General features: G+C 41.6%; 6 protein-coding genes across 8 annotated transcripts; 4 read left to right on the top strand and 2 right to left on the bottom strand.

The window, feature by feature from the left end:
- Positions 1-1,282: 1,282 nt before the first annotated feature.
- Positions 1,283-8,284, top strand: echdc2 (enoyl CoA hydratase domain containing 2). 2 transcript variants are annotated; one of them, XM_053321981.1, is made up of 12 exons: positions 1,283-1,452; positions 2,925-3,245; positions 3,756-3,823; positions 3,949-4,036; positions 4,139-4,225; positions 4,362-4,454; positions 6,154-6,210; positions 6,327-6,389; positions 6,477-6,601; positions 7,443-7,493; positions 7,581-7,628; positions 7,972-8,284. In XM_053321981.1, exons 2-12 carry the CDS (start codon positions 3,005-3,007, stop codon positions 8,047-8,049), a joined length of 999 nt encoding a protein of 332 aa, XP_053177956.1. In that variant the 5' UTR covers positions 1,283-1,452; positions 2,925-3,004; the 3' UTR covers positions 8,050-8,284. The 2 variants fall into 2 exon arrangements, with proteins under 2 accessions (XP_053177956.1, XP_053177955.1); XM_053321980.1 differs by lacking the exon at positions 1,283-1,452 and adding an exon at positions 2,767-2,781 and having other exon boundaries at positions 2,892-3,245.
- A 593-nt stretch (positions 8,285-8,877) lies between these two features.
- zyg11 (zyg-11 family member, cell cycle regulator) lies at positions 8,878-17,295 on the bottom strand. Its single transcript, XM_053321979.1, has 18 exons — positions 16,865-17,295; positions 16,146-16,311; positions 15,734-15,945; positions 15,305-15,622; positions 15,032-15,145; positions 14,831-14,947; positions 14,593-14,733; positions 14,142-14,318; positions 12,953-13,017; positions 12,755-12,854; positions 12,602-12,652; positions 12,345-12,506; positions 12,093-12,140; positions 11,794-11,991; positions 11,657-11,709; positions 10,786-10,883; positions 10,456-10,656; positions 8,878-10,365 (listed from the first exon to the last, which is right to left on the bottom strand). The coding sequence occupies exons 1-17, from the start codon at positions 16,886-16,888 to the stop codon at positions 10,466-10,468; spliced, it is 2,235 nt and encodes a 744-aa protein (XP_053177954.1). The 5' UTR covers positions 16,889-17,295; the 3' UTR covers positions 8,878-10,365; positions 10,456-10,465.
- A 137-nt stretch (positions 17,296-17,432) lies between these two features.
- Positions 17,433-19,090, top strand: LOC128361767 (cytochrome c oxidase assembly factor 7). The gene is made up of 3 exons (XM_053322321.1): positions 17,433-17,802; positions 17,919-18,059; positions 18,617-19,090. The coding sequence occupies exons 1-3, from the start codon at positions 17,697-17,699 to the stop codon at positions 19,060-19,062; spliced, it is 693 nt and encodes a 230-aa protein (XP_053178296.1). The 5' UTR covers positions 17,433-17,696; the 3' UTR covers positions 19,063-19,090.
- A 1,332-nt stretch (positions 19,091-20,422) lies between these two features.
- On the top strand, positions 20,423-92,315 carry ralgps2 (Ral GEF with PH domain and SH3 binding motif 2). Its single transcript, XM_053323179.1, has 21 exons — positions 20,423-20,510; positions 41,564-41,612; positions 43,580-43,710; positions 43,950-44,057; positions 44,792-44,842; positions 52,542-52,625; positions 58,769-58,858; positions 58,958-59,050; positions 60,489-60,615; positions 85,442-85,579; positions 86,156-86,246; positions 86,488-86,555; positions 86,694-86,832; positions 87,016-87,167; positions 87,250-87,304; positions 87,901-87,978; positions 88,941-89,046; positions 89,927-90,019; positions 90,968-91,073; positions 91,763-91,854; positions 91,957-92,315. The coding sequence occupies exons 3-21, from the start codon at positions 43,651-43,653 to the stop codon at positions 91,984-91,986; spliced, it is 1,761 nt and encodes a 586-aa protein (XP_053179154.1). The 5' UTR covers positions 20,423-20,510; positions 41,564-41,612; positions 43,580-43,650; the 3' UTR covers positions 91,987-92,315.
- Positions 64,414-83,330, bottom strand: angptl1a (angiopoietin-like 1a). 2 transcript variants are annotated; one of them, XM_053323180.1, is made up of 6 exons: positions 83,048-83,330; positions 70,208-70,465; positions 69,459-70,079; positions 66,648-66,841; positions 65,355-65,625; positions 64,414-65,247 (listed from the first exon to the last, which is right to left on the bottom strand). In XM_053323180.1, the coding sequence occupies exons 2-6, from the start codon at positions 70,395-70,397 to the stop codon at positions 65,060-65,062; spliced, it is 1,464 nt and encodes a 487-aa protein (XP_053179155.1). In that variant the 5' UTR covers positions 70,398-70,465; positions 83,048-83,330; the 3' UTR covers positions 64,414-65,059. The 2 variants fall into 2 exon arrangements, with proteins under 2 accessions (XP_053179155.1, XP_053179156.1); XM_053323181.1 differs by lacking the exon at positions 83,048-83,330 and adding an exon at positions 80,840-80,913 and having other exon boundaries at positions 70,208-70,461.
- A 6,793-nt stretch (positions 92,316-99,108) lies between the features above and the next one.
- On the top strand, positions 99,109-114,423 carry fam20b (FAM20B glycosaminoglycan xylosylkinase). The gene is made up of 9 exons (XM_053323182.1): positions 99,109-99,273; positions 100,466-100,828; positions 100,975-101,222; positions 101,340-101,426; positions 101,542-101,651; positions 108,950-109,121; positions 110,824-111,015; positions 112,862-112,921; positions 113,006-114,423. The coding sequence occupies exons 2-9, from the start codon at positions 100,700-100,702 to the stop codon at positions 113,235-113,237; spliced, it is 1,230 nt and encodes a 409-aa protein (XP_053179157.1). The 5' UTR covers positions 99,109-99,273; positions 100,466-100,699; the 3' UTR covers positions 113,238-114,423.
- Positions 114,424-121,896: the final 7,473 nt, after the last annotated feature.

Here is a 121,896-nt window from a genome sequence, read left to right as displayed (position 1 = left end):
CTCTGGCCCTACGCATCTTCTTTGTGAGGCTGTAACTCTTCGTTCCCTTTTTCTCTCTGTGGCTCAGTCTGGTTGTAACTCATCTCCCATCTTGGTCCACTATCTTACAGGCTGTAAGTCTCAGACTCTTTTTTCAGTACATCACCAACTCCATCATTCCAATGTAATTGAAATAGGGTAAGATCATCCATTAGTCACCCTGACTAGAGTCATACTGAGTGTATTTGTGCTCTGTGCTCTGGGGTTGCATGCTTTCTTACACATATAAAGACATAACATTTTATTCATCGCCTATAATGTTTCTGTATTGCTGGAGGACCGATGTGAACTTAATCAAACAAAGACTATCATTTCTTATTGAAGTGATGTGCATGTCACTCAAGCCAAATCTTACTACCTACTAAAAATGTAAATCTCTAAAAATGGGTCCCAAAATTGGAACTTTCATTTAGATGAAGATCAGCAAGTCTCATGTCTTCATCCTAACAATATCATGTTCTGCTGGACTGCTGGTTTTGGAGTGTCAGCAGACCGTGTTTACTCCACATAATGGCACAAGCCCCCTTAGCCCCCCACCCTCACACACAAACCTACATCTCCTCAAACTAACTATATATATTCTTTTATCTCCCTCACTACAAACAAGGATGAAAAAGTGTACCATGTGTGTTACTATCTCACAGTATGTCTGCATGATAAGACGTCAGACACAAAGGTCAGACACACTGTACATGCCCAGGCGTCTCGTTTCTGACAGACAGACAGACGCAGTAAGAGGATGCTACTAACTCCCTTAGACTCATGTCCGGCCTTGTACCCTGTCACCGGGCCTACTTGCCCAAATTCAGCCGCGGCCTATGATGAGGCTGATGCTGGAGGAATGTCTACACATGGCTTGGCGCCCTGTTCACATCACTTCGCTCTTCTGATGAGAGGAGAGGGAGACAGAGTAGAGGAGGTGGAGCAGGAGCCATGTTTTAAAGAGGGATGGTGAGAGCAGGAGGGTTTGCATTTCTTTGGACAGCAGGCCTCTTAGTAGTGACTGCACTGGAGAGCAAAGGGCGCAAGGGAGCAACAGGATAGATCATAGTGCTCCTCCAATCATCCTGCTGATACAATACTGACCCCTGCAGGATGGGAGGGGAAATGTAAAGTGTGGAAAATAAGGGATTTGTACCATGCCCAGGATATTTATTGACTGAAGGGATAGTGAATCTATCAAGTTGAAGCCTGGAAATGATGCTACAAAGAGGGCTTGCAGAAACAAAACATTCATCTTTTCCTCTTGTGTAATGGCTTCAGGTTGCTCTTAGAGGGGTGGACTGTGCTTGGATGTTCTTGCTTGGATGTGTGTCCGACCTGTATGTCTTGTCCAGGGACATACTGTATACTGGCAGTTTCAGTTACCGTCCATCAGGCTCAGGTTCTGTCACACACCGTCACATTCAAAAGGTGAGAGTCATCTACCATCACTTTTCCATCTCAAGGCACGTACACATGAGAAAAAAGCAATGCACACCAGCCAGATGGCAAATCTAAACCACTTTTTCCCCTCCAGACCAGAACCTAAATCAATCAGGTGACATCTCATTTCACTGCAACAGAACCTACGTAAAAATGCAAATCTAAGTATTGTATGTCTCACTTCTCCTCTTCTTTTCTTCTTTCACTCTATTTAATTCACTCTGACTATTTGATACATATAGACAGGTCACAAATCAAAGGTACGGGTCTGAATGTTTGACCCCTACAGTGAGGTGATCTGGTGGCTCTGTTATGCTGTGGGGGGCATGTTGCTAGCATGGTTTGGGTCCACTTGCCCCCTTAGAGGGAAAGGACACTACAAATCAATACAAAGTTGTTGTGAATGATCACATTTATCCTATAATGAAACATTTCTGTCCTGATAGGAGTGGTACCCTCTAGGCTGACAATGCCCCCAACCATAGGACACAAGGGGTCACAGCCTTAACAGTCATCAATGAGGGAACATCTTTTGGATGAATGGTGTTCTCCAGTAGAATTCACAGACTTAAAGAATCAATGGTCGACACACATTGAAGAGGTTCTGGCAGCACATGGTGGCCTAACACCTTACAAAGACACTTTATGAGGGTTTTTCCTTTTATATGTCACCCATCTCAGGTATAAATTAACATGATTCACTACCCAGAGTCAATGGCATCCATATTAATTAAGAAGACTAAACAAAGCCAGCCAGCAATAAAATGGACAATGAAATATGCCCGCAGTGGCAGAGGGGAAATAATCTGATCGATATAAATCTAATCTGATGTACCTGAATGTCAAAATAGGTTGTAGAGTAATATTTCATAAGTGGTCAATATCTGTCTCTGTTTGGATGGTTGAACACACACACAAACACGAACACTCACACACACACACACACACACACACACACACACACACACACACACACACACACACACACACACAGCTCAGACTGTTGCATCCTCAGACCCACTGTCTGGACTCTGTTATTGCATAACCTGTAAAGACCTGCTCAATAATGCATGGTCAGACTAGACACGGGCAGCCTGACGGAAAACCTTATCTCAACACTCCGCTTTGTCTGGCCAAAGACTGGACACACCAGAGACAGGACACCAGGCTGGAGGACAGTGTGTGTGTGTGTGTGTGTGTGTGTGTGTGTGCGTTTGAGCAGAAGGAAGGATGAGTGGGCAGACAAACTAAAATAAACTTTCACAATTACAGCCTTTATCTGTAAGTCTTGCTGAGTGAAACAGAGAGTAGAATCAGGTAGTGCAAAATTCCCCAAACTTACTTCAATATTTCAATGAATCATTAACTTCAAGCTCTGTGGTTCACTGCCTTGCATGAACTTGCTTTGTCACTGCTGTTTTTAACAGTAAGGTGCAGCCAAGTCCCTCCTTCTCTCACAGGAAGAAACCTGCACCAAACTTCCTGAAACTTTCCCGCAGCTTCCTGCATTTTCAGACTCAACAGTGAAAGATAAACAAGCATGACAACTCTCATTCGCCGGCTTGCCAGGCCGGGGTCTTCACCGTGGAGGTGGCTGGGGGTAAATCTGCAGGACACGCACCGACAAACACTGCATTTGACCCCCCGGGACGAAGCGCGACTGTTGGCCGGTGGCGGTCGCTCTCTGGCGGGATGCAGCTACTCACAGAGCCGAAAACAGCACACAGAGGCTGCTGCTGCTGTAGAGGTGGATCTGAAACGGTTAGATGGGGAAGATGATGGTAGGGATTCACTCTCATGTCATCAGCAATGTCTAAATTCACTTTCACAGACTCAGCATTTCTGGACTATTGTAGCTACTGTTGTTTTTGTATTGAGGAAACTCTACAGTCCGGCTTCAAATTGTTTGTGACTTTTAATAAAATGTCCATGAATGTTTACGTCTAAACAGCAGCAGAAATGAATGTTCATTTTAGTTGATCGACTCATAGTTTAATTGATTAATTGCTTTAATTATTACAGCACTATGAATTTATACTAGTCATGAAATATGCTATATGTTCATCTATGTATTTATTTCCCCAACAAGAAGCGACTTCTACACTGACTTCACTACATAAAGTCAGGATATGACATATCACTATCAAATCCAAAGTGCTGGAATGAATAGTTGATTAACCGTTTTTACAAATGAACAGTACAATGAAACAAAGTTGATCAAAAGTATCAGAATGAAATGTTAGTTCTACAGTTTGTTAGTTCTTTCTACAGTTGGTGTGTTTCTTCCTCAGGTATAGCGGAGGTGCTGATGTGCAGACACACAGCAAGAAACGCTCTGGGTCATGTATTTGTGTCACAGGTGAGCAGACGTCTCCATTGCCAATGTTCTCACACACACACACACACACACACACACACACACACACACACACACACACACACACACACACACACCAATTGACACACAGTGTCCTGTGTGTGCAGATGAACGACCTGGTGTCTGCTCTGTCCAATGACTCAGCAGTGCGTGTGGTTATCTTCAGGAGTTTAGTGCCAGGGGTTTTCTGTGCAGGTGAGTGTTCTCTGGAACTTGTAAAACCTGCTCACCGTCTACATTTATGATCAAAAACTGTCCAAATGATGTGTGACAGTGTGTGCTTTGATGTACGTACAGGTGCTGACCTGAAAGAGAGAGCTCTGATGAACAACTCTGAGTCTGATTTGTTTGTTCACAGCCTGCGATCCCTCATGACTCAGATAGGTGAGATAAAGATCAGAAAGTGTAAAGAGGGAGCAGTTATTCCCCCCAGACCAAAGCAAAGATGGACAGATACATAGATCGATGAATAAAGTCACCTTTTATTACCCTGTATGTGTTTGTTGTACTGTCCCATCAGCATCGTTGCCAATGCCGACCATCGCTGCGGTGGACGGTGCAGCTCTGGGAGGAGGGCTGGAGCTGGCCTTGGCCTGTGACCTTCGCTCTGCTGGTGATTGAACTCTAAACCTTCACCTGTCAGCTCTGTGAGAGTTTGCCTCAAGCTTGAATACATTCAACATTCTCATTTCATTTTCCTTTAGGTGAAGTTAATAGGGTTGGAAAGGGAATGTCATGCTCCCTTCACAGCTGTCAGTAATCCAGTCATATTAAATCAGCGGTTGACTCCAAACAGGAGACAGGAGGATAGTAACATCCACTTGGGGCCATTTCTTGAGACTGACAACTCCCCTATCCCATCAGTGTACATTAAAGGATAATGGATATGTGTAAACAGGAGAGGAGCCCATTTGACTTGTTGTAGAAGTTTAAAAGTTGTAGAAGTCATTCATTTGTTCCTTTGGTTTTTCACAGTTTATTTACAGTATCTGATGACCTTATCTGATGGACATTTTTTATGTTTTTGTGTCGTGCGTTACACTAAAAGCCCATGATTTAATTTTTAAAGGACAAGTTCACAATTTTTCTGTTCTAAAACATATTTGTAGTCATGCCTCTTGTTCATACTGACCGTTAAGAGATCCCTTCATTATGCATTTTCAATGTAAGTGACTGGGGACAAAATCCACAGCCCTCCTGTGCAAACATTTATTTTAAAGTTTATCTGAAGCTAATATAAAGCTTCAGCCACCCAAATGATTCAAATCAAGTTGATATCTGTCAGAGTTACTGTGCTTTTAGTGCCAAATTCCCTCCGTATGTTACGTTCCTTCCACAACAGCTAAAAAATGAAAACGGTTCATCAAGACACAAAAAGGGGATTTTTTACTAAAAGACTGTAAAATCATTAAGATATTCAATTTATTTGACTAACTAAGATAGATGAAGCCTCATATTGTCATCAAATAAACCTTTAAGTAAAGTTTTTCTCAAAATGAGGACCGGTAATTTTGTCCCTCAGTTATAAAAGTGCATTATGAAGGGAGCTTCTAATGGTCAGAATGAACAGGAGGAATGATTACAGCAAGAAAAAAGTGCATCAGTGTTAATCTAGGCATCTGTTGTGTTAAGACGGACTTGTGGAGGTATTCTTTTAAGTAATATTATACATAAAATGTAAAGATATAGTAAAATACAGTATAATATACATATAAAGTTGAATCTTGCAATGACAATGCATTGAATTGTGAAATCTGTATAAAGTTTCAAGTTTCATTTACTAGGAGTTTTGTGAATTGCTACATCCTCCTTATAAAAAAAAAGAAAAAAGTCCTTCCTTTTTTTTTTTTTACATCTGTCAATGAGTTGTTTGTGGGAATTGACACATGGCCAGACTCCCAGAGAATATCTGTGTTTCACTATGGACCTCACAGTGCTGTGTGAAACGATTTCAACATCACAGAAATAGAGACAGCCGGCCAAGCTAAAAACAAGGATGCTTTTTGGAGATTTAGAGGCTCGGGCTTTTCACCCCGCAGTAACGATCAGTTGATGAGCTCAGGGACTGATGATGGCTGCTGAGGCCAGACACATCTGCCCAGCTGCTCGTGTAGCTGAATCTACATGCGATTGGTTAAATCAGTCCCGGCAGCTCTGTGATTGGTTGAGCGTTGATGAGCTAGGTGAGCAGGTGTTTGCGTCTGCTGCTCTGACAGGGGCATTAGTCAGACTTTACGCCCTTGCCGGCTTAATGGCACTCAGCAGCACAGACCTTCAACTGTCCTTTGTGTGTGTGTGTTTGTGTATTTCAGCGTATTCTGCACAGATGGGTCTGATTGAGACAACACGGGGGCTGCTCCCAGGGGCGGGTAAGACGACCAGAGGTCACACTCGCACTCCCAAATGACCTTTCATAGTTCTGAGTGTCTAAGTAAAGAGACAAAGCATCTGCAAGAGCTTGACCTCGAAGTGATTTGTCCTGCAGGGGGAAGTCAGCGGCTGCCAAGGATGGTCGGCATGACTCTGGCCAAAGAGCTCATCTTCACAGGTGGTTGGAAAGAAACACTGACACGCAGGATACTTGTCGTTCAGCGAGGGCTTTTGTGTGACTCTCTCTTTCTCTCTTTGTTATCAGGTCGGCGTGTGGGAGGGCAGGCAGCTCTGGAGATGGGGCTCGTAAATAGAGGTGTGGAACAGAACCAGACAGGCGACGCTGCCTACAGAGAGGCACTCAGCCTGGCCAGAGAGATACTGCCTCAGGTTAGAACACACACACTTCTTCACTCTGCTACAGCACAGATACTGATGCATCCCTGCACCTCCGGGCAAGGGACCTGTTCTCTTACCTCTTCCTTGCTGCCCCCCCCCCCCCCCCCCCCGCCTCTTCTCAACAACCCGTCTCTTCTTCCTATCCTGCTGCTATCTTCAGCCACCTTCCCCTCTCTATCTTTCTCCCTCTCTCCAGGCCTCTGTCGCTCCGTATTTCTTTCACTCCGGTTCAGATGCCCACAGTCAGCAGCAGGGCCAGAGTGGCAGTCAAGTGGGGAAATGGACCACAAATAGCACAACACATTCGGGTGTTGGTGTGGATTGAGTGATTGATAGGAGGATGGAGGAGAAAATAAGCACTTGGATGTTTTTTGGAGTATTTAAATGACTCCTTGGAAAAACAACTAAGATTATAAGAGTCACTGGACATTCTCCTGGAATCTGGAATTGACTGGTTAAACTTTTAGAGCTTGATGTATAGATATTTTCCAATTTGTCTCAGTTATGTGCCGCACTGTAAGTAAGTAAATGTTAAGTAATATGTTTTGACTTCCATTTTTAAAGCTATACCATACATATGTATATTACCACCAGAATGCATCTCCAAAATGTCTACTTTTCATGTACTAAGAAAATCCACCCTGTCTTCATCTCTGTGATCACATTCTCTGATAATCCAGTGGGCTTTCTAACCTTCCATAAAGGAAAACTTCCCTTCCTTTAAATTTATGTGCAAAACATTGATCTGATGAATAAACAAATGTGAAGTGGTTTTCATTAGATTGAGAGCAGTATCATTAACATCCAATTGTGTCTCACTTCTGTTGCCTAGGCTCCTATCGCTGTGCGGATGGCAAAAGAAGCAATGAATAAAGGCGTTGAGGTACATCATGAGTCACAGATGACATTTCTTTGTATATATTTTTTATATACATCAATGATTGTGATGACTGATGTCTGTCTCTTCCAGGTCGACATCAGTTCAGCAATGGCAATAGAGAGGATGTGTTATGCTCGGGTAAGAGTTCCAGTACTTTACACTTGTTCATTACAACTCACAACATGCTGTGGGCTGTGGTGCAAAGTCAGACCTTTTCTTTTAAAGGCTCCCAGTCAGCTTTTTACTATGAGCAGTCCTACATAAACACTATTTTCTGCTGAGTTTGAACATTTTTTTATTTAAAAAGTTAAAAAAATACATGTCTTCAGGAGTTTTAATACATGCTTTATTATCCATAAAGCTTTTAGTATAAGTAGCATATATAATTTAAGTTATATTCAGCACTGATGCTCACTCTGAGATCTATGACCATCAGTGGCCTCACTTTTGTCCTGCTGTAATATTTGCTCTTTGTTTTCAGGTCATCCCCACACGCGACAGACAAGAGGGTATGGCTGCCTTTATAGAGAAGAGACCTCCGCGATACACTGGAGAATAAATACCTCTGAGTCATTGAATGTCTATGTCACGCAGAGGCACAGCACTCTGTCTAACCTCACGCCTGACAATTAACTCCCATTGATTGTCTGTGTGTATCCCAGCCAGTGTCAATACATTAGTTAAGGTCAGCGTGAGCACCCAGCAGTGATTGTTTGTATTTGTGATGTTCAGAATTAGACAGACAGGAGCTGATTTTCATTTGACCCAACACAACAATATAATATGATAATTAAATTTTAAAGTTTTTCCTCATGGCGGTTTCTTTAAATCACACTTTTCACCCTTCAGGGATGATATGAAGCTCATCTTTGGAAGCGATTGACTAAAAAAAAAGACTACACAGTTGTCTCATGTTTATGGGAATGTACATTCTTTATTTCCAAACTTGAAAACATGACTCTCAGCAGCAACATGGCACAGACATACAGTATCCACACTTGTGCATCTTCTATCTTAATTACATCTTTGTCAAAAAATTACACTGGCCTTCGTCACGATGTTCAGTGGCTCAACTAAACAATCCGAGATAAACAGGAGCAATGGGAAAGAACAAGAAAAACTGGCTCTGTTTCATCTGCTCAGGACCTATGCATAACAAGCAAGCTTATAAAACGGCATCCGGTTTAAGGAACACAATAAGGCCATAACTCACTGAGCAGATGAGGTGATGTGTGTGTATGTGTGTGCCTGTTTTAGTGTACCGTTGCTCTTTGTAGCCCCATATTTTATTTTCATTCCCATTAATAAACATGTCATCTGTACAAGCTTTACCACTGGTATACCTGCTGAAACAAAGACCCCCCTTTTCCTCAAAATTTGTCATCACTGTATCAGGGCTTTGACAGCAACACCGACTTGGATTGCATAGACAGTGATGACAGGGGGGGGGGGGGGGGGGGGGCTTTTATGAGAATCAAGACCTCGGATGAAAAAGGGAGAATAAGGGCATCAAGGTCGTCTGGCTTCTCTGGACAGCAGACGTATATCTGGTAAAATGGCATCCTGGTGGATACTAAAGTCACACGGCCACTTCAGAATACAGAGAAACACCCTTGAATACTCCTGATAACACCACCTACTCGCTCTCTCTTGTGTAAATAGTGCCCCTCCTCTGTTTACCCCTCCTTTAAAAAAATCTAATTAACTGGAAGTCAAACAAACAATGGAACATACAATATAATATTTTCCATGCAACCAGTCCTAAACAAACCATTACCATTTCTTTCCCATCTTCTATTATGTACAAATTACATACACTCTTTAAGATGCAGCTACTTGTACAGACGTACATACACACATGCTCAATAGAAGTGCTGCCCCTGTCTTTAAGACACTCGGATGCATTAGGAAGCACAGTGAACATACCGATATATACACAATTTTCTCAAAAGAGAAAAACAGCTGTGACTCAATACACACGTACATCCATCACGACTATACTGACCACATCATTATTGCCATTTGTGCTCAGAAAGGACTTTTGTACTCACCAGACATTATTGAATGGCCGCATTATTAATTAGGTGTGATTTTGCAAACTGATTTAGAAAAGAAAAAGCCACTGGAGCTTCTCAAAGATATATTACTTCTCTATAATTCAGGTTTTCCTCTGTATTGTTTCAACATGTGAACCCACTGAATACACCCCAGGCAAGTGTGCTGTCACATCAAATCAAAGGCATTAGCTGATAAAAGACTAAATGAAGAGAAGAGCAACAGTACTATTGCAGATCCAGAGGCGTGGGTTTCAGTGTACAAAACACTGTTATAAACAAAACAAGCAGGCATTCCTAAAATGAACAGTACAAGCATTCAAACAAACTCCAGCATGCTTGAACTCACACAGCAGCGTCATGCGTATACTTAATGAGCTAATCAACCAATTTAGACAACCAGGGCCCTCAGTAACATACAGGGGCCAGAGGGTGTCCACCCTCAGCTGAGCTTCTGTGGGAAGGGGGGGTCAATCTTAAACTGAGATTCGTGTGCTGATGTGTTTTTTTTTTTTTTTTGGTAAGAAAATCATCATGATTCCAATGTCAGACTAACAAGAGATGTTGAGATATGAGCTTAAATGACCAACAGTTTTTTTTTTAATCACAAGATTAGCACACAAATATTTTTGTTTTGAAACAAACACAAAGAAAATAAATAAGGTTAGTGTGTGTGCAAAGAATTGCAAAGTCTCTGTCCTTTTATGTATATTTTCTGGGGATTCTTGATAAAGTGTGTTTGTGTGTGCAATGTGCATACACACAAATACTAAATCCCCTCTGTGGTGGGACTCAGCTTATGTCCTCCTGTGGATCATCTTCTGAAAGAGAAAATGTAAAAGAATGAAAAACCTTCAGCATGACTCTGAGATAGTAAATGACTACTAGTGTGTATATGTGTGTGTCTCTACCTCTGTGAGGTTATTGTGGTGGCGGGCGGCGACTTGTGTGTGTGAGTGCAGGCTGGCCAGTGCGGGCTCTGTGACGCTGTAGGCTCTCCAGGATGCTCTCGGCCAACAGTTTGACATCTCTGTGCGTCTGTGGATGTGTGTGAACGAGCTCGAGCTGCTGGAGTCCGCCTTCCTCCAACAACATGCTGCAGTATCGAGCAGCTGCGGACACAATTCACACAATATCAAAATGTAGTAACCTTCTCTGTGAGAAAGTAACAACGTAAACTAAGTGTGAAACAAATATATTACCAGAATAACATTTGGGTTTTGTATGTATTTGTGTCTCACCATTCTTGCTGCAGACATGTTGCATTGCCCAGGCAGCCCACAGCTGGACACCAGGGGTGTGAAAGCACTCCAGCAGGGGAAAGAAGGGGTTAAATGACCTACAGAATGAAACACAATAAGAACATATTTACTACATATGTCACAAGGCTATGCTAAGGTTTTGACAATTTGACTGTCTATAGCCTTATTAGAAATGTATGTTCTGACTCCAACTCACACAAACATAAATAAATAAGACATTTTACAGACTTGTTTTTCAAGATGCCCTCCTAAAACAGATCATTTGAATCCATCTGTCAGAAAGACCTCAAGCCATCATTTTATCAATCAAGCAAGTGTTACTTTCTGTTGTTTTTGTTTATTCTCCTTTTGTGAGTAATGCCAGAAAAGGTTTTGGTTATAATGTTGAAAAGGTTTAGATGCACCTTTAGCATCTTATTGCCAACCTTTGCCAGAGCGCATTCAAGAAACACGTGAAAACTTTTGTGAAAACCTCAACACTTGTGTCCCTTTGACCTTTAAGCAATTCAATTTCTTATTTCGTATGCCCGTCTACTTCCACGTGTTTCTTTAATAATTATTTTAAAAAACCAAACAAGATATTTGTCTAGTAGCACTTTTCACATACAGCAGGTCTGGACTCTACTGTTTTATTTAATTTAAATAGACCCAACACTCCCCCATGATCAAGCACTTGGTACTTGGATAAAAGCGTTATGTAAAATGTAAAATGATCAGAGACAAATTCTATTTATTTTTATACTGAATGAATCACATTCTAGTTATAAAATTCAGAGCAAGCTATGGGCCAACTTCCTATTATGTAATTGATTCCCTTCTTTATAAAAACTATGAAGAAACTGCATCTCACCTGTAGGCCACCATCTCACACTCTGGTGCAGGCCACTTCATAATGACAGCATGCTGGAGACACACACAAATGCATGAGACTCAAAGAAATTGAAACAAATGAACCTGCATATTTATGTGCATGATGCTTATTCCTACCAGTTGTTCCAGCAGTGAGGATCGAAGTTCGGGGGTGAGTGTCCAGGCCTCCTCTCCTCGGGACGTCAGATGTGCAAGGATGCCAGCGGCAAAGTAACTGACCTCCACCTCTGAGCTGTGCAGCAGAGTGCTGATGTGGTCCAGGAAGCCCTGCACCATCAGCTCTCCATGCAGCTCCCCAACCTCCGCTATGTTGTTCTACACAACAACGGGTGGAAAGAGAATAGTGATGTCTTTATATTGTTAATTTATTCAATATTCTGTATTCCTAAAGGGTTTAAAAAGAGCAGTAAACTCACCAACAGGCCCAGAACCTTCTGCTGAATGGAGGACTCATTGGGGAAGGACTGCAGAGAAAGAGGGGGTGGGTTAGGAGGGGGTGGTATGGATACAAAACAACAGTGAGTCAGTCTGCCCTACAGGCATACGTGCTTTAACTGAGCAACATGGATTAAGTGTGATGATTAGCTAGCATGATAATCAGCTCTAAGATGTTAGGATGTATGTTTATCGTTTATTTATATCAACATGCCGATATGCCGTCCGTATACCTCTAGAACTGTAATGAACAGGTCCAAACCCTGGTTCTCGATAAAATGGCGGCAGGTTGTCGGTGATTCATCAGTGAGATTCCAGAGTGCACTGAGTGTAAATTTGAGGGTGGCGTCCACCATGCCCTGAGTAGCCTTCTGACGCACAATGTGGAGCAGTTGCTGCAGGCGGGAAAGAGCGTATTTGCAATGAAAATGTGCCTTTTATGGTAAATTAGTGAAAAGCAGAAAGAATACAGCAGAGATGAGAATCTCACCCTGACGATGAACAGCTCTGCACCCAGCTGAGCCGTCTGCTCTGTGGACAACTGGGAGAGACAAACATTGATGAGTTTAAGAACAGTCCTACACATGTTATGAATGCATGAACAACTACCTGTGTGATATAAATACAACCATACAATATATACCTTAGCAGCCAGTATGGAAATGATAGCCACAGCCATCCTCTGCATGTTCTGGTCTTCGTGGTTGCAGAGCCACTGCATCACTAGTTTGGCAGCCTCAAACCTTGACAACAGGAAGTGGAAGCAAAACGTTTCTAATGTAATAATACAATTGTTTTGACAGATTTGTTTTATGTTATTACTAAATGTGTATTTCCTCACCTGTTAAAAGGGACCTCCTGCAAAATGCGATCACTGCACAGAGACAGCAGACAGTTCTTCTGCAGCTGAAGACAGAGAAAACAAAACATGCATCAGTGCAAAACCTCAGTGTCTGACTCTACAGGTTTAATAAAAGGCATATACACGGAAAAACATTTTTTGGATGTATGTTATTCTGTGGTTAAAGATACATTAAAGTTGATATTATATATGCTGTTCTTCTTGCTCCCATTGTATTTAGTTCCAATGGTATTGCACTCTCTTTTTTAATACAACATCCAGTATCATAATTAAGCATATGCCATTTGACTTTATATGTTACTTTCTGCAATAATTAATCCTTAATGCACCTGCCCTGGTTCCAGTGAGAGCTACAATGGTTGACATTTGTTTTACAGGTTAACGAAGCATCGAATAAACCTAAGCAATAAAATGTAAGCTGCATTTCTTTCCTTCTTTTTTTTTGGTTGTGGGTTATTCCCCAACACAACAGGATTTTCAGGTTGTCACGATGCACTTGACGGCATGCAGATATTTCGCAACTGTCAAGAGATAAAAAGTGCTCCTGGTGTTTCAGTGTGGGCACCTGTCAGGGACCCTCTTGCCCCCAATAACCAGAGCTCACTCTGCAGCTTGAATTATTACTTCTGTCCTGCTTGTGACCAACTGCAGCTGGGAATTTTCATGGCTCATTTACAGTATGTTATTTCTTTACTGTGTATTTATGCAAACAAGCGGGTTCTGAGTGCAAATGAACACACACACACACACACACACACACACACACACACACACACACACACACACACACACACACCTCATCATTATTACCATTTTATTCATTATGTATTTTCCTTTTGTTCATTGTGTATTTCACTTTTACTTAAATCTTACTTTGTGTATTGTAGAGTACATCGGTTTAATATTGACATTTTAAACTTAACTGTTAAAATACATAAAAATGTAAAAACGTATTAACTAATTAACTAGACAATAAATCAACTGTGTTTCTGACTTATGTCACAGCTCATCATATTGATGAGTTACCTATAAATATCTGTGTAAGTGTGTGTTTCAAACTGACTTGTGCTTGTCGTTGTTGTTTTAACAAACTGTTCTTGTCTGATTTGTTTACTGTGATTGATAGCGTGTTTGACACACCAAGACAGTAGTGTGGCCATGAAGGTACCTGCTGGTGGTTGGGGAAAGTCCGCATGGCCTCCAGAAGAAGCTGAGTGACAGTACTTAACAATCGGACTGGCATTCCTGCAGCGAGGTCCTGCTTCGTCAGGTTGAACACACAGGCACTGGCTGCCAGCTGGACATTCAGAGTGGCTGGGTGATTCTTCATACCTAAAACCACCAACTGGAAAAATCCCAAGAGAAGAGGGAAGTTAAATTACGTTACACTAGACAGATAAGGGACTTGTGTTGGAGTTGTTTTGACATAACACTGTAAAACAGCTCAATTAGGGGAAGAAATGTGTCTGACACATCAAATAAATAATAAATAAATAATATGTGCGTATGCATGATAACACAATATAATAAATCTACATTGTTTCCTTGGAGAAAAGGCAACAACATTCTGTATTTATGGAAGGAAAAAAATGACAGTAGAGATAATTGTGAGAGTGCACCTTGAGGATGTCAGGCCGTGGTTTCTCCATGACATGGGTGAGGCTGAACAGATGAAACAGAGCTTCTCTTACGAAGCCTTCTCTCTCGCTATAGCGACGCAGTGCCTCACAGATCTGGGTCTCGTTGGCTTCTCCTGTTACCTGTTCAAACAAAAAACAAACAAAAAAAACCCCCAACAGTTTAGCACACCTGCATTTATATACAGTTATCACTGTTCAATTATGCATCTATTCCTACTTTTAAGTTTCCTTCTCCAGAGAGGAAGTCAGAAAAGCCAGCATCTGTGGCCAGGAGTCCCACAAAGGTCATCCCTGGTCTCTCGTCAACAAATGCCTTAACAGCAGCGTCTGTCACCTGCAACATTTACACATTAAAACATTTACCTCACAACCTGTATGCTTTATTTACAAGTTAACGGAAATACTCAAAGACACACACCTGTTTCCTCCCCGACACATCCAGGGAAACAAGAGCAGGCAGAATCCCCGGCTGTCCGAGCAGTTGACGAGCCACATCAGAGGTAAACTGTTTATCGTCACTGATATCCAGGTGCTGCACAGGCAGGGTTTCACACACACACACACACACACACACACACACACAAAACATTACTTGTGAAATCTCAAAGATAGTGTTTTTCTCAACAAACAAATACAAACAGGTTTAACAGTAGACACAAAGCACCACACTCAGCTCCACCCTTACACTAACCTGCAATACATCCAACTGGCCTATGACGCTCAGCAGCTGAGCGGTGCTCATCTCCAGCCTTTTCAACTGGTGCAGCGTTAGTGAGCGCAGCCTCTCCTTTAGGCCCAGCAGTGGATTCAGGTTGGTGATTGAAGTGTTGGAGAGATCGAGGCTCTCCAGCCGAGGCAGGGAACACACATCTACTAGCCCAGAGTCATAGAAGTCTACGTTAGCTAAGGAGAGGGAGCGCAGGCCATGGAGGGAGCTGAAGCGGTGTTGGATAGGTTCCTCCAGAGAGGCCATGGTGAGACCTGTTAAGACAAGTCGCTGGAGGGACTCCTGCAGGATGTGTGAAATAAAAACAACAAACACATGAGTGCAACCACATAATTTTCAGTTCATTTAGGTTTATGGTTTTTATCTTCCTCACATTACTTGACATGCTCTTACCTGACAATATTTATTGGTGGCCAGTCCCTGCAGAATATCAGGAATAGTGAGGTCTGCATTGACCCTGGCAGCATCTAGCTCCAGCAGTCTGTGAGGACAGAGGGCTCTCTGGAAGGCCTCTGCAGATATACGTGCAGTACGAATGCACGCTCGTCTCAGCCGCAGGTATTCACAGTTCCGAAACACACCCACTGTACTGTCGTTCAACAGACCTGTGGACAAAACTCATGTTAAGGTGCAACTTTGGGATTTGCTGAAGTCCACCTCTGCAGATTCTGTGGCTCAAAGATTTTACACGTTTTTCTTATTTTAGAAGACTATGCAAGAGGATGTTGAAAGCCAATCAGACAGTAAGTTGTGTAGAGTCAGAAATCACTAGCATTTGTCACTCAAGAGTGTCTTATGAGGTTACCTTCAGTGGCCATCTTGGCCAGTAGCTGATCTGCTAACTCCTGTGGGAAGAGTACAGCCTCTCTGAAGCACAGGGAGCCATCAGGACGTTTCACACAGAAACACTCTAGGTTCTGGCTCACATAGGTCAGGCACAGGTCTGTCAGAGACGCTGGAGACGCCTCATCCTGGAGAAGACAAAAGCAGGATGTCTTTTGATGTGGCAGCTTTTTCTTTTTTGGACGTAATCACACAGAGCAAACCTCAGACAAACTTTTCTTCGCCCTATATTAAACTAGAGTACAATATTTGCATGTTAAACTTAGCTGTTAGAAAAGTGTTTCCTTTATGTTTATCTGTTGCACTCAGAACATAAACATTAATAACATGTAGTAATAATAAAATATTATTATTATTGTACCAGTCAAAAGTTTGGACACACTTTCCCATTCACATCAATGAGAAAGTGTGTCCAAACTTTTGACTGGTACTGTATATATATTATATATTATATTCTTCTATGTCATTCTTCTATGGAGAACTCAAGTGTATTTTTTTTTATCAAAGCTTTACTCACCTCACAAATACCTCCAACCTGATATGAGACTAATGCTGGAGAGTTTTGCTCAGGTTAATGTTTGACTGACAGGTGTGTGTTTTCAACTTCTCTGTGCTGTTTGTGGAGCCTGCTAAATGGTAAATATCTCACACAAATAACCTGGAGGCGAAAATGAAACTCACCGTGTTTAGGACATTCGAGGCCATTGTTTAAAAAAGTCTAGTTGTAGCTTATGCAACCGAGACTGGTGTCTTCTTCTTCTTTACCACGAAAAAAGCAGATATCGTTGCTTGTTAGCCGTCAGTTAGCAATGCTTCACCCGTGTGGTGGCAGTCCGCAGTGTTTCACCTGTGTGGTTACAGTCCGCAGTGGTTCACCTGTGTGGTTTCAGTCTGTTGTTTTGCTAATCAACTGGGCAGCAAACAGGGGCACGGGACGACGAGCAGCTAGCCAGCTAGCTCACTTGTTGTTGCCTCCGTTGCGGAAAATTGCTCTCCGAGAAAAAATGTTGACGGCTGTCTGCGGTGCTAAAATTCATATTTAAAATGTACGACAAACCACTGCAGCCACCGAAAATAGGACCCTGTGGAGAATGTAGTTTTCACAGCGGGCAGCTATTTCTATTTTTGTCTCACACAGTCAGTAAAGGTCACAACACTGGAAGTACATTACAGAAGAGGCTGGACTACGGAGGCCCGTGAGGAGGGATTGGTATGAACCCCGGAAGAGTTCATCTGCTGGAGACACGCATGATCAAGTCAGGATAAAGTCCCTCTTCATTTTTTATCAAAGAAAAACAATTACAGTCGTAATTATAGTGCGCTTCAATAACCACTGGAAGTTAAAGGCAGACGTTTCTTGTGATTTTTTTTTAAAATTCAGGAAACGCTTTTGTAACAGCGCTCATTCATCCGACAGCAAGGTCACAAGCAACAGCGGATGAGGTGGTCGCTAAGCCTTCTTCTCATGCCTATTTGCTGTACATTTAAAAAGGCACAAGTGCAAAGTTGAAGCATGGCTGGACTCATAAACTTTGAAGATGAAAATGAGGTGAAACAGTTCCTGGACAATTTGGGGGTGGAGTACAGTTTCCAGTGCTACAAAGAGAAGGATCCTGAAGGTAAACCCCCTGCTTAGTAGTACTAAAAGCTCTCAAGTGGAGATGAGGATGTGTGAATACTGTTATATATGTTTGCCTTCTCCTTCTATTATTTCCTTTTTTTCTGTCTTTCTTAGGGTGCCAAAGGCTAGCTGATTACCTGGAAGGGGTGAAGAAAAACTATGAATCCACTGCACAAGTGCTCAAACATAACTGTGATACAAATGGTCATGGAGAGAGCTGCTATAAACTGGGAGCTTACCATATCACAGGAAAAGGTACATTGCATTTTAAGAGATATGTAGTTTAAAAGTTTAACATTTAATGGCTCAATTCACAAAGTCAGAACAGGTTCAAACAACTGAAATGTGGATGTGATGCTTGACACAGATATGGATAGTACTGCTTGTTCTTTGTATGTATGGGACTAACACTGACATGTAGTAATCAAGCAAAAGTACTTGATGCTAATTTAGTCCATGACATTTATGTATGTACTGTAGTTACTGGATACAATGCTATATAAGGTTTTAAAAGCAAAAGAATATTATAACATTACAAAGGTTGGAGCTTTGTTGGGGTTTAAATTGCCTAACAGAATATGATGTAGGTACTAACAAAGACATGTATGTTGAAATGGATAATTAATGAAAAAAATGACAAAAATGAAATAGTTGGTTAATTAATTTTGAAGAAATGAATCACATTTAAATTGTGATCAGATCAAAATACTTAAAAAACATTTGCTGTTTGATGCTGTTGAAGGGAGAGATTTGAGTAATTGGTTTACTTCTCTAGAGTGCACCAATGTCAATCTCCTAAATCTTTCCACCAGGTGGAGTGACTGAGTGTCTGAAATTAGCCTACTCCTGCTTCATCCGCTCCTGTAATGCTGGAGGAAAGAAGTCCAGAGATGCCTGTCATAACGTCGGCCTGTTAGCTCATGATGGGCGAGCTATGGGAGGAGAACGTGATCTTACGGCAGCTCGAGAGTACTATGATAAGGCCTGCGACGGCGGCTTTGCTCCTTCATGCTTTAACCTCAGCGCTTTGTTTATTGAGGGTAATGCCAAAGGACTGCCACCAGATATGAATCAAGCTTTGAAGTACGCCAACAAGGCTTGTGAGCTGGGACATGTGTGGGGCTGCGCCAATGCAAGTCGCATGTACAAACTGGGGGACGGAACAGAGAAGGATGACAAGAAAGCAGAAGAGCTGAAGAATCGAGCAAAGGAATTGCACGGTTTAGAGAAGGAAAGACAGCTCAAATTTGGAGAGTGACACATTTGAATAAATTAACTCCATGTTGGTTTATCTCAAAGTGTTGTTATGTCAGGTTGTTGTGAATGAGCCTATATGTGTGTGCTCCGACCTGTTCATGTGGATCAAATGATAGAGATGATCTGTCATTACTTTAAAAAGGAATGGTTAAATGGGTCTTTTTGCCTCATATACATGGATACACTAAAATTCTGGGAGCACGTTTAACTTATTCCTGTTGTATTTTGGTCAAATGTATACAAGAAAATGTCAAAGCAATAAAAAAAAATAAAAAAAAGATTTAAATTTCTTGTACAGAAGTTGGTTGTCAAATATGCTTTTGAAAACACTGGATTTGTTAGGTCTCAACCTACATACAATATTGTGCATAGAGATCTATTGTGTATCGCATTATAGTATATGGCATCATTTGCAGAATATATATGTTTTTAAAAAGATTTGATTTTAAATGTATTTTCATCAAAACCTTGTGGAAACTGATCAAACATAGAAGATGAGAAATTTGAGAGCTCAAATTGTGGGGGTCTAATATACTTTGTTTTCATTTATGGGCCTTTTTAACTCAAGTAATTGAAATGTATTTGTTCTGCAATCAATAACAAATAATAAGTCATATGTATAAGTACACATACTTACATAGGCATATAAAAAGGAGGCAGATACTCAAATACCACAGTGTAACAGAACATAATAACACTCTTCAAAGATTCTGTTACAGTAAGAAAGGCACAACTGGTAATAACAAAATGAATAAAGGCAAATGTTTAAGCTGCTTAGCCACTACTAATAATATTAGTAGTACCTGTGCTTTTCCTGGTGCTTAAAAATTTATTTATTTATTTTTTAATTAATAATTTTGTAAAGTTAAATTAGTTAAAGAGTTTAGTAAAGGTGGTTCAAATAGTATATGTTATTGTGTTACTTATGGATGAAATTACAGCGAAAATAAATTATTCCCCTTTTTTGTTGGGAACCACCTAGAACCCCCCCGACTGTCACCTGTATGGATATCCGGACCACACTTCGAGAGCAGTAGGGCACAGTGGTGGTTGAACCACAAGAGGGAGTCATAATAAAGGACATGAAGTTTGCGCTCTTTTTTTAAATCACACAGTGCTCTTTATCCAGTCCAGTTTGGTACCACAATAGCAGCCTCATCTTTCAAGATTTCAACCGACATTTTATATAACCGTCATATAACGTGGACACTGTCAAACGTTGTGCGTGTATAACCAAACTAAGTCTATGTCTAACTAAAGTGGATGATGGGCGGACGCTGGTAGCTCCGCCCGTCCGCCGCGCATCTCCTGTCCTCATTCAAAACAGAGCACAGCTGTTGCAAGGCGCGTCGTTGTGTCCTGAGCTTTTAGCTGGAAACGGTGGTCCACTGTCCTCTGATGAGCCCGCTGGAATATCACAAGAAGAAAGAGGAAAAACGGCGCACTTCGGTGAGTAACATAGTACGACGAGGCAAAGTTTGTTATCGTTTGCAGCATCATTTTGTAAATCACCCCTCAACCGTCGAGTTAGGGTTAGCTAGCTAACGTCACGTTAAAAGCCCCACCGATGGTTTTGGGTGTGTTTGTTTTTATGTGCAGGATGCTCCCATATCAAAGTAAATCGGCATCCATCAAGAAGAGGGGATGTGAGCGAAACGTTATGCAGGATTGGTCCAGTTTTTCCCTCTAATGCAGTGCATCTATAGCTGGGTTCAGTGGGTTTATTTCAGCCATTATTGTATTATCCTCCGCCACCCACGTGAATATGCGGTCGGCCCACCGCACACACCATGAAGCGCCACCGGGGAAGTTTGATATAATGCTAGTAATAAATCATGCGCTCCCATACCAAGCTAACGAAGCGGGCTAACGAGACTTGCAACATGCTAATAAAAAAAATGGAAACCCGTGAGAAAAGAGTGGGGTAGAGTCAGTGAGTTGGCAATTTGTGATTCCTCCCGTGCGGGCTCACTTTGTTTACTTTCGCCGTTGCACAGTTCACTGTTGTTTTAGAGATACAGGGGGCTTAATGTCGACCCGTTGGTGTTGTTAGCCCGGCACCGCTTATTTAGCTGGAGCCTCCCCGCTGCAGGCTCTCTGCTCCGGATAACTCGTTGGCGGTGAACCCCCCGCACAGCTGCTCTCCGGGGAGTGCTTTGGGTGTGGCGTGGGTTCACCCACGAACAATACTGTGCACAGCTACAGCCTGTCTTGTCTCAGCCATAGCATGTTTTGGTGGGAGGCACAGGAGGATAGTCGTGAAGGTATTTTTTTGAGTTTAATAACGGTGGTTCTCGATCTTGAATCCCTGGGATGATTTAAATGAAGGTAACTTTGAAAGCATGAGCAAGTTCAGCTGGTAGGCGTTTATCAAATTAGGCTCTCACTAAGCTATTCATGTGCTTTACGTCTGTCTTCCTCCATAAAGATAAATCTCATTGTGGATCGATAACATTAGTATGAAGAGTGATGGCATTCAATTACATCGTTTATTTCTTGTACCTCTATGCCAGACACTTAGATTTACAAAAAGATGTATCTTCTCTCTGTTCTTCTATCTCACAGCAGAGATTAAGACATGTTGACCTTTTTTTTTCGGACAAATGAAACAGTGAAAATGGGGATCTGGTAACATGCTGTCAAAAAGCTGTATTATTTAAACCTGAAGAGCTGGCTAACTCAATTGAATTCCTCCCAATGACACACACAGTTTGTATATCTTGCTGTGTGGTTGATTGCATCTTGTTTCCTTAATTTGTGCGTTCAGGAATATCCACACCCACACACTTGACTGGTCTAGCTCTATTAGCTGTCATGCGGAGTTAGTATTAGGCCTTGTTCACTATTAGTTCTCCTTCTTCTTAAACAAAACCTCCCTCTGCTCAAACCTCCTATCTAACATACTCTTTGTCAGTGTCCTATGTGACGTTGCCCGCCTCTCTCACCCCATTTTAAAACACTCTAAGGAATGTCCCATATCGATATTTAGTGTGGCTGTGTGGCGCTGCTGTTCTCAACACTTAACATATGACCCAGAGGTCAGTGGTTCAGACTCATGACTGGCATGCTTTTACAGTACTGTGGTGTCGTGTTTTGCAGATAAGACTGAAACAATCTCAGCTGGCTTTTTCTAAATAGTGAAATGGCAGAATGGGTTCATATATTGGATAGTGTTAATGAAGGCGGCCATACCATTGTGAAAGCATTGTATGATTGAGTGGTTAGATAATACTTCAGTTAAAGTCCAAAAGGGGAGATGAAACCCAATTCTTTCCACATGCCAGAGGTCCTCAATCTTCTATATGTCTCCGATGAAATCTGTTTTCAATTCCTCTTGGTTGTTACTTCATCGGATTCAGGCTAAACTAAAGAGAAAGCTGGGAATTGTGATAGATGATTATGTGTAAAAGTTTAGCCTTCAGGACGGTGGTCAGTGAGTTTACACGGTACATCTAAAAGGTTTACAAAGTAGCCCTAGTACTAGAGAGCTTAGAGCTTAATCCAATAAAATATAGTCGATTCAGTATTTTGTTCGACGTGGAGATTTGTGCTATCTGTCTGTCACAACACAAGACACATCCATACACATATTTACAAATACCGTGTCGAGTTATTGTTGTATATTTTTGGGTTTATCCTGTTCTTTGTCTCTCTTCCTGACTGTTAACAAAAAAAAGAAAAAAAAGTCACGTTGCATATCTGTTGCTTGCCAACAGAAACAGTACGAGTGCCTGGAGGATATGCTGAAGCTCACATAGTCAGAGCGCTGCTTTTGTTTTTATTTAAATCACTTTGTGTATCACACACGATTATCTGTAGCTACATGATTTGTCTTTGCAACAGCTCTTCATTGAAACAGTCGACCAGACAGAGAAAATCATCGACAGGTTAAATCCCCCAGACGTACACTCTCCATACACCTTGCCTGCTTCAATAAGATTTCCCTCAACTTCATTTGAGTCCCAGGTACATCTAAAACAACGTCGCCCGGTAACTCAACATACCACCTCCACCTTCTGGGCTCGGGCTAATCGCAGAGATGCCTAGTGTTCGTCGGGTCCATCTGTTCAGCACTGTGGTGCAACTGCTCTGTCCAAGGCCTGCAAATGTGATTAGTTAGAGATTACATCTGTGTGTGTGAAGTGAAACTCCCTTCTCCGAATCATATCCATGTGTATACAAGAGAAAGGGATAAAGCACTGTAGGTTTTTACGTCATCAAGTGTGAACCCTGGTCTTTCTCCTTTTTTAAAAAAAAATCTGGTCTACATTACATCACGATCACTACACAGTTTATGTAAAATGTTCCTAGATGCAGCCTGTGTGTGTGTGTAACAGTATATTGAGCCACCATGCAGCTCACTAGTTGACTCTCCTTTTTTTTTTTTCCTCCTGAGTGCATAAGCAGTCATCTTGTAGCCTCCTCCTTCATGCTATACATATTCCGGGAGCGTTTTGGTCTGCATCACGCTTTTTTTTTTTTTCCTTCTCTGTGTGACCTCCAACCAATGCTGTTGCTCAGTTGCCAGGGTAACTTTATGCGTTTGTCTGGCACATCCATTCAGCACAGATGGAACTGCGAAGTCACATGTCGTCACACTCTTCCTCTGATGCCTCCCCAGCCTCGGCTCTGCCACGACAAGTACCAAAATACAAAGCTTTTTATTGTCAACCCTGTAAATCCCTCAATCTCTCTTCTCTTCCTGTTTGGTGTAATGTAAAAAGGTCTCTGCACTTGACAACTTGTTTTGGAACACTGATAATAATTTTGTGCCAATGGTGTATTCGAAGACCTTCATATGAGGCGATTGTGAAGCTGCTGGCAATTGGATGAAGTGGGTGTTGTAGATGGTTGGCTTGGCTAGCACCCGACTAGCTGACGGTGTGTGCATGACTGTTTGCGTATGTGTGAGAAGGAGATAAAAAGGCGAGGATAACGCTGTGCTCGGCTTTCACTACAGGCACCACACATTTCACTGCGTAGATTGAGCAGCGTCCCTTTTTTTTTTTTTCTTTTTTTTTGTACATCAAACGGTATTTGAGGAAGTAGAGTGAAACTGCCTCTTCTTATTGTTGTCAGTGTGTTTGCCATGTGCTTCCTGCTGTGTTGTAATCACAGCTCTCATTTAGGAGAAGTAGATGCCATCAGGTGCAGTCCAACACAGACAATGTTGAAGTGTAGACTGTACACAGAGGAGCACATCGTGACTGATGTCTGAATCTCTGTTGCACACACACACACATACACATACACACACATCCTACTTAACACACGCCAGAATAAGCCGAGCGGTGGCAAGAGGCCTGGAGCGTTAACATTATTTTCACCTGAATTTAAACTCTGATGATTGGACAGCTGTACAAATTTGACTTTCTTATCACTCTTTTCTCTTTTCTCCTGATTTGTGTTACTTTTCCTGTTTTTTCAATGTGGCTTTCAGTTTTATTAGTGTAATCTTGTGCTAATTTAGTCCTGTGTTGTCTTCATTCCGTCTAATTATTAGGGAAAATCTCTTATGATGCACTGACACGTACTACATTCACAGACCCACGAGCTTCCACTTCCTGCCTCCTCCCTGTACGCGTCCTCTTGGGTCTTTTGTAAACATGTCTGGCTTCTGGCTGCAAATGCTGATTCGTTTTAGTATCTATGACTCAGATCATTATAATAATTTCCCAAAGCTTAAATTAATATCCTCAAGTGTCTTCATTTTTCTGACAAACGGTACAAAACCTAAAGATAATGAAGACTTTTACAACCAAATATTCACATTTGAGGAGCTGGAACCAGAGAACTTTGGGGCATTTTTGACTTGACCCCGATTTAACATTTTGGGCAAACTTTAGGTACATGACAGTCTTGGTGACTTGGTGCTAACAGACAGAAGTTTGATCCTTAGGCCCTAACTGTAAACTATTCATGGTTGCTGTGCTGATCTATAACTGAGCTATAAATCAAGTGACAGATTTCCTTTCGTTTTAACCTTATCAGTTGTAATTGCTCCTTTACTGCAACCACCACCCACACTGCAAATTAATGTTAGCTGCTGTAAAAAAAAGTTAGTCCGTGGCCTCGTCAGCCAATTGATGTTAATGTCATTGGTCCTCATTAACCTGATAACGCGTCATGGATATTCTAGTGTCACACAGTTCCTAGATGGGAGGCCGAAGTCTAACCAGGCTATTAATCTTACAATCCAATGAACATGATGTTAATTTGTTTCCTGACATGTTTTAGGGTAGAGTTCATGTCAGGTTTGAATTCAGCAATATTAGCTCCTCTACACAGGAGGTGTAATCCTAACCAAAAGAGCGTTTACATGCTTCAAGTCTATTGTCTTGCTGCTCTGCTAACATACTACTTTTATGGGATGTACATGTGTTTGGCTGACTAATCAAACATTTGAGGAAACCCCGGGGCTTCCCTGCGTGGTTTTTGGTCAAGCTCATGTGACCGTGAATGTTTGTGTATGTTGTTGTGTAGTAGCAGCTAGTGTTGTAATATTGCTCTGAAGCTGGTGTTGACGAGGCTCTCTTAATCAACAACACAATTGTTACTAAGAAAGTCAGAGCGAGAGAAGGAAGAGCGATTACAAAAGCAGAGAAGCTGTTACCTTAAGTAGAAATACTATCTGCCAAAATGACAGAAAACCTGTTGAATAAGTCGAGGTCACCCACCACATCAGCTTTGTCCTTTTTGACTTTAAACACATCCTATTAAAGTGTAGCAGGTTACTGTAATCTGTAGGAGATACAATTTACTGTCACTCTAATAGGCATATATGGGCACCCCGTCAGTGGTAATTGACAGCATCCTACCATTCAGTATAATCTTTATATTCTCCTGGTGGTGTCATACAACTGCAGTGTTGTGTCTTGAGATTACAGTGCATCAGAAAAGGTTGTAATAGCTCCCCTGCCTCTCCTGTGTGATGAGATAGCTGGTGTGTCCTCAGATTTGTTGTCGTCGTAGAATAAGGCAGCTGGTGATTTTGCCATCTACAGTTTTGCCCCTAGAATATTTCCACACATTGCTCCCTAGATTCTTTGGTGTCGTAATTGTGCACTCGACTCAGTGTGTCAGGTCGTAGTTTTTAGGGGTTACAAGGTCAGGTGTCAAAGGTGAGTTCAGGGACAGGGTTGTAGGGCCTAGCCTTTAAGGCATGCAGAATGTCAGCTATGAGGGTCCCGTTCCACCTGACACCTTGAGGCTGGTCCTTTTGCCCGCAGAGTCATGTGGCACTTTGCTCTGCCTATCTGAAATATTCTCACAAGAGGATGTTTCACTCGAGGTCCAAAATGAACAGACTCCAGAGTGAGACAGCGATGTGTCAAGATAACGTGAGACAAGCGTTTTGTTGTGAAAACACAGAATGAGGACCAGGCGAGTGAAAACTGTGCTAGCATACAAACCCATACTCCCGATCCTATCTGAATTGTACATAAACAGACATATGCCGCACCCTTCCACTTCCGCCACACATTGTTCTGATCCACCGGTCTGTATCAGGTGCCGGAGACGAGGCTTTATGGTTTCAACACTCGGCCTCATCTATCTGTCTGATTCCTGAGTGCCTTGGCTGGAGAACTGAACTGAGAGCGGAGCCTTGGCTATGTCATGGAAACTTGCGAACTTGGTCCTGAACCCTGCCAAAGACAATAGATCACATGCAGACAACATGATTCCACCTCTGTTTCTTGTGTTTGCCCTCTTGTTCTCCCACAAATGTTCCTTTTCAGTCTCTCCTCCACATCAGAGCGGCACTCTCAATGGGACTTTTTGGCCCCATGTACACAGGGTATGAATATTAGTCCTTATCCTCCCCACCTGTTATGCTCTCGTCTCTCCTATTACTTCCCTTTTTGAATGAATGGCGATGATTCACTTCTTAAGTAAATCTTTTTCTCTCTTGTGTCATCCATTTAGATTTGTGCGACTGAGACAACCTGTTTCCTGTCGCCTTTGTTCTGTTCTCTTAGGTCAGGTCTCGACTTGTTGACAGACTTCTACGCTCTCACAACCTTCAGTTACACACTATACATCACCAACTGTCAAATTGGATGTTCATTAATAGCATTTTAATTTTCACTATTTCAATGCAACTTCACTGTCACATGCTTTTCATGTAAGGGTGAAAACAAGTTGAATGGATGCTTACTTATAGAGGTTGTGAGTCTTCCTTTTCCTCACTCTTTGAAAAATTACTATTCACGATTTGATTCTGTGATGCGTCTCAATCAATCACATCCTTGGTTTTTCTCTATATTACTGCACAGGGGTGGAAGTCTCTCAATACCTCACGATTCAGCTCCATTCTGAAGTTAGTTTCACACACATTTAGTTTAACTTGTGTACAGTCTCATTTGTTAACTTACCACTAGAGTTAGCCCCGCTCTGCTAACGTTAGCCTCTGAGTGATGGCGTGGAAAGTTCAGGATATATAGTCCAACGTTCATCTCGTGAAGGTAATTATTAAGTCGTTAAGTTAAAAAAAATGCAACCACTGTGTTTTGTGATGATGAAAGCAACTGTGCTGCACTGCCTCCAGGAGATTGTGACCTCATTTTGACAAAGTGCAGTGATAGTGCTTTTTAGTTGTTTTTTTTTTTTTTTTTTTCATTCATTCACTACTTCCTTTATAATATACGCTAAATAGTTCACTTAATGTTTAGCAGCACACTGTCTAATCATTAGGGGTGTCACACTCTCCGTTGTAAATGGAATATCGATCAAAATTACATCACAATCTCAACCTTTGAAATCAAAGGAGGATTGTAGGGCTGGGCAATAGATTGAAATGATATCGATATCGTGATATGAGATATCGTCTTAGATTTTGGATACGGTAATATTGCGATATGTTATCAGAGTTGTCTTTTCCTGGTTTAAATGCTGCATTACAGTAAAATATGTAATTTTCTGAACTTGCCAGACTGTTTTAGCTGTTCTGTTATTTACTTTTTACCCACTTTTTCATTATATCCACATTACTGATGATTATTTATCAAAGATTTCATAGTGTAAATATTTTGCCAAAGCATCGACAGTCGTCTCTGCAATATTGTTGTAAATCGATATCGAGGTATTTGGTCTAAAATATCGTGATATTTGATTTTGTCCATATCGCCCAGCCCTACCCCAAAGTCACGTCCTGCAGGTGTGTCAAGAGGGGGAAAAAACACACGTGTTGAAATGCGGTGAGTCAACATTACCTCCTCTAACCTGAACCTGCAGCTGGTAAAAAGACACCATGGCTGATTGGTCTAATAAGCAGTTTACAGTAAGTTTCCAGTTGACTGCTGAAACAAGTTATTGTTACATTATATTGCTAATAAATTATTTAAATTGGACAGTAAGGCCATAGTGTGGTACATTGCAAACAACTGATGGAGATGATATCACTCATGACTAGCCTAAAAATGGCATAGGCATCTGTGCTGAAAGGACCCAAGAAAAGGGATTGGAATCGAAAAATCTAAAATAAAATAAAATCTAGGATTTGGAGAATCGTGACACCCCTAATCATCATCATCATCATTTTGTGTCGTCACCATCAGCTGTAGAGTTGCCTGATGGTAGTTTTCACATATTTTAAAAAAGTGGAGCATTGCATTGTGAGATGTGTGAAAGTAGTGTGTAATAGTTAATATTTAGGATATATTTAAAGTAAAATAAAAGGTGAAAGTGTAAATGCAGTGCACTATACAGTACACAGGGAGCCTAAGACTCTTCTTGTTGACTATCAGGGCCAGCCCGAGTGTACATTCTACACATTTTCCAGCAATTAAAGTCTACAAACTGACAATATACCCAGAAATAGTTGAAGGACAGGCCTAAATTAGATTCTGCTTTCTTTTTGAAAGGATAATCTGAAGATAGTTTCCTTTGTCTCGTAGGAAGGGTCTGGCATAGCAAGGAGGCCTTGAAGGATTTGGGAGGAGGGAGGGCAATGTCTTTCCTATTTTTAGTCAATAGATGAATGTTTGGTAGCACACGCATCCTGTCCGTACTTGTCTTCTGAGACTAGAACAGAGCGCTCGTACCGATGGTGTCTGTGTAAGACGTGCACGTAACTGCAATATGTGTGTCCGTGCGTGCACAGACAGCGTAGCCCCTGGCCATGCTGCTCTGTGGGAGAGGAGGATCAGAAAGGGGTGTGAGGGGCTCATTCAGGGAGAGGGAGAGAGAGAGAGAGAGGGGGGGGGAGGAGGGGGGAGGGGAGCAGTGCAGGCGTTGAAGAGATACAGCTGTTTCCCCAAGTCTCAGCTGTTCTCTCTCTCTCTCTCACTCTCTCACTCTCTCACTCTCTCACTCTCTCTCCCTCTCCCTCAAACACACACACACACACACACACACACACACAGTCTAACATTGTTCTGTCTTGTGAGAGAAGGATGAAAGAGTGAATCTTTCATAGCTGCTATCAGATGGTAACAGTAACTTGTGCCACCATATTAGTAAGAGAGGCTGCTATGTCCAGATTAGGCAAACTCTCTGGTCTCTTTCCATCATCTTTTTGCAGTTGTTTTCTCTTCGCTTTGAATTCGTTACATGGGTCCAGTTTCACAATTTCAGTTTTTTCCACTCCCTGCCCTGCCTCTTGTTTTTCCCTCTTGACCTCAGGGGTGTGGGTGTCATGTTTTATTCTCCATTGTGACCTCTGACCTAGTGAACTCTCTCTCATCGTGTGTGTGTGTGTGTGTATGTGTAGTTCACGTCCCTCCCTTGACCACACTCTTTAGGTGGCAGTATGGATGTAGCTTTGGCTCCTGAGCTGAACAACACAAGTATTGCGAGCAAATGCACTTTAATCACACACTTGTTCTTCCGCTTGTCCCTTTTTTCTACTCCATTGTCCCTCTGCTCCTTCCTCTCAGTCGCACTCCCTTTGTGTTTTAAGTTGTAATTGGCCGTTTTATCAGGCCCCAGAGGCAGAGCGGTGCCATGTTAGGGGAAGTCATGCGTGCAGCGCTGTGTGTGCAAGTGTGTGTTAAGCTGTATGGGAGGCCTGTTATCTCAGTCTTGCTCAGTTAAGCAGGTTCAAAGTGACCTGAGTTCTGGATCAAAACTTAACTAAACTAAAGGCTTGAAGGTTAAATTCAACCATGTCGGCAAAACAAAGTTAGATTCACGGCTGAGTCTGTATTTGTCTTAATAAAAACTCTGCTATTCAAACTTCATATTCACACACACAGGATATTAGACTAACAGCGCGGTTGCTTTTTAAAGACATTGTGGAGTATTTCAGTATTGGCTGGTGCTCTGCTCTTTTGGGTCAAGTATTTCAGCTGAGTAGGCCAACCTAAAAGAGGACAGAATCACTTGTTGGAGGCAGATGAACTCATTGTTACAGAGACAGGAGATGCCCTGTAGGTTTCACTATGGAAGACAGAGAACAACACAGAGATATAGAATATAGTGGGCTGAGATACAGTTGTTCTGTTTCTTTCCATAGAGGCGCTCCCCCGACTTTCTCTAATCTCATTCTACCTCGTAAAACTACCTCCTTAATACATTGTGTTTCAGTCCATGTTTGGCTGCAGGGTTGACCTTGGCAGGACCAACAAGCGAGCGAGTCTGCCGCAAACTGGCTACAACACGAGCAACTGGGATCAAAAGAAGTCTGTTTGCTGGAGAAAAGGTTAAGACTCTGTTGTGTCTTGTGCTCTGGTTGATAGGAGCGGCTTTTACAGTAAAGGGGTTTGTTGACTAGTCTCTGCCATGAGCGAGTTTCTTGTGGCGGTACTTGGAAAGTATTTTGTACATTTCTAGAAAGAAGGTACTGTTGCGCCAGAAGTGTGTGTGTGTGTGTGTTTTGCTTGCACATAATTGTACAGTTAGGTTGCAGCATGTCATTTCTCTTAAGTCTTTGTCTCCGTCAGAAGCCCTCAGGGCCCAGCCGGATCTAACCCTGTGACATGTTTGTGTCCCTCTTTGTGCAACCATCAATGTGAAGGTGAGTGGCAGACAGAGATGATGATGATGAGGCTGTTTTGCTCAAACACCATCTGTTTGCTGATGTTCCATTGATATGATATGCATCAGCTTTCATTCAAAGACAGTGGAGGTGTGTTGATGATGTTGATGATCTCAGAGAGACAAAGGACACACACATTGGGTCTTGTAAACAATGAGAAACTTATCTGCAGAATGTTAAGATTTTTCTTTTTAAAATGTGACTCACAAAACCTGAGCACTGGTCATCAGCATGATTTCACAAAAGCTTTAATACTTTATGAAATAATGTAATGTCACATGACAAATACAAGAGGTGGGAATCTTTGGGAATGTTGTGATGTAATGTAAATTTGTGGGTACCGAAATAAGAGCCAGGCACAATCCCATTCAATGAAAGGCTTTTATTGTAAAAAGCAACCACAGGAATTACTTTTCTCAGTGGTTTCAACACTTCCTTGATGCTTTTGCAGTTTGGGTTGTTGTTTCTAACTTTCTTGGCTTTTGTAAAAACAACAGCACATATCAGTTTAGACGTGCGGTCTCGATTAAGATAGTTAGGAAAAAACCTGCACTTATCTGCCGTGACGAAAACTGTAGAAAATATATTTACAGTGCTGACTCAAAGCTGTGTGCACAGCAAACTGACTCTGACAAATGCAAGAGTTGCACAGTTAATGATATTTATCAGTGCTGTTCTTCTAAAGTGCAGGCTGGAGATAGTCAGAAGGTTTCTATAAAAGTGCAATAAATTCTACATCACATCATTCAGACTGATGCTGTACGATGGTAGTGATAGTTGTGTTACACATTCACCATGACTACTTCACTTGCCTTCTGCTTTGTAGAAATGTAGATGAATTATGTTTGTTCAAACTGTAATCTAATGTCAGACACTGAAATTAGTGAACAAGCACAGTGGCAATAATGCCCAATTTCTTCTTACAATGTATTTCCATCCAACCTTCAGGTTAGTTTAATCACACATGACATGTTACAAACCAAGTCCATAGACCCTTTTGGTGTACAATTTCAATGCTGTAAAACATTTTGATTTATATTATGGGTGTACAGATATTTCCAACTTACAAAATAGAAACTTATTTTTGAAGCTTAATTGTCCTGCCTGTGGATAATTGTTCCTTGTGAGAGAGTCAGCAGTGTCTCTAAGAAAAGCACTAACACTCTGTGATTTGATTATAGACAAACTAAAACTAGCACCACAGTCCCAAATTCATTCATTACATATTTAAATAGTGAAGTAGTACAATATATTACAGTATAACACAAATGACCTTGAAATTGAAATTCACTTGAATAAAATAGATAATGTGTGTTTATGCATAATAACTATTTAAATACCCCAATATGTTAAGGTGGTCCATCACTTTGCAGTGGTGTTATAGATCCAGAGATATTGAATGGATAGCTGCCTTTGGGGATTCTACAGGTACTCAAGCCTGTTATCCAACTCTACAGTAACAGTCATGCAGAGCTAAAAAGTTGGGTGTTACTTCTCATTAGTTTCAGCATTATAAGCAACACTTTACACATTATACTTGATTTGATGTTGGTTGCTGCCAAGTAAACAGAATCCAAAGGTGTTTGGGCTTTATTCAAATCAGTCTCTCGCTCACACACCCGCACGCAAAATCACAGAAAGCGTATTGTGATGATTTCTTCTACATATATGGCGTGCAGTGTCACTTGTAGTAGATAATAGTGTTTGCTCAGTCTCCAGGACGGGGTCTGAGTGCCACGGGCTTGACTTTTGCCAGTCCTCCGAGGCTCATAGAGGAAGACATAGAGATCGTATCAGTTTCCTCTAAACATTACTGCTCTGACTGACTGCTCCGTTGCCCTGCATTGTTAGCCAGCCCTTTCCTTGTTAATAGTCCGTGCAGGCAATGACCACAGACATCAGTGCTGCTGCCAGCTCCACACTTCCTCTGCCCCCCCCCCCCACCCCTTCCCCTCTTTCTCCCGCTCATCTGTCACCACGCTCAGGTTGTGTAGTCTTCAGCAGCAGAGTTGAACTTAGGCTGGGCTGCCTGCCCGCTCCCATTTGGGCTACAAATCAGGCTGAAGCCAACACACACACACACACAAACTGTAGGGTAGTGCTTTACCCACACGTGACAGGCTGCTGCTCTGGGACTCTGCCACATGCCACTACTCACAAGCTTGGCAACGCAGCTTGTCTTGGATTTATTTGATGGCTAACGAGATACTGTTATCAAGAGTGGTAGGGCCGTTATATTGACTTCTTTTTTTCTTTGTATTTATTTATTTTGAATGTTTCTGCTGCTTCTAGCTGTAGGTCTGGACAGGGGCTGCAGGAAAGTGTTGACTGTGGTCTTATCTAGGTCTGTGAGAGTTGTATACCAAGTGTTTCTGTGTCACTGGAGGATGTGCCAGGAGAAAAGACAGAGGCAGGGAACGGGCCCGAGCAGCCTGTCTGCAAAGCCTGAGCTCTAATTATCAACGGAGAGAGCTGTAGGGATCGAGGGAGAAGGGGGAGAAAGAGAGAGGCAAGTACATCTAAAAAAAGCATAATCACACCCCACGGTGCGAGCTGCTGCTACAACGCTGATTTTAAAAGTAGTGGAATTTCACAAACAGATTTTTCTAAACTTGGTTCAGGTGTGTGTATTTTTGCATTTAATTAGATGTTTCTACTTTAACATCCATCAGGTCTTTTGTGCTGTTTGTTGTTGTGAGCTGAGCAGAATAAGAATCAGCTGATCTGCACTTAACAACAAACCACAGCTGACAGACCTGCTGATGGTGTTTAATTGTCTGTGTAAATTTTAATTGTTGGTCTTGACAGCTGAAAATAAAGCTTTCTTTGTGTATCAACACTAAATACTTGAGTGTGACGAGCTTTTTAAAGAACACATTATTGACTACTTGAACACATTTCAAGCGTCAGCACAAATATAAAGTAGCAGCTGTCTTTGCTACTCAGGAAATCAGTGTAGAATATTAACATGGATGTTGATGAAAAGATAAATGAATGACAGACATTGAATTTCATGTTGTTACATCCTGTCAGACCTTGCAGCTTACTGAGTTGAGAGCCACAGTAAACCATGAATGACTGTAAATCTGACTGTTATACAATATATCTCTCTCATCTGTAAGACGTCACCGACAGCTTTTTGTGCACAACATACGCCCATATGATCAAACAAAACAGCGATTAAAGAAAGTTATGTGATCACATAAACTGTGTTTCAATGCAGCCAAATACACGATGTAATGTTCTCATTTACATATTTATGTTTCTGTTGTCAGGTGTTGGAAATAGTGATGATGGCTCATAAATATCTCCTTAATCAGCAGTCATTAGAATTGCTCTGCACTTAAAATCATTATTTTGTGATAACTGCACCGTTTGACAAAATGAACAAAATATACACGTCGATGACAATGGCAGTGCAATGAGATGGGCTCGAGTGACATCTAAACTGAGCCATCACAGAGGAAGTTAGATGTCGTCCCCCATCTGCTGCCACATGTGATCAGATTGTTTATCAGCAATCTCTGGTAATGACAATAGGACAATATGAAATACAGGTGATTTCCCAGCTATAATCTCCTGGTGAATCCCTGTAAACATACCCAACGCTAAATCATTTAAAATCTTCATTGAATTTAGCTGCTGCTGCAACTTCCCTTGTTTCCAACTTCAGTGTTGAACGGTTGTGCAAAATGATGTGGTAGTGTTGGTGGTAACACTGAGCCCAGTTCCCCTCATGGTCACAAACTACATTTTAAAGTGATATTTAATTTGCCTTAACCCTGCCCAAAGGGATCAATCAAGTTTTGTCTCGAATAATTACTTGCACATATGTGTTTTCATACAGAAATAGATCCCACATGGGATGCACTGTAGTCATAAAGGAATATACCATCTATGGTAAAAGCCACATGCTGTGCAGCTGTAGGGGTGCTGGCATGTTTTTTTAAAATTCGAATTCAAGCACTGGTGATGAGCAAAGGATGGCTCAGGAAAATGTAATTGTAGTTAATCTAAACAGTTGTCATCTTAGATATCAAGAACATCAACTTAAGTGCTGTTGGACCGTTTTCTGCTTTGTCTGCACCTTTGCCTCCTTTCTTCAGTCAGACAGGCCTAAATATTCATGAACTGGTGGCCTAGTACATTAGAGGGTGAAGCACAGCTGGTTCAGTGTCAGGGTGGAATAAGTCTGCGGTGTCAATGGTTTCATTACCTATTGATTTTCTAAAAACATGCTTTTACTGTGACGTGATACTGCAGCATAAAACGGTTGTCTTCTTTGGCATCACGTTGCCCTCAGCTATGACGCAGAGGTATCTTCTCACTTCCTGTTGTGTGTTTTCTGTGTAAATAGAGCCATATTCTCTTAGCAACAGAGACCATATGGTGTGAGCTGTCTCGGCAAACAGTGTGATTCCTCAATATTGTTAACCTGTTGGGTGTGTGTGAGAATTAAAATGAAGAAACACCCTGTTCCAGGGAAGACAGTCGGAGAGCCTCGGGCAAAAACAGTTACAGACATTGAACAAACGGGGCATGTGGATTTTATAAACTTTGTCTTTTGTTTTTCTCTCTGTTCTTTCTACCGTTACAGTTATCTTCTATTGTTCCAAACTACAATGGAGCTGCCTCCGTCCGCCTATACACCATTCAGACCCGCTCAGTGTCAAAGGTTAAACCCGTGTCAGGCATTGATCTGTATCAGTCAGCACGTGTTGACCGACCGTCCTCCCGACCAGAGTTAAACACTGCCCACTAGGGCGGCAACTAAAGACTGTTTTGCTCTTAAAATGTCAAAATTGTGAAATATCTGGATTACTGTTTTGCAAAACCCGACCAATAGTCCACTACCCGAAAATATTCACTTTGCAGTTGTACGATATGGCGACGTGTGTTGTGTGACGAGGGAAAAAAGTCCATCGTTTCATATTTTCCTATATTGTTTATTTTGTTGTGATGCAAATCATACTCTTTACAGTAGTAGTTTTTATCATTTGGAGTCCATCCATCTTTTATGTGGATTACACTGATACATAAGTCTCCTTTGACTTTTTACTCGCCAAGTTTTTGTTGAATTTACAGTAAAAACGTAATGAGTTCAGTTGTCGTCAAATCTCGGCTGCTGTCTTTCTCTCTGCTGCTGCATACACGGAGGACTCAGCCCCCCCCGCACTGACAAAGAGGAGCGAAGCAACGAGGCAGTGAATATAAATGACAGCAAAACGCAGCGGAGACCGTCTTTATTTATGTTATTTACCAAATTTATGTGCACTCGTTTCATTTCAGAGAGTCTCTGCTGCGATTTGCTGTCATTTGTGGTTGCACTAGTCTCCTCTGCTCTCTATCTCCACCGTGGGCGGGGCTGAGTCCTCTGTGCTGCACACACACACTGGAGAAACAGTGAACCAGGTGAAGTACTCAAGCTGATGACAACTACACTCGTCATGTTACTGTAAGTGCAATAAAAACCTAAGAAGGGTCATTTAATTTAATCCGAGAATTTTGACTTTAACAGTTACCAAAATAGTTGCTGATTGATTCAGTAGTTGGCAGCTAACTAATCGTTTCAGATTAGTTTTGTAGGACTGGTGTCGCTACCAAGAACAGAAATTAATTCAATGATACCGACATTTAAATCCTTTTTAACCAACTCAAGAGTGACAGGTCAAGAGACTTAGTGTGTGTGTGGATGAAGAGTGAGGGGTGAAACTGAAATTTGACCTTCATCTGTATTATTTGATGTGATTCTCAGGTTTATCACTATATAAAACTGCTGACACTGAGAAGCAGGGTTTCATCTGGCTGTATGAATGCAAACGCGTGCTGAGTAGGCCCATGCATACACGCGTGTGCTGCCTGAAAAGGGATATTATTGACCTCCAGAACAGTCTGAACATCAGCGGCATGTTAAGTGATGGTGGGCCGTTGGTCATGTTCCCTCAGCTCCAACAGCCCCACACACACACACACACACACACACACACACACACCAACCATTGTCTCTATGCAGTCAATGCCACCAACCTCTGCTTGTGCGGCCAACCTGCTGAGCGAAAGCAGTGTATATCGAACTGCTGTGACATGCAGCCACATGCTGTGTTACTGTGTGTGCAGGTTATTAGAGAGTGTGTGTGTGAGTGTGTGATCGGCCCAGCCCCTCTTAGTTCCAGATCGATAGCGTTCTCCCCCTGGAGGCTTGGCGATAACCAGTGAGAACCTCGATCCAGTCTTCAATGGCATAGCATAACTGCTGACTAGTTAGAAGTTAGATTATATAAAAGTAGAAGTAAGATTATTGTTTATGTTCTAATGAATGGGGAATGAGGGTAGTTGTATTTGGCCCACATTTCATATTTTAAAACCTAATCCTGCAAGACGCTTACAGGTTTAGATCTGGACCATATCTGCCCTTCATATGACAGTGAGGCCTGTAACAGTATTTTTATATATTTTAACATAGCTTTGACTTTGACTTTGTGGGCCCACGGCTAACAGTGGGGATACTCTCGGTTCGTGTGTACAGTGTAATTAGGTTGCAGACAGTTTGTTTGTGTGTGTGTGTGTGTGTGTGTGTGTGTGTGTGTGTGTGTGTGTGTGTGTGTGTGTGTGTGTGTGCTAAAGAGAAAAAGAAGAGGGCACAGCTTAATGGACTGTCACATCCCTCACTGCTCAGCTCAACACACTGACCCACTTTGGCTCCCTGACTTTGGTGCATCCGCGACATGCTTTTCAAATATATCAGGTCCTGCCACCGCCAGGCAAAAAACAGCACGCACACGCTCGTACAGTGCATGCATTATACAGTGACACAGAGGAAGGAAGGGAGACATGCCTTTTATATCCTCCCTTTTTAAAAAAAAAAGAAAAAAAAGATTGCACAGTGAAAAGGCCGAAGCTTTTCATTTTGTACTGTTTTTTCATAATTATGAGGTCTGAGTCTTGCTGTGAGCATGAGGCAGACCAACATTTCTGGTGCTCTCACAAACAGTGGGAGCAGATTGAGAAGCGAGGCTCACAGGGCTGTTAGGTGTCAAAGATAGGCTCGCAGTGCTGCAGGCAGAGACTGGCAGGGCTGTCACAACCGTCTCTGTCGCAGCAACACTCTGTAATGCTGACGGTTACACAAATCTCACATGTCTGATCCTTTATTCAGGCTCACTGCATGTGACTTTTGTTTGGTTACACTTTAGGTTCATTTCTGTAAAGGAGCATATAAAGTTTGTTCCCACACACACACACACACACACACACACACACACACACACACACACACACACACACACACACACACACACTAATCCTTTATGTATGTGTGTGTGGTAGCTTGTCACCGGTGTTGGGACAGAGATGTGGTCGTGAGTAAACATGTATACAAAAGTAAATGAGATTAAGGCTGGAACAGTCTGGTGTGTGCTGTCTTTCAATGCCAGGTTCTTACAGTGTTACCCTACATAGGACCATCTGTGATGCACCGCCACAGTTTTGTCCAGTCTGTATGATGAAAATGCAATTATTCAACTTGTTTCAAAAAGCTGCACCATGTTTTTACAACTGCTGTCTATAATTGTTCAAGAGGAAGCTGTTGGTAAAGTTTCAAAAGCACTTTTGTGTATTTTGTGTATTATCAACCCATCAGAATCAGATTATAACATTCATTCATTTAGATGGGATTAATAATCCAGGAGGATATGATTTATTAAATACTTGCTGTGCCTCATGGAATTAATTAACTAATTAAGTCAGATTATGTATGTATTTAGCTGCATTTGTCTGTGTGTTTGTGATTATCATCTATGTGCAGGCAGGGGGGCAGTTTTTACTCAAATTAATTACTAGCTATTGTAAAAAAAAAATCAATCACGTTCAGTCTTTTTTTTTTTTTTTAAGAAAAAAAAAGATTGTGTTCCGGCTTCTTTAAATTTTGTAACCATACTTTGATCTGTTGTCACTGGCATGTTGATGCTGTTGCTAGGTTTTTATTTATTTGGTTGCTACGTTTTTATTATTATTTATTTGGTCAAACTAATTCACCCTTCTGGGATAAATTGTCTGAAATATTTTCTGGTTTCTTCTTCGTCTTCTTCATCTTTGATAATTAACTGAATATCCGGTCTGTGACTGTTGGTCAGGACAAAAGAAGACATTTGAGTTTGCTAATTGTTAGTTACAGCTGGTTGTTGCAGTTTTTTTATAAACTTTTTGTCATCTGGAAAATATCATTATTGTTCACTAATCAGAACAGACATTTCTGAGCTAAAACAAGGTTGAGGTGAAAAGGACAGCGACAAGATGGGGGACACAGGGAGGACAGAGGACGTGCAGACTGGAGGTGGTTCAGACCTGTTTTCAGAGCCACTGGGGACAGGAATGTGAAGGGTCAGTGCAAGATGTGGAATGTGTTGTCACATGCACAAATAGGCCTGCATGTGCATGACGACACACAAACACTTGCTAATTCGTATTGTGCCCCTCAGTAACGAGGCCCGTTAGGCAGCCAGCGGCTCCGTGTTGGAGCTGCGCCGCGTGAATGTCAAACAGCAGTCTGGGAGCAGGAGGAGAGGGAGGGAGAAACGGCCAAATCAGAGAGGGCCTAATTCAACAGCACCTGCTACGCTGTGAAATGAGTCACATTTAGCTTAACAGCGACACGTCCTCTCCTACAAGCTCCAACATGAGTCAATCCATTTTCTGTCAGTCTTCCTTTCTTATACCTTGCGTCTTCATCTGATCTCTGTTAAATTATCCTGAAGTCTTGTCCTTGTCATGCTAAAATATTTTCATCCTGACATTCCCTTCATTTCCCATGACATCCCTTCAACTGGACATTTAAATGTTCCCCAGACCTCTAGACCTCAGCGAGTGAAGCATGAGGAATCAACCACGCACAGTTATGTCACCAAACACGACACGTTTCATCTCCACTCACTGTCACAGGTGCACAGATGTTGCCACAAGCAGAGAGGAGGGGAGCGGGTTACTAAGGATTGGATAGAGAGGGCAATGACTCAGAAGGAGGGGGTGTTGTCTCTCTCTCTCTCCAGTGTTTTTGGAAGTTTTATAGCTGGAGGTGTGGGCGTCATAAAAAAAGCTGTAACGTTTGAATGTATGCCGGTTCAGGACGGTGGGAAACATGGCTGACAGGCTGCTCAGACAGAGCAAAATGACTAAGATCAGACAAGCAGAAACAGGCTTTTGCCAGGGGATGTTTATACTACTCGGGCTATAGGCAGATCAACACCCTGCCGTGTGACAATGACACTACAGTGAGCGCGGCCCGTGGAAAAGTTACCTTATTTCTCCATTCCAAGTTCAAAAGTGTGTTGTTCCTCAGCGCTGTTAAAACATAACTCAAGTGAAGCTTTGGGACGGTGTTTTCTTGGTCAGATGTGATCTTTGAAAGAATGTTGAGACGTATGTCAGCAAAGGTTTAAAGTTTACTTTGCTTAGTGGGAAATCTTAATCCACTGTTTGTTCTGCTCTTGAGCTTTGTACCCCTATCCACCATGATAACAACCTGGAGCGGATGAGAAGATCTTAGCCCCTACCTGATGGCTAAAGGCCAACTACTGTCTGCCAGCATGAGCATGCAGCATTTGTCCCACACAGTCCAACACACAGGCTTTTTTTTTTTCATCCCTGAGAGTAGTGAGACACCTACTGGCTAATGTGAGTCATGGCATCAGACTTAGTGGGGTTTATACTTGATGTGTGAAGCTGGCTGGCTGTATTGGTGTATTGGAATCCTAAACAATCAAATCTTGAGAATTTAAGTCAGTTGTTGCTACTAATTAATTAACTAAAATATGAGCTGAACTAAAGTTGTTAAATGGTTATTTGTTTGTATGGTAGATTGTTATATTACTCAAAAACCAAAGCAGCACCCTTACCTTGGTTGGACCAGCATAGGACGTGCTCTGGCTTGTCTGTGTGCACCTGTCCTGGCTGAGTGACAATGCCATTAAAGTTTGTTCAAAACAGATCCAACATTACAATCAGAGCTTGAAAGATGTGGAGTTTCAGATTTAGTTGATATTAAACTTGTATCTTGTGTTTTTTTTTTGTTTTTTTTTGTTTTTTTACTGTTTCAGTGTCAGTTGAATCATGTAGGTGTTGCAGTGGTGACTTTAAATTCAGGCGCATTATAAGTAAGCACACACTAGAAATGAGTTGCACTATTTTGGATTCAGGTGAGCAACAAGGCCATATAAATATTATTGCTGTAACCTTTGGCAGTGCAGTTGAGATATAAAGTTGCACTCTGATAAGCTTAATTCAGTCAAACTGTCTCACTCATTGTTTTCAGCAGTGAGCTCAAGATGAAGAACAGTGGCTACACATCTTGTCATTGTATTATTGAATGATGATTTGTTATACTAATCAGATGAGCCATTTGATTTTTGGCTGTCTGTGTATGTCACTGGTGGATGCGTGGGTTTTCCTCATGTTCTGAAGAATAACAGTTTTCTTCTGTCTCTCTCCTTTTTTTCTCTCTCTGTTGTTCTTTTCACTTTCACCCAGACAGCAGCAGGCTAACCTCACCTCCAGCACTATGAGCATCTGACACACAACTTGTAAGTATGACCTTGTCTGTGCATGGACAGCTTGTTTTGTTGAATGGTGGTTGCAGGTATGTCTGTGTATCCGCAGGGTTGTAAGAGTACTTTTTTTTTTTTTTAAATCACCTTGGCACATGATTACAGACTGACTCATAAAAGTTTTAATAGCCAATGTGGCTTATTGTGTTAAATGTACAGCAATGTAGATGGAAATCTAACCAACTATAATGTTTTAACAGACTGACTTAGAGTAGAGTTATAGATTGTGTTGATTTACACGTGTATTTTATGTGTTTCTTTTCAACTGAAGGAGTACTTGTCTATCCTTTTTTAATGTGTGCTCATGTTCACACTGTTATTACAGCCACTACAGCCATTAAAGGGCCACAAGGGCAAGACATACATGTATTGGAGCAGGAAGGTAATTACAGATGTATGACTCTGTAAACAGCAGACAGACTGGCTATTGCTTCCTGTGCAGTTATGCACTGCTGTCAAACATTATGAGGGACGTTGACATGATGTAGTAGTGTTAGTTTTTTGGCTCCGCAGTCTGCCACTGTGGAAGGCGGCTAATGGTTCTTAGAGCTCAAGCCATTTCAGCTCTAGCTTTGAGGCAGCCAAAAAGACACACATACACAAAGAAGCCTGCATTGTGGATTGCACAAGGCATGCTTTTGCTGGCCTTCAGTGTTTTAAGCAGCTCCTTATTTTTCATTAGTGTCTCTCAGAAAAGTCTCCGAGGTGTTTTCAGCCTTAGCCGGGGAGGATTACACAGAAATATTAAAATATAATATAAATAAAGAATCGTACACGCATGAAATTCCAATCTGTCTATAAAAGAAGTGGACCGGCTGTCCGGCCTTACGTTAATGTTGCATAAGATCATGAAATGCTTGAATAATTTGCTGCTGTTTTTCCAACTCTTCACAACGGCATATGTAGATGTGGATGTTTACTTGACTGATCTTTTTCCAGCTTACCATTACATAAGACTTGGTGAGCTGTGAGGAAAAATGTCTGCGGTAATGATGAAAGACGATAAAAATGCAACTTGCGCCACGTTGTTCCTCATGCCAAAACATTTAATTATAATAATTAATGACAATATTGAAATTTGATTGAATAATTTACTTATCAGGAAAAATGCCAAACGTGCGTTTGTGTTTTTGACATTTTGAAGACGGCAGGCAATTTCAATAGAGCGCTTTTGGCTCTGGTAGCATGTCTGGTGCAGTTCTTACTCATTTATTTATTTGCTTGAATTGATTGTGTTACTGTCTGTAGCATGAATGGCCGACATGAGTATGGTGAGAGTACAGTCCACTAATCCACTTAACAAAATACTTGTCAGTCAGATCAGTATTGAGAAGAAGACTTACCAGTGCACATGTGAGTAAACTTGGCTTGGCTGTGAGCGTCTCTGGTATATTTCAGGATGTACATTTACAGCTCTGCTAAACATCTGACAAAAGAAAAAGAGACAAATCTTCAGTGTGTTTGGTAGTTAAGCGTGGTCTGGAGTGTCGCTGAGTGGCAGTAGGTTATACTCTTGTGTCGGGTGTAAGCTGTTTAGTGTTGTGGCTCCTACTGACAGCTGCTTTCTCCAAACCCCTTTCCCAGATCTCTTCCTGATACTCAGCCTAAGCTCCTTCTGTTCTGTCCTCTCTCGTGTGTCGTAAATGACAGGCTGTGAAAGTGTGCGTCTGTACGGCCTGTACAGGCCTGCTGGGACAGACCTGTCAACACTTTCACTTCCATCTCAAGTTCAATCAACGCAACTTATTTTCTTGGAGTCCATTCAGTTCAGTTGTCAGGTCTGTAAAGTATAGTAGAGTGAATCCAATAATACTAAAATCAGTTTAATTCAACCAGTAGGTGGTGCTGCTGCTACAAGCTGAGGGATCAACCTGCTCTGTATGCAGGTGATAATGGTCAAGATAGTCCAAAGTTTACTTATATTTTTTGTGTGTGTCTTCCAGAAGGCCGGGCGGGCTTTGCTGCAGCTGAGGATGATGAATGGTCTCCTGCGCTAAAGCTGGATGGTGTGGGAATGATGGACCTCCCTAATGGCCAATCAAGCATCACCACCACCATTGCAACAGTCTCTGAGGTGAGGCCACACACACTCATTAGATCTCTCCTCACTCTTTTCAAAATTCACGCTGTGCTTGCTGCTCCGCCTCTCAACACACAGTTTAAATATATGATTTATTTTTCTGACTGAAATATTGAGTCAATTGAATCATCTTGTTCTTTACAGCACAGCCATCAACTCTTGTTTCTGTTACTTTATCTCACTTGTTGCTTTATAATACTATATAGTAACTGGTTGTGTCTGTCTTATTCCAGAGGAGCAGCAGCTCAGAGTCTCTCAGTGATAAAGGCTCTTCAGAGCTGAAGAAGAGCTTCGATGCTGTTGTGTTCGATGTGCTGAAGGTCACTCCTGAAGAATATGCAGTAAGTGTAGTTTGTGTGTGTTTCTTATCTGGTTAGTAATTTCATTATAATTAGGCAGACACACATCAAAGTCTTTGTAAGGTGCTGGTACTGATAGCAGAACTCAGACAGGAGAAACAGGAAAAAGTACCGCACACTCAGCTCCTTTTTTTTAGTTCTTTTAATCACCAACTGTCTGGTTAACCTGTATGCATGAGTTTTTAAAAATGAAATGTTCAGTAAGCACAAATGTGATGTGCTGACTTGGGACAGGAGGAGATGGGATGATAGAAGAAGAAATGGGGTCAGAGTTTGCATCAGTAATAATTCATGTTTGTGAGATTTCCCCTGCATGGCTGTGGAGTCACATTTCTGTTAAATTAGCGTTACTGTGTTTCGAGGAATAATGCTCCTCGAAATCCAGGAGAGGTTTCCTGTAAGCTGCTCAGGATTTTCCCACAATATGTATTCATTTTTATGCCCGGTTTAGCCACAAGAGGGCACTCTCTATCTTTTTTGCCTTTAAGCATCTTCATTTGACATCTCCACTTAGTGCTATCAAGTTATTTATTGTGTTATGAGTAAAGGTACAACTGTCATTTGAAGGATGATATTTGTTACCTGTGCAATATTTGTACCGGTATTCCACATACATGGTGAAAAATGATATTGATGATATTTGATAATGATATTTTGTCAGTGTGATAATATTTGAACATAACAGTTCTAACAGGTGTTGTATTTGTCTCCTCTAGGGCCAGATCACACTTATGGACGCTCCTGTGTTCAAAGCCATCCAGCCAGAGGTGAGCTGCCTTTCAGTCTGTATAGAGATCACTTTCAAACACATTATCTTTCGTTGATTTACGAGTGCTTAAAATTGTATGTGACGAAGTCTGAAAGATGGATCATCACATCTGAAATTACCCAACAAGAAAACAGAGTTAAACAGAAATGACACATAATTATATGCATATATATATTTAATGATTTAATCTCTCCATCTGCTGTCTTGCTGTGGTTGATATCCTCTTACCATGCTGAGCAGCAGCTGTGATCAGAGCTGCCGCACAGAGCTGCGTATCACAGCTATGTAGAAAAATGATATCTACGTCGTCTCAGTCCATTTCTTCATTGAGCCTGTTTTCTCTTTCTGGACTGTTAGGTCTGTCCTGACACCAGTCATGGATAACCTGTGTTTTAGGTTGGCCGCTGTGGGCTTATAAAAGCAGCATATAGACCACAGCTCGCTGCTGTGTGGTATTGTCTGACTCCTGCTATTGCTCATGTGCAACACTTGCTATCCTAAGTCTCAGCTACCAGCGCGTGCACACACACACACACACACACACACGCACTTCTCTGGCAAAGCTGGGCCTTGTCATTCCTTAAACCACGTCTTGATTCGATTTTAATAACAACGACACAAACAATTGTAGTAAAGTGTTGTCAGAGTTATGGAAAGGACTAGAGATGAAAGATTCCTTTAATGCTTTTCTTACCACTGTTGCTGTTTCTTCCCTGAGGGGGAACTCATTGACGTTGTCTGGACTCCAGCCCGATCATCTTAACTCCACTGGGCCAGGTTCATACAGAGGCTATTGAAGGATTTGTAAATGCAAGCTTGCTCCCGTGTTCAGTCTGGCTTAACCGATCGACTGACTGAGGTTTATAAGCCTAATGAATGTCTTTGCTTGTAAGTATAATGCTGCAAGGTAACCAACAATTGGTTTTGGGCGAAGATTTAAAAGTTCAGGTGGGTGGATATGGGGTTTCACTTGTTGCTTGCAGACAGTGAGATTTGTGAGGGGACGTGAGCGGGGGAACGGAGAAAGAAAGCAAAGGGGGGGCGTATTTGGAAAGGTGTTTTGCGACCACACCGACCCGAGCGAGGGGGCGTGCTGACAAGGAGAGGCAGCAGTCTTGGAGGGAGAGAGGGAGCAGAGTGTACAGTATGTAGAATGACCCAGCAGCATCCTGGCAGGGACAAAGTGGGTTAGAGAAGCTTTTCCTCCTCTCGCTGTGCTTTTGTCTCAGAGCACTCACTGAAAAAAAAAAAAAAGAAGCTCCACAGCTATGACTGAATTGAACTCAACTAGAGTTTCCACTGCTGTCAGTCTCCTTGCCCTCTCGCAGACACATGATGGGAAAAGCAGGTGTGCCTGTGTGTGTGTGTGTGTGTGTGTGTGTGTGTGTGTGTTGGTGAACTACTGTTGTTTCACTCTGTTCACTACCTGAATAGGAAAATATTAAATAACTTGGTTGAATCCTTGAGTTGTGCAATAATGTTTTTACTGACATACAGCCCATTTTTTCCTTATTTGACACCCTTTAAATGCCATCACACATCACACTGAAATACACATGAACACACAGTGATAATTGAGCAACAGTTATTTGGAGTTAATTGAGTTAAAGGCACATTATGATGGCGATATTTAGTGTCATCTTCTTTCAGATGAAGAAGAGAGTGAAAAGAAGGCTAAAAGTGTGTGTGTTAGTTTCCATGATGTGATGAGTTGTAATGCTCATTTAATAAAATAGATGCGAGGGAGATGACTTTTTGGTTGGACATGATATCTCCAGGAGATTTTCATGCATTACCGGTCTCTGACACGTCCAGATGTTCTTCAGAATGTTTCAAATTGACATGTTTTGACTCTGCATAATAACAAACAATAAGATGGGTCAAATTTTCCATCGGATTAGTTCCAAGTGTTCCCTTTCTGTGGTTGCACTGATTTTAAAAATGTTTTTTATGGCATGCTTCATGAATGTCCCTAACAGAAGATACTGTAGCTCTCCATAAACACTTCATAACTGTCTTTAATATAATAATGTACGTGTGTGTGTTTAAAAGTGAGAGCCATAAAGAGAGACTAACTGTCCAAATGCTATTATGCGTGCTCGTGTTTATAACATTTTTACATGTGTATATGACACAAACAGACACTCTGGCATAAGCTGGACAAACCAATCCGGTCAACATTGCAGTCGAAACAGAGGAGCTTATTAACTCAAGTGTTCCAGTGCTGACATGGAGCAGATGTATGGAGAACAGTCCGACAGATCTAGCCAAAACGTTCTGGACGGAGAAGAGAAGATAACTGTCTGCCGCAATCGCAGTGAAAGATTACATGGGAACTGTGGACACCGAATTTCAACAGCGTGAGGAGATGGTATAAAATCTGGCCAATCCCTCTGAGCAGGAAGCATAGCTCAATTTATCTGTCCTCTTTTTTTTTTTTTTTTTTCCTCCGAACCCTGGACTTGAGTGGAAAGGGCCAGTATTGCAAAATAACTCTTTTTAATTGGAAAGACCACAAGAAGAAAGCCAGATTCAAAAAGCTCAGAGCTGAGTGGTGCCACTGACACAGCAGACAAACACAGAATCTAAACACATCTGCTTTTGATGATATTCAAGTGAGCGCTCTTAAGACATCACCGCGCATGAGGATTTAGTCATTTACTCCCCACACGTAACAGAGCCTCGTCAACGCATCATAATACTCAATGGTTTATGTGTATGAAGAGGAAAATAATTGATTTCAAGGACACTGACTGAGAGCTCTGGAGCCGAGGATCCTCAGCTTTTTATCAGCTCTTTTGCTCTCTCTGCGGTACAGGTACAATTGATCGGAACTCCAGAAGCTATTTTTTGATGGTAAAATAATCTATAGCGAAGAGTAGAGCAAAGTTTGATCTACAACCCCCCAGATGACTCTCTGATGTGATCCTTGGCTGTTGGTTTGCAAAGAGACATGCCATTAAAATGACAAGACCGATCATAGAGCGAGAGAGAGGGAAAAGGATGCAAGGGACTTGTAGCTAAATCTTTAGCTCTCATTTAAATTTACGACGCAGTGATTACTGATATGTTGTGAGCGTGGCCTTTTCCTGTTCATCAAACCTGACTTAGGTTGGATCGCTTCTCAGTATAGTATGGCTCAACCAGCTGAAAAGAGGAATGGAGAGAGAGAAAAAGTTACATGTAATGGGAACGGTGGAAGACCTTTCCTTACTTCATCTCCTTTTTTTTTTTTTGTTCTGTCCCACTTGGCCATTTTTAATTTCATAATCAGACACACACTACTGATGATATACAGCGGGATATTTATCAAAGTTTATGATAGAGTCAAAGAGAGATTGAGGGATACTGTGGGGTGGTGACAACAGCCAAGTCAGTTATTTAGTGTCTTTGTCTGGCAGGTTTGTGCTGCAGCTCTCAGGGAATCGCTATCAGATTGCATTTTACGTATTGCTGAAAAGTATGTCAGTTCCCCACATGTCTGCGCTTCCACTGCAGAAATCCTCTGAACAGATTGAAGGTCTCATGTGAGTCATGGAGACGATGATGACTTGTAGTTGGAGTCAGGTAATGTTTCACACACTCGGGCCTGTCTCTCCTGCAGACTTAATGTTTTTCCAGCATTGATTGTGGGAGAAAAACACCTAGTCATCCAGTGCCTCTTTATACGGTCCTAACGCGATAACTTCTGTTGTGATTTGGTGCTATAAAAATAAAATTGAATTGAATAACTAAGACATAAGAAATGTTGAATGCAATACTCCGTCAGTCTCTGTAGCCTTGCACACAATGTGTTGGCGGTGTAGGGATGGGGATAATAATTGCTACACAACAAACACAGGAGGGAACCCCTCCTACACTCCAGTCTGTCAGCATGATGGTAAAACACATTCATCATGGTGAAAGGTGGAGAAAATAATGTTTTGGCAGCAGAGACCGAAAAAAAACCACAATGACATGTTTTCCCCTGTCAAAGGGGATTTGGTTCGAAGTTTCAAAAGAGTGCCAGTGGAATACTCTCCGAATCTGTCAGAAAAAGAGTCGCAGCTGAACATGAAAACAAATCTGATGACACATCTCTCTAGTTTCTTTGTAATTAAAACGTATTTTAATCATGTTTGAATATATTATTGTAATTATGACAGGGGGCATATTAAGGTTGTTGTGATTTGCTGTCATTTATATACTTTTATTATGTTAGATATCTATGTTAAGCATAGTTAATGTTCCAGAACTGACCTGACTGCTTTGTTTGTAATGGTTACCTCTATTTCCCCCTCGTGTTGACATGAGGTTGTTTGTATATGCCTGCAAAAGGTCAGCCCTTCTGATGTTACTAAGGTTTTCCATGGGTTGTTGTCTGTGTTGTCTAGTTGCATATTTCAGACCAGGTTCCAGCTCAAACATGCGCAGATGTATTAAAGAAGTCTTCATTTTGTCTAAAGAAAGGAAAAAGCAGTGAGATTTTGCTATTATTTGATTACATACTGTAAATCATGCACAGATATTCCAGCAGAGCTCCAGATAAGAAATATAGACCTGGAGATGTGCATGTTATGTTCCCTTTTAAAATAATATCCTAAGACAGTCATCTTTAGTAAAGTGCCCTATGAAATTTTCATATAAGAACATGTTTAGTGTGGTTTAACCAGCCATGACAGATGGCCTGTATAAGAATCATATGTACTAAAAGTCCTGGAAAAGTAATTCTTTCCGTTGTTGCTGCTGGCTTGTTCATACTGAAAGTCCCTGCCAGAGTCTATAGTTTAGAACTGTCTGGCAACTTATTTTATGGCCCTCATTTTTCCTCGTCATAGTTTTCTTTTTTCTGTAGACCAGTGGCACTATAAATTTGGCATAACCTGGCAATCAGTTTAAGGCTCCTCTGTCTCACTCAAGCTCAAGTACAGATCAACAACAGACACAACTGTGCACATTTTCCATCTCATTGCGCTCCTTCCTGTCATCCCCAGTAAATCTATCTTCAGTGTCCTTTGTCCTGCAACAAACTCTCTTGTTTGATGTCACCTCCTCCCCTCTTCATCGCCCTTCTTTTTCCATCCTGTTTGTCATCTTTATCAGCCCTTCCTGCCTTGGCCTCTTCTTAATATTCCCCCGGACCCCAACGCTTAAGTTTTCCGTGTACAATTTAGACGAAAACAAAGCGAATGGCTGTGGTATCTCACATGAGGTCATCACAATTTGTGGCTTTGCTGCAGCTGGTTATCTTATTCAGCCTGTACCTCTGTTTATTTAATACTCCTCAAAATGTGCTTGTAAATCAGAGTAGAATGTAAACTTGTTTCGGTGAACATTTGTTGCTCTTAAGTTCAAGGTAAGAATTTGGGCAGGGGGGGGTATCGTAGTACCGCAGATTTGATGTCAGTTTTTTCTTGACAGCCCTCATTTGAACTATACATACCCAACAGTGTAGAAACAGCCAGCTTTAACAGTCCCACTCTGCTTTAATGAAACTGCTGCTTGACCAGACCAGCACATAGAAATGATCAGCTGACTGTAGACTGGCGTAGCAGACTTTTTAACTGCACTTTTTTACTGCAGCATTTAAAAAAAGCTGCCTGTTTGTAATGTCTCAGTGCAAAGTGAGAGCCACAATAATAAGGAAATATAATAGTCTCTGGAGAGTCTGTGGATCAGTTACCTGGTGCTGAAATACACGTGAGGCAACTGGCCTTCCTTATTACACTGCTGAAATACAAATGATTTCACGTCTTTACTTAAAACTTAGATGGATGTTTAGATTGGATCCTTTCACCTGAGAAGACAGGTCCAGGTGGTCCAGGGTTGAAAGATCAGTGTAAGTTGTTGAAATGTTGTGGTGTTGGTGAGCAAAGCAGACACCGGACCGCCTGTGTGTGTGTGTGTCTCCTCGCATGTACTGCCTACCTGGGTGGTCAGGTGGTGGTCCGAGCGGCGAGACACACAAACACACCCACCTCCCACCAACTATGGAACGTCTCTGTTTGGGGAATCATCACCAATAGTGTGGAAGCTGCAGAGGAGGATGATTGACATGGTGTCAGGAAGAAGAAAAAACGCTTATTTAAAAAAGGCAAGATGTTAAATAAACCATGGGTGAGACAGGCTAGGGTCTCGTACTCTCTGATTTGACCGCATCCTGCCTATCCTGTGATGGGACAGCTAGCTCAAAACTTAAAGGAGGGCTCCACACAGGCTAGTAAACATCGTGAGAGGATGCTGCAGGGTCTTCCACATTGTTTCTCTTTTTATAGCCCTCATCTTCCTTCTGCTGTCCTCTTTTTTCCCCCACCTTGTATCCTCATCCAGACTCAGGCAAAATAGACCCCAAGGTATCACCTCACTCACCCACGCACGCATGTCTGCTTTTAACATCTGTAGTCGATACATTGCATCTTTACCCCCGCTGGCTGCCTCTAACAAGTTCTCACACACACAGACACACACACAGACACACACACACACACACACACACACACACACACACACACACACACATACACACACACACAGACTCACCCTTGAACGAGCACAGCTTCTCTTTGCGAAGAGCTGTCCTGATGCGGCCCAGGTCAGGGAGTTGGGAGCAGTTGGTTGAGGTTGTTGCTTCCAGACAGCCAGTCTCACAGGGGGTATTGTGTGGGGGAGCTACAGTCTGATTCAGCTGTTCATATTGTAGTCCAAGTCGGCTGGGCTGGCAGGGATTAGGGGAAGAGCTTGCACAACATTTTTCCTACTGTTACGTCAGTGTCCCTGGCCTCCGGACAGCCCGCTGGGGCGAAAAGGAGGGTCTGGGTTCCCCATGCAGTGTCTGTGTGGTCTCCATCTTTACCTCATCACTGAGGACAGCAGCTGAGGCCAAATTGAGTCCAGCCTGGTACTCAAATGAAATGACTGTTTTTGCGCTGTTGGAATTCTCTGTGTTCCAGTTCCAAAATCACCGCCCATAAAAAAAGTGTACAGAAATTACTATCAGTGCTGCTGCTTTCACAGCTGCTGCTTGTTTGCGAGACTTGTATTAGCAGGGGTGATTCATTGATTAAAAGATTCTCAGAAAATGATTCAAGGCCATTTTCAGTAACTGAATAATTGTTTTTCATTCATTTATCAAGCAGATACATCAAACATTTACTGATTTAATCTTTTGAATGTAAAGATTTGCTGCTTTTCTCTGTTTTTCATCATTGTGTATTGAATACCTTTTGAAAACCTTTGCTTTGTAGTCTGTCTTTGTATCTCTTCTCTCAACCTTTTTATACTTGATTATAACCACCGCCATGATCACCCCGTGTTTGTCTTCATACGCAGTGGACCACAGTAGAGACTCTGACTTTGCAGGGTATCGCTAATTGAAACTGAGCGATCATTAATGTCATCAGTAAATCCTGTGCTGTGATCCTGTGCTTTGCCTGCATTGTTAAAAAGAGCAAAATGTGTCCTTGTCCTGCAATTTTTGCCAATTCATGTAATTTTACTGCAAAGAAAAACCCACATCATTTTCCAACTTGCGTCTCAAATTTTTGAGAAAGGCGGTTGCAAAATCAAGCATTTTTGATAGCAACAATGAAGAAAACAATGAAGTGAAGTCCTGGAGGGGACAGCCTAAATAGACTAAGTACATTTGGTAACATGCTGGTGTATATAAACATTCCTCTGGCTCTGTGCATAATGTCAATTTCCCTCATTCTGTGTTTCAGGAGCTGTCAAGCTGTGGCTGGAACAAGAAGGAGAAGCACAGCTCGGCTCCAAACGTTGTGGCCTTCACTCGCAGGTTCAACCAGGTGAGATACATACACAGTGCTGCTTCAGGTACACCCCAAAAAGAGAGCAAGGACAGAGAAAACAGTCCTCCTTTAGCAATGAGCTGTCTAGGAGTTAAGAGGTTATCAGGCTGGACGATTAATCCAATTTCATTTTGGCTTCCAACGATTATGACAACAAGATCATTAAGATATATCTATTATTGTGCCACATTCCATTTCACAAGGATGCTCTCATTTTGTCTTGTGCTATAAATGAAGCACATCATGTGTTGGAGCAGCTGGACAGCACAGTAAGAAACAGACAGAGTTGAGCTTTTCCTCACAGCACGAATGTGTCTGAATTAAACAAACAATCAAATGTTCAGTAGTGGAAACTGACTTATTTAGACATCTACAGCCTACTTTTGTTTTAATTTCAGTCAGACTTTTGGAGCAAAGTGTCCAAACTGATCTCTCCTTTGATCCAGCTGCTCGGCGCCACGCTTTCTCTGTCTGCAGTCTGTTAATTGTGCACACGCTTACTTGTAAAAAGCTTATTAGAAACCTGGTTACGTGCATAGATGGCAGAGAAATCGGTTTTCTTCAGGGAGTAAAATTTACCTGCGTAGAGTTTCTCTAATCCCATACACACTCATATTTTCATTCACACCGCAGTTCAGAAATAAGTATAATAGTCTATGTATTTCAACTATTTTAGTCTAATTTTATTTTTATTCATTTTTATAATGGTGATTATGATTTAACCCTACGAGGTTACAGTTACTGTTTCCATCATGTCCTCCAAATCATCACTGTAGGTCTTCTAGAGATGGCTGATTTATGAAATCTTGGTTGTCACAGCAGCTCCTAATAAGCTCCATGTCTCCTCCATGCCAGTCATATAACTCCATTAATAGTCCCCAGGTGAAAGGCAGGTTATTTTGTCCTCAGCTGGTCTTTGGTTCTGGCATTCAAGAAGGCATTTAATGTGCTTTTGCATGTCGATGGAGCACGTGTCTGAACATTTCCAAATGTATGCAGGAGTGTGTATGGCATGCTCCCTCAGTGCCCTGTGAAATCATCAACAGGAAGTTGTGGGTAATGACGTAAGAAGAAGCCATGCCTTTTAATCCCATTCCAGTGTTTTTTACCATGCTCCTTTAAGACCCACTTTACTGCCCTCCAGTATAAATATGTGATGATCTAACAAGAATGTGTTGCTGTGGAAACTTCTCCATGTATAGCAGATCCCAAACGGTGATTCAAGATGTTAGCAGCTCACATTCAGCTGCTGGGAGCCAAGGAAAATGAGCTTTTTGGATAATGGGACTTGGACTGGGAGGGCAGAGAGTCCCAGAAAGCTCCTTCGCATGAACTGCAGCCATGTTCCTCTTCTTCCATTTCTCGGGAGCCAGTGGAGCAGAGGAGAACTGGCCGGTCTGTTTAGCAGGCGGCAAGGAGAGAATAATTCTGAGACAATTATGATTGATGCACAGTAATCTGTCTTGTTGGGGTTTTGTGCGGAGACAAATCAGCAACTTGCTTAAAGTAGTAACACAAATGTTTTTATCCAGTAATCATACGCTCAAACACTGAGGCAATAATAAAGAATTTGTGGTGATTACTAAATGAGAATAGATTATATTCTTACCACAAAGACCTAAACAAGACATTATGCAATTAAAGCTGAAAAAGCCTGAAAGAAATGACAAATTATAAACTTGTTATTTCATAAATAATGAAAAAATAAATATTGACAAGTGTGGAATGAAGCTCAAACATCAGATGCCCAGAATGCAGTTGTAAATATGTAGAGGGGCACAATCACCATCTTACTGGATGATATCTCCATCAAATTGTAGTTTCTTGAACAAAGCATGAAATCCATAAATCATATCATCATTATTACAATTATTATTATTACAATATGCACAAGAGAGTTTTGCTTAGTTTTTTTTTCTTTAAAGTAATATAGACGGCTAAATCAGCTGTTTTCTGTCACAGCAGTCCTGTAAACTGTGATGTGAGTAGTTACACCACATGCACACCTGCTGCATAGCTTCAGGTGTCTGGCTGTCTCTGGCTGTCTCTGGCTGTCTCTGGCTGTCTCTGGCTGTCTCTGGCTGTCTCTGGCTGTCTTGTAGTGCATTTTAACGGTCACACCCATGGGCCATACTGCATAAAACTGCACGCTGATCAGTACTTTGAGTTTATGTTTGTTGATAGGGTATTGTCTGTGGTTACGAGAGTTGAACACTGGCAGTGGACTTTCAGCAGCAGTCTGCAGATATCAGGCTGATGTTTTGTCTAGAAACACAAACCGCAGCAGATCATTGAGTGAGCAGACCTGTCTGTGCTGAAGCTGATTATTAAACAGGATGTCCATGATCTACTTAGTTGAAGCATCTGTTATTGACAGTCAATAGCTGCGTGGGATAACCTGTATTTTGTGTGTAATGATGATAGCTTTGCAGGTGACGCAGGTCTTTTATTATTGTTGCTCAACCATCTGTTAAGAAAAAGTATGATGTTTCAAGGCTGCGTGTAGAAGGCAAACTGAATTCGATTTAAAATTGTGAATTGACCCCAAGCTTGAAAAGAATCTAATAAATCTAATTTGATTTTTTGGCTGTATCACTCAGTCCTAAGTCTCTCAACCATTAAACAGATGTTAGCATGTCATGGATTACTTCACACTCAGTCAGCTGTAACCCCAACATTTTCAGCTCCATTCATCTCCCCCTCAGGCTGTTGAGTGATCCACAGTTATCAGCTTGTGACTAGATTTACAGTTCCGCTTATTTATGATTATTGAACCTCCACCCCCCACCCCCCACCCTTTTTAAACCTCCCAACCCCCACCACCCCACCTCCCTCTATTCTACATTCAGGAAAACAAACAAGAGGAAAGCAGCAAGCCCAGACAAGATGTGTCCAGCTGTACTCAAACACCACGCAGCTTAACTGACTCCAATGTTTACTAACATTTTTAACACCTCGCTCTGCCACTGTGCTTCAAGCCAAGGACTCAATCATAACCCCTGTGCCAAAATCAGCCATCTCCAGCTCAACAACTGCCCTAACATCTGTGGTCATGAAGGCATTTTAGCACATAATCCTCTCCAATTTGAAATCCAACACCCACCCCTCTGATGGATGCTTACTGAGCCAACAGGTCTGTTTAGGATTCTCTAACGCTTAGTCACCCAACACCTACCCCCACATCCTATTCAACGACTTCAACTCGGCCTTTAATACAATAAACGAGGTCGATCTCTTCATGAACTGCTGTACATGAATATTGACTTGCATACGCTACTGCATCCGGAGCTTCCTGTGCAGAAGGCAAGAGGATTAAGATGAATAGCCTTTCATCTCAACCTCTGACCTTCAGCACATGCGCCCTTCAGGGTTGCATCCTCTTACCCTGTCTTCTTTCTCTACACAAACCATTTCACATCACACCACAGCTCAGTCTCCTCTTCTTAAACATGCAGATGCCACAACCATAATTGCTCTCATAACTGACAACATCGAAGGCCAATACCATGAGCAGGTAGCCCAGGTGGTCAGTTGGTGCCTTGATAACAACCTCTGGCTCAACACATTCAAAACACAAGAACTCATTATAGACTTCAGGCACAGCCCCCCTCCCCAAAAAACCACATGCACGTCTCTGGAGAACACATAACCATCACTGACTCATTCAGATTTCTTGGCACACAAATCATCACACACTCAATACTAACCACATTACAAAAAAACGCCCAGGAAAGACCTTTTTTCTTGAGACAGCCTAAAAAAATGTAAGCAAACAAAACCTCTTGCTTCAATTATACATAGGCCATCATTGTGAGCAAATCCACCTCATCTGATCTGGTGCGGCTGCACGGACAGTCACACATGCAAAAAAAAAATTGCAGTCAATAAATCATCCAAGATTATCAGCACCCTCCTCCCATCTGTTGAATCACTAAATCACAAACATGCTATCAAAAGAGCAAAAAAAAATTCTGATTCAACTCACCCTCATCATCACATTTTTCACAAACAGTTTTTTGCTGTAAAGTCTCTGAACACTTCTTACTAACCTGGACAGATGAACCCCCACTCATAATCTTTGTGTCAGTCTTGTAAATGTTAACTATGATTTCTGTCTTATGGTAATCTGCTGTCTGCTGTGCTAATCATGAGTCTAATGTGACGCTGATGTCCGTCTGCTGACGTCACTGACACCTGAGCGTACCCTCCATCCTGTACCAAAAGCAAATTCCAATGACCTCGGCAGTGTAGTCATTAATAAATGATTGATTGGTTGATTGAAGTTCTGGGACCTTGCAGTCCCATCTGGAGGCTTTAATATGCTCATAAACACAGTCCCAATTATACAATCTTTACTTCAGCACATAATGTGAGACCTGTAAAGACAGGACCGTGTCTGCACAGCTCCTGTTGCCCCCTAACCCCCCCCCCCCCCCTCCAGTCACACATACACACGTGTGTACGTACCTATGTGGAGCGTTGCCGTCACGCTCAACTGATCTCATCGCAGTGCTGTTCTGCACATGCTCTGTAATGATCCCCATCAGTATAGTGATTTTGAGGAAATGCTCTGTCCAGACTGACCTCAGATATAAAGTTAAACCACAGAGGAAACTAAATGTGAAACTCCAGCATGTTTTGCTCCCAGATTGGAATTACATTTTACAGTCACTGGAAACTCCGATTTACTGTACAATGAAGGTGGAAGGTAGATGTGATATCTTCTGAGGGTTTTCTTAACTTGAGTGTGAGAGTTGCGTCTTCACATGAGATCACCGTCTTGAGGTAAGAGCTGCACATTAAAGTAGAAGCCAACAGAAGTAGCAAAGTCAGCATATATGAGTCCTTTTCGCTCCCTTTCATCACGCCCTCATCGTCTTTACAGATGAAATCATGCAAACTGAACACATGTGGTTCTGTTTTTGGAGATGCAGTACCTGCATAGATTGCACTCAATATAATGTGTGTGTCATGAGTTTATAAGAGAAGATGAGTGAATAGCTGGATGAATTTATCTCCTCACTCCTCAGCTCTTCACTTCTTCCCAGAAACAAAAACAAGTCACGGGGCTGCTTCCAGGAAAAAGTAGGCTAACCCAGCTGTAGGTTAGGATTCATCCACATCAAGAATGTAGAAAAGCACGGAGGCGCAGACACACTTAATTTATAGACACACACACACACACACAAAGAGCATACCTAGTGGTCTGTGGCTCTAGTGGTGGAATGCCGACCACATAGGCAAAGTCAGTCTATCAAACGCATACTAAAGCCTAACAGGAGAGATGAATGAGCGGTTTTAGAAACTGAATGACACGTCTAAGTTAGAAGAAAAACTAGAGATGGTCAGTCTGCCTGAGACGGTCTTATCAAGAACACAATGTGCAGACAGCTGTGGGCTTTGAAAGTCCTCCGAGCCCTGTGGCGTAGAAGCTAACTTCCCCTCCCATTACCTCTTCTCTTCCCTCACTCTTCTCCTTTTTCCTCTTTCCATTCCCTCTCTCCCAAGAGTCTAAACACTGATTGATTCACTGACTTGACTGTACGTGTCTGCGCACGTGCACATTTGTGTGTGTGTATGTGTGTGTGTAATCAGAAATGCGGTTTGCCAGCATTCTTCCCTAAAGAGACAGATTTCCGACATCACTCTTGGTCTGGCCAAGCACTCTGAACACACACACGTATGCACACAATCCCTTCTTGGTTGACATATTAGGAGTCATGATGTGTATCTGTTGTGTAATCAGTTGGAATCTGTTGGATTTTCCTCAGAACTTCTTGTTTTTCCTCGCGACCTAATTTCGTATTGACTCTAATGGAGCGTTCCCATTAGCAGTCTGCCCTGTGCTCTCCTGCCCTGCGAGATACTCGGTTCAGCCCAGAGTAGTCGTGACTATCTGCAGGCCTTGGCTGCGGACACAAAACTGGAGGTTTAACGAGGCAGAACTCCCCCATCTTTCAACATACCTGAAATCCTCATTGCACTTTGAAGAATGTAACACATGCAAGATAAAGTTTTCTGTGTCACCAGTTTGGTAGTTTTGCCCTGGCACTGCAGCACTGATTCTGTTTTTGGTCAGTTTGTGAGTGATGCTTGATGCTCCGTGTATGTGTTTTCTTTTTCTTTTTTTAAAAATCTAGACAAGTTTCTGGGTGGTTCGAGAAATCCTCCATGCACAGACGTTGAAGATCAGAGCTGAGGTTCTGAGTCTTTACATCCGCACTGCCAAGGTACACACAGCCATCAAAAACATGACGTTGCGGTTTCATCCTCCACAAATGTTTGCATTTTGAACTCGACTTACAGCCCTGTGTACTTTTTCCTTCCAGAAATTGTGCGACATGAACAACCTCCATGCAGTCATGGCTGTGGTGTCAGCATTACAGAGCGCTCCCATCTTCAGACTCACCAAAACATGGGCGGTGAGTATATTTACCTTCATTTTAAAACAAGCCAAGTTTATTAGTAGAGTGCTGTCAATAATTTACAAAGATCTGCGCTAAAATATTGGACACATAAATGGAGGCTAGTAAAAACAAACATACAAGTGACATGACAAGATTAATGGTAGAAGGCAGGGAAATAAAAAAAGTAAGCAAACTTTTCAGAAAACCTTAGATTCACTTTATTTCATCGTTTTGTAGGGATGTCAATGTCCTATTTTTATTATTTCTTAGCTTTGCCAGTCCATCCCTGAGCAGCACCTGCATACAGATGGTGGGGACATTCTGAACACATTATTCAATCGTAGCCTTTTTTTTATACAGGAAATTACATATCAGTCTATTTTATGAACATGTGAAAGGGGACAGCCAATCTGTTTGAGTTTTCTGGGTGAAGATGTTGAGCTTACATAATGGCATAATGATGCTCTGATGTAATGGAAATTTCTAAAATTTGTATCCACAAAACCACATATTCTTTTAGTCAGTCAGTGAATGTGAATGCTGTTGCAGGCGAGGACCTTGAACACCTGTCTTTTAGAAGAGACACACACACACACACACACACACACACACACACACACACACACACACACACACACACACACACAGGACTTGGTGCCATCTTCACAGTCCTTGTTATGTCTTCAGTTCAGCTGGACTGTGGTGCGATGCCTCATGACTGTTGTGCACAAGTGAATGCAGCCCTCTTGCAGCAGTAGCAGTAATAAGCAGTCTGTTTCTAACTAGAAAGCTGCATACCTCTGTGCTCTGGCAATGGTAGTATTCTCAGCAAGTCAGTAAGTAAGTTAGAGACAAGAAACCAGCTAGAGGGGGTCGGAGGGCTTACTCACAGTCAGAAAAATGCTTTGACGAGGACATTAAATCGAAGCTTTCTAATGGTTTTCATTTTGTACCAAGCTGGCTGCATTTTATTCACTGCAAATTATAGCCGAATGTTACCTTGTATTTGACAAATAAAATAAATAAAAAAAACAATTATCTCAGCAGGATTGGATAGTGGAGGGATTGACGAGAGCATATTAAACTTTTTAAATGTGTGGATTTTTTTCACTGTTTTTTTCAGAAAGTTTTAGACGTTGAAGAGAAAAGGTTCAAAATTGCAAAAACTGAAGCTTGCTGATGATTTCTTGCAAGAAGGCCAATCAGCCACCAACCAGCACTAACAGGGAACACTGTATTATCAGCCTCTTGATGGTTGTGCATTGTTCATATCAGCGTGCACACTCTTTTCATTTATGATTGTCAGTCCTCTCAATCTTTTTACTGTTGCTATTCAGACAGCACCAGTTCAGACTTCACTCTTTAGTAAGTGTAGCTGAATAAAAGTGAATTAGTTTTCTTTTTCTCTTGGCTCACTTGTATTTCTTTCCTTCTTTACCTCGCATATATGTAGTTATTGAGTCGGAAGGATAAGGCGACATTTGATCGGCTCGACTTCCTGATGTCCAAAGAAGACAACTACAAACGTCTGAGAGACTTCATAAGCAGCCAGAGCATGGTCTCCTGTATACCGTACCTAGGTAACAGACACACACACACACACACACACACACACACACACACACACACACAATGTTTGATCTGTGAAAGATTCACTTAAGTTGTCTCAGTATCAGCCTCTTATCTTTACGGGCTGATGTTTAGAGGGCTAAAGACTAAGCATCTGGGTTCTACAGAGTGAACAAAGGAAATGAGACTCTCTCATATCATTATGTCATGGATTATTCAGTGCCTCAGACAGTCAATCAGTCACATTTTATGGTCCGTTGTTCCTCTCTCAGTAAGCCTGTCAGTAAGCTCCTTGTTTTCTCAATAGTCATTGCCTCTCTTACTTTGTTCCCTGTCAGAATTTTCATTTTGCTTCGCTTCTCCAAGTTGAGGAGAGTGAATTTTGGACATCAGTTTACTGCTCTGTTGTAAAACATCTAGATTATTTTCAGCTGGGACAAACACATAAATCAGTAAAAAATCATAATAAATGTCCCCATCCTATTTCCTTGAATATTTATACCCTCTCTTTTTAAATATTTTTTGTATTATTTTTTTAGCCCTGCAGTATGACATCACACAGGAATCCCTTATGAGTTGTGCAAGGGAAACACACATGCTCATGTGTGCAGTTTTATTACCGTACTGTTTGTTCTTGTTTTGACTTGATGATGACTTTGATGTTCTTTACAGCCATGGGTTTTTTTTGGGGTTTTTTTTTTTAAGCCATCAGGCTTGTATCTTAGCTACTGCTCTGTGTTTCAAAGTTAGACTCAGTATGTACAAACAAACACAAGCATAAACTCAAAGAGCCCAAGAGTCTGTTTGTGATTAAAGAAACGTTTAACCACCTCTTTTCCCCCCCATCGTGTTCCGTCATGCAAGTCTGGAATTAATGACAGGCCATGAGACAAATGCAAAACTAATACTAGAAAGAAACAGCACACATTTATTTGCCTGTAAAAGTGTGTGTCCTCATAGTGTGTGTGTGTGTGAGTGTGAATAAGGAGACATTTTCCGTTTAGTAAGCGTTTCAGTGATGTGTGACTAGTTGATCGTTCTTAATGGCCGTTTTGTGTGTTTGTGTGTGTGTGTGTATGTGTATAAAATATAGAGTGGGACAGTGGTCCTGTCAATGATGCATGTGGATGTGTGATATGTGACCAGTTAACTGCCCTCATGACTGTACTAAACCAAGTTGGAACACGGGAGGGAAATTGCCACTCTCATGCTTTCGGACATTCCCTTACATCATAAATCCACCCGATACCTCTAAGAGGAAGTGGGTATGAATAAGTGGAAGAATAAAAACCACAGTGCTTGTTCCAGAGAATCACTCCTAACTTAAGTGTTGGGTGTGTGTGTGTGTGTGCATGTGTGTGTATGTGTCATTATGTCATCATGGGTAAACTCAGGCGTGGTGTGTTCATGTTTACCCTTTTAGTCATTAAGCAGAATACCTGTTGATGTCCCAGCCTACAGCAGAGGGCTAAAATTAACCTGAGTGTTTTTTTCTGTGAGCTAAATACACCACAGGAGGGTTGAGAGTGCATTTTGTATACTTGTGCCACTTTTGTGACTTTCTGTCGTGTTTCTCTGTCTTTGCTCCATTTGTCCTCTTTATGGGCGTGATGCTTATGTTTGATGAAAAGGCTGGAAAAAGACCCCTGTGTCTACTTAGCTTAGGTTTTCCCACAGTGATACATTTGTGCTAAACTGTGTGCGTGTGTGTGTGTGTGTGTGTGTGTGTGTGTGTGTGTGTGTGTAACTCTGTGAACTCTGACCTTACATTGGGCTTGGCAGACACAGCCCCCTCCTGTCTGCACTCACCACAGGGCCAGCCTGTTAAATGCTTAGATGAACTTGTTCCTGTTCACAAGCCAATCACGCAGGGACAAAGAGTCCACAGAAACGTATGGCTCCACTGTGACAAAATACGCACACTTTTGAAATGTTTCCGCAGCTCATTATCCTTTCACCTCGTCTCCACTGGCCACATAGCAAAAGTGTCTACAACTGAATTTGTTCAGCCATAAACTAATGCTCACGCAGAACAGAGGAAGACTTTGGTTTAAGACTTAAAAAAGTGCTTTGGGTCTCAGTTGTGTGGTTAAAGAGTGGGAACAGGGCTGTAGTGGTGATTAAAATGAAAGGTTATGTTTTTTTTTTTCAGTGGAATGAATGAAAAACACAACTGAGATGAGTCCTCTGTAGACAGTTCATATTTGAAATATTTATGATATTGCAAGTGTTATTATAATATTCGTAGATATTTATGATAGGCCCAGCGTAATTTTATTATACTACTTATTAATGGGATGTTGCAGCGTGCATTTTATATTTGCTCTCTGTCAGTGGAGAAAGACTCTTCAGAGAGCCAGAAACAGGCACAAGGGCCCTTAACTCTCCTCTGCTCCAGCATAATCTTTCTGCTGTTGTTTGGCTGGCTGTGGGACACAAGCTGCACTGTGTGGAATATCCAGTGTAATGGAAAGCAACAGGGGTAAAGTGTCATATGTGTCAGATCAGAAAAGCAAGCCAACTAACTCCCTACTGGTTCCTCTGACCTAGTAAAGGTCTGGCTTGGACCCTAGGACTGCATGGATGTACAGTATTTTAGGTGCCTAACAATAAGCTTGTCACAGTGAGCCAGTTTTGTTGGCTTGCTGTGTGTGTGAGAGAGAAAGAGAGGGCTTAAATGTGTTGACTTTGTGTCTGTTAGCTTTTACTCATCGAAGTGTTTGCATTAGACGGCTCCTATCTAATCTGACTTACAGCTCCTCAGAGGCCAACGTCCAGAGAGGAGCCATAATTTCAAGATGTATGTACGTATGTATTTTAGGGAAAGAAAAAGCTCAACAGTTTTTATGTGGAAGGAATGTTCCCCTCCTTGTCTTTGCCGTCTGTCTGTCTCTCGCCTTTTATCACCCTCACTGTCTCTCCAGTTCTTTCATTTTGCTAAACATTCTTCTATAGCAGCATCATTCAGTGTCCTCCCTCCTTATCTACTTCTGCCCTTACATTAATATAGTTCTAGTTCTACTGAAGTGACTTTTTCCTTTACATATTTCTTCCTGCCTTTTCCTTTCAGAACAAGAGTAATGGGATTTTAAATGCAGTCTCGTACCATAGTTCAGTTCATCCTTTTATGCTGCCCACTTTCTGTAATTATTAAATCCCCCAGAACTCCTTCAGGGCCTTGCAAGCTCGGTTTGCAACTACATCAGGTCAGAACATTTGAAGTGCTTAATTTCAGATGATTGTATCATCCATTTATATCTGGTCTTTCATACATGTAATAGTTCAAGTTTCACATTCATACTGGAAATAGTTTTGTCACAGAAGGCCTTTTATATTTAAAAAAAAAACACTTTGCATTTCATCTGAACAAGAAGCTGAGCGAAGAGTGAAGGACAGTTTGGTGTTTACAAAAGAATTTAATTTGACTTGGATGAAAACTGACACAGGTTCTCATTCCTCCAATCAACGAGACATCGACACTGGAATTGTGTGGGCTAGCTATTTGCTTGTGTTCCTGTTCATGTGTTTTTAATGTATCTCTAAATGGGATAAGAATTATTACAACTGTTACCATTACAGGGCTAAATATAAAATGGTCATGACTATATTTACTATAAATACACCGATAAATAACAAAGAATGGCAGAGTGACAACACTGTGAACATTTGGCCTGAGTAGATTCATACCTCTTAAATTAACTTTCACAAATAAAGCCAAAGATATTTACATACCAATGCCAGCTCAGCCATATGCATAATGGACAAGCACATAGTTGAACAAGTTCATTTTCTGTCAGGGGAGGGGGGGGGGGGTGGGGGGTGGGGGGGAGAAGTTCAGACAAAACCCAGAAAAAAGTAGCACAAGACAATAGGTTTTGCAGGCCTGTCTTCTAGCCATTTGACTGGCAGGTATTCTAGCTGGCAACACTCGAAATTGAAATTGCATCATTTTTTTTTTATGCTAGTAAGGTGAAACATCCCAGTACATCCAATAGCCCCTTTTGAGCGGGCATCGCTACTTTCAATAAGTCACCATTAGCTGCTCAGAAGAAATCTCATGTCTTTAGTAAATGACCATTTCCCTTTATTACATACTGAGTTTCAACAAGAGTGAGTAAAATAAGACACTTGAGAGTAATACTGAATGGTCCCAGGGAGCTTAATGGACCATTACTGTCCAGACTGAAAGGTGTAGAAGGGCAATGGTATCGGTCTTCATCTCAGCGTTAAAGTCAACTTGGAAGTTAGCCGCTGCGCAGACTGCAGAGGTCATTATTGTCTGGCCATAAACACATGCCATCGTCTCTTCCTCCTCCAACTTGTTACAAGACACGGCTGAACGATGGCAGGGATCCCTCATTCTGCCTTTTACAGTATTTACTTTATGGGTAGATAAGGATAAAGAAGGAGACTGAGGCACTTGAAGATCAAAGGTCCACACCACAGTCCAAGGTTTCAGTCGATTGGTCGGATCATCAGACGGACTGACTTGAGGGAGTAGAAACCTCCTCCGTAGTCTGCCCAGAAGATCCCGTCCTGAAATTTGCTGCGATAAACTCCCCCGCTGTACCATACACCGTTCAGGTTGGTCTGGCCACAAGCATTGTACCACCAACCACCCTTATGGAAGTGGGCGCAGTTGCCTAGTGGATAGAGGAGCACAACAGTAGAAAACAAGATCAGTAAGAAGAACAGTAGCTTACCCTGTTATGCCGCAATTGTAACATTAATTATCAGAAATTGCATTTACCAGAAAAAGCATCCTTGTCGCGATCGAGCGTGGTGAACTGTTTGCCATTGTGACTGCTGAAGGAGTCCCCGGCGTTGCCCTGGTAGGTGCCCAGCCTCAGCCGATAGCCCTCACTCTCTGACTCCAGGTGGAAGCTGCTGTACTCGGCGTACACTTTCTTCCCTGTCCAGTCCTCCAGCTCTATCATCAGCTTGTAGTCACCCTGCTTCCCCAGGTTGTAGATATTGTCGAGCCCAAGCCAATGTTCACCGTCTATGTTTCCAAAGCCTCTCTGTAGGGGAACAAGCACCGCAGGCCACAGCATGCTCTGTTATTCATTTTCAGTTGTGGTCTGTGTTAAAATGTAATTGCAGTGTGGTGCAGACCAACAAAGCACAGCATTAATTTGAGTTTTGATAGTCGACATACTGGGTTAGGCAACGGGTGAAAGAATAGATGTCCTTTTATTCTGTGGTCCATGTAGTAAAGTTGTGTCCAAAAAACACAAACAGTATTGCAGAGTGAGATTAATAAGATATTGTAGTAGAGTAGAGTGCAGAGTTATAAAAACGACCCCTGCAATCTGGTGAAATATAATAGAAAATGTTTTCCATTGAGACGTTAATGTGATAAGGTTGTGATCTGTGGTTTCTCACTCGGGACAAATCAGTTGAATGTCAGGGGCAGTGGTGATTTGGCTCTGGTTGTATGGAGAGTTGCATATAGCAACCTCAGAGCTGCAGAGACACTTTTCTGTCTTTGATCCAAACAGTATAAATGTATTGATTTCTCAATCTAATTTTGACAGGGGGGAAAGCGCTTGGCGTAGTTTTCACAGAGAAAATAGAGACCAGACATTTCTGTCAGACTGTGTATCAGTGTCAGTCTTTCCTCGGGGTGTTATAAAAACTGTGTTCCTTCGTCTGTCTGCTGCTGGATCACATTTCAGTTGCAAAGGCTGACACATGGGAAGGAAGGGATGAAGGGATCATTTCCAGTGGGGTTGAGAGTAGAGCTGCATTTCCTTCTCAGCCCACCGTGGGCTCTCTGATTGTGTATATTTGTATGTAGGTCCCTGGCTACAGTATCTGGCTGTGATTTTGGTGGGAGGAAATCCACCACTAAGCTGTTTACATTGATAGAGCAAATGCTCACTTGGCGACCCCAAAATGAACTGCTGAGAGTGAGTCGAATAGGAAGGAGGAAAGGAAAAGCTGTGAAAAGAAAAGTCCTTTATCATAAGCAATTGCTATTTTTGTTGAGTTTATTAAACCCTGTCCCTAAACATATATGTTTTTCAATGAACAAACTTACCTTGTAATTCTCCCAATTCCGAAAGAAGTTAACAGAGCCATCTTTCCTCCTTTGCAACACGGTCCATCCTCCATTGTCAAGGCCATGTTCACACCAGGCTTGGATCAGCCGGTCACTGCCTTCTGTCTTCAGCAGGTACATCCCACTAGTAGTGTGACCTGCCTGTCGCACCTGGTAACAGTCCTTGAAAGGACCTGAGGTTGGAAACATGGTTATGGGGTAAAATGGAGAGGAATAATTAAATAGAAATTTTGTTAGGGAGTCAGATTTAAAAAATTTGATATCTGGAGATTCCTGGTAATGGTCCACAATACACAGTCATTTTGATTTGTGCAACAGTGTTCTCAAAAATCCCAAGTATTTTGGGTGTAATGGTTAATGCCATAATAAAAGGCTGAAATAATATCCCTTGGGTCAATAAAATGCTGAAATGAGTTTTACTCCCATGTAAGAAAATCCATAAATGATCATAAAACGTATCTTTTGTAATTGACTTTCGGTTCCTACTAAAATTGCCTGAATCGCAGACAGTTTGAGTCTACTGAATATCCCACACCGCTGCTTAAGTTGAACAAGATGTCTCCTTTTTTTATTGCATATGCAAAAGTCATCATCATTCTATGGTCTGGAGACAGAGGACAAAAGAAAAATGGGGGAGTAAGTAAGGAAGGAACGCCTGCCTCGACCCCACAGTTGGAGTGGATGTAGCATTGTGGCCACATTCTTTGGAAAAACTTCTCGTTTTGCTCAGATCATCCAAACATCCTGCAGTCTTAAGTTATACAAAAATGTATACATGCACTTTAATTGTTGTATGACAAGATCTTGCCTTTTTAAAAATGAAGTGGCGTGGAAACACTGCATCCAAAGCTGAAGCCACTGAACCTAAAACCCAGCAAATTTCCCCTGTTTTCCCCTGTGTGAATATGCATTAAAGCAGCATGAACACAGGCATTGTGTGGGGGCCACCAGGGCCTAAAGGCCTAAGGAAGATGGTTTTCTCAGCTGAGTGTGGGAACACATAGGGAGCCATTGTAAAACCCCAGTACAGATATCTAAAACTCACACAAGCTTGTATTTTTCTAGTAATGATATGTCGTCAGACCTCTCAGTGAGGGACTTTTCCAGCTTCACCTTTTCTCTTGTTTTCTGGCAGTTTCTAAACAGAGCTTTAAGATGTTCAGGTTAAAAATAAATTGCGTCATCAAGACATAGTGGTTTAAAAATGGCTCAACTAGACCAAACTGTGGTCAGGCAATGTGTATTTATAGTAGTAGTCAACCTACATGGAAGAGAGCATATTAGTGGTCCATGGTTTTAGTCTTACCTATTTCCCTCTCTGTTTTTAGATAGGCACTATGTTGTAAAAGACAATTAATTCAAGTTGAAACTGAAAATAAAAGGGAACTGGTCAAGTTTTATGAAGATGAGGTGGAAATATCATGGAATGTATTTTTCTTTTCATAAAAACTAAATTAGAAAACGGGATGTTGTTTGCCCACCATAGCAAAAATCAGGTAGGTGGTGAATTATTATACACAGCTAGAAATAGCCATGAGAACACTCAGTCCTTTTACTTCTCACAAATGGAATCCTTAACATTTTACCTCCCCCAGCCACTTCCCCACCTCTCTCTTTCTTCCATATCTGTTTCCGTGGGGGTTTTTTTCTCCACGGGGGTTTTTAAAATATGACCCCCCCTTGCTTCTGTGCTTGTTGAGCTTGAAATAAGCATATCGTTTTTTGTGCCGAAGGTGGATTGAAGGTGTAACAAGCTCGGTGGTCTGAGAGGAGCGGCGTTTCACAAACGCTTGACAAAATACCTGTAAGCTACATTGGATTAAATTCACGCTTCACATTAGTATGTAGGCAGGAGGAGTAATATTAAAACACCATAGAAATATTACACTACAGTATAGACCTATTTAGATCTTTTGGGTTTTTTTTTGTTTTTGGAATGGTATCTAATTTAATGAGATACAGAAGAAAGTATTTTTCACTTCCACATTAAGTCACCCTACTAAGTGACTCTCTTGTCAGTATTCAAACATGTCTCCTTTCATTTCCCTTTCTGTCTGTAGGATATTATGAATGATTTCATGCATTTCACCATCTGGTTGTATAACGCTTGTCATCATTCCTTGCCATAGTCCTAATCAGCAGTCAAAATACAACGGCCCTGACCCATTTCTCAGCAGCATTTGAATCCTGCCCATTGGTTTCATATTGTAGGTGAACTTTCTCAGATGTCAGAATTACTCAGTTTTTAAGTGCAGAGGAGTCTGATCAATGATAGATAAATGTTATCTGATTTGGTGGTTTCGTCTGCGGTCCTGGGACTCGTTGGCATAGCCCATAAGATGTCTCTCTTTGCTCTCTGCTTTAACTTGTCTCTCTTTTTTTCTTGCTTTGCAGTAGATATATATTCCCATACTTTGAAGTAGTTAATGCTTTTGAAAAAGGCCTAATCCATGTCTTATTAATTTAGTACATATGCTCTGCACAGTGCAGTCAATACAGGAGGGACTCATAGGAATGTCTGATTTCACTGCATCTCTTGTATGCCAAGGATGAGCCAACTGTGCCTCAGAAATACCAACTACCTAATAAAAACTGTTGCAAGAAACAGAATTGTAATTGTACTTAAGCAATTGTCTGAACAATTAATTAGTAATTATACAATTATGAAACTGACTTTTTGCTTTTGCCTAACTTGCATCTACCCGAAGGCTCACTAGAAGCTTGATTATTTTACAGCATTCAATCACTTATTTCTTATTCATCCTCTGCATTTTTGATAATTGTACATACCATCTGAGGTGAGTGTTCCCTGTGGTGGTGGAGGGTTGATGCCAAACGGGCTTGCAGTGGGGGAGTCCATGCGTGATCCCCGAGGAAAGGCCCGGTTGTTGTGGTCCCTCTGTATCTCATTAGTGAAACGATTGTTAACCGGTATATTCTGAGGTACCACCTGTACAAGTGGGGGAACTGCAGGCAGCTCACCACGTCCCAGGGTTCTCATACACTGTTCCTCCAGTGCGGATATAAGAACAGACTGGTTGTTGACCACCCCTGCCATTGTAGCAAAGCGGCCCTCCAGCTCCTTATACCTTGAAGCCAGTCGCATCATCTCAGAGGTCACGTTGAGGACACGGTTCTCCAGCTGGGCCAGCTCCAGAGAGTTGTCCCTCTTCCTGATGATCTCATGCAACAGCTGCATATAGAGTTGGGTCACCCTGGAGTTCATGTTTCTGCTCTCTTTCCGCAGCAGCTTCATCTCATTCACCAAGTTACCATCCACATCCACCACCAGCTGCAGCGTCTCAATCTCACGCCGCTGTTTGCTGAGCACCTCCCGCACATCTGCAATGTCCATACGGGTCACTCTGTCCTTGTCTGGCTCAGGGCCTGTGGTGCTGGCACAGATTGGACCTGATGACAGATATGAATAATTAGGAGATTTTGACTTTGGGAAAAGCCAAGAATTAAATCCATGAGAAATTAAGACAGATATGATCAATAACTTAAGGCTTATTACAAAAATATCTTATCCTTTGAACCTGTGATTCTCTGCTGAGGCACCAGGAAAGTGTAGGAACACTTTTTGGCATCAGGGTCCATGGGAGCTCTTTTACTCCTGTGGAGAGATGGCTCCTTGGTCCTCCGGGCTTCCCTTGAGCTCCTGCAGTAACTTTCCTCCCAGAAAGAGAGGCAGAGCAGGGCGCACAGGCTCCACATCAGCCAATGCATTGCTGCTGGCTGGTTAGATGGATTGATGGATAGCTTTTACTGCTTCCTCCAAGTCCCTCCAGGCCTCCCTGCAAGAAAGCAAAACCTTAAAATTCAACAGTTGGAAACAGCTCCTTTTTGTTACAAAGCATTAGACAATGAATGCAAATAGCAGGGGTGTTGATTGTATGTTTTTCCAGACCAGAGGAGATTACTACCATAACCTTTTCATGAAAAGGTATTTGACACTTTTCAGCTATCAGACAAAGAGCAATTGTTTAGAGAAGAGTTCAGCCAGTATGCAGTAGCACAGTTTTCAGGTCATAGTTCCACATAGTGTTGTTTGTGTGGAAAGATGAAAGAACACATTTGTTGTCCAGCCAACAGGACAAGGTCTGGTTTCTGTCTAAGTTAGTTTCCCCACTGACAGATGCCCTGTTTTTCTGAGGTCCTGTTGCTTCCCCCATTAAGAGATCTGATATGTTGCTGTGCTTTATCTTTGGTACATGTCTGTGTCTTTACTTTATCTTGAGCAAACTCTGTGGTATAATATGAACCTTAATGTGTTTTTCAGTCACAGGAACATTTCTAGGAACTTTTTTGTTTTTAGGATTAAAGGAACTTTTCTGTATCCTGACTGCAGAGTGCAGGAACCTATTTCCAGTTGTGTTTTCTGGGCCACTGTAGATTCTGCTCCCCAAACAGTCTCTCCTCCTGAGTTGGTACAGCTTGGCATAGCTTGGCATGACTGCTACAGCTCATGGACATGATTCAAACATTCAAACAACAAGGTTATCACTATATATGAGGTCATTTTTTGTATCAATGTTAAGAGAAAATGAGAATATTCTTTTAATGTAGCCCATTTATGGACTAGTCTAACATGAGCATTATTAAAAGGGAGAAGCTTGGTAATAAGTTCCCTCTCTACTTCTAGACCTTCTTTTCAACAAAGGTTGACGCATCATAGTGACATGTGAAAATACATTATAAACAAAGTCAATGCTTTTTGTTTTAGTTGCCCAGTCTTCACATTTCTTTGGAAGCAATGGGACTGCAAACTCTAAGGAACTTTAGCCTTCTGATTTAGCTCCTGAGCTTATGTCTCAGGGTCCCTGAGGTCTTAAGTATTTGGTCAAAAAGGCCTCTAAGAGGGTTCAAGACCTCCCTTCCTGCCCAGAGATCTGATCTTATTGTCCTGTACACCACTATTGCCGTCTTGCACTGTGCTTCCCTCAGTAAAACACATTGACCCCTAATTCCTTTGCAGCTTCCTGTGAGACAGGTTAAATATGCTCACTGCTGAGCCCCCACTGTGCCACATGGCTCCATACATCCAACAGGGATGTTTTGTAAGAGAAGAGATGGTATTTATGTTTCACTTCAAAGATTTCACAAACATGCACACATAGACAGTCACTACAGGGGTGTGAGATGAAGGCAAGAAAACAGTATGTGCAGCCTTCTTCAGCCGTTCTAATTTGGGGGGTGAGTCCTGGCGCTCTCTATCGTCTTTCTCGTCCCTAGTTCTGAGGCTAATCAATGCACAAGCACAAAACCACTCACACACAGCCGACACACTGCTCCATTAACACCCTGGCCTGGTCCTGCGCATGGCCAAGGCTGTCTAGTCCTCCTGATCTACTCCATAAGTCTTCACAGTCAGTCTTTGCTCATTGCCACATCGTTAAGTCCTACCTCCGCCCTGAAACTCAGGCCCTGTGTGTCTCCCATATGACGGCATTGTGGTTCTCCAAGAAATCTGGCAGTTCTGTCACTTGGAACAATTTGGAGATGGGACAGAATTACAGCTAGTACTGCAGCTCTGTGTCTGTGTGCGCACTCTCGCTGGTATGTGTAAGCGTCCATCTGTATGATTGAATACTGTGTGTGCATGACTATCCAGAGACGTTATTCATTTTCATGGTTGTGTGTTTTTCCAGCAGCCTATGTGTCTGACAGCGTAACCAGGTACTGTATCCTTGCTAACCTCAGTGAGGGCCCGCTAATGACTTTAGCAGCAGCATCAGCAGTATCAGCTCTCAAATGCACCTCCTCTTCCAAACTATGAAATGCCGTCCAGTGTTGCTGTGAGCTCCATATTCAGCGTCATCTACAGCTTAGGGGGCATAAACAGGACAGGACAACATCACACCTCATTCATCAGCTATCACTTCCCTCATTTTCCATCTCTTTCTTGTCATCCTTTTTTTTTTCTTCTCCTTCTCTTTCCTCCACTCCCCCTCCGTTTCCTGACTTCTGGAGTCTGATTTCCTCCTGGGTGGTGGTTCTGAGTACGAGGGGCCTAGTCTCTTTCATGGAACCACAACATATCAAAGACATTCCAGTGAACGTGGAGAGGTCACTCGTGTGTCGTGAAGCTACAAGCTTTACAGTGTTTCTTCAGAACACGCAGAGCGGCCCCTTTTTTTTCTACCCCAACAAACCAAAACGAAACACTGCTGAAGGGCTTGGGGACTGGGAAGGCAATTGAGCGGAAAACGTAAAGTGCTTACCTTTTGGGAGTAAAAGTTAACTTTGCATGTGAATGTGCCTTCACATACTATGGCAGGGTTAGAAGTCTGTATGCCTACGCGTTGTGTTTTCTTCAGTGATATTTGTAACATAGAAATACACACTTGTCCTCCTGTATATGGCACTGTACTTGATCATTTCATTACTGTACAGCTTTGAGAAATGCAGCAGACTGACTTGACCACACTATGTGCATTAGATCAGGAAAGCAACAAATAATAAAAACAACATCTTTAAATTATCACTCAGTGCATGCCTGACTCAACATTACTTGTATGTTTCTCAACAGACTGCAGTTAAATCTGACGGAGGAGTCGTTTAATTTCTATATTTAATAGTTACATTTTTTTTTGACATGTTAATACAAATGTGCACCGCAGCATATTATTTTGTTTGCATTGTTGGATTTCCAAAGACAAATGTTTTTGGCTCACATTTACAAGTACTATATGTCTGAGGTGTGCCTTGGCATAAATGGGCAATGTTCCTTCACATGTTTCTGAGTATTATTTAGATGGAAATGCATCGTGGGTTGCTGCAAAAAACTCTGTGTTGAATATAAAGGACAGTTTGAAGCATCAGTCAGGAAGTAGAAGAGCACCGTGTGGATAGATAGTACAGAGACCAAACAAGAAGAAAAGGAGATGAGAAGTGACAGGCTGCAAAGCTGAAACAAAGCCCAAAGATTTAAAAGGATATCACAGACTGTAGTGAATTTGAGATAGATAGAAGAGTGGGTCATGGCCTCTTTTCCCTTCCTGGCCAGGCATTATGAACATGACTTGAGGCAGAGGCTCTTGTAGATGAAATACTCTCACTCCTCTTTTTCCTCTTGACAGCTTTGCACTCCTTTCTGTGGTTCTTTCTTTCCATTAATTACTTTCTTTTATGTGTAAACCCCCCTCCTCCTCACTTTCCTTTCCTTCCTTTTTTGAATAAGTTCCGCCTTCTTTGCTTTCTCTGTTCTGTGTTTCTTCCCCTTTTTTCTCTCCAGGCCTTTCTGGTTACAGCTAAATCACTTAAGCCGGGCTCATACTACAGGCGTTTTGGGCCGATTTATCCCCGATTCACCCGTCCTGTCAATCAGAGGAAAAATGTGGTCTGGGACATTTGTCCGTACCGATAATCAGCCTAGATTATCTGTTGATGTGAGGGGTTTACAGATCTTAATCCTCCAGAACTGCTTGCAGACTCATCTGGGCCGCCCCAATAATTTCAAACCTGTTTGATATTTAGGATTTTAAATCTGGGTGATTCTGTCACTACTTTCTGGGCAGGATCACAATAGCCAATGAGAGAGAGCTGATGGTGTTGCCAAGCAACGCTAAACATTCTAGCTCTAGAGGATAACAATACTACTATGGATAGATATTAAAATTGACAGTTAAATGTTCACCTCAAGTCCTCACTGAAGAACAAATAACCCATGTTGACCACATCTCCCCGACTGTTTCAGCCAGACTTACATCTGCTTTCACATAAGATAACGTGAGATCATGTGAGGTGGTTCATTGCTCCCTCTGGCACGATAATCTCAAAAATATCCTGTAGTGTGTTTCAAATGTTTTAGCGTGTGCATGTTTGAGATCAGAGAGAAGAACATCTGTGTAGTCTCTCCTTATGTGCGTGATTCAACCTGATTTCAAAATCAATTAGGATTTTAAAACTCCTGTAGTCTGAGCCCAGCTTTAGGCAACAGATTGCAGATAAATACAGTTTGAAAGTCTTAGACTATAAGCAGTACAGCAAATAAGAGGATTTGAAACCAATTTTCTCCTAATAATAAAATGATTCATTAAATTTCATGTTGGCTCATTCCTCCTGGCAAACAGCTTGTATATTCCATAACATCCCTGTGAAACCAGTGAAACACTGTGTGGAATAAAGAGGTTGCAGTCAACATCGGACTCAGCCAGACTTATATTTTGGCAACAATCTGAGCTTCATAAGTCTTCCTACATGTACTGCTGGATCCACTTATAGTTATTAATAGTCTGGAGACATGTGACAGTGGCTTTTTAATTGTCCTCACTCCCCACTGTCTGTCTCTGTGTCTGTCTTTCTCTGCTATGGTTTCATTTATTTTCATGGCTGGTGTTGGAACATTTTTAATGACAGGCTGTATTTACTTCCTTTATTTTACCACACACACTTTCGTCCAACTGTGAATAATTGCAAATTGAACATGACCAGGGCTCAAAATTAACTTTTTTCCTCAGTGTCCTGCAAACCGCCCCAAATACCACTTTCAACTGTCAGGCTTAACCATTGCACCAAAGTGTTCTCAAAGTTTTTTTCCCCCATTCTACATAAAAAATATAGTTTAAAAGCTTGGATCACTTCATTGACTCACTCCAGTCTGCAGTGAAAGTTCTGCTAGTTGTGCCCTGCATTTACATTTGAATAAAAAACTTAAATCACTCCAGGTGTTTGGACACATTCAGTTTTCATTATCCATTTAGTCACTGTTTAACTTACTGATTCTTGTTTAGTTCTGACTGTTTGATCAATAAATGCATCACTGCACACTGCAATGCAAATGCAAACCTGTTTCTGATTGGTACATAGAGATGGAAATTTACACACACAGACTCAATATGTGTGATAGGAAACACATAATTGGATCATGTTTAACACTGTCAATCTCAATAATCATATCTCTAAGAAAGGCAACATCTCTGCTCCATAGTGTGCAGAATCTTCTGTGATAACAGAGATGCCGCCAGCTGATGGACATTTCCGGGTTAAATGTCTTTTCTCTTTGTATTTCCTGCATTCTGCATCTTTGGTGGGGCAACCCTTCCTCTGGTGCTTTGTTGCATTTCCTCATCTTCCTCTACCTGTGGCTCTGTTTTTATTTTCTGGCCTGACTAGTGAACTGTATTTTTATCCTTTTGTACCTCTCTTGGGCTTTCACTGTGCACTTTTTTTTGACTGCCTCTTACTTAAGCTGCCACGTAGAATCGGCTGCTGTGTCTTTATTTCCTCATTGTGAAGCAGTCTGGCTATAGTTTTCACTAATGGGAGTCCAGAATCTAACTGCACTGACTCAGACAGTTTTTGCATCTCCTAGGCAAACAACAATCCAGTCTCTGATTAGCTCTCTTAAATCTCCACATTCACATTGCTCAGCGAGGCTATGGACAGCAGTGATAAATGCTTCTCCTGGCTTGATTGTGCCTCTTGAACTGTGCACGCTAAAAAATAATGATCCTTTTGTTCACACAGCATTTCTCAAAAGCCTGTTTCACATCTTATAACATTTTTTTTCTCTGATCATCATTTAAGGCCAAGACATTTAATACATGCTCAGCTTTGTCCCTAGGGTGTACATCGGCTTATTGACTTGATATTCTTGTGTCTGCTTGATGCTGGTTTGACGCACTCAAAGCATCTTATCCACTTTGACCACTCACCCGCATTATTACTTAATTACAGTCAAACCCGCCAAGTGGAATCAGTTGCACACTGCTAACTTTGCTCATCTTTTTGTGCCTTTCACTTAGTCTTCTGTTAATTTACTCATTTACTTCTCATTAATCCACAGCCTCACACGCCTCTTCTGCTGGCTGGGTTCGCTCTCACTTGTTTTATGGTTTGCCAACAAGTTCCTTTCTTAGCTCTGGCAACACCGCTAGCTTGTTTAGCCCTTTTAGCTATTCACTAATCCCCCTTGACTGTCTTATGGAGACGCATCCTTCTCCTTCCCTCAAATGACTTCACGTCTTTTTCCAAGCTTTATTCTGACACACCAAGTTATGTCATTATCTAAAATAACGAGGCAGGAAGTGTAGCTGAGGGTAACAAGCCACATAAACTTCTGTATATCTGTTGGACATGTATTCTGAGCATTTAACTGTGGTTAACCCTTTTATACAACTGGTGGCACCTCACGTTTTTTGGAATTTGAACGCCTAACAATTAATATGATACATTATGTATTCCATGATGCATAAAAGTAGTAATTTAATTTGTAATCATAAGTGTCTCTGCTGTCCCAGAATTGTCCCAGCTGCTGTTTTTATTGCCCCGGGAACAATGGAACATCCTTTTGAGCGCAGAAAAAGACACAATCATCTTTACTGTTTAAACCCATGAAATGAACCTTCTAAAGACAATCTTTTAAAAGTGTTATGTGTGTCTGCAGCTTTAATCGCACTCTATATTTCTCTTATGGTTTTTGTTCATTCTCTTAACGTTCTCATTAGAGGGTTTGAGATGAACGGCTATGCTGGTTCTCACTGAATACAGCTCTTTGTCTTGGATGGGAGCTTCGATTTTTTTTTTTTTTTTTTTTTTTTTTTTGAGGCCAGAGGCTTCATTTGATTTATCTAATGATAATTAAAGAGCTTAGTGCCATGATGACAGCTTTATAGACTGCCCCATGCACACACAGTTGTTTTCCTCCTCACACGTACCCGTATTTGCACACAATTTTCGTACACAGACACAGACATTGCAATGTGTTGTCAGCTACAACCCCTGACTTTGTCCTCTGTGTCAGTGACCTCAACTGCGCACTTTAGTGTTGTTGGTTTTCTTGATAAAACCCACAGCTGAGTCACTAGTTTAGATGGGATTTGGCTTGTCTTAACAATGATAACTTGCTTCACACTCATTGTCTGGAGGAGTGTATGTAAGGTTGGGAAGACTGGCTTTCATCCACCTTGATTTTCTGTTTAGGTGCTGATGTTGTATATTAATGGTGATTACTGAGAAGGAGACGGAAGTATTTCTGTGTGCATGTATGAAGAGAGGAAATGACCAGAGAACTCATTAAGCTACACGACTGCTTACATTACTCCTAAGCAGGAAAAATTAGTTTTCCCTCTTTGGTTAACAGCATAATGAATGTTGGTTGTTACCTTAGGAAGATAACCATATGTCACTCTTGTGGCCTCAGGTTACACTGTATGTGTTGGCAAAGGCCGCGCTAGAATACTGTGAGCCAAGACAAACAACACGTCAGTGAAGCGATTAATAAACAGCTGGTATGAACTGCTTCCATGGAAAGCTGAGCGGCTGCAGATGTCTTGTTAGATACATAGGAGACGTTAACTCTCTGGGATGAATCACATTAATGTGAGTATTGTAACATATATGCATATGGTTTCTGTAATGGAGAAAATAAAACCAAATAATAGCAAATAAAGTACAGAACAAATAACAATATGAGAAAAATAGACAAACTCTTCTGTGCAAGTAAAATAAATGTTAGATAATCTGTCCTTTTCATTCAGTGCAGGTTGAAATAATTGGCAGATGCACATGTTATTCGTTCAAATTTTCCTTTAATAAATCGGGGTTTATAACATGGCGCAATAATGAGTAATAGATGCTGAACTTGCCAGCATATCATTTACATTGTGCAGTAAAACTGCAATAATTTAACATTATGAATTTTGATGTCATAATAATTGGCAAACCCATTGAAGTATTAGTAATACTTTACAAGAATGCCAAGTTTATCAACAGGAGAAAAAGCTAGTAATGGTGTACAATATGCCAGTAGGCTTACACTGAGAATCCGCTAGTGATAGGTTGACTTAAAGATAGGTTGCGTAAATGATTTAGTGTAAAAATGTTCATCAGCATGACATGTAAATAGCACACTTCTTACATGAGGCATACATAATGGAGTCTGAGATGACAGTAGTAGAACAGTTAGTAGTTTCTGTCTGTCCTGATGCATAGCTGTTAAACTAGAGTAGTACAGTGTACAGTGGACTGTTGGATGCATGAATTAGGTAAGGGGCATACAGGCTTCCAAGAGGGTATCAAAAGTTGATTGAGGCTGTTTTACTTCCACGAGTATCTCTTGATACGTGCTGTGTGGGTTCCTGGTCACACTGTCTGTGCAGTGATTTAACAATTCTGATGTGTCAGCCTGCAGCCTGATGGATTTCATTTCAACAAGCAGGGGAGAAAAACTTGGACAAAATTTATATATATATATTTTCATAGCCAATGTATTTCCCAGCCTCAAAATCCTTATCCTTCCACTCCCAATCTGGTTCTCAAACTTTCCCTCCACAAGTCCAAAATGCCCCGAACACATCCATCTCTGGTCAGAAGAAAATAGAGGAGGCGCGGGAGAGGCAACATTGAACAGCAGCACTACTTTACATGACAACATGGAGCGCAGCCAGTTCTAATGTTAGTGCACAGCCAGAGCCTTTCATCTATACATGATGTCACCACCAGCCACTGTTTCTGTCAACAGAGCGGAGTATACATGACCACTCGTGCACTCTGTCCCTCAAAGACTCACTTTTGTGCGCTCGCTGAAACAATTGCTTACAGAGCCGTGAGCAGGAAAATAAAAGAACTGACATCTGAGAAACCATCCAACCAGTTCAGAATAAAGGATCGAATGAAATCAAGGGGAATAAATAGCAAGGACGTGAGGTTATCAAGGGCTGAAGAGGTGAACGCAGCATGATGGGTTTTTTAAAGTGCTGACATTATGAAACCATTAAAGCAAACAAAAACACTAGTAAAAAGGTACACTATAAAAACAGAACTAAGAAAACCAGGGAAAAACTCATAAAAGCCTCATCAACAAAACTGAAGAAGCCCAACAAAGATTAAGCACCACAGTGGAATTAGAAAATACTTCGTATGGCGATGTTAATGTGCTGTTTTATACCTCCTCATTAGACGGTTCATCTTGGAAATATTTAAAAGAGAAATCGAGGAAGATACAAAGGGTAAGAAAAGAGGTTTTCTCCACGTTTTACGACTCGAGCCAGTAATTGGAATTAGAGCCTCCCGTCAGGATTTAAAAGTGAAGACCGAGGTGGAAAAATGAACAAGTTGTGTTAGATAAAGTGGTTTGATTTAGGAAGGCATCTGGCTGCGGTGAGGAAACAACCAACCAAGCAAAAAACCCCAGAAGTGGCTCCCGTCTCCTGCTGTCTAGCTACCGAGTTGTCTACCTTCATGATGCATATTACTGAGGAGGGAGCCCCCAAAACCCCTGAGGCCCCCGCGGTCCCCCCATCTGTTTTCCTTCTTCTGTAGTGAAACTCTAAACATGTGGGCTGATGTCGGGGTGTTGAGGTCAGAGGTCTATATGTGGGATTAGGGTGCAGCCCCGCCCTTCCTCAGCCTTCACCCCCACACGTCCGCTCCACAACCCCTGCAATCAATTGGCCTTTGTGGGGAACCCCCCCCCCCGCCCCTCCAAATTCACTTTTTTTGCACACCACGCTCAGAAACATGCAGTTCGGGACAGAGTTCATATAAGGCCTTCTCTCTCGATCTGTCATACTTTGTCAAGATAAGGACCCTCAACCCTCCAACACCCTCCTCCATCACTCCATGACACTCATCCTCATTACTCCCCCCCCCCCATCACAGAACAAATTCAAAGCCTTCCCCTCCCCACAAACACAACCTCGTCTTTGCCTCCTTGTACACACATTCACAATGATGCGTACACACACAGCCATGAATTAAATCTGGCATAACAAACATCATCTTAAACCAACGTCTACACCAAGTCATTTATTTCCCAGGCTTCGCTAAACCGATGGGCTGTAACCCTGAACCCTGCTCAGGTGGGTCTCTCCTCTCCATTGAATTAAACTAGTAAAGTGACGCTTTGGACGAACATGTGTTGCTGCTTAGGTTTCACACAGTTTCATTAGAGAAGAGCCGGAGGAGGGTCAGGGGAGAGCGGAGAGCCTGGAGAAAGGAACATTAGACTTTTCACCACATTTATGGGCTTTAGCTGATAGATCCTGATTGAGGAGATTAATTGAAGCTTCTCATGCTCTTCCTCGGATTTATTTCTCCTCTGAGTCACACCTCGTCTTAAGCTCATATATCAGGCTGCACATGCTTTCTATTAGCTAAATCAACAAGGAAGAACACATAAATTCGCACACACACGCACAGCATTACACACTTCTCTACTTAATTACATGCCTCTGCTTCTCTTGTCGGTTTGTCCTGACCTTCTGGCTGACCTCCTCCTCCCAATGCTGACCTGTCCGTTCAACTGTGTCCAAGCTCTCATTAGGAGGATTCCACATGAGCTTCACAGCGCAGCTATAAACAAGACTTTTCGTCCAATTTTGCTACACCCATACCTTTTTACCCCCTGCCCGCCCCCCCCAAAAAAAAGGTTTCGTTTTTTTCTTTTTCAGTGTTCTCACACACAGCTCTGCAACTCATAATGTAGGGTTAAATTTTAAGAGAGATAATGTCTGTTGTAGTTGTGGTTGGTTTTAACCGCATGTTACCAGCTGTGCAGAAGCAGTGTGTTTAGACAAGCCCACGTCTGTGTGCAGTGTGTTTCTGTGTGCGTGTGTGTGTGTGTGTGTGTTTCTGTGTGTGGGTGTGTGTGTGTTTTATCTGTGTGTCTGCTTCTATATGTGGCTCAGTTTTACTGATAAGATCAGCTGAGCTGTCCGTTAGACATCTGTGTCTGCGAAGGGTCGACACACAGCCTCTGGTTAAATAGTAAGATACGATTGGCCGCATGCCCATCACGCAAAACCACAGTTGGCTGGTGCTGGCTGAGTGGGCTATCAATCTCCTGCTGGGTTACAACACGGTGTGTGACAGGACGGCTGGGGGAGGGCAGCAGTTAACTGGCTCTGACAGCCTACCTGATCGCTATTTATGGGCTTGTCCAAGGACTCTTAAAAACTTTAAATAGTAAAGACATCAAACAGATTTTCTGTTATGATTTATTGTCCCGGGTGGGGGTTAAGAGAACAGTCAGTTTATGTATGAATTGGTAGTAATGATCCATTTAAAGCTTTCTCCCAGGCCTGTCCCCATGCATCCGGGTCTCAGGTGAACCTGGGGGCCAAACTCTGTCGCTCCTGCATGGAATTTTCTGGATATTCCTCAGACTGCCGCTCCCTCCTCCACTTTATCTTTTTAGCTTTCTTTCCTCTGCTCCAGCCTGACTTATTGAGGGTATTGATATTTTGATTTATTACTCTGTTGAGCAAACTCATGAAATTTTTTCTTTCTTTTCCTTTCCCTCATTTTGTCTTTAACTTCAAGCTAAGACTTTTTGAAGTGTGTGTGTGTGTGCGTGCGTGTGTGTGTGTGTGCATGCGTGCGCTGTCCTCTCTCTCATGGCCATTTACAGCATTTACAGATGTGGCTTTTCAGTGAACAGAATATTTTCCACAGATCCCACCAACAGACCAGGGTGTAAGTGCACCACATTGATGTTATTAGTGTTCAAAGCTTTTGCTATCATGAGAAGGTTGTGACTGAAGTGTCTCATATCCATGGGTTGTGTTTGATAGAGGATGTGGTTAGAGTTGGATTACCAATCTAACATGACCCTGTAAAGGGATCTTGTATTATCTCAGAGACAGTCCTTTTAACTTTTAGGGATTTCACAAACGACACTGTTGTTTTTCCGTGTATCTCAATGACTGATCTAATGACCACCACATGTAACACAGAGAAGCTAGTGCTGAATGACATGTCACAACCTCATTAGGTTTAATATTATTGATCTAACCCTGATTCCACCAGGTTAACTCTGCTCCATCCCTGCACGTCAGTTAGCAGCCAGGATCAGGTGGTGCTGTATAATGAAACTAAAAGCTAAGAAAAAATAAACAAAGCTGGCTCCAGATCTCAAATCTCTCCATCTGATCAGATCAGCCTCTCTTAAGTGTTGTGCAGGAATGCTCTGGTCGGTACTGATGTTGTCCTACTTTTCTTTCTCTCCTTTTTCTCCCTTTTCTCTCTTTCTCTTTCTGTTACTATGCAGGTTAATTTCCAATGAAGTTTAACTGTCCAATGACTGAAAAAGTTTCTTATATAATCTGACCACAATTTGACCTACCAATTAGAAATACTAGGTCACATGTATTGAGTGTATACATTTGTTAAGTTCTCAGCATGCTGCACACAGTATATCCCAGTCCTCAGACTCCAGAGGAAAGCCAAAGAAGCGTTGCTAAATGTTTCTGTCTGCAGACGGAGCTTACAGTCACGAAACGTCCTAACCTCTCCAACCTCTCAGCCAGAGCTCTAACAGCTGCCCAGACACACACAGACACATGCATACATCCACACACACATGCACACACACACACAGATGCACACACTCCAAAAACAAAGTGGCAAACTGAATGAACTCAGGCAACATTTACCTTTTTGTTACCAGTAGTGGGGGTGTGTGTCCTGCAGTTATAGTTTCACGTGTGTATTGTATTGTGTCTTCACCGAGCTGCAGTGCTCTGGACTCATCTCTCTTTCTCTCCTTTTGTCCCAGTCTTCTGCCTCCACTCTGAGTTGCTCTCCTCCACTCACTCCCTCTGTCCTGCAGCTGGAAATCACAATAGAAGGCCCTGTAATCAAGGCCTACTTCCCAAAGATGTGCTCCTCTCTGTGGACTCAGCTGTCCTGGGGCTCAGACTGGGGCATGGTTCAAAAGCCGGCCACTTCAACAGACTGAGCTCTGGCGACTGATGCTTTGAGTTTTTCACAAAGGATGGGGGAGACCAGAAGAGGGAGGGAAGGAGCAAAAGAGGGGAGGAGAAGGGGGATGAGGGTGTGGGAGTTTGAGTTAGAGATTGCCTTTTTTTTTCTCTCTCTCTCTTTCTCTCTCCTCCTCTCTGTATTTTCTTTGGAGTGGCCCAGCCTACCTCTGATGTCACTCTGATGGAAAAAAGACAAAAAAAGAGAATAACAGAGCTGCCTCATTAAGTTTCCCATCCTCAACAACAGTCTCATGCTTCTTTTATACAGAAGAAGCGAAAAAGAGGGAGGAAATGTGACCTGTTCGAATTGCTTTTGCTGAGTCTGGAGACGCTTTGACCCCTATCTCACCTGATCATTTTGATGAGTTCACCCGTAACAACTCCCAATCCCTTGATTTCTTCCTTTCCCCTCAGCAACGGAAAGAGCTGATTGTAATGCTGCTGGTGTTTCTGAACAGTAACTTCCTGTGGAGCTTCAGCTGGGTATGTGAAAGCAGAAGAGCGAGGCAGGCAGATAAAAACAGATTTGCTGTGTTATTGGAGCAGTCCTCGCTCCAGGTGCAGTCAAAGCTCGCCTGGTCTTCTTATACCTTATCAGCACTGCCATTTACTTTAATATGTCTAGGTATTTGAGACATGGACAGATAAGGTTTTTTTGTTTTCTTTTGTCCTGAAATGTTTTACGCTTCCTTTTTAGATAACTGCTGGCAATGAGATGCAGACAGTGGTTTTTCCTTTTCCATACATCGTGACCACTTTTCTTTCCTCATACCCTTAGGTCTCTTAATATGATCCTCATACAAGTTTTGCCACATGTAAACACACATAAAATTTCTCCGTACCCTAACCACAGGTCCTTTAAAACACACATCTGTCTGTGGGTGTTCCAGGCAGTATGGATTTGTGCATGACTAACCGCTGTTATCCCCAACATGCTCTCAGAAGAGCAGCTATAGCGGTTAAGCCTTCAGGATCCCTCTCTTCCTCCTCTTCTCCCCATCTCTCACTTTCCTCCTTACAGCTGTGTCTCCAAAAGCTTGTAAACTGCTTCTCCCGCTCTGTGCGCCTCTCCCCCTCTTTCTGATTCTAATCAGAGGGTGTTGTGTTTGTGTGTACGGTATCCTCAAGACAAGGTTTTGGCCTTTTTATCTGCTGGATCTGCTTTTGTACTTATGTTGTTGTTGCTTATTTGTGCATCTGTGTTTAGACTCTGAATGCACTATGTTGTAAGTGTGTGCATGCATCTGTGTGTTTGTGTATAACACGGATTTCCAAGAAGCAGAGGGGTGTGGATATCATGTAGTCTACTGTGTGATAACTTTTCATACAGCTGCACTCAATTTTGACACTGGCGTGTGAAAGAAACATTGAGCAAGAAGAAAGAAGAGAATGAAAAGGCACACCATCAGTTCACTTTGAAAGCTTGTTAATATCTCTGTTCAGAATGGTGGGAAGCTGCTCCTGGTTTTGTCTCTTAATGTTAATATTTATGTAATGAGACACTAAGAATCTCAGCTCTGCTCCAAATCTGCCAAAAAGAGGCAGAGGAGAGATGGCCTTGTGTTGGAGAGGCTGAAGAGAAGAAATCATTCATCCACTCAAGGCTGTCGTTTAGATCTGTGGGGGAGCCAGGCCATCAGGTCAAAAACAATTTGAAACTTCAGCAAAGTATATGCAAATGGGAGACTTTGTGCAAGGTCTTTTCTGGCCAGTGAGATACAAAACAAGCCTGCAATTACCAGCTGGTCTTCACAACATGAAACCCACAGCTGCATGGTACTTGCATCATGCATCCAAGGGAATCTGGCCCGGTTACGATGTCCAGCCTTGTTTGTGTCCAAGTGTTTGCTTTCTAATGAGCTGAGCTCTCTGCGTTGGGTCAGGAGAGTCCTTGTGTTCCCCACTGGTGTTTGAAACAACACCTCCAACAGATGGACTCTGTCCTCATTTGGCTCTCACTGGGGTCTTTGACTAGCTGAAGGATGAGAACATGAAGGGGAGGAGTGCTGTGTGTTTCTCTTGGTTTCATGTAACATTCTTGTTCTATCTGCTGTTTTGTTTTAGGGATGTACCTGTCTGATCTGACCTACATCGACTCAGCCTACCCCTCTACGGGCAGCATACTGGAGAACGAACAGAGATCAAACCTGATGAATAACATTCTCAGAATCATATCGGACTTGCAGAGATCCTGTACCTACGGTGAGTTTAGATACACACACACACACTGTTGGCAGATATCACTCAGCTGAAGTATCTGTGATGATGTCAGCTGACAGACCTCTTATCAGCAGCTGAACTGTAACCCTCTCTGTACTCTGATTTGATGCATTATGTCCATCATGTAGAGGAATAAACAAGAGGAGGAAACAGCCCTTGCCACTTCACTCTCTGTTACCATGGAAACACTATGAAAGAATCTTTGATATTCATCAATACTTCTGTGCGTTTCTGTGACATCTGAACAAGTTGAATAAAATATGCTCAGTTCGGATAGTTTTGCCTCCTGATATATCCAGGGTCAGTCAAACATTTAAAACATGTCAGGATATTTTATACTTTTGATCTGGGAAAAATCACACCTCACACAGAGGAGAAATTATTCTCATAAATAATATGTTTCTTTTAATTTCCAGAATATTTCACCAAATTCCAAAAATGATATTTTCACTCCAGGCATGCTTTATTACCCAAATAGGTTGCCAGTTTTGGTAACAGGTGATCAGGCACACGTGTCCACATTTACTCTAATGTCTGTTATTATCGCTTTCCTTTCAGATATACCGGTGTTGCCTCATGTACAGAAGTATCTCAACTCAGTCAGGTATATCGAGGAGCTGCAGAAGTTTGTGGAGGACGACAACTACAAGTAAGAAAAATAAATATAAGACAGTAACTCCACACATCCATGCCTCATCATAACTGATTCAGTCGCAGATGCAATTTCCTGTCATCCTATTATCCTGTTTCTAAGTTTATTGTTTATTGTGGGGCACAGTGCTCGTCTGTGTCTCCAAAAAAATGAAATTCCATTCCCCAATAATTTTCCTAATGAGAAATTCACATAGGATGAATTCAAGCTGATATTAATACCAATGTTCTTTATTTAGGTTGTCACAGAAGATTGAGCCAGGCACCAGCACACCACGAGCAAATGCCTCCAAAGAGGATCTTGTCGGTGAGTTTCTGTACAGATCACAATTGGATGTTAAATGTTGACTCAAACCTGCAGAAATCATCTTCTTACCCCACTCTCTCTTTCCACTCTTCATGGTCTATAATTTTTTTTGAATTTCCATCCCACTCTCACCCACAGGCCAGGAAGCGTCAGCATCTCCTCTGTGTGGCCGTAAATGTACGGTAGCAGCTGAAGGAACCAAAATCCCGGCCACGCCTCCCTCCCCTAGGAACCTGCTGCCCTACGGTCACAGGAAGTGCCACAGCCTGGGCTACAAGTCAGTTTTTGGTTTTATATTGTACTGAATAGAAAAATTGGTATTTCTAGCTGTCATTTAAACATGGATCTATCTTTTTACAGATTCTGGTGAAGGCATGAATGGTTTAAAGTAAAGATACTGATACTTGTCTGTTTGTCTCTCTTTATCTCTTCGTCACTGTTGTCTGCTGTGTTCACATAGTTTTATCCACAAGATGAATACAGTAGAGTTTAAAAGTGCTACATTTCCCAACGCTGGTTCTCGCCACCTGTTGGACGACAGCGTGATGGAGAGCCACAGTCCCACCAGAGGACATGCAGAGAGCTCAACTTTGTCTAGTGGCATTTCCCTTGGTAAGACATATAGTATACTGTTTAACATGTTGAGCAGTTTGTATTTTGAATTACATTAACAGTGATTTGCATCTGTACTCAGGGAGCAGCGAGGGCTCCGAGCTCAGTGAAGAGGTGTCTTGGCCAGCTTTTGAGAGGTAAGGCTAAAACATTCAAGACCGTGGTACTTCTTCCATCACATCCATACACCGAATCATAAATGATCCCCATCCCTGATGTGATTGTACAATTTTCAAAGCTTCAGCCTCAAGACACAGCTATGCAAAATTGATGCGCCATTAATACACACACACACAACACGCCTTGCTTTTAGCCTCGCAGCCAAGGCCGTCATGCCTCATCCCTCCACTGCTGCTCTCAGGCTTTAGCGCAGATATAAAGATGCTCATGCTTCTCCGGCAGCCTGGAATGTATTAAGCGCTTAACGTTTGGATCCCCTAACCAGTACTCCAACTGTGCCAACAAATGTCTGGTGCCACACTCACCAGTTATGAAATAAAGGCTCAGTTCCCACTGGCCTCACTATCATCCTAACCTCCTTTCCGAAACACCATTTCTTTAAGCTCTTAAATAATCCATCAATAACTCCTCTAACCAGATGACCACTCTTCCATCCAACCCTAACTCATGCAATTTGAAAGGGAAAAAAAGACAAGCAAAAAAAACCCACCAGCACAGCCTTAACAGTGTTCCGTGCCCCCTATCCTGTCCTATCTCATCTTATTCTGAACAGGACTCGGTTCTATCACTCTCTGGGCCCAGTGACCCGTGTGGCCCGCATCCCCTACAGAGGAGTCCTGAGGCCCAGCAGGTATACACATCCCGACCGGAGCAAATCTGACCCGAACCAAACCCTCTCTCTTATCCTCACTTCACGCCTGTCAGTCCCTGCCAGGGGCCGCTGTATGCCGGTGCTTAGAGAGTGTGTGTGTGTAATGCTGGGATAATCCTGTGGTGGAGGGTGTGTGTGTGTGTGTGTGTGTGTGTGTGTGTGTGTGTGTGTGTGTGTGCGCGCGCTGGGATGAAATCACAAATCAGGTGAAGGGGAAAGAATCTGTTGTGATTTGGGGTTATGATTCTCTTTTGTTGCACACTCAGTCTATAATCTGGCTTTTGCTTTCATGAACTTCTTGCATGTCTGACTCGCACACACACACACACACACACACACACACACACACACACATACACACACACATTGAGCTTCTAGTCAACTTAGAATTCTTCTTGTGATAGGTTTCCAAGATATCTCGCAGCTTGGAGCTAAAAATGAGTTTCCACAGTTGCACTGAGCTCCATGTGTTGCTGGAAACAAACTGTTACATCCTCATTCCTAAAGTCGAGAGAAACAGACTCTTCAGGGTTATTAAAGCCAATTCTCATGGCCGTTGCATATCAAGCGTCCTTTGCGGTTAGGGATGGGTCTCTTTTCTCTCTCGGTCTCTCTCTTTCCACCAGGCTTCACTGGGCCTCTGCACTGGGCTTCCTGCTCTGATCCTCTAGACAGACACAATCTGCACACCACCTTGCCCCGTCTCTGCTCTCCTCTCTTCCAATAACAGCGCAAAAGATTTATCTATCAATTCTGTGAAAACAAGACAGAAATAGGTGTAGTGGTTACTTACTCATCAAGCAGCGTCAAAGGTGGTTTTGCAGATTGCGTCTGCCTCATCTGATTTGATCTAGTATGTGCGTGTGCATGAGAACATGCATGTTTTCTTGTGCACGTGTTTGTGTATGTAGCTCATAATGTTTGTTTTTGTCCTATTGCAGCTCAGCCGAGTCAGAGGAGCTGGCAGTTCATTTGTATCCCGGGGCAGTCACAGTCCAGGGGGTGTTGAGACGGAAGACTGTACTCAAGGAGGGCAAGAAACCGACAGTAAGAAGCCACACACACTCTCACACTCACACTCACATATATGACGATACACGTGCATCGCTGCTCACACACATACACCTACATGTACTCTGCACAGGAGTTCTAGAGCAGATGGGCAATAAATGCTGTCTGTTCAGCACAGATAGGGCCTCGGAGACTCCTTAACCTACACAACAACTCTATTTCTGTCTGTTTCTCTTCCTTATACTCATTTTTTAATCTCATCCTATGTGACCTTGCTTGCATTTCTCTCTCACTGCCTTTGTTTTCCTTGTGCCTCTTATGCCAGGTTATATCCTTCTCTATTTTGAATGGAAACAAATCTGGAGCTCTTTATGTAGTTGAAATAACTTAAAACTGTCATAGGAGTGTGGATGATTTACAAGCTTCTTTGATGATGCAACAAGGTCTCAAATTTTTTCCAAATCTGGCCATGTGGTCAGGCGGAACCAGTGCACACCTGGATTATTGATTAGCAGCTTCACTTACTTTATGTCCCTTCTTTTTTCTCTCACGTGCTTTTCCTCCATCCTAACCCCAAACCCTCATTATTTTTCTTGCATTAGTGTTGAAAGTGCTCAATAGTGACTTTTGCGTCCAGCCAATAAAGATGCTCTTCAGTCACCCAAACAAGCACAGACAAGCAAAGACTGTCATTCATCTCTGTCTCTGCATTTCTAATCTAGCTTCTTTATCTGTTGAGGGTTGAGGGTTTTTGAAATAAGTAATACAGCACAGATCCAGACATAAATAAAATCACAAAAAAAGCAACCTTGGATTTACTCTTTAAAATGACCTTATAGCTCCTTACTACTGTATTATAATCCCTATAGCAGGCTGAAGTGGAGTTTTTGACTGGATTTCACCTTTTTGCCTCCAGGTGGCATCTTGGACCAAATACTGGGTGGCTCTCTGCGGAACTCAACTTTACTACTACCCTGCCAAGTCCTTGAAGGCCACTGAGAGAAAACATGTAAGTCACACAGACACACAGACCGATCCATCATCCCCCCTCTGTTTAATTGTACTATTTTTGTTTGTTAAGGCAGAGAAGATAACTGCACTGAGACATCTGAAAGTCCTCCGCCATTTAAAAGGCACATTTTGTTAGAAATAAGAGCTAAAATGTGGCAAATTACTCCTAAACAACCTCCGTTTTATAAAAGTGTTGACGTCTGATAGCCATTACTTGTTCACTCTCACTCAAAATGTATTTATAAAATGAGCTCAAGGCACAAACACTTCAGAGTTGTGGTTCTTCATGTGTTTTTTACTTGATGTTCCCAGGAGAAAGGAAATGATGACAAAAATGCAGATGAGATCAATCAACATTTTTATTCTAGTTGTGACCTAATTTAAAAACAAGCAGAGCAGGCTGGATCTGTGTGTGAGAGAGAGTGCTTGGACTGTATCACTTTCACTGGGAAGTTTACTGAAGCTGTACAGGAGCTCGGAGGAGAGAGTAGGAAGGAGGAGAGAGGGAGAAAGAAAGTAGGGGGGCAATGAGAACTGGAATAAAAACAGTGAATGAGTGGATTTGAGATGTAGTGATTATATATATATATATGTGTGTGTGTGTGTGTGTGTGTGTGTTGGGGGAGGAGGGGGGGTGCAGCTGGATAGGGTCTGGCGCAGCGGGGGGACAGACAGATGGTAGCACTCATTGAATAATGAGAACAATGACATCACTGCAGACCTGCGTGTCACTCATAGGCTAATGAGAACCTTGTGGACCAGACATGCAGGCTCACAGGCAAGACTGAGAGGTTACACACACACACACACACACACACACACACACACACACACACACACACACAAACACACAAAAAGCCAGCGTTAACGTTTCTCCTCCTCCTCCTAGACACAACAGTCCTCAGAAAAAGAAAGTTAATGCTGTTTCCACTTGTCCTCTGCCCAGTTCAAGTCAACGTCCAGTAAGTGCGTGTGTGTGGTGGGTCTCATGGCCATGATGGCGGACGATCCGGAGCATCCTGATGTCTTCTTGCTGACTGACTCCGAGCATGGTGAGACATACATGCACGCGCACACACACATTTGTCTTTATATCCTTATGAGAATGCTCATTGCCATAATGCATTCCCTAGCCCCTTACCCTAATGTTATCCATTACAGCTAAATCTCTAAACCCAATTCTAATATTGACATTAAAACCATGTCTTAACACTTAAATTGTCCTTTAAAATTATGAAGACTGTCCAAAATCTGCACACACACACAGACACACACACTCATACACAGCCATTGCCAAAGAAAAGCAAAGAGGAAATGACAGCACAAGCAAGCAGTCATGTCTCTGCAGTACGAAGGTGAACTGGGTCAGTGGAGTTTGCTTTGAATGTTAGCATCACCTGCACTCATTAAAGCATACATACAAACTCACTTTGTGTCTATCTGACTGAGTGGTAAGTTTAGCTGTCGGTTTAAGCACGTGGACCGCATGCTAGTCATATCTAACATTCTTCGTTTTATGTGCGCGCACACACACACACACACACACACACACACACACACACATGTACGTACAGACACAAAAAAATAGCTGCCTCTCTCTTGAACCTTTCCACCGTAACTCTGTTTTTATTTTACTGGCCTGGCCAAAGTCAAGTGAGGCTTCAGCCATCTTTCCAGACTGTTGAATACAGATGGAAAACGAGAGACTTGGCACCTCACACTGTTTGTCTCTGTTGCCTAGGTAACACCTACAAGTACCAAGCCGGGAACAGAACGAACGCATTGCTCTGGTTCAAACATCTGAGCGCTGCCTGTCAGAGCAATAGACAACAGGTATGGCGCAATCTCTCTCTCTCACACACACACACACACACACACACACAAAAGGAATATTGGATATTACTCACATTTCACTCATGTTCCTCTTTCTGACAGGTGCCAGCCAATCTGATGTCATTCGAGTGACCGATTCTGAGGAAGATGCATGAGACTGAGCAAAGGAGAGAGGGATGAGGAAACAGATGAGGAGGACGAGGAGGAGGAATATTGACTCAGTAGTGAGAGCTTTCACTGCCATGAGCCCACGACCGCCGATTCTCTGATTCTAGCTCTGGCCTCACTGCAACCTCACCTGCCACCACTGCCTTAACTAGAGTACCCTGTGTGCTTGTGTGTGCGCTTGTGTGTGTGTGTGCGTGCGTGTGCGTGCGTGTGTGTGTGTGTGTGGGTGCGCGCGTGTGGATGTGTTGACTACTGAACAAGGACCTGCACCACTGCTCTCGTCACCCATTTGCTCTCTGTCTTTGTTTTTACTGCGAGTGTTCAGCACTTCAGTGGAGCCATTTGACTTCTCCTCTCCTCCTGGACATAAATAATCCTCTCCTTTTTGTTTTTTCTTCTTGTTTTTTTTTTTTGTCTTTTAAGGGTTAACTATTTTTATTTGTGTCCCCACCATGCTCAAATGCAAGCTGGACACACAAAGTCTCTCAATCACAACACGCACGCGCACATCGGACTAACCAGTTGAAACACTTTTTTTTTTTTTGTACTTACTCTTTCACTCAACGTAAATACTGTCAGTCTGTTCATTCACTTGAGTTGGCTCGGAGTCACAGGATGATTTTACACAAACCGCACACTCAAACTCCTCTCACACACAGGCCTGTTGGATTGCATCGTTGTAAACGTAAGGGCTCTGATTCGCAATCGATTCCAGCAGAAGCAATTCCCACACTTCCTGAATGTGTCTAGTTTTTATTACAGAACTTAGTCTCCCCCCCTTTTTTTGTCAAGTACTTGCTAAGTGTTCTGTATGTATGTGTGCGTGTTTATATAACTGCATAGGGTAGGGCGAGGGTGGGGGTGGGGGGGGGGGGGGGGTTATTTGGTTAAATTACAGGAATGTTGTCTGTGTTCCACATAGGTACGATAATCCCAGAATCTAAGCTAAGACATGTTCATGGTTGGGTAGACAAAGAGAAACGGTTACTCCCCTTTTTACAAACCTGTATTTCTCCAGTGTTGGTCACTCTCCGTTGGCTGACATCAGCTTAGAAAACTGATACTTGGTTCACCAGACTCACACACACTAAACACTACAGACTTGAAACTGTGAAAGAGTCCAGCAGAGACAGAGAGAGAGAGCAAAGAGAGCTCCTAATGATGATGATTTTATCTCCTCTTCTTCTTGTTGCTTAATATGGTCAGAGCCTCTGGTCTGGAGCAGACATTCAAAGCTACCTGGAGCCATACAGAGTCTATTTTAAATCTTGTTTGTTGAAATTGTTTTTGTGTTGTTAGTTGTTTTTGTTTTGATTTTTTTTTTTTTTTTTTTGGGAGGGATGGTGCAGTTCACAGTATTACCATGTAGTAGATGATTGCACGTCAATGTAGTTTTGTCTGTTACATTTGAATGTTACATTTTCAATTTTGTGTTTTTCCTTCTGTTATTTTGAATATTTTATGTACATGTGGATTTTATTTTTTATTTTTTATTTTTTTTTTGTTTATCCCTTATTCTATTAACCAGGACCCAGCACAACCCAATTTTAGGCCCTATCCTTATTGTGTCTGATTTGGAATAGCTTAAGCACCTTGGTTATAAGTAGTGCCAAGTGATTTAAACGTCACAATGAAGCGTAAGCTGAATCAGATGTAGGCTTTGGCGTGTTTCGGTGGGAAAACCTTTGATCTGCAGTTTCCAGTGTGCATCGCAGATGTTTCGGTGTGCCATGAATAGACTGTTGCTGTTTGTTTTTGTCGGAAGCTAAGCGCATCCAAATGAACTAAGATGATCAGGACAGTGGTGATGACAATGATGGGGCGCTTTATGTCCGTAATATTCATGAAATTCTCCTCCCTTTTTAAAACGGCTGTTTACATTGTATGTTTACATAATCTTTTGCCCCACGTCACAATCCCTTCACTGCTCCACATGTACTGTATCTACCTTAGGAAACATATGTGGGGGTATATTAAGTTCAGAGTTACAGTAGTTCCAGGCTTTCGTGGTAGATAGGTGAACATATCCATACTCCTAGCAGTGGATCCTCACTAATGTGCTTCACAGACACAGTTGGTCACAGGCCTGAGCCTCCATCCTGACACAGGCGAGACTCCACTCTCAGGCTAGTAGCCAGTCAAAGAGGTGGACTGTGCACTGTGCAGCCGTGCTGAAGGCATCCAGCCCACTAATACATTAAAAGTGTCCTCCACGTAATATGCAAAAATTAAACTTTGTCAGTCAGTTTAGGTTAGGCAAACATTACAAATGTAGACAAAGTAAATTTAGCGCTCATTAAGAGAAGTTGAGCTCTTTCCTGTAGGGGAGATTAACCTGTGGAAGAATGAATGAGGAAGCCAAAGAAAGAAAGGCATAATGCGGCCATTACTGTAAGTATGCGTGTGCTCTGCGCATACTTCTCTATTTTTTTTAAACATTGTAATTCAAGCCAGATGAGCAATCCCTGGAGGCTACCTTTGCTGCTGAGCAGTGAGGTAACCGGCTACCTAATCGTCTGTATGACTGACTGCCAGCTCTTGCTGCGACTCCACGCTGGCTTGTGATGTACCGGATACTGAAATGTAAAGAGGAGGAGGAATCGTGAGCTGATAGGAAGTGAAAATTTCACTGTGTCCACAAGGGCCGGTTAAAATGCAGAATGGAAGAGCTTTCTCTACAAGAGGAAGCTGAGACTTGTATTAAATGACAGAATCCCAGAGCTGAAGCACTAAAGAGGCAAATCATCACTGGTGTTTGAATACCGGTGGTTGGCAGCAGATGAAAAGGGCTATGAATGAAATGGGTTAGACGGAGTTCAGTTGAGAGACTGTTTAGCTCTGTATATCTACAGATGCTGGTTAGTGTCTTTTCACTGGCATAATCAGACAAGTTTAACCCACTGTCAGTTACAATGTGGTATATCAAAGACACAGTTAGCGTCAGCTAAAATGAATGCGGTTAAGATGCTGTTTCAGAAACTCCAAGAGTCAAAATCATTTCCACTCTTTTCATTTACTTTATTTGATGTTAACTTAGATTTAAAAAAAAGGAGCTGTAACTGATTCGTAGTTCCGAGTTCCCAGTCTTTGTACTGAGTCAGACTAGAGAGGTTTATTTGAATTTTTTGGGGGGTTTAAAAATCTTCCCCACAATAACTACCCAAATTATGTCGAGCGCTTTTTGTGAGGTTTCCCTCACTGTAACCTGAGTTTACATGGTTTTCTTTTTTATTATCATTTCTGTACAGTGTGTGGTCAAGATAATGGAAACACATGTTTCATATTGGGATGCTCTGTGGTCTCTTTAATCATTATTTTGGTTTCGAGGCCAATCACTATTAACGTAATGACTCCATGATTGTCGAACGTTACTGTTTTGGAACGAGAGTGGAAAATTCAAATCTCTGCTAATTTGGGATCATTTTTGGTCATTATGAAGAAACTTGATGCCATGCTTGAAAATGTGTTCATGTTGGTTCCTTTAAACTGACCATACTATCTATAAATGCACAATTTGCCCTGCATTACGTGTTTTGAGTGAATCTGCCATCATTATTATTTTTATTTTTATTTTTTTTTTAGAGTCATGAAAAATGTTGAAATGAATGTTTCCACCCGAGGAAGTGGAACCAATGTGAATCCTGCCTGCTGCGTGCTGGACAGGCATTGTTCACTGTTTACCAAGGACATCAACAAGCTTAGTTCAAATCATTGAAGGTGGCCAGGGGGATGTATAAATGACCTTTTAACCCTCACCCTTTACCTGGCTCTGTGTGTGCGTCTGTCTCTGTCTGCCCGTGTCATGACTGTGGCGAGCGCTGTGACCTCACTGTTGAGTGATGCGCCGCCTGGTGTGAAGACTGAGAACCAATAAACACTCTGCCCTTTTTTACTCCACACATCAGTTTCACGCTCATTGCTCTGTTGAAGATTGTGTGGGGGGTATGTGTGTGTGCATGTGTGTGAGTGTGAGACAATCAGTCCAGCCTTTTTCAGGCTGCAGTAGTGTCTGTTTGAGTCTTTGCAGGGCAGTAGACACCTTTTGAGAACTGCTGTTGAAAGTTGACTGAAGTCTTTGCATGAGAGTTTCACTGAGTTAAATTTCTTCATCAGTTTGGCTTCTTTACAACAATATTTCCAAATATTATCCAAAAATCTAGATTTTAAAAAATGCTAGGGAACAATGTAAGTTTACTCCAGTCACTCTACATGTGCTGGGCTATTTTTTTCAGTCAGTAATTTTTCTTAATGAAGCATGACTTCACTATTCTACAGTTACAATGACATCCATCACAGTGCAGATGTTGGCTTTTTATTACCAACAAAATGAACAAGTGTGGGTCCTTTTTGGCAGTGAAGGAAGTCAGAAGGAAAAAATTACTTATTTTGTAAGCTCATATTTTTCCATCAAAGTGTCTGCAGCACTATGCTATTGTTTTAGATCTAAAGAATTAGTTTTTTAAAATACAATCTTGTCCGAGTACATTTTCCATAAACAGTTTTTTTGATTAAAGGAGCGATTAACGTTTTTCAAGTCTTTCTTAAAACAACAGTTAGGTGCCCAAATGAACATTGAAACACGTTGTGATCATTCCTCTAGTTCATAATGATTATTCAAGGGTCTCCTCTAAATTAGCTGATGATGTAAGTGATCCACAGTCGTCATTTTGAGCAAAAGTGTTTTTAAAAGTTTATCTGAAGATAATATGAGACTTCATCCATCTGAGTTAAAGTCTTTCTAGTAAAAACGAAATGTATCCTTCACAGATGGAAGGATAATAAAAAAAGAAAAAGGAAATTTGGCACTGTAAATACTAACTTTGAAAGATATTGACTTGATTTAACTAATTTGGACGGCTGAAGCCTCGGGAGGGCTGTGGATTTTCTCCATCGCCTTCATTGAAAATACATTATAACGGGATCTCTTAATGGCTGAAAAAATCTGAAAAGGAAGAATCAGTCTTTTTTTCAGCAGCCACACAGTCTTTACTGAACCCATTAAATATTAACCAAAAATTGAATCTAGATTGAGTAGTAACCGACTATTCCTTTATGTGAACATTTCATCAGTGGGGAACTTCACTCTCAAAATATCTACAGAGTTAAATCTGTCCATATCCATAAGGCGGGGTTAAATATATTTGGCCATCCTTATAGCCATTTGTCATTTATTTCATCTCAGATAATGTTAAAATTCTTCTTAATATCAAAGTGGCATTTGGTATTGGTATTTATCTTACCTGCTTGTAAACTTCTTTTCTATAGAAGACAAAAGATGATCATTTTCCAATTTGCTGTTGTACATAGACGGGCACAAATAAAAGCAGAGTCACAGTACTTAATCAATTGACAAAATGCTTTGCTGGATCACATTCTGCATGCAAAACGAATCCACTGAATCTGTCTTTAGAGGTAAAAACACCAGCTGAGCCTTCAGAGAGCCTATATAGAATTACCCACTGAGACCTCCAAAAATTGGCTCCCTCAATAATAAAGTGAGATTCTTGGAAACAACAAAAACAAAAATCTGCCTCAAACAAAAAAAAAACATAAAGCTTTTCATGTAAAGTCCCTGTGCACTCAAAAATGTGTTTTTCTTCTTGTTCATTCAGTTTGATGTGTGAGCTTCACAATGCAGAATGATGTATGTGCAGAGTTTGACACTAAAAGGCTGTTTTCACATTTATCTGCTGAAAGTGGAAAGTTTCTCTGAGCTCATTGAAAATCTGATTTTAAGGGGCAGACCTCTGAGCATGATAGGTGACATCACAACTGGCTTTGATGCCAATCTTGGTCCAGTTAGCAACTTATACAAGTGTCATGTGGAAAGAGTGGACTTTACACAGTTAAACTTCTTAGATAAAATAAATGGACAGCACTTATACAGCACTTTTATTCTCTCCTTCCCACTTAAAGCACTTTACACTACATGCCAGCATTTACCTATTCACACACACTGATGGCAATTGTGGGAGAAGGAGGAGGTAATTGAACTTTTTTTTGGAAACCCATATTAGCCATAATCCATTGTTATTAAGCACAGTATAAAAACTTTGTTTCATTATTTTCGGTTTTACAGACGATCCAAACATCAACCAAATAAACTAATTCTGCAGTAAAATATTTGTCTATATACATCCATTTCAGAAACTATCATGAAGAAATATAGTTTTGCTTTGTTCTACCTCGGGCAGGGTATCTTAACTTTTACAGCCTTAGTTCCTCTGATATCATGCTGTAGTCTAAAGATGGTCGTAATCTCTAGAGCCCGTGTTTGTCTGTTCTGGGCTACTGTAGAAAAATGGCAGGCTCTGTGGAAGAGGACCAGGGCGTTTAAAGATGGAGAGAGATGGGGCTGGATACAGTGATGGAGGCACGGCCCTGTTCATTCCTAAGTTGCTCAGTGTTGCATAAAGCCAAAAAAAGTGTCTTCCCAATGTAAAGAAATGCCTTATGAAAACATACGGCATACACCCATACAGCATGGATGTAGAGACTTCCACCGGCCAAGACTGCTAACTTCCGGCTTGGCCCTCTGGCTAAGTTGAATTGGGATAAAACGATTCAATTGTGTGTCTCCTCTAACTTTCGAAATGTGATCAGATCAAATCGATTAAAATCTGACAGTGAAATTAGTCATTTCATGGAGGTTGTGAGGTTCAAAAAATGTATATGCTGATTTCACTTTCACACTTTAAGTCCATAGGGAAAAGTCCTTTTGGTCCCATTAGCATCACATGGCGTTGTAATTATACTTTGGTAACTAATTGGTTACAAGGCCCAGCCTGTTCCTGGGGGGGTTTGAAGAGGACCCGCTCCCTATATAGATATAAAGGGCTCATTCTAAGGTAATGAAAGCACAGTTATTCTTATTATCAGGTGATTGCACAGTGATTAAAAACCTACTTATGAATATTACATTTATTTCCTGCCAATAGATCCCCTTACATCTTACACACTGGTCCTTTAACTATTGTAGCACACTTGATCCTCGCAGTCCGACGCTGCCACCTGGCGGTGGCCCGCAGCACCTACAGGAGGGGGAAGTGTTTCGAAAGTGGACTCGGCAGGCCAGAGAAGGAGTCGAAGGAAAAGGGCGGAGGAAAGGGAGCTGCCGAGGGGATTGAGAAATTGACAAACCACTGGAGCTTTTAGCAGCGGGGCGAATTATTGAATGTGACTTAAATATTGTCCCACTTTACAAACACTGGAGAGCCACTGTGTCCGCGGTAAACAGCGTATGGCCATAAGGTAAGTCCGCCTGGTCTTCAGCCAGTAAGTTAAACACAACAGACGACGTACGGTAGCTAGCTGGCTGCTTTAGCTAACCTACCCAGCAAGGTGTAACGGGGCTTTGCTAGGCAGCTATTAGCTCTGTTAGTTACACTGAGCCGTGTCGATATGCAGCGATATGAAAAGGAAAACAATGCTGACATTATCATGGTAGTAAATGTCTAAGTGGAGCTAGCTTTTACAGGTTTTAGAGATGTGTTTTTTAACGCAGTGTTTGCTGGACAGACGTTTTTTTTTTCGTTGGTGTTTGGGGGGAAAAAAAGCAGCAACATCATGAAAGACTGATTGTGTTGACGAGGTGATTGCCTGCGTGGCCAAGAGCTCAACGTTGTAGCTTGATAATGGCTAGTTTGTTCTTCATGTCGGAGTGTTTTTTTTCACATGATAACTCGTTAACCGACAACTGTCAGATAAACGTGGCAGTTGTGTTAATTTTAAAGGCGTGATCAGCGTTAAGGGCTTACAACATGCACAGCCAAACACCAAATTAACTCACCCCAACCCTTGACGAGCCTGTTTAACCCCGTTTTTGTACATGCTTAGCTTCTGTAGGCAGTTGAGTTCATTTATAATATCTTGATTTTAGGGCATTTTCTTCCTTTGCAAGGTTAGACTGGGAAGACAGGGAGAGTAAGAGGGGGTGGGCTGTGCTGTGCTGTGCTGTGCTGGGTCCACCACCTCATCTGACCCCCCCTCTGCACCACAGCAGGAGTCTACATGTCCATCATCCCCTCGCTGGAGACAGGCAGTAATGCTACAAAGACAGGCACCTTCATTTACCTAAATCCAATTTGAAAAAGGAGGGATATTACTATCTAAAACAGGGAAGTTTGAATGCTGTAAATATTAAGTTACAGGCTTGTATAAAATATTCTTGCAGCCAAAGTAAGCTTGCACACTGAACAAGTTATGTGTTGTCGGGTGGTTTTCAATGTACACGTACACACACACACACCCATTTGCACAGACCAGCCTGTGTCATCCTGATGTAGTTACACATGCAGGCTTCAGCTGTGCTGCAGTACTGGGTCACCGTCTGCCCTGAGGGGAAACAAGCAAGAGGGGCAGCAAATCAATCAGTTTTCTCTCTGCACATTATTGACAGTACATTTTTCATCTCTCTCTTTTCTCTCCTTTCTCCTCCTCCCAGCCCTCTTTCATTTCAGTTTTCTCCTCCCTTCAGGTGACTGCCTTTTGCTCAAATTGTAGCTCCGTTCTGGGGGGGCGGGCGGGAAAGGCAGCCGAGCTCACGTCCTTCAAAAGAGTTTGTGTGACGGGGCGGGCGACAGGAAGCTGCAGGGGCCATGCATCAGGGGTGAGGGGGATTCGCTACGGGGGACACACACAGCGTCGGGCGAGGGGGTCGGGATCGGTTGGTGTGGAGATGAAACTCAAACAGCGCATGGTGGTGCTGTGTGCCGTGCTCCTCTTGTTGGGCCTGGCAAAGATCTTCCTGCTAGATGGAGGTGAAGGATCTGCTGCCAGCAGACGGGACCTCAGAGCGTTTCGCAAGGCAAGTGAACAGTTTTGTTTTCAGCTTTATTCAAAATATAAATATAGCAAAACAGAGCTGTCTTTGAGAAGACTGGAGTCCTTCTGGCTGTTAGTGTACAGTTTATATTGTATCATAACAGTGTTACAACCACCCACCCTTCACAGATGGAAGCCGGACTTTCTCTGTCACGGGGAGCTCGCCTCACCCACACCCTCCAGTCACCATGGGAGATAGCAAGCCAGTGGGTGGGTCCAAGAGAGGTGTACCCTGAGGAGACCCCGGAGCTGGCCGCTGTGCTCACTTCGCTCAGCTCTGCGAGGATTGAGCGAGCAGATGTGGGCTACAAGGGTACGCAGCTCAAAGCCCTGCTGGTGCTAGACGGAGGACAAAAAGTTGTCTTCAAACCCAAGAGGTCAGATGTGTAAATGGACTGTATGCACAGACTGATGGCAGCATTTGTAATTAACACTCACGTTTTATACACGAGTAATTCAACTCTCTCATTTTCATCCTTTCCACTGTCACACAGATATAACAGAGACTACGTGGTTGAGGGGGAGCCATATGCAGGCTATGACAGACACAACGCAGAGGTGGCTGCTTTTCACCTGGATAGGTGTGTGAGCGTTGCTATCAGAGTGTCTGTTATTATTTCCAGCTGTGATCTGTCGTTATAGCAGAGCTTGAGGAGTGTTGTGGTATCATGTACTATCACTGCTTCCTCTCTGTAGGATCCTGGGGTTCAGGAGAGCACCTCTGGTGGTGGGGAGATACGTCAACCTGCGCACAGAGATCAAACCTGTGGCTACAGACCAGCTGCTGAGCACCTTCCTCATGCAGGGTGAGCGTCTCTCCCCTCTGTCGCACAAAGAACCTTCTTTTAAGAGTGTTGTTTGTTTCTTTTAGACGTCACAATTTGAGAGTGTGCTGTGATTATACGGATGATTTCCCTTTCTTTTGACTCATCTGTCCACACGGCTTCCCCATTCCAAAATAAGTTCTCACTGTCAATCAGTCTTACTCTCCTCCCCCTCTTTTTTCTCCAGTGTTTCCAAGCAGCACATTAGATCAGGATATGCGCTGCCAAGTCTTGTTCGGTGAGGGTGTGACAGTTGATACAGTATAATCATGTCAAGTCAAAGTTAGGCTTCTGACAAATGGAGCTCTTTTCTGGAAAGGGATCATACCAGAAGAATATTAAAATCATAGATAGATGTTAATAGTCTTGTTGCTTGGTGTTTCTGTCATAGAGCATGAATAGATGGAGGGCAGCGTCCCAGTCTCACTTATTAGGCCATTGTGGGTAGTGTTGCTAATCAGTAAGCAGGACTGCTTTATGGCAAGACTTGATTAGACGTTATTTATCTATAAACAGATTCTCACATCATTGTCCAAACATGTACTTAATATTTAATTCGATTGGATTTTAAAAGTACACTACATAAGGCTTTTATCCACTTTATGAAATCTTTCCTGGAAGCTGCAATCCATGCCTTTCAGTTTGTTCAGCAGAGTCACTAAGTGTCATTGTTTCATATTATTGTTGTTGGTATGCATTGAAAATTGGTCCGAACTGACATGGCTAAATTGTCAAAAAATGATAGCATGACCGGAACACAATTTATGAAGCCAATATGGATTTCTCCCGTTCCTGTACTGATCTTTTGTCACTGTGTCCACAGCTCCTGTCATTCTTCTACACGAAGCTGTAGGCATACACTATCTAGCAAGCAATCTGATAACGGCTGTGCTTTCATTGGCTTCCTGGCACCTAACCCTAACACACACACACACACACACACACACACACACACACACACACACACACACACACACACAGTTGGACAGGTGTGACTTGTCAAACCAGATCACCATTTATTCAGAAGATAACTGCCACGTCTCTGGTTTGATTCCAGTTAGAGGTCATACTTGTTATGTCTATACTGTCTGGTAAATAACTGCCAAAAATCATCTTTAAATGTGAGTTTCATCTCAACTTGAATAGTATATGTCAGCTGTGGGTGTCTTTTGTGGCTGCTGGTAAAGGTCACCATCTGACCATTGATCATTTTTTTTGCTCAGGGTTTTTTTGTCATTTGCCTGTTGTGGCTTTTTTTCTTGTCACATTGCAGAATTTTTTTGTTTTTGTGACTGATTGACAGGCTGGCCACTGATATGTTGCATGATCCTAAAACTGTCACTAACCATCAGTATTCAATTTGATTCACTTCTGTGACACTTGTCTCTGGCATGCATAACACCCACAATAACTGTCAAAGCTACAGTTCTCAATAGGAGTCTCTAATAAAGAAACTTCAAAAGGTTGGTTCACCCAAAATTGACAAGACCTCTACCCCTACAAGTATCTAGTAATGCACAATTTTTGAGTTTTATTCGTCCAGGTTTCTTAATATCTAACAATACTTAAAAGTGACATTTAAAAATTCAACAGAAAGGTGTTTCCAGAAATGTTCCCTGTCTCTCGGACTGTCAGCCAGTCCTTAGTTTCTACTGAAGAAGTCCCCATTAAAACTCCACGAGCTAACACGAATAGAGTTCACTCTCACTAACACGGACTCACCGAGCATTTATCAGATATTTTCCAACCACGTCACCACAGTTCACCACACGTGGTATTTATTTGCAGGGCTGATGTGTTAGTCTTTACTTTGAGTGTAATTTTATGACCGCTTACAAGGAACCAGAGGTATGTTTGATAAAGGTGTGTCAGAAAAGCCTGAATGCCCAACAAAGTGAACCAGGAATATTTAGTCTCATAAAACCACTCAGAGCTAGTGTCAGCAGACTAATCTGAGACTGGTTTAAAGCAGCAGATTTTACACATACCATTGAAAATAAAGCATTATAGCAAAAGTGAACAACTGTACAATTTGTGTAAAGTGAATTCAATTTTCTTCTAAACACATTAAATAGGTCATAAATGTATTTCTCAAAAATGTGTAAAAATATTTCAACCATTTAGATTTGAATTGTGGAGCTAGGCTTCACAAACTGTGTTTCAAAATTTCTGTGTCAGGGCCTGAAATTCATTTTTTAAAATGAGAGGGAATTCCCCCCTTAAGTGCTTGATATAGGGGGGATTTTACTTTGTTGGGGGGGACTATAGGTCGCACCTTGTGCTATTCTTACCACAGATTGTATTTTGGCACTTTCCTTCAATTTAACGAACTATATTATATAGTAATTAGTTATTTAGTATACACTTTAGTAGTTTTATTCTCTGAACTGCAGTCACCTGCAACTTCTTTAGGAACACATGCACAATATAATTCTATCCAATACAACAGCTGTGCTATAAATTCAGCTTTTTTTGGAGTTATACATTTTTATATACATTTTCAGTTTTTGTTGACATTGTCAAAAAAGTGATAATTCTACTTTATGTTTATTACTGAGGTTATACTAAGTGGTGGTGGTGTACCTCCCCATGTATGTTAATGGAGTGGACAAAATATTAGGAACACTATTCAATATAATTCACCCTAATACACCACAATCACTCATTATGGACATAAAGCAGAATTTTCACCTTGTCAAAAATGTATAAACTTCATAAATGTAGAATTTATATCAGAGCTGCTGTATTGGATTAAATTAGATTGGAAGCCAGTGAGTGTATTTTATATAGTTAAAGGTTGAATATGTAGAATATTTATAAAAAGCTATATATATTTTTTTTTAATAATACACGCACGGGGCGTTTTGAGGGGTATTGCTTTTCCATAAAAAAAAAAAAAAATTTAATCTGAATTAATATTTTGAAAAATTTTTGACAGGTTTGACAATGACTTTCTGTCAAGTTCTGTTTACATTGTACCAGCCAATTAGCAGCCGGAATGGCGGGTTGCCAGGGTTGTCTGTTGTTCCTGCGCAGCTACTGTAGGCTGGCACTGGGTGAAATGGAGTTGTAAACAAGCAGAGCCGTGTAGGACTTACTAAAACCGTTTTTTGCTCTCAAGTACAACTTTTCATCACAAAACTTCGAAGGTAAGACAGAATATCTGTTAGTCGCTGTAAATAAGTGGTTGTTTACCTTTGTATTCTTTGCCTGCTGGTTCACTGAGTAGCGCAATAATAGTGGTACTGTTGAACTTGCCAGGGTGTTAGCTTTCATATGAGATGCTATTTGTTTGTGTACCATGAAGTATGAGAGCGGTAGCAATGGAAATGTGGAGAGTGGGTTGACTTTCTGACGCTATTCAGATTTTGATATTTGATCATTAATATGCTTGGTGTTTGAGTTGTGTTTGGTGTGTGTAAAAATGACTTATATGTGCTTGTAGCGGAGTTTCCCCTGTTAAAGTTGATTGAGTGCAGTATGACTGTATTGCTACATAATTGGGGCAGTGTTTTATGCCTTTTACTGCAGAGAGTCTCAGGGTCTCCCTATTGGGGGGGACCTTGGAGTTTAACAGGTTTAACTGCTACTCCCACTGCCGTTACAATGTAACCGTTACTACTAACGTTGGCAACGTTAGTTCCCCTATATGACCATACTATATTTTGCCAGTATATATATCAGTTTACCCATCTCTATATTCATTATCACCACACCACTGCCTGACTGCTATCTTTGTGCAAAACTTACTGGGGATTTCCACCGGGTCCGTCAGCGGTGCGGAACAGCTGCGCTACAGTTTAGCTCCGTCCTCTGCCCGGCGTCAACTCACACCGGGAGCGTTACAGCAGCGGAGCGGAGCATGCTCTGGGAGAGAAAGCTGCCTTGCACTGTTAATACAGTAATTACGGCAGCCCAATCAAATCCGAACAAGTGCCTTTAGTCTACAGTAATTACTGTAGTAGCAGCACAACTAAATGCCTATTGCTAGGGCTGCGGCGCGGAGAGCGGTGGAAATTACGTTAAATATTGTGGTAAAATTAATTGGTCGAAATTAGTCGTTACCCTGTATGATTCATCACTTGACATGGCACAGGCTGATCGATTGACACACTCGGCAACAAACCTGGCAACCCGACTGCTGGAATTATTTTTGGTTGTTGCGACTACGATCTCGAGACACTAGATGGCGGTGTTCTGCTCATTCTCCATATTCAACCTTTAACTTACTCTTTGAACTATATTTTATAGTAATTACAAGTTATCTAGTATTATACAGTTAAGTAGTGATATTCAGCTTCAGTAGCATCACGTTTTTGTTGAATGCCTCTCTCTCTCTTCAGGTCTGCTGAATGAAAAACATCTGAGTGACTTAAAATTGACATTTTGTAACATCAGCTGATAAAACGCGCAGCACCGCAGCATTTTACACATTGCGTCGCTAATATCACCTGCTTAGTTGGAGCCATTCGTTTACCCTGAGCCGGTTAGCCTGAAACTTGTTACTATAGTAACGTCTGAGGATTAACGTTGTTAATGGTGACATCACATGGCACTGTTTTCATTTAGTGTTTGTTTCCTTAAACTTAATATCACTGTTAGCGTGTCTGTGTTATGCTAGCGGGAGGTGCAGAGAGCTACAGGTGTCTTCAGGGTCGAAGTCAGACAGTTGGACACAGCGATTCCGGCCAGTCGTCCTGCAGTAAGCACCGCTGCAGACGTTGGTTGAACATTAATATACATCGCTGTAAATGTGTGCGGGAATTTCCCGCGTTATGAGTGTTGGATTTGCGGGAATCAATTCAATTGTGCGCAATACCCGCAATCCTGCGCTGAAATTCAGGCACTGTGTGTTCAGGATTTAGTGGGCGGGTCCGAAAAGTAGTATGAACCTGCCCCTGCTGCTGTAGCGGTATAGATACATTTAGCACACACTACTACTACTTCTACAGTTTACAGTTAGCCAGTTAGCTGAGTTATCTGCCGAGTTAGCAGCCGAGCTAGTGGCAGAAAGCTCTCAGACGTAGCGTCCTTGTTTCAGGTAGAGGTGGTGACTTTGATTGACAGGTGACACTTTCAGCAAACTCAGCGGGCACGCCCACAGCGTTTGGGACCAGAAACAGGCTGATATTTACACGTTTAATCATTCAAATTTGGCAGGGTGGTTAACAACACACTTTTCTGTGGTATGTCAAACTCAGAACACATATTTATCCCTACTTTACATGGACTTTAATGAGCACTTAATTAAACAACAGGAAAAGAACACTTTTGGCAGTGGTGAGTGGAGACCCTGACACGAGTAGAGATGAAATCTGTCCTGCTCTTAATCTCCTTCTGTGTTTGTGTTTCTCGTGCCAGTTATGTGAACTTGCATCAGTTAAAAAATACAGTTCAGTGTGCATCCCTTTGAGCAGTGCTAAACTCACTGATTTCATGAGCAGTTAAGGGTGAGGCTGATTTTTTTTTTTTTTTTTTTAAACAGAACAGCTGGATTAGATGCAGTCATCGTTTCCTGGGAATCCCTCATTTGTAGGAAGATAGTTTCCAGAGCGGGATTGGTGAGAACTCTGCCACTAACAATAAAAAATGAATATATAAAGAGCTAATTACAGAATATAAACACATTTAATGGATTTTGCTGAGAAAATAGAGACCTTAAATTGTATCTCAAACTATGTTTGATTTCATGATAATCTCAAGGATTATACCTTTTTTAAATAGACCACTACTATGGCTGCGGCTCAGAGTATAATAAAATATAGATATATTCATTTTAATATAGCCAAATAATCATTAGACTTACATGTGAACCATTATAACTTATTTTTAAGTAGCCAAACTGGATAGACTATAACTGATGGGGATATACTGTATGTTGAACTGCTTGATTAATATTTATTTATACAATTACTCTTGGCTTTAGCAATATTGTTCAATACACATTCATGTCAATAAAGCATTTTCAGTGGAAAGGTAGAGAGAGGGGAGCGAGAGCCCCTTCTCCTCCTCTCCCCCCTCCATCGTGAACTCAGGTGATTTTAATTGCTCTGGGGGAGTTGCACAGTTAAGTACATTTAACTCATTTAGTTTTTACCTTGATTTGGGCATACAAAGATGGATGATTATCCCAAAGATGAAGGCACATGTTAGACGTGTTGGAGCCTTTAGCAGCAACCCTCCAGCAACATTTTTTTAAATAAACGAAATGTTCCCACACTGTCGACATGGTGCGTTTGTTTGGTGGATATAATTGAATATCCCTCCGGGTAAGCTGAATACATGTGACACGCTGAACACACAGTATAACCACATGCCATACACAAACAGGATGTGTCTACCCTTGTAACATGCGAGAGATTTTCCGCTGCTCCTACTGATACTGTAATGTATCAAATTCTTGTAGTTATCCTATTGTGACATTTATAATCGCAGTTAATCGTAAAACTGGTTAATTTGGATCAGACTCATTTAAACATCCTGTATGAAACAGACAACATTTTTCGGTGGTACGGCACAAAACTTGAACTCTGTGTCATGAAAAAGACGTTCCTGCATATCACAGCAGTAACTTCAGTCTGCTCTGAGGAGCTGCTGAGGAATTGGTAGATTTCAACTTACTGTAGTTTGTCCAGTAGCATAGACTGAACTGAAGGGCTACCCTCTCTGCTTTATTATAAAACATTATTTGATAAATACAACTGAGAGAAATAAACTATATTCAGGTTTTAGTTATAGTGTTGGTAACCTGGTGTTTGGATTGTCAGATGGCCGAACTCCACTAAACTGAATTTGTATTCATTTTACAAAGTGATTAACCAGGTGTGTGTAAGTAGAAAGCAAGCAGGGTGTTAGCTTCTCTTTCTGGCTCACTTTTGGTCCATTCTTCACGCAGTTTCAGTCTCTGCTGTACAACACCAGAAATGCCTGTGAGGAAAAACTGACCTTTAGTAAACAGCCATCCAGCATATATACTTTGTATCATGTCCATACGAGGTGGAGGTATTGATGAACCGTGCGTGTGCTTATTAACGCTCTCTTTCTGTTATTGATATTCTCTCTCTCTCTCTCTCTCTCTCTCTCTCTCTCTCTCTCTCTCTCTCTCTCTCTCTCTCTCTCTCTCCCTCTCCCTCTCCCTCTCCCTCTCCCTCTCTCCCTCTGTGTGTGCAGTAAGCTTTACACTGTACGTCTTTACAACACCTCTCTTTCATGTCTCATCTTCACTAAGGGGTTATTGTCAAATGGATTTATTTTCATTGGTGCCATTTTCCGTCTTCCAGGTAATAATACGTGCTTCTATGGGAAGTGTTACTACTGTCGGGAGAGTGAGCCAGCGTGTGCAGAGGGAGAGATGATGGAGGGATCGTTAACTCTGTGGCTGCCAGATGTGTGGCCGTTGCAGAAGCACAGGCACCCCTGGGGACGCACATACAGAGAGGGGAAACTAGCCAGGTGGGTGTCGAGTGTGAATCCAGTGTTTTAGTAGAGTGAGAGGGAAAATCTGACTGATGTGCTGTGTTTGATTTTCCTCTGAAAGTATGTGAAAATGTTGTGCCGATAACGAGCATCAAAAACTTCCCCACATTTGTGGTATTTTAGGTCAGATGATATAAAGATAAGGGCCTGTGCTTTCCTAATATCAGCGAGTAACGATTCCACCTACTCACTCATTTTGACATAAGCTTCATGTGGTGGCTGGCTGACAAAGGTAGGTGGACATGTGGGAGTGGCGTGTCAAAGATGAGATATTTGATCATTTAATTGGATTATATGGAGCTTTTCTTCAAGGATATCTTTTCCAGAAACTATACCTAAATTATTGACTCATAAATGAAAGCATTATTATCGTTGTTTTTCCCCACAATTGGCACACAAAAAAATGTGATACCTTGACTTTCCTGAACAATGCTTCTCTTTGATACCAGTTTTATAACAGTTATTTTAACAAAAAGACACTTACATTGCACATGATGGTGCAAATCTTTAGCCTTATTTTTCAGCTCCTTGGCATTTTTCAACTTAAAGCATTTTAACAACATAAAAAATAAGCCAAATTTACCACAGCTTGAAGTTGTTAACATCAAATCTATAAATAAAACACATATAAAGCCTGAAGGTGTAGCTTACTGTCCATCTGAGAGGATCCAGCGTAGCGTAGCCTGTTTCTTTCACTCACGTAGTGCATTTTTATTTCCACTTCACTTACTGCAGTCAGCGACATGAAAGGGTTTGAGTGGCCCGTTACTTTTCCAGATGTGTTTGTTTTCAGCCACAGGACATTGGCTAGTGGCCGCCATTCAAGCTTAACTTCCTAGTCAGGTGGAGAAATACAGGTATTGGCTTTGCTAATTGGCCAGGTTTATTTTACTGTTCAATCAATGTGGTGGCTACAGTATGCTAAGAAGTAAAAAAAAATTGTTGACAAATATTCATTTGCCAGTATATTGAGCTATATTGAGTGGGGGTTGCTATAATTGTTGTGGATTGTATTATGCCTTGGGAATGCTAGCAATCATTTTTAGTTACCAAGATAATACAATACTAAATGACAGACTACCAGAGTGTCGTCACACACAGTGTATGTGCTTGCATGTGATGCTAAAGTCAAGTAGACTCAGTCTTCTTGTCTACTGCTCTGTACTTCAGTCTCATTGATGGTCTAATTTTTCAGCCACCATGACATGTTTTCAGAATGAAATAATGACTGATCATGAATATTTCACACGAGGTGCTTTAATGCGGATGCAGAGGGACCATCGGCACATTATATTGACATTGTCTTGAGAGAATTTGCCTTATGCCTTCATGACGATTCATATTCACTCTGTGGTCATGAAATATTAAGCAAAAACTGACGGACAGAATTCCTGAACAGTCCAATTTTTTTTTTTTTTATTTAAAAATCTGACAGCTCCTTGTGACGGATGTGACATATTTGCAATATGCACAAATGTAAGATTAAAGATAGAAATCTGAAATTCATAATTTAGGTCACATTTTTAACATCTCATGTCACAGGATGGAAAAACAAGACACTACCTGCAAGAGTGTGTCTTTCTCTGAGTGGCTGCTGTTTATATCTGTGGCTTAAAGCAGTGAAAACCCAGCAGATTTTAATCAGATGTTGAAATTGCTTGTGTTAATCATCAACTAGGTGGGAGTATGATGAGAGTTACTGTGAGGCAGTGAAGAAAATGCCACCGTATGATGCGGGTCCCAGGCTGCTCGACGTCATCGATACAGCCATATTTGATTATCTCATTGGAAACGCTGATCGCCATCACTATGAGAGTTTCCAGGACGATGGTGGTGCAAGTATGCTAATCCTGCTAGACAATGCAAAGAGGTGAGTTCAAATGAGTGGCTGTGTGGCTTGTGTTCAAGATTACAGAACATCACTCACCTTTTGAATTATTAATATTGAGCACATTTTATTATCAGTGTTATAATAATAAACTAAAACACAAATATAAATCAATCAATATATGAACAAAAACAAAAGAAAGACAAATGTATAAACTGTAATTTACCGGATTAGGTTTTTCCTAGAAATCTAATAATTCAATGAATTAAAAAAAAAGAAAAAGTAATTGGGTATTTTCCATGGATGATTCATAACTTTTTCTCATGGGACACCAAGTAAGAACTCATTAAACCACACTCGAGACTGTTTACTACACAGTCTGCAGCACCTACGTGAAAATATACTATCAGCTGATTTACTGGAAGACACTGCACTTCAATTCTCCCAACATGTTTTTAGCAGAGCAACAATTTTTGAAGAATTACGTGATTTATTTTCAATGTCTGTTTGTTTCAACACTTTCCAGCAAGCTCATCTTTTTCAAGAAGTCAATTATAGCCCCTGAAACTACTTTATAGTTGACTCATGTTTGAACAGCCACATCCATGAAGGGAGGACATCGAGCTGCTAATCCTTCTCTGAAGTTGTTTCGTTTTTCATGATCAAAGCCAACAGTGGAAACTTTTCCGTCTTGAGTGTGAACATTTTTCGAGAACTAATCATAGTTGGCAGGATGAAGTTGAGCTCACTAATCGAGCAACCTCTCACTGGACATAATGGCTGTTTTTATAATTGAGACACTTGTAATATCTTTTTTTTTTTTTTTTTTTTTAACATAATTGTTATTGGGTTTTTTCAAACATAAGAAACACATACACAACAATACAAAAAGGAAAAAGTGAGGGGGTGAGAGAAATAATTAGTTGACAGTTCTGGCTTCATATTATTTGTTTGAGCATTTCTTGATATTTTGGTAAAAAATCGGGGATCCTTGAATGAGGACAGACAATGAACAGAAAATGTACACACTTCTTTATATCATATTCAGTAAATAATTCCTTCAGACAAGCTTCAATGCACCTGAAAGCAAAACAACAAATCACTTCCAACCCAAAGAAACAACCCCAAACAGAGGAAACCAAGTTGTTGTTCCATCTCCCAGTGTCCAGTCTACTGAAGAAAGTGGAGGCCCCCCATTTGATACAGAAATGAGGTGTCACATCAATATGATACAGAAAAGGAGTAATTCAAGTAGGAGGAATAGTTCAAGAACAAATGTTAGCAATTTGTTCCATCACCTGTAACACAGCCCACAACATGATGAGTGCATGGCCAAAAAAACCCAAAGAACAACAGTGAATAGCACACTTGTCCGGGGGCAACATTTCAGACCCAACATGATGTTTGCTAACGCCCCTCCATAAATAAAACATATGTGGGAATGAGATGACAGGAGCGTTGAACAAAAGGTCATCTGTCATCTTTTCTTTTTTATTTATCTTTTTTAGTCATCTAGTATCACACAGCCCTCATTTTTGTGTTCTTAAAACCTAATGAACTGTCGTCAGTGTGTAACTAAAGCGTGGCTGTTTATATGATCCTCCACTTGATGTCATTGTATTGTCTGTTTTTAAGCAGTTTTAAAGCTTGCTTCCTGGTTTGTTGGTATTTGATGCTATTATTAGACTATTTGTCATCAACTCAAACGTCTGACTTCTATGACTGGTGTAGGTCCTCTTTGTGTTGCATTTGAAAGTGTTTTTGAATGTGCGTGTCTTCAAATGGTGTGAATAACACATTTTGATGGCCTCTCTAAACAGCAGTGCATATAGGCTTTTGAATTGTGATTTTTTGTTTCATGCTTTTTTGTTTTGTTTTCTGTGTGTAGCTTTGGAAACGCAGCTCTGGATGAACGAAGTATCCTTGCGCCTCTTTATCAGTGCTGCATGTGAGTAAATCTTTGACTTATTCATTCATTATTTGTTACTTTTTTATTAATATATTATATTTATTTGATCATCTCTCTTGTCAGGGTTCGTGTGTCCACGTGGAACAGGATAAACCTGCTGAGAGGTGGAGCTCTGAGTTCAGCTATGCGGCAGGCTCTGGCATTTGACCCTATTCACCCTGTCCTGGCCGAGCCGCACCTCGCAGCCCTGGACAGGCGTCTGTCTGGTGTCATAGCAACTGTCAAACAGTGCATGGAGGCACAGGGTCCAGACAACACTCTAATAGAGGACCGAATGAACCTCCCACATCCCTAGAAAGAGATAAGGGAGAAACAAAAAAAGCCAGGATTTTACTTCCTGACACTGGAGAGCAGGAGAGGGACATGGAAGAATCAGCTGTTGTCTTTAAGACAAAACACAAAGTGAGTAAATGGATCAACAGGGTGGAACAAAGACTATTTCTTCCTACCTGGTCTTTTCCTTGTCACTCGGGGGTCTGTGATGGTGGTTCTCAAGAAGGAATCACTGGATTCAAAGTGTCACCTTCAACTCTATAAACATTCAGGACTGTTGTGCACTATAGGACAGTATCTGCTGGCTGTGTAAGAACTCCACCAACTACTGCTGGCTGTGTCAACACACCTGCCTTGTGCCAAGTCCTCCATCCCTGTCCTAACTTTTCCTTAGAAGGCAACTAAGGAGGAAGGATGGTGCTCAGAGATATTCAGATTCTGAAAAGAGCAGTAGGATGAAGATGAGCCACCTTTGTCTCGGTGGAAGAGCTGTACAGCTTTATTTCAGGCTGTTTGGAGATTACAGTTCATGAAACTGAAAAGCTGTGTGAAATGTCAGTTCATCTGGGATGAACCTGTTTCCTGTTGAATACACTAACGGTCACTAAGAACTGAAAACTTTTTTTCTTCTTAAATTAAAATGTGTCTTTAATTGAGAGAAAAGAGAAATAAGCCAACCATTCCCACCAGTGTGTACATATTTAACTAAGTAGTAACATAGAATTATGAGATGAGATATGAGAATATAAATTTGTGGATTATAATATTAAATAAAGTGTGTTTGTGTGTGTGTGCGCGTGTGTGCGTGCGTGCGTGCGTGTAAGGAAGAGTGCCATACTGTGCCGTAAAGAAGAAAGCTACTGACATCAGAGACTTGAACAGTGGGGGATAGAGGTCGGGTGTGTGGGTTCATCTTCAGTATTAAACTATGATCTATTTAAACAAGGTTCTCTCTCAGTCATCTTTCCTCCAACGTGTTCACCACTTAAAAGTAGAATCGGTCTAGAAATATGTGTTGGTACCATTGATGCAACTTTATTTGGTTTGATGCACTGCAATTACTGTGGTGGCAGGGGCTTTCATTTTATTCTTTCTATTAGTTGCTCTGATATATTTTGATATAGATTAAATCTGTAAAGCTTTACAGGTCATATCAGTAACATGCTGATTACAGTTAACGCACTAGCTTATAGTAACTGGTTTTTAACACCTCCCATGCCCTAAATTTAGCTCAAATTTAAAATGTAACCTACAAACAAGTGTGCCTGTTCAATTTTTTGTTTGGTGTAGTTTTATTAACTTTTGCCATCACCTGAGGTTGTCTTGAACTCACTGTGTGCAGTGCAGTGCTCGTCTCACTGAAACGGATACAGGTGAGGCAGAGCTTACCCATCACAACAAAATATTATCTGAGTTCTTTTTTTTTTTCCTTTCCCACACACTTGTTTGAAGGTGATCTCATTTGTGGTTTGCACACCTGCCAGCTTCTGTTTGAAGCACAAGTAGCTCTGTAACACGTAGTGGTCTTGAAATGCTTTGCTTAAGGAGCAGCTGACAGTTACTGAACTGAAGTGCATGCAGGCATAAAATGAATTAGAAGTGAGAACGATTTTTGCCACCTCCTGCACATCATGCAGTCACTCTCAAGGATGTGTGTGGGCAGTTGATGATTACCCTGATACACTTCTTCCACAAACTCAAACTTTCCTCATTCACTTGCCATTAACGTTTGTCTGTCAGCTGAAATTGAAATACCTAAAAATAAAATAAGCGTATCTTTGTAAAAAGTGATAACTCCTTGAGCCAATATTTAATGTATGTGGCCTGAAACGGATATCAGTGTTGTTACAGTATGTCTGCCAATGGATTTCCCCATGAGAACATGCACTTCTGTTACAGATCATCTCTCACCGCAGGAGCTTCCTTATCACTTGACATTTACTTCATCTTGCTTGTCAACCTTGGCAGTAGTGTCATGGCTATCAAGTGTAAATTCTTAGTCCTGATACTCAGCTCTGAGTGTTTTGTTGTTTTGCTACACCCACAGAGGGGAAACGTAATTGTGAAACCATGTGGCAGGTTCCCCCTTTCCCACATGCAGATGTTCACTCTCAGCTGCCTGCTCGTCTTGCTGTCACATCCAGCCTCTCTGTGTTTATGTGCAAACAGCCAGATGATGTAGGACACCTGTTTCGTTTAGACTAAGCAGGTGTTTTACTTGGGACACTCACCAAAACATTGAAACTCTGATGAAAACCACAGTTTTTTTGTCATGTTCAGGCATGTCAGGTCATGTTGCAAGAAATACTGAATGTGTTTCCCCAGGGGGACAACATTAACTCTGATGTCTTCATGTTGTGTTGACATTTATTGGCCATGCTTGTCACAGTTGCTGCCATTATTCCCAACAGAATTAAGCATTCATTTTACTAATTTCTTTGATCTCTGAGTAATATTGTGTTCTTGTCGCGTTTCCTCAATTTGTGCACCCCTGAGATTCAAATCAATGAGCATTTAATAGAAATAGTACCTTTTTAAAATGTACCACCGACTCTAGATGTCCCCCTAAAATCATTTCTGGATGTTGTTAATACTCTCTTGTAGGGTCAAAGTGCTACGAAGCATCATAAAGTTACTGTAATCTTACTACTGAATATGACCCAACTACTATTACAGGAATGTGTGTGTGTGTATGTGTGTGTGTAGGTAGATGGAGATAAAGCCACAAAGAGTGACATAATCAGTGTTGACCAAATACAAATTCTACAGTCACACACACAAAGGGTGAAAGTGAGGTGAAAACACTAATATCTCCAGATAATAAAACCACATGGGGGATTTTGCAATGATTTGTCATCTCTTCTGGAAATCATTCGATTTTGATGGAAAATAAAAGTGATTTGGTAATATAACTTGGATGAACTAAAAAAGGGATAACTGAGTAAAATGCACTAATGTCTTAAAGCCCCTGCATTTCAAAGGGGAACCACACAACTACAGAGCGGGCGACATAGAGTCAAATTTAAAACTGCTGGCAAAGGATAAATGTATATACAGTAAAATTATAATACATGCCGGTGGAAATGACACCCGATTACGCCAATTGGAGGTCACAAAAATGAATGTTGAGTCAGTGTGTACATTCGCTAAAGCAATGATGGACTCTGTAATTATTAAGAGTTATTCACAAAAATCTGATTTAAAATGATTACCACTTCAGCAATAGAACAATAAAATAAGAGAGTTACATGTGGACTCTCTCTCTCCTCTAAAGGTGTGTTAATCAATGATATAATATCAGATTATCATATTGACTTATTGTCTTACTGAAACTTGGCTGTCTGGATATGTCCAGATATGTCCGGACATGCCTAAACGAATCCACTCCTCCCAGTCATATTAATACTCACATTCCTCTAGACACCGGTCGAGGAGGTGGAGTTGCAGCAATTTTTAACTCAGACCTAAACGTAGTTATAATTCATTTGAAAGTCTGGTTCTCAGTCTTTCTCACCCAACTTGGTAAACTTTACAGCCAGTTTTATTTGCTATAATATACTGTCCTCCTGGCCCATATGCTGAATTTCTATCACTTTCTATCAAATTTAGTCCTTAGTTCTGATAAAGTAATTATAGTAAGTGACTTTAATATTCATGTGGATGTTGATAATGATAGCCTTAGCATTGCAGTCATTTCATTATTAGATTCAATTGGCTTCTCCCAAAAATATGAATGAGCCTACTCACTGTTATAACCACACCCTGGACCTTGTTCTGATATATGGAGCCCCATTTTAATGATCTATAGCGCAGGGCATGAAGGGCGTGGTGCAAGTGCCTTTGGGGCGTGTCCAAATCCAATTTTGCTATTTTAACAGTGGAAAAACGGTCAATGTGTGCCAGGTCCATGGTCCAAAAGGGTTGAACTTAAGTCCCCTCATTAATCATAGGCGTGTTTTGGGCGTAACACACGGTAAACCAATCAGAGTGTTATCTTCCATTCCCTTTAATATCCAGGAGCGCTGTCACTTTGGTAGATTATAACAGCGCATTTGTCGAGCAATGTGTTTCAAGAATAAAATATGAATTACTTTGGCTGAAAAGAAAGTTATAATTGAGCAGTCTGATCAGTGTAGAGGTGTGTGTGGTTATACTGTAGCAATGTGGTGTCATCAGCTGATTTAATAAACAGTGAGCAGCTGTGCGTAATGGCACTGAGCTCTGTGCACCATCTCAGAAGCTACACATTTATCAACATGTCAGTCCTACAGTATGACCAGCTGTGGATAACTGTAACTGTAAGAATCACCCACGTTCATTAACACAGATTAATACAGATGTTCAGATGATTTTCTTGTTGATGAAATCACTAAGTGGAAGCGGAGCATCTTTCACATTCTGAGAACCATTCTCCACAAAAACACCTTAAACACTTTGTGCTGCATATTTTCACGTCTCCTCCCGTCAGGTCACCCTGCACACACCACACAGACAGGCTTAGGTCAGGTTATTCTGACCTAAGCCCCCCCCCCCCCGATTGACTATATTGCAGACTCACTGCGAACAACTCTGGATTCCATCACTTCTTTAAAGAAGATAATAAAACAACAAAGAATAGTTCCGTGGTATGATTCTCAAACTAGACAATTAAAGCAAACTTCACAAAAATGAGAAAGAATATGGTGTTCCACCAAACTAGAAGAATCTCACTTAGCCTGGCAAGACAGTCTTAAAATATATAAGAAGGCCCTCTGTAACTGCCTATTACTCATCACTAATAGAGGAGAATAAAAACAGTCCAAGGTTTCTTTTCAGCACTTTGGCTAAACTGACAAAGAGTCATAACACTACTGATCCATGTATTTCTATAACTCTAAGTAGTGATGACTTCATGAGTTTCTTTAACGATAACATTTTAACTATTAGGGACAAAATGAGTCCTGCCCTCAATAGGCAATGATTTATCCTCTCAACACAGGACACTTAGAATTCGCTGTTAAACCTGAAAAAGAAATTAGACTGTTTTTGTAAATGTTAATGATAAATCCTCAATGCAAACAAAAGTTAGACACGGTGTGTTCCTCAAGGTTCAGTGCTTGAACCAATACTATTCACCTTATATATGCTTCCTTTAGGAAATATCATTTGGAAACACTCAATACATTTTCATTGTTATGCAGATGATACTCAATTATATCTATCAATAAAGCCAAATGAAATCAACCAGTTAACCAAACTACAAACATGCATTAAGGACATAAAGGCCTGGATGACCTGCAACTTCCTGTTATTAAACTCAGAAAAAACTGAAGTTATTGTGCCCCAAACACCTTAGAAACACATTATCTAATGACATAACTAATCTGGATGGCATTACTTTGACCTCCAGCACCACTGTAAGGAACCTAGGAGTTATATCTGATCAGGATCTGTCCTTTAATTCCCACATAAAACACATTTCAAGGACTGCCTTCTTTCATCTGCGTAATATTACAAAAATCAGGCACATTCTTTCTCAAAATTATGCCGAGGAACTAGTCCACGCTTTTGGATGGACTATTGGATTACTGTAATTTATTATTCTCAGGCTGCCCTAACAAGTCCCTAATGAGTCTCCAGCTGGGCCAGAATGCAGCTGCACATGTGCTGACAAAAACTAGAAAGAGAGATCATATTACTCCCATTTTAGCTTCACTGCATTGGCTTCCTGTAAAATCTAGTAGACGTTGGGATGATTCCAGTCAGTGTTAATTTTAAATGTGCTTCTCTCTCAATATTTATTTTCAATGTACTTCTCTCTCCTATCCTTCCTCTCTCTCCTCTCTACCCCAACCGGTCGAGTCAGATGGCCGCCCACTTCTGCCTGAGGTTTCTTCCCGTTAAAAGGCCACTTTCGTGAAATGCTTGCTCATATGGGAATGTTGGATCTCTCTTAAATTAAACCTGACAAGTACAGTTTAGACCTGCTCTATGTGTAAAGTGCCTTGAGATGACTTGGGTTGTGATTTGGCGCTATAAGATTGATTACAAATAAAACAAAAGTAGTATGTGCGATGTGATTACAGTAGTAGCCACTTCAAAGTTCGACAGCCGACTCCCAGCTGAGTTCCAGCCAAGTTCCAGCTGAGTTCCAGCAGCTAGAGTGACCCCCTCCTTCTCCTGGGCGTGTCTATCTTTTCCTGTAAACCCACCTATTCATTGTAATACAGGGTTTGACCAGGAGATAGCGCTTCTGTCACAAACTAGCCCACATTCTGATGTTTTATGAATTTTTACTGACCGGTCATCCGAAATTCATCGAATCAAATCAAAAAATGAAATAGCCTACTGACTACTGATGATTTTGTTATTTGTTTTGAATCTAACACAAAAAACGAAAAAAGCCTTTTCATATTTTAATTTCAGGCTATTAGGTATGTGTAATTAACTTGCAACCAAACTAAGTTTGGGAACAGGGTGGTGGTGGTTAATCACACCCAGCACTCAGGGACAGACTTTACTATTAGGCAAAGTAGGCCACTACTTGATTTAAAAAATCCCCAAACATCATAATAAATCCATAGCAGAATTATTATGACATTTAGACATGAAACATGATGTTACTATTATACTATAATCATGTTACTCTTCTTACTAATTGTACTGCCAAATTAATCACAAAAAGTCACAGACACAATAAAAAGATGAAGCAATGATTGCATATCCTCCTTAAGATGACAAATACGTCTGGTGCGCCCCCTGAGACAACTAGCCGACACACAGTTACTGATGTTTTCCTGTTGCATCAGCTCACGTGTTTTATGATTAGAGCACCGACCCTCTTTCCCACAAACCCTGTTGTAAGCAGATAAAGAGGGAAAAGAACTGCACTCCAGGAAGAGGAGGAGTCAACTAGAAGTTTATAAACCAAGAAATCTGCTGTCAAGATGAAGAATGCAGCAACATGCTGCTCTCAGTGATAGAAGAAGTATTCAGTATCCTTAACTCATAAATACTGCAGTATAGAAATACTCCATTACAAGTCAAAATCCTGCAATTAAAGTTTTACTTCTTTTATATTATGCTACATGTTACTTATTACAGACAGACATGTCCTTTTTCAGTAACGTTTGTTAAAAATGAGTTAATTGTAACATACAGGAAATGAAATTGAAATGCAAATGGGGTTGTAGTTTAAATATAAAGTAGTCTAAAAAGTATACCATTTAAGTAGCCTAATTTCAGATTGAACTGATTTCAGTTATAGAAATCATCAAACTCCTTAATTCATTAGATATGCTGAAAAGGAACCACATACATTTACTCAAGTAGTATGCTTACCATTATGAGGTAAATGTATTTTAATATTTCTATTTTATGCAGCCGTATGTTTTTACTCCACTTTTACTGGGGGGAGATTCAGTTCCTTCTGTTTCAGGGGGAAACACTGTACTGGTTACTTTGCAGATCCAGATTTGTGTAATTGAAGTCCTTAATGAAGTGGAAGTCAGTGTGCTAATAATACTTCTGTAATTTCAAGTAAATCTTTGAATACAGGACTACTTTTAACAGACTGTTTGGTGTGGTATTAACACTTTAAAGGCTACTTATACCAGCAATACCAACATTCTCTATTTGAGAAAATAAGGCACAAAGGGGGCCTCCACACTGAGTTGGCCTAGGGCTCCCAAACCACTAGATCTGCCCCTGCTTGCACTAATGTGCAATTTAGTCAGGAAAGAGATCCATTTATTCATGAACTTTTTTATTTTCCTCACAAGATGTCTCTTTTTTTTAAGCTGTCGCGTGCTTGCATTTTGTGCAATAGGCTGTTACAGACAGATAGTTAAAATAGACTCACACCAGACACGCTGCTGTGACTACAACGATGGAATATTTTTAGAGATGTAAAATAAGATGTAAAGTCACGTGACCACTTTTGTTTTTGGTTTCCTAGAAACAAGTTGTGGCTCAACTTCCTCAGCTCGCTCACATCTCCCCCTACACCTCATCGTGTTATTATTGTAACAGTGACAGTGATTTGAAGGCTATAGTTTACACATAGCTCGCTGTTGTCTGCTGTATAGTAGTGAGACTCCGAGCAGCAGCCAATCAGCTCCCGGTGCGCTGGTTTCAGTCCCGCTTCTCTCACGCGCGTGTGCGTGCGTGCGTGTGTGTGTGTGTGTGTGTGTGTGTGTGTGTGTGTGTCTTCGTGAGCACGCTATAACCCCCCCACCCACACAAACGCGCCGACAAAATAGTGCAGATCATGAGCAGTTCCTTTCCAGTCACTCTCCTCCTTTCACCTTACACAGTCGTGTTAAAAGCCTCGCTGAGCTCCTGAAGGGCGCTCAGAGCACTGATGGACCGGAGGAGGATGGATGCTGAGGGAGGTCGCGTGGTCCACCGGGACAGGCGCGCGGGGAAGATTGCAGTGGTCATGGCAGTGCAAAACATACTGGTGGCTGCGTGCCTGCTGTTCACTATTTACGTTTACTGGGGCGCTGAGAAGCCGGTGAGTACACTTATTTCTTCTTTTTATCAGTTTAATGCTTAATGCTTGCTACCATGTGTAGACCAACTAAGAATTCAAGGTAAACTCCGTGTAACCCTTTTAAAGGTGTTCAAATACATTTTAAATGCATCCCTGCTGTGGATCGGTGTAGATTCTTCTATTTGAAGAACCTACACACAATTTAAAA

This window comes from Scomber japonicus, chromosome 7 (genome assembly GCF_027409825.1).
Source record: "Scomber japonicus isolate fScoJap1 chromosome 7, fScoJap1.pri, whole genome shotgun sequence".
NCBI classification, from domain to species: Eukaryota; Metazoa; Chordata; class Actinopteri; order Scombriformes; family Scombridae; genus Scomber; species Scomber japonicus.
The sequence above is the reverse complement of the archived record's forward strand: the minus strand, read 5'-3'. Positions and strand labels throughout refer to the sequence as shown.

What these genes read in the sequence shown, in the direction of transcription:
- echdc2 (XM_053321981.1), top strand. Translation starts at nt 3,005, where the DNA reads ATGACAACTCTCATTCGCCGGCTTGCCAGGCCGGGGTCTTCACCGTGG. An exon ending in ATCCCTCATGACTCAGATAG is followed by an intron (nt 4,226 to 4,361) that starts GTGAGATAAAGA and finishes CTGTCCCATCAG; the next exon opens with CATCGTTGCCAATGCCGACC. An exon ending in CTGTGACCTTCGCTCTGCTG is followed by an intron (nt 4,455 to 6,153) that starts GTGATTGAACTC and finishes TGTGTATTTCAG; the next exon opens with CGTATTCTGCACAGATGGGT.
- LOC128361767 (XM_053322321.1), top strand. Translation starts at nt 17,697, where the DNA reads ATGGCTGGACTCATAAACTTTGAAGATGAAAATGAGGTGAAACAGTTC. An exon ending in CAAAGAGAAGGATCCTGAAG is followed by an intron (nt 17,803 to 17,918) that starts GTAAACCCCCTG and finishes TGTCTTTCTTAG; the next exon opens with GGTGCCAAAGGCTAGCTGAT. An exon ending in TTACCATATCACAGGAAAAG is followed by an intron (nt 18,060 to 18,616) that starts GTACATTGCATT and finishes TCTTTCCACCAG; the next exon opens with GTGGAGTGACTGAGTGTCTG.
- zyg11 (XM_053321979.1), bottom strand. Translation starts at nt 16,888, where the DNA reads ATGGCCTCGAATGTCCTAAACACG. An exon ending in CTGGAGAAGGAAACTTAAAA is followed by an intron (nt 14,734 to 14,830) that starts GTAGGAATAGAT and finishes TTGTTTGAACAG; the next exon opens with GTAACAGGAGAAGCCAACGA. An exon ending in TGTGAGATGGTGGCCTACAG is followed by an intron (nt 10,884 to 11,656) that starts GTGAGATGCAGT and finishes TTCATTCTGTAG; the next exon opens with GTCATTTAACCCCTTCTTTC.
- angptl1a (XM_053323180.1), bottom strand. Translation starts at nt 70,397, where the DNA reads ATGCATTGGCTGATGTGGAGCCTGTGCGCCCTGCTCTGCCTCTCTTTC. An exon ending in GGGAACACTCACCTCAGATG is followed by an intron (nt 66,842 to 69,458) that starts GTATGTACAATT and finishes TTCCAACCTCAG; the next exon opens with GTCCTTTCAAGGACTGTTAC. An exon ending in GGAATTGGGAGAATTACAAG is followed by an intron (nt 65,626 to 66,647) that starts GTAAGTTTGTTC and finishes GTTCCCCTACAG; the next exon opens with AGAGGCTTTGGAAACATAGA.
- ralgps2 (XM_053323179.1), top strand. Translation starts at nt 43,651, where the DNA reads ATGATGGACCTCCCTAATGGCCAATCAAGCATCACCACCACCATTGCA. An exon ending in AGGAGGGCAAGAAACCGACA is followed by an intron (nt 89,047 to 89,926) that starts GTAAGAAGCCAC and finishes TTTTGCCTCCAG; the next exon opens with GTGGCATCTTGGACCAAATA. An exon ending in GCTGACTGACTCCGAGCATG is followed by an intron (nt 91,074 to 91,762) that starts GTGAGACATACA and finishes TCTGTTGCCTAG; the next exon opens with GTAACACCTACAAGTACCAA.
- fam20b (XM_053323182.1), top strand. Translation starts at nt 100,700, where the DNA reads ATGAAACTCAAACAGCGCATGGTGGTGCTGTGTGCCGTGCTCCTCTTG. An exon ending in GTTGTCTTCAAACCCAAGAG is followed by an intron (nt 101,223 to 101,339) that starts GTCAGATGTGTA and finishes ACTGTCACACAG; the next exon opens with ATATAACAGAGACTACGTGG. An exon ending in CCTCTTTATCAGTGCTGCAT is followed by an intron (nt 112,922 to 113,005) that starts GTGAGTAAATCT and finishes CTCTCTTGTCAG; the next exon opens with GGTTCGTGTGTCCACGTGGA.